The following is a 144,179-nucleotide window of genomic DNA, read 5'->3' as shown; positions in this document are numbered from 1 at the left end:
CCACAAACTTTGGCTGTCCTCTAATTCCCAAACACTTATCCCCACATACACTTCCTGTTCCCTGACTCTCGTCAGCTGGAAAAGTCATTATCTGAAGGGAGAGCTTTGCATCTGTCAGCTGGGAAAGTGATTACTTAAATTGATAGCAATAGCAGTTGTTTCAGTTTGAAATGGCCATTTCAAACATTCATTTTTCTTTTTCTTTTTTTTATTTGGAGAGGGGTGAGGGGAATTTTTATTATTATTTGGTCATTTTATTGTTGTGAACATCAAAGAATTAAATAACGTGAACAACTCAACTTCCTGCTGACACTCAGATGGGCAACCTTTGGAGATAAATGGGCCTGGACAAAATAGATGTGTCCACTTTTGGAGAGAGTGTTTTTTGTATTTGAACAATCACACTAATAACAGAAAGTGTTTTTTTTTGCTGCTCTTTCCTTTGTGCCTCCTCTTTAAGTTGTCTCTTCTCCATAATTTTTTATTCTGAAATATGGGTGGGAATCAAATACCATCCTGAGGATCCTCTCCTTGTCCTTTAAATATGTCAGAGTCAGAACTGGTAAGAGTTGGGAGCACCCTAATTAAGTTGAGTTGATTGCAAATTGATGTCTCCTTACAGGAATTGAAGCCACCTCCCTCCCCCCCTGCCCAAATCATCTTTTCACTTCTGTGAATTGCCTTTAATTGCTACGAAGGACATTATAAATATCTGGTTCTTCCAAAAAAGTTATTGCTCAAAGTCTCAAAGTTTTCTTTAAAAATGTAGGCCAGCTCCAAAATGCTCAAAAGTGTGACTTCACTGAATGCTCTTAACATCCATATTTAGTTCCCAAATAAGTAGCCTAATTTTCCGTAACACTGTGCAATCAGTAAGTCTCATTGACCTCACTGAGTGTCTGCCTTCTCAGCAATTCCAAAAAAGAAAGCAATTTATTTAGAAGTCAAATATGCTCAGAGAGTCTTCACTTGTTCATATTTTCTAAAGAATGTATTTTTTAAAAATGCACTGAACTTTCTCTGCTCATGTGTTCTTTGAGGGGCAGAGACAGGATGAATAATTTTTTTTTGTGTTTATCTTCAGATACTTTTATATTATTTTATTCTAAAAGGATATTAATCTTTTATTATATTTGAATAACATGGGAAGATTGAGATGTCTTGGGCTGTGTTGGAAATACAAGAACAGTTGTCTCCACTGCCTTGTTGTGGATTTGGCTTGGAAAATGCTTTATGTGGAAATTTCCACCCTCCTATTTCAAATGGTTTCAGAATTCAAATGAGGGGGCAACCTGGTTTTGGACTCCAATGTTGTCTGAATGTCTGATCCTTTGAGTTTTGTTATTTTGACTCTTATCTCCCATATTTTTATAACCTGAATAACTTGTTGTCAGTTCATTATTGAATGAACCATTTATTATCCTGAGACCTGCTACACAAACACAGTTAACAATCCTGTTATTTATCCTGTGAAATATCACAAACTGTTATGAGTATTTTATTAAACATGAGGCATCTCAATAAATCTCATGATGGATCTAATTCGTAACACAAAATGAGCCGTGCAAAGTTCAGAATATGTTCCTGTAATACTTTTTCCAGACAGGAGACCTGAATTTTAACTCCTCCTGGCAATCAGAGGGTGACAGAGTTATCTGGTATTTAAACTTGTGTGCTGGGGTCTTTTGTTTCACTAATACTTGTCAAACTTCACACTTAATGAGTCCTCCCTCCCTCCTATATTTCTTGTTAAAGGTCTGTATAAGGTATTTTTTTTCCATTAGAACCATGGCGAATTTTCATTAAAACAATAAAGAAAAGCTTTTCAAAAGTGAACGGCCCAGGCTCAGAGCCAGCACTGGTGGAACTCATGAGAGATGATGGTGCAGACTGGGAGGTTGTCTGCTTGATGCTCATTTTATATTTCCAGTATCTTCTGTCTCCTTTCACGCATCTCTCCAAGTTTCAACTATTTCACTAGGAAAAATTCTTTAACATTTAACCTTTAACATACTCTGAACCAATGAGGACCGCCTTTCCATTTTGGTTGATTTTTATTTTATGGTCTCTAGAAGGTTGTATAAAATTACCAACTAAATGCTAAGACATCCCTTTGGTTTTTCTCCAGTTGTTTCTTTCTTACTGTGAGTATTTTTATGACAACAGGAGTGGACAATTCTGATGTCCTGCTGTAAATTTCCCTAACGAGCCTCCTCTCCTACAGCCTTACATCTTTGCCGTGTTTCCCTCTCATCCAAAGCCTTACAGGACGATACCAAGCCAGAACACACATGTTTGTGTCCTCTTTGCACAGATGAAAATGATTTCCTTGGGTGTGAGAGCTGGAAGATCTGGGGAATGTATAATATGGAAACACACAGCATCATGAAATACCTGCTTATTTTATACCTAGACTTTGTGCAGAAACCAGTCTGTCATGCAGGAGTCTGCATGTGCTGCTTGTGAAACCTCCTTGTATGTTCATTATTACTGCTTAAACTCTTTGTTTTGTGCGGTGGAAGAATCATTTTTGGGCAAGGAGTTGCAGGTGTTGCCAGGAGCTCTTTTTAAATTATGGTCTAGGGTGAAATTATATCAAATGAGACAATGTCTCATTGGGATGGAAAAGGGAGTTTTGCTACTACTGAGGAAGGGTAGAGAAGACAGAGAAGGAGGAAGGAACACAGGGAGGGAGGGCAGGCGTGGGGCAGGGCAGGACACAGCTGCACACGAGGCTCGGAGGGCTGCAGTGTCCAGCCCGGCCCCAGGCAGAGGGTGAGCGAGGAGTGGCAGTACAAAAAGGACAATACCCAAAAGGCCCTGCTGGTCAGAGCCAAAGCAAAACCACAAGACCCAAAAATCCCTGTATCTTGTGTCACAGTTACTTCTACACCCCCTGGCCCCTCCCAAAGTCTGCCTGCTGGCAGGAGAGCATCAGGCTGGCCCAAGGTTGCACCGAAATCCATCGGTGGGAACTTTGTCCATCCGGTTGGAGAATGTCTCCAGAGGGTACAGTGAAGCAATGTATTTGAGCAGCTTAGGCCACAGAGTGCTCCAGCCAAACCCTCTTTAGTCATTCTTATCAGAACCCTCTGGAACTAGTCAAAGTAACTAAGACATAAATTGTTCTAAAACAAGAAAGAAGAGGCTGAGAAACAGAACACCAAGACTGCAAGGACTAGATAAAGGAGGGCCATGAAGCACTGGGCTGTAACCAATCATATTTCCTGAAAGGTGCATGCTGAATGCGTGGACAAGAAACACCAATCAAGTAATGTGTGATCACATGAACAGTAGTTTTAGAAAGTATAAATATAATTTGATGTAAACAATAAACAGCTGCTGCTCAATCAGATTGGTTGGTTGTCCAGAAGTCCTGAGCTCCTGCAGTACAGTGTCCTTGGTGTTGTCCTGCTGGCTGCTTGTCCCATGCAGGACATGAAATATTTGCCAGGGAAAGCCTTCCCAGAGCCAGGGCTTTCTCCATCCTCTCCTGGTTTCCTCCTGCACATGCACATGTGCATCCCTGCCCTACCTGCCCCTGGCAAGTGGTGTTGAGATGCATCAGAATTGCCCCAGCTCACCTGGTGTGACAGGTGTGCCCCATCCCGACAGCTATTTAAACCCTCCAGTGCCAGGAAAGGGGAACACGGCTTTTAAAGCCCATTTTCACCCAGGGGATGTCACAGAATAAAGAAGTGTTTGCTCATAGGTTGTCCCTAAAGCACCAGGAGGTATTTCAATGCCTCTGTATCAGGAAGAGATTACATTGCCTGTAATAAACAAATTGAATGTTTCTAGCAAATTCAAAATCATATTGAAATGGAATCAGCTTCAGGAGGACAAGAGGAGAGGTGCTGCAGGTGAGATAAAATTTCCTTACATGACTCTTCAATGGTTTGTTGGTTATTTGCATCCATGTGGTTTGGTTTGGATATTTTTTTGAGGTATCAGGTGATAGAAATGAACATAATTGCTTAGCTTTTATTCTTTCTTCTTGTGGCACCTGAGTGTTGATTGAATTCTATGCTTTAATGAAAATCCTTCCTTTCCTGGTCTCTTTACTCTTCTTCAAGTGTTTGAGGAGAAGTTAGAAGGCAAATAGTTTTTCATACACAATAAGGAAAAGTCTTTAATTTTACCACTTTAAATGTATACATTTTGTATCATCTAAACTTTTAGAAGCTAATAAACTGAACAGTGATAGCAGACTGGACTGGGGCTTAATTAATACATACAGCTACTTAAAATTGAAGGACAGAAAGCAAACAGGCCTTCCCACCTTGACAATTTTGACAAGTGGCAAAGTGCAAAAATTGACAAAAAAAGTGTTTCTTTTTCATGTACATCTAGGTTTCAACACTTAACAGTTTGTCTGTATGAGTTAAGCCCACTTTTGATGCCTGTCCTCTGCAATTTGTGAGCTTCTGCTGTAGTTCAGGACTGCAGACATGCTCAGGGAGGGCAGTGCCCGGAATTTGGGTGGACATGGCATGGAAGGGTTGGCAAACGCTGTGTAACGAAGTGATCACAGCCTCTCGTACATCTTTTGATTAATAAGACAAAATTCAGTTGTCCAAATGAAAATGAGTCTTGACCAGACAAGAAAACAGCACGAGACTGTTCTTTCCATCAGTTCAAATACAAACTGCCCTGTGATCACCGTGAGTTTGCAGAAGACAACTCCTGTTCCATGTGGCATCGCCGCTCTTGGCATCTCACCCTGAAATGCAGCCCTGGACTCAGGCCAGATTAAACAGCTGAGTAGCTCTGCCTTTAGATCCAGAGGCACAGGAGAGCAGGAAAATAGTTCTCCAATGTCAAAATCTATTTTCTTACTTTTAGCAGTAGCTAACGCTTTGTGATGTATATACAGAAGGCCATATAAAGAAACAGTTTGTTTTATGAGGCTACAAGGACAGATGTGGGAAAGAAATACAATGCATTTTAAAGATTTGCAGCAGTGGAGATTATTCACGCTTTACGTGGGGTTTGAAGTTAATATTTGTGATCGTTGTTGCTGTTGTGCTGTGCAAAATGAGCATTGGTGTTACTTAGGTGACACATCACCGTGGATCAGAGACATCAGCTGACTCCCAGAATTTCTAATTTTTATCACTCTAGCTCTGCCGCAAGAAGGCTGTGGGAGTTTAGAATTTGTTTTGGGGAGGGACTTTGAAACGCTTCTCGCCTTGATTTTTTGTAGTGTAATTGAGGGAAGTTCAAAAGATTAAGGGACTTGGTAAATCCACCAGTGCAATGATTTGCAAACAAATTTTCCAAAACCTTTATTTTAGAGTGACTGTTACCCCATATAAAATACATTTCTAAAAAAATTCAAATTAGTTGAGAAGTAAGTTGAGGTTTTCATTGAATCAGGCTGTAACTCTGGAACTTTTTTACCCTTCCCTTAGTTTTTGGATTTCCTTTGGAGCAGCAGATACTGCTCAGGTGCACACAGATGTACAAAACTTTGAAGGTTATTTCCTACCCCATTTTCTGGGGTGAACTGAAGCTGTACCCATGAGCTGCACCTGCACATTCAGAAGGTCTGAGTTTCCCGTGACTGGGGAAACCTGGCTACAGGAGAATCTGAGCTAAATTCTCAATGACAAATCAAATGGTGAGAAATGTTTTCTGGTGTGCAAAAATAATACAGGCATCCAATAATACCTGATAAGTCATACAGTGCATTAAAACCCTACCAAGAAAGACAGATATAAAATAATTGGGAGTCCTCTTTCTTCCCGTGAAGATCATCAGTATACAGTAAGTCTCTTAAAGACCAGTGTTTAAATTATTAAGGCTGCCAGTTTAATGAAAAAGTAACAGCTCAATTCAATAATTCATGACAACAATTTGAGGCAAAGCACACAAAATATTTTTAGCATGTGTCTCAAGAACAGTTAGACACAGGATCAAAATATGCAGTGTTACACACAGTGTGTTCTTATCTGTTAGGTCTGGTAGGGGGAATAAACATTTTTTCCTGATGAGAAAATCAAAGTTTTGTGCCATTTCAGTGAAGTCAAGTTGACACCTGCAGAGAAGCAAGTCATGACATTTTAGCTGACTGGGTTTTTTCCCCTCCCTCCAGTTGTGGTTTGTTTCTTCATTTTATTTACCCTGACAGACAAAAGAAAAATGTTGAGATGAGGATTTGGCATCTTTTCTAATAATTCTTCTTTTTTGTTGTTCTTATTTTCCTTTTTGTTTTCCTCTTCCTTCCTTTTTTTTTTTTTTTTCCCCTTCATTAAATAAGTAGCTCATACATTCTGTGCTAGGACAGTTCTACTGAGGAGAAAACACTTGAACATATTAATATTAAAATAGTGTCCCTCCTTCCTTGTTGTCCCCCACCCTCAGACTGCTCAAACATTGCTACATTTATCAAGATAATAAGCTTCAGATTTCATAATAAGAGATCTATTTTCATGTCATCCTGGCATAGACCTGCCTGACTGAGCCAGGAAGATCCTTAAAAAAATATGAATTTGGGATCAATAATATTTATAGCTCCATTTATAAAGCTGAAGTCAAAGGCATGGATAATGCAGAATTTATTAAGGGAAATTACACTGGGGATTTTGTTTACTGGCCTCTAATCCTACCTCGACTTTTTAGCATCTCATTTTGTCAGGAAAACATAAGTTGCAGGTGTTCATAAATGTAAACTGGCACATAAAGAAGCTCACAAATTGTATCTGTTGTGACCCAATATTGCAGTATAGGGTACTCTTCAATGGTGTTTTTCCTGGCTGCATCTTATTTTTGTTAACTCTGGGTACCATTAAAGGCTATGACAAAGTTATTGTAATGGAATTGAAATACATTTTATTACACCAATAGAAGTTCCATTTACTGTGCAATATGACAGTGCTTAATAATTTTATATTACAAGCGTAATTATGACATCAAATTAGTAATTTTCGTGAAGTGCTTGCATTAGACACTCATATGATACGATGCAGGGTATTTTAATTCTCTGGAGTGCCTGAAAACACACATTTTAGCAGGGAAAAAGCAGAAATGTGAAAGGAAGCACCTCATAGCTCCTGTGGGCAATTTCCTTAGGATATTTTCCTTCCACTGGAGTACAGGTATTATCAAGATCGTTTTTTAGATTCCAACACACTCTTGATAAAGCCAGAAAGTTACTGAAGTCTAAAAATTGTGAGAAATCTTCCTCTTTGGTGATCACGTCAAAGCTCCCCAAAGCCACTGCCTCGTTAATCTGAGCAGCCCCTCAGTTTGATTAATTCCACTGGAACAGTGGGGCTGTTCCTGATGGACTGGGGGGTGGGAAGGTTTGGAAACCCCAGTTCAGAGTGTGAAATTGGGAGCTGGGGAAGCTGCAGAACCCCCTTGGAAGAAGGAATCAATCAGAGCCCCATGGAAATGCAATTCCCTCCAAGGTAGAGCGCGGCGGACTTGGCAGCTCTGAGCCACGCTGGTTTTGAGGCAGGAACTCAGGATTTGTATCCAAGTGATGTAACTGTGGAATCTTTGGATTTTTCCCCTCTCCTTGGGGTATTCGCATGGAATTAATTTTCTATTCAGGTGCTGAAAACTTTTGCAATGCAAATCCATCTGAGGGTTTGGCTTTTATCTGCTAAGATAAATGACAGAATGCGATGAAGGTTCACGAGCATCTTAATAAACCTTTAAGAGTCTGCCTCAAATACCAGTTTTCTATACTAGAAAGCTCATCAATATCTAGACAGCCATGCAAACAGCGAGGAGGCCAGTCCATTAATGAAATGTTAATGACTGAATTAGACCTGTAATAACAGAAGTAGAATGCACTGCTGTGAGTCCATTAACATCAGCAGACCCTGCTGGGAAACAAGTAAACACAACATACAAAGGGAAAACTTGTGCTAATAAACAGTTTTTGTGCAGTAAAGGTGCTCAGAAGCTCAAGCTGTAAATCCCATTCATTGCTGTTCTAGTGGGGATTTTTTGGAAAAGTTTATCCAAGCGACATACTGAATATATATTTCACAGTGACACAAAAAAATATACTCAAGAGCAAAGTCCTTGCCCCAAAAATTAACCGAAGACTGATGCCAGATATCCTGACAAATATTCCTATTGTGATATGTTGTAAGAATAAGCAGTTCAATGGCAGTTGCAGCCTTGTCTTTGTCTCTGGGAAGAATTTCTCCCTGTAAGGGTGGTGAGGCCCTGGCACGGCTGCCCAGAGAAGCTGTGGATGCCTCATCCCTGGAAGTTTTCCAGGCCATGTTGGACAGGGCTTGGAAGAACCTGGGATAGTGGAAGGTGTCCCTGCCTGTGGCAGGGTGTGGAATGAGATGGACTTTAAGGTTCTTTCCAACACAAACCAGTCTATGGGTTTATGACCACCAAGTCAAACCCAGTCTCCCTTCCTTGCATTTGTAAATTTTAGGGTTCAAACGGGGCTGGAAGTTTTCCAAGCTGTGTTGGACAGGGCTTGGAGCAACTTGGGATAGTGGAAGCTGTCCCTGCACATGGAATGAGGTGGAACTGGATGATCCCTAATGTCCCTTCCAACCCAACCCTTCCATATCCCTTTCTGCAGGTGGGTGGCAGGGAGCAGCGGTTATCCCCTGATGGATGGCTGACCCCAGTGAAATGGAGTTTATGGGCCCCCACTAAGGCCCTCGTGGCCATCACTGAAACTGCCACGGTTGGCAGTAATTAGGAGCACTGTTAAAATTTTATCTTGTGCCTTAAAAGTTGATTGTGCTTTGCAGAAGGTGTTAACCCCAGCGAAGGGGATGGGAAATACAGCACTGCCAGTGGCTCCGTGGGTGACCTTGTAACCCTCCATGTGAGAGTTGTTGCCTTGGGATATGGGAATTAATGACTTGGCTTTTTTGGAATGAGAGCTTCTTCTTCCCTCTTCCAAAATGTATACCTTTTTTATTTTTTTTTTTCCTCCAATCGAATTGATATAAAAATGGTTGAGTTTTCCTCTGGTCTTGAAAACCTCAGCAATTTCCTTACACAGGGGCTGAGGCAGGAAAAGGCAACATGTCTGGATCTTATCTAAACATCATCCTTTTTGTCAAGATTTAAAATTTTCTCTGGAGCTAAGTATCCTCGTTCTGCTCCTGGAAACCTCAGTGTATCTCCCTGCTGCTTTTCTCACCTGTGTGCAGGGGTTTGGTTTGTGTTTTACCCTGTAGTAATGCAAGTATTTTCCCTGAATTTGCCAATGCCATTAAAAAGGATCCCCTGTGGTGTTTCCAAGGAGGATTACTGCACTAAGGACAGCTGGTTTTGTGGTCAGATCCTGGAGGCAGACAGGGAATATCAGTTCCCAGATCCCAAGGCTGGCAGTGTCACCTTGGGTGAACCAACTGCACTCTGTGCTTCTGTACCCCTAAACTAGAGGTAATTTCACCTCACTACCCTACAGAGCTGCCTCGAGGGTAAAACCATCAAAGAAAACAACACTGGGGGGCACAGAATCCCTAAAACTGAAAATATATATGTAATTACCTTCCTGTTAGTACCAGTCAGATTTAAATTTGGACAACTCTCTAAGTGTCTGAGTCCATAGTGGCCTTTTGGTTTTATGGCCCTGTCTTTGTTTCCTGGGATAACACTGAAGGACTGTATAGAGGGAACTAACTTAATTGGAAAGAATGCAGTGATCTGATTATGTGCATTGAGGAAATAAATACAATATCTGAATACTGAGAGAAATGTTAGAATTAACTGTAAATGATATGAACCACTCACTACCCTTCCCTCTGCACAAAAGAACTGAGCTAAGCTGGGCTTTTGAACCACCTTGCCAAACAAAAGTAACAGCTTTTTCTTTTCATAAAAGCAAATTTTGATATGACAATCTGGGCAAGTTGCACTGTGTATAGTTGACTTGTCAGCAGAAGAGTTTTTGCCATTTTTACTTGTGTCCTGAAGCATTTGTCATCTTTCTTGCAACACAAAGAATAGTTATTATTAATACAGAATGGTGCATGGGGCTCTTTGCCTGTGTGAATGGTCTGGGCAAAGTGAGGAACTTTCAAAACAAACTTAAGTAACAGTTTTTAGCTTTGTAAACCTCGACTGAGTCACACCAATTTCAAATTAGATGTGATACAGAAGGAAGGGAAATAGCAACAGATGTAAGGTAATGTAATGTGCTAAAAGGAATAACTAGGAAAAAGTTTGTAGCTAATAAAGATGAATTAAAGATCTGTCTGTGTTTTCCTGTAGACACAATGAAAAGCCTGTTCTCTTCAGAAGGACTTTGGCCAGTTGTTGGAAGTGAGGACAGAGGTTTAAAAATTAGGTGTAAGGAGGGGAGGGGACATGAACAGCAGAAGGTTTTGAAGTAGGGAGAGGTGTTTGAGAAGCAAAATCTGGAATGGAACAAATATCAATAATCTTGAATGCAGTGTGGGAAAGGCAGAAGGGATCAGCAAAACAGGGAAGAGGTGGTGATGCTTCCTCGCCTTTTCAAGGATGGTCAGCTCAGTCTGCAGTGCCATCCAGAGTGTTGCAGGCATTGGGGTGAGGGGCTGAGGGCAGCCATCAGGACCACAGCTGGAAACCTCTGGAACAAGAAGTTTTATCTTTGGGTACAGACAGAAACAACTTTAGAGGTGCACGTGGGAATTCAGGGGCTCCTGGCTCTGTTGCAACGTCTCACTCCATCTCTAACCTCTGAAGAGCTGGCTTAATCCTCTAAATCCACCTGCAGCTGAGGGGTGTGGAGTGAATATAAAGAATTGATTACAGCTTGTTTAGAATAAAATTGCATTTTGTTTAGAATAAAATTGCATTAGGGTTTCCTTCTTTGCTTTGTCCAGGAATTCCTTAATGCTGCTGGGAGGTCCCTAGTAAACCAACCTGTCCTGAAATCCCCACAGAGTGAAAACAGTTGCTTTTTGCCCACTTTTTACAAACTTCAGAGGGTAGAAAGATTTCATCAGATGCATTTATTTGTCTGATTTTGCTGGTTGGTATCACACAGTAAGATTTTCTGAAGTATTAACTATCACTTTAAATTCTTCTCGCTTTGAGTCATCCCACCCTGTATATAATTTGAACAGGTTTTTGTATAATTATTTCTCTCAATAATTACCATTATACAATTGCTATAGCTGCCAGTTTTGTTTTTCTCTCCTGCCAGAGAACAGCAGAAATGTATTACACGTTAGTGTAACTTATGATCTTGGATTCATGTTTAAAATGCATGGAATATTTTTCATCTTCTGTTTGAGGCAATTCCTCATCTGGGATCATATCTCACAGTGTAAGTTTACACTGAGTAAACGGATGCCTTGAACTGAAAAAGAGTATAATGCACTATGAAAAAGAAAAGGATGAAAAAGTAAATAAAACCTAAATTTTTAAGGCATTGGAGGGCCAGTGAATATTAATGGCTACAGGTAGTGACCTGGCACATCTGGACAGACATGCAGAGAGAATTGTGCATGGTCTCCTTTCCCCTCTTAAATAAATTGGGTTTGGCCATCACTGCAGCCCTTTGTTGTTGTCTTCTGATGAGGATTCTAGGAAATTGGTTTGCTGGCATGTGTGGTTTACTGGCAGGGAGAGCAAACTGGAATTCACAGGCACAAGAGCTCCTAGTGGATATCTAATTCCAGAAGTTGTGGTCTCCAGCAGAAAGTTCCTTAGCTTTGAGTTCTCTGTGTGTGCTTGGTTTCATCCCCAGGGTAGCTGGGAATAGGTAAAGTAGGAGGAAAGAAAGGGGTGGCAGATCTGTAAAATTTGGGAGAAGATGATTTTTGGTTACTTATCCACTTGTAAAAAGCCAATGCTCAGTTGGGTACACAGAAGACAGGAGGGGAACCCCTGCAAGGAACAGTGAAATAATAAAATAATGGCTCGTTGTTCTAAATGAATCCATGATGCTTTTTAAAAACTGATTTATGGCTATCTCCTGACAAGGGTAATTAGAGATAAAACAGTTTAATCTCATGAGTCATGATGAAATTTTCTTTCAGTGACACTTAAAATTGGAACACAAAGCAAAAGAGAGAGAAAGGAAAAAAAACCCCAGAGAATACATCTGTAGTATGTAGGTATGAACATTTTAAAGAGATTGGGACCAGGGTGCAAGTTTGCATAATGACAAATAATTAATAATTGTGGGTAGCACAGGGTGATTGGAGGAGAGCAGTCAGGTCCTCTGTGTCCCTTTTGTACATCAGGCATGTGGGAACTTGGGCACCAAACTCCTCTTTGCCTTTTGGTGTTTTAAGTCAGCAAACAGGCTGAGTGTGCAGATGTATTTGATTACTGATGGTGAGCAGCACCGTGATTTATTAGAATAGTTGTTGACTGGGATTCCAAGAAAAGGTAATGGTTTCAGAATTATCCCCACAATTAATTTCACATGTGTGAAGTCCATTTAGTGCAACTCCAGGCCATGGGATCCGTGTAAGTGTTCACAGCAAGAGCTGAGGTTTGGGATGGGAAGGATGGGCTTCTGGATTTCGGGGGAATCTGAGTACAGATTGGGTTTTTCTGGCTCTTTCTGACTCCCTCCAAAACCATGACTGATTATTCCATTCCTCTGAAATTCCAGTGTGCATCAGTGGGCAGAAATGTTGATGAAGTGGAAGCAGCAGTGATGCAAAGCTCCTCGGACTGTGCCAGCAGTAGCTTTTGAACATGGTGGGATGTGTTTTAATGCATTATTGTCATTGATCCTTCGTCAACCTAGTGTTTTAATGCTGCTTGTGCTGCTGCTTGACAGTGGAACAGGGATAAGACTATTGTAAGAAACCTGTGTTAGCAGAACTGCTGCCTGTACTATACCATGAAACGCTCACAAACACCGTGTGCCAAAACCCCAAAAGTTTGCACCCTCAGCAAACACAAAATATATGTTATGACTCGTGATACGATGAATTTTGAGCAGAATTAATCCTTACCCCATCATTCAGTAATGAGAAATATTGAGTTGTTTTTCTTAAGGATTAGGAAAATTCTTTTGGAAGGAGACAAACATTTGTCCCTGCTGGAAGCTCCTTCAGCTGTAATGCATCATTGTGCCTGACCAGCCCTAGAAACCTTGGAAAGACAAAATATGTACAAGCTGGTTGTTAAGCATATGTGATATGTTTTGCCTCGTCACCTGGCAACGAAAAGGTTTTTCTAAACAAATTTCACACATTGCCAAAATTCCAACTTTTTGAAACACGTAAGCTGCTTGTTTTTATTTATTTATTTCCCCTTTGTCAAATGCAGCCCAAGGTACGTCTCTCTCAGAAGAGCAAATGTTAGCATTTCCACTGGGGAAGGAAACAACTTTTTAAAATTTACTTCATTCAGCATTGCATACTTCATGTAACAGCGTTGGGACTGTATGGAAAGATAGAAGATTCTCTGTCTGTGGAATGATTCACAGCCTATCCTACAAGAGTTTTAAAATTAACAAAAAAATCGACACCAAGAAACCTTCGATTGACCTAAATTCAGCGAATGAGCATAAAATTGCAAGAAACAAGCCTGGCTCACTATAATATTTATGTAATAAATAAATAATAAGAGCTATGAGGATAGTGAAGGGCCTTGAGGGGAAGGTGTATTATGAGTAGCTGAGGAAACTTGGTCCGTTCACCTGGAGGAGACTGAGGAAAGACCTGTCCCAGTCTTCAGCTTCCTCAGCAGGTGAAGAGGAAGGGCAGACACTGATATCTTTTCTCTGATCAGCATCCAAGGGAATGGCTGGAGCTGTGCCAGGGCAGGGATAGGTTGGATATCAGGAAAGGCTCTTTTCCCAGAGGGTTCTGGCACTGCCCAGGCTCCCCAGGGAATGTTCACATTCCCAAGGCTGCCAGAGCTCCAGGAGCCTTTGGACAGCGCTGCCAGGGATGCACAGGGTGGGATTGTTGGGGTGCCTGTGCAGGTACAGGTTGAATTGATGATCCTTGTGGGTCCATTCCAACTCAGGATATTCTGGGATTCATAACCTCTGTGTCTCTGTATTGTTTTGAAGGAATATGAAGAGAAGTGAAAGTTAATAATTTTCCAAGTCGCAGAACATTTAGCCCAGAAATGATTGCATCGCTGGCTGACACAGCTCTAAGTGTTTGGCTTGGAGGGGTGAAAAAACCCACTGAGATGGCATTTCTTAAGTTTGAATGAAAGGCTTTGAGGACAATACTCCAAATTGCAGTGGAAAAGCTGCATTGCTGCACTCGGGCAGGCTTTAATAACCTCATACATTTGGGTGCCTCCTTAATCCGCCGGTTGTTTCCCACAGGTCTGCTGCTGGCTATCACTGTATTTATCTTCTGCCACCCTCCTCCCCTGTGCGTGGCAGGGTCAGGGCTGATCCAAGCCGGTGCTGATGGGATTCCAGCCCATTGCCACGCCGAGGGTGGCTGGGATTTGGGTGCACAATGGGGTGTGACACGGCTGAGGGAGGGGAGGTGACTCCTCGTAAGTGACAACGCTCCTGTAATGGCACGCGGAATTTGGGAGTCAGTGCTGCTGAGGAGATCTCTCAGCTGGGAGGTAGAAAGGTGATGGCCAGGAAATAAAAATGGAATATTTCCATGTGGTTCACGCAGGATTTCGCCAGTTCCATGCCACCACTACTGGCACCAGCGTGGCAAAACTGATGGGTTGTCACTGGATGGATGCCCCACGGTGTAGCCCCTGTGCTGTTGGCGTTGTGCTGCCAGGAAAAGTGTTGAGATTTGTAATTACCTTAATGGTGAACTAAAAGGTGCCTGTGTTCCTAGTGCCATGAAGAGTGCAGAAAAGGGCTGTAAAATTCTGAAACAATGGCAGGCTCCTCGCTGAAGGATGCAGCACGTCGTAATAACGCGGTGCGTTTCGAAAAGATCTGTATTTTTTCAAAGACAAACATCAAACAGAAGGAAAAAGGTTATGTCACCTTCACCCTCACAGTACTGTCATTTATATGCTATCAGCTCATTAAATTCACATTAAGATACTCCATGGGACTTTAGGAGCTATTAGTGCACCTAAAATGGCATAACAAAATCTCAGTTCACTTTAAGAGAGATGGCATTGCGACATTTTGTATTTCATCACTGAATTATTGTAGTCTCAGATGCATTCTGCTGTGATGGTAATGGAAGGAGGAATACTAGAGAGGAAAGCTGTCCATTTGTTTATCCCCAGGGAGAGAAAAAAGAAAGTTTGATAAAAAACTAGAGTGAAAGTAAAGCATTAACAATTTAACCCCTGTAGCAATGCTAAAGAACACGCTGGATTTTTGCATTCTGCTTTTCAGGATGTTTAAAATAAAGAAAGAAGGAAAATTTTGTATGTAGGGAGCTGCTCCAGGCAATGGAAGGTGAAGCAAATGTACTGCATGAATGCAGACATCTGAGCCTTTTATAGGTGAAGTCTCTCATGACGGCCATAAAATACCTTCCTTCATATAAATTCTCATGATAAAAATGGTTATTGTGATTAAAGTTGATGTTCTTGTTAGTTTGCTGTTGTTTTTCCTCCTTTTTGCTTTCATCAGAAAATCAGTGTGCTCTTGTAGGTAAATCTGCAGCCTTGTGTTTGTAAATCCCACGTGGGATCATTCCCAGGCTCAGGAAAGAATAAGGAAAAGTGGAGCCATACCAAGCTATCATTAAAGAGTTAATGCATATTTATCTGTAAATACTAAATAAACACTACAGTGCTTGATAAATAATAATTAAAAAAGGAAATCTGAATTAATGAATATATATTTATGTTTTGGATCTGGAAAATAGCTTGATCTGAGGATGCTTTTTCTACACAGTAGCAGCAGCTGTACATGAAATACATAAATAATATGTATTGAAGGATAGAGAATAGGTTAAATTCAGTTTTTGAGGCAAAGGTAATTTTCTTAGAAGTGTGTGAATAATGAAAAAAAATCAGAAGTGAGATGAAGAATGTTCAGTCACTTTATGTAATCCATTTTTCTTAATACCTATTTAGAATTATTTAGAAAACATAATAACTCCTCAGAAGTGCTTCCTTCCCTCTCTAGTCAAAAAAAAATTCCATGAGCTTAAACTCACATGGAATAAAAAGAATCAGAAGAGGAGGCAAATGCGAATGTGCACATTTACTGAGAGTGAAACTCATCCCTGTGTGAGAGTCAGGACCAGCCCAACTTAAAACTTCCAAAATCCCTTTTAGCTGCAAGGACCTGACACAGAGCTCTGTGGTGGAGCAGAAGTGAATCTCTCCAGGGGAGAGGGAGCTCAAAGACTTTGGGAGAGCATTGCAAGAGAAAACTCAAGGTTTTGAAAACAGAGGGAAGCAGAAAAATGAATAATCACTGAATAACCGCACAATGGCCTGATAAATTTAATGTTTGACCACATTAAGAACTTAATCTCTTCAGCACAGCGATTCTGCTGCTTGTTAGATAGTTCACCTGCTGGAAAGCAGGAGGAAATTTATATAATCAGGAAACACCTCTTGAGTGGTGCCTCTGAAGGCTGAAACCTGACTGTGGAGAGAGTTTCTGTCAGACAGAAAAGTTGTGTTGCACTGAAACTCCTGGGAGTCACCAGCTCTGGTTGGTTTGCCCTTCCCTGGCGGTGTGGGATCCTGAGGGTGTTGGATGCTGACCTGAGCACTGGGAACCTTGGGAAAAAACACCTTCTGCTCCTGTCAATATCTGCCAGAAAACCAGAGGAATTAATAAGGAATTTTGTCCAGTCTGGGGCAGGGTTCGTAAAGGTCTGATGAAGATTTACAGTCCCAGTGTTACTGCTAAAGAGCACTGAATTTTAACCTCTCTTCAGGCAGTGGAACAGTTGAAGCCTTTAGGAGTTGCACATAAACAGAGAACTTAATGTTTAGGACAATGTGAGGCAAAAATCAGGAGTAGTTGTGCAGTTTAAAGAAGCTGTGGGACACCCTGAGGATGTCAAACCCAAAAATGTAAGGTGACTGATTGATCAGTCTGGTGAAAGTGGCTGAAACTGTCTTTAGTTTAAGTGCTGTGCTCTAGCCTTAAAATGCAAATTAACTGGAATAGTTGGAGAAAGTACAATATTAGGTTTGTTTGTATATTTAGGTATTTAGGTTTGTTTGTATATTTATTTCCAAAAGAAATGAGTCAATGTGTGAAGAAAACGCAAGGGTAAACTTTTTTTGGTGCTTGCCATATTACCAATGACATACTCAGAGACACATATTTAGAAGTCAATTTTTTTTTTTTTCCAAGCAAAATCTCCGTGGTCAGGAACAGAAATCCAAGCCTGGAGGCTGTGGCCAGTTTGATCCAAACACTGCAGGAGCAGTTCCACCAAGCTCACAAATTTGAAGCTCTAAGTCATGTTTTGTGATGTGACCTCTTTGTCGTGGATTATGGGCATTCACTGGCTGAATCCATGAAAACTTGACCATCTATGTAGGAATAGGTTTATAACTCATTACACCATTTATCTAATTTTTTAGATTTAGATATAGGTTATATATTGATTTAGATTTTGTTTACATATATTTATTTAGGTAGAAGTGGTTCTTACTGCTCTTCAGTGGCAACGTGGTTGTGTAGAACCAGGTAGGAGTGTAGGTTGTGCCACTCTTGCTATCAGTGGATGAATTAAGTCTTGACTTCATGTGCTGGCTCAGATGGAGGATTGCTTTGGATCCACACAGCTTTAAATCCAGAAAATAATGTCTTGCTGGAAGTGCATATCTTGGCAGGGAATATCCTGCAGCAAAGGAGCTCCAGCACAGCAAATTCAGAGCACAAAAGCCTCCAGTGCTGTTGAGAAGACAGGGAGAAATCTTTGTTGTGTTTTCTTTTTTTTCCCAAACCCAGCATAGCAGTCATGTTACTGAGAATCACATTTGGTCCAAAATTTATCAGGGTTGACTGGAACTGTCCCTTTGAGAGGAAACACCAGGGGCAGATGGACCCACTCCTACTCCAGGCTGAGGGCACGGGCTGGGTGCTGTGGATGAGGCCATGGGAGAATTGTTGTTTTCCGTGCTGTCACCTTTCAAAAACCCAATGTCAGCCTTGTATCTGCTGTGTTACGGCTGAAACTGCCAAATAGAAAGAAAATAAACTTAGACATCATTACCCTAAAACAGAGAGGTTGATTTTACACCAAGAGATCCAGTGACTGTGATATTTAATAGCATTCAGGGATATCTAACTTGCAATCTTTTCGTCAGGTCCAAATAATTCATGCTATTTATTTGCTATTATAAAATAGCTTTTATTTCATATCTCTCATGGCTACCCAGGCCCAGTTAAATGTCTTGCACTGTGTCTTACTGATCTTTAATATTTATATTGTAAGGTGAAGCACAGTCTATCCTCTATTCTTGTATAACCACCTAAGCCAAAAATCCCCTTCAGTTAGTGAAGAGCTTAATTTTGCACCTTAGTTTTTTGTCACACCTCATGACACTGAGCAGATAATCATTACTGCCACTAATGGCCCTGTTAATCCTTTCACAGGTATTCACTGGAACTGCTGGAAGTAAATATTGCTTTGGTTAATCTCGGGCTCAGCATCTGGGTATTATGTGGTGTGTCAGGAAAATAACCCTGGGATTGCTCTGGCTGTAAATTGTCCTTACAGACCTGCACAGCCCTGTGACATCTCCAGGAGGGTTCAGCAGGACCCACTGTGCTCTCAAAAGATAAAAAAACAACCACAAACTAAACCAGGACCTGGCTGGGCTGGTTTGCAGAATCTACCCTAGATTATCCCAATCCCATCATGTTTTAATTTTCTCAATCACCAGTTGGAGAGGTCAGGGAGTAGAATAAATTGAGCTGAATAAATTCATCCTTTGGAGAATCACGTATGCATAGAACAGCCTCAGAAAGAAGGGACCAGAGGGATCATCTCATTCCAACCCCTCTGCCATGGCAGGGACACCTTCCACTGTCCCAGGTCACTCAGAGCCCTGTCCAGCCTGGCCTTGGACACTGCCAGGGATCCAGGGGCAGCCAAAGTTACTCTGTGCACCCTAGGCCAGGTCCTCTTCACCTTCACAGGGTAGGATTTTGCCCTAATATCGAGTCTAAACCTGCTTTTTCTCAGTTTGAAGCCATTTTCCCTTTCCTGACCCTCCAGCCCCTTGTAAATTGTCTCTCCCCACCTTTCTTGCAGGCTCCCTTCGGGTCCTGCAAGGCCACAATGAGGTCACCCCAGAGCTTTTCCTCTTTCCCAGGCTGAACCATCCCATCTCTCCCAGCCTTTCCTGCCAGCAGAGCTGCTCCATCCCTCTGCTCCTCTTTGAATTCCTCCTCTGGCTGTTCCAGCAGCTCCAGGTAGTCCGAGGGCTGGGGTCTCACCTGAGTGAGGCAGAGGGGCAGATTTCCCCCTTCCCTGCTGCCCTGGCTCTGGATGAGCCCGGGTTTGTTGGCTGATCCTTTTCTGCTCCATGTCCAGCTGGGCCCCAGTGTCAGAGCCCAGCAATGTTGATTTGAGCACCCACAATGCTGTTTTTGGCACTGACACTCCTTCAGCGTGCAGGAGAGATCCTGACCTGCCTTCCCCTTGTGGCTGCACACAAGGTTCTGCACCAACAGCAAAATTATTTGTGTTATCTCAGTCAATTAAGGAGTGTGTTTAGAAATAATGAGGTGAAGCCCAGAGCTGTAAGGTGTGGTATGTGCTTTAACAAAACAAACAAATTATAGGGATGGAAAATTTGTCCTAGCCTGGATGATGAATAGCAACTTCAGTTAAATATGTAAGCAGTAATATTCTGTGAAATATTGAGTAAAATCGAAAAAGAGAACCCCATCTCAGAGCGAACCTCAAGTATCCTTGTTAAATCAGAAAGGGAAATAAATAGAGATTTGTGGGGCTTTTTTTTCTGGGGGAAAAATAACCATGAAAGGTCACAGCGTGTCTCTAACTTATGTGGACGTGGCTGGAGGGAAGTGCTGTGTGCAGAGTTGTGCCATGGACTGCGGGCTGCAGCTCAGAGCAGTAATTGTGAGCGATCAGTCAGCGCCCGCTTCTGCCCTGTGCACTTGTCTGAGGAAGAAGATCCTGGATGTCGGGATTCCTGGGGGAAAATCGCTGCCATTGGGGCTGAGATGCAGCTCTGGATTGTAGCCAAACCCCCAACTGGACCCACCACCACAGAGGAAAGTTCTGTGACATTTTCTGGTGCACATTAACATCTTTAACCATGGTCGGCTCTTGCTTGGGGTTCGGCTGTGGGAATGAGTTTCTGTGGCTTGATTAAAAAATTAACAGACATCAGCTGAGCCCCAGAAACCAGTTTGGTGCACCCTCATAGGCTGTGGAAACGGGAAGGTAAAATACATTATCAGCTGGAGAGAAAGAAAGAAAGAAAGAAAGAAAGAAAGAAAGAAAGAAAGAAAGAAAGAAAGAAAGAAAGAAAGAAAGAAAGAAAGAAAGAAAGAAAGAAAGAAAGAAAGAAAGAAAGAAAGAAAGAAAGAAAGAAAGAAAGAAAGAAAGAAAGAAAGAAAGAAAGAAAGAAAGAAAGAAAGAAAGAAAGAAAGAAAGAAAGAAAGAAAGAAAGAAAGAAAGAAAGAAGTCTGACCTCACTTGGTTTATCCTTTTTTTGAGTGGCCCAAGAACATGAAAATGAGGCAGAGCAGATAGGAGTTTTTCAATCTGTGATAAATTTTGTGTCCCAGCTCTTGGTTTATAAATTTGCCTGTGCTCCAGTTGCCTTGAAATCCTAACTAAAGCCAAAGTCAGATTAGTGTGGATGTCTGCAGGTCCCTGCCTTTGGTGGGAATGATGAGGGATGGGCCATCAGCTGGGCTGGTGTGAGGTAAGGCGTGAAAATCAAACAAAGTTAATGCCAGCTCTCGAATACATTATCTCCACAAAATCAGAGTCTTTCTCAACTTTTAGATCCACCTGAAGTTCCTAGCTCCTTTTTGGATTTTACATTTTCTGTAACACCGGGTCTCATGTCAGAGGAGGGGTGATGGGGACAGAAATTAAGATATTGATTAATTTCTGAGTGTGGATTTCTCCAACATTTTCTCCCTTTCTAAAGAAGGGGCGTGTGGTGTGACATGCACATTGCACTCTGACACACTGTTCATTTTGTGGGGGACAGATAAAGCAGATTTTGGGGATGACTTCAGCTTTGTGTGTCTCACTTTATCATGAAGTGTCACAAATAGCCCAGCCTCAACCTGACACCCTTCAGGAAATCCTTATTCTAGCACTGAAATTGCCAAATACACCCATTTTTGTACTGATCATGGAACAACATTGCTCTGGGAAGCGTGGAAGAGACATGGTGGTGCTTCTTGGTGTGTTGGGGGGAGAGATATTGTCAATTTGGAGGACGAAAATGCCTTTTTAAAGAGTAAACAGGTAAAAAATAGAACTTTCCTTTTACATTATTTTCTGTGGAACCTCCTTCATCTCTCATGGAGAGTCTCAGCACCTTGTAGCACAAGGATCTTCTCTTGCAACCATCCTGTGGGTTTTCCTATTTAAAAAAACCTCTCTTTCTTTCCTGAGAGCCCACTTGGCCCATGGTGATTTAGTGTGACAGGGGCCTAAAATGTTTCCTTTTAACCTCAGTTCTTGGCTGCAGTAAATGGGCATCTGGAGGGTGAGTGCTGTGATGGTTTGTGGTTAGACAAGATATTGAAATTCACTTCCTAAACCCTGCCACTCTAAACATGGACTGCAGAGCCATAGGTGGAAGACCACTTGGACTAAAATCTCCTGGGTTAAAACAAGTTGCAGATAGCAGAAAACGAAATCTGAGTTTAGAAGAGATTAAAATCCAGAACAGCAGTGAAAAGAATGATTACAAATCAATACAATAAAAGAGGATTAGAATAAAATAAATTTTATTTTATTCCAATTTTATTCCAAATTTTATTGGAATAAAATAAAATAGAAACGTTTGCAAAAACCATGTTATAAAATTGTCTAAAGAGTTGACCAGGGTGGCTGTGGGTTCATCAGTGGTTTCAGGTCTTGCTGGTTGCATTCACTGCTTGATCAGGTTTCACAACATTTGTTTGTCCTTGACAATACCCACCCTGGTCCGTGTTTACTTGTGTGAACATTTATTAAGCCATAAAAAGCAAAATCCTGCTCTTCTGAACCCAATCCTGGTTTCCAGTATGGAATTGAAGTTGCAGGGATGAGATACGGCCCTGGGATGCTTTGGAAATGTTTTCTCAGGATGTTTGTTGGTGGAGTGTTGGGAAAAGATGGCTTGGGAAGGATTTATCAAACCTGCATGTGCTGGGAAACACTGCATTTGCTGGGGTTTTAACTGCCTGTATACATTTTAATTTTATTTCTCTTTAAACAATGGGACATTTCAGTATCAGTATTTCATGGGTGTATATGATCTGCTTTTAACTTGAATCTGGTCTAAGCACAAATATGTGGTGCAGCCAAGATAAAGTGATATTTAATGCTAGACCAGAGTGTTATATACTCCATCATCCACTCTTATCTCCATAAAATTATATATAAAAGTCTGATAGTGGTTAACTGGGAGATGTGGACAGTCCTGCTCACTGCCTAAAATGGTGACCTGGTGCTGAGGTGACAGTACCTAACCCCTGTCAGGTGGGAGGATTTCAGGCAAGTCAGGTCACCCTGGCTGTGTCTCACTGAACCACAAAATAGAGACAATTAACTGTGCTTGTGTTCTCTAGAAAATCTTGGGGATGAGCAGGATATCCCTGTTTTATAGGAAATCAGTCAGATCTATAACTCTGCTTTGTAGCAGAGGAAGACATGTAACAAAAAAGGAGGAAAAGCAGCGTAGATAACTGATAATTATTCCAATAAACACTTTTATTTCTGTTGTTTTGACTCACAAGAACAAGCAGGAGCATATCTGAGTTTCACTAGGGCTGTCTGTTACTCCTGCTTCAGTTATATTGCAGACTTCCCTCTGAGTCCTTAAGTGAAGGTCCACACCAGACAAAACCTGCTGTCTGCTCTCCCTGCAGACAATATTTGCCTGATGAGAGCTCCCACTCTCACTGGTGATGAGAGAAGCTGTTCCTGAGCTCATCTGTCGGTGCAAGAACTGCCTCGAGAGCATCCAGCAGCTCTGCGAGGTCTGAAATGGATCTGTCAGTGCCCTGACCTTGCCTCTGCCCTTGTTCCAAGCATATGCATTGCTAGATATCAACAATCTAAACAGAGCTAAAACCCTAAGCAACCAAAACATAAACAATCAAAACAACAAATGCATTTGTTGCATTAGCTGACAGCACCCATAATGTCACCGGACAAATATGTAAATACTGACCTAAATCCCTTTGCTGGAGACTTCTGAGCTCGTTTTTGAGTGTTGGAACAGACAGCAGCCCTGGTGTGGATAGCCCTGGGTCTGACCTCGGTGCCCACGTGGGTGCAGAGCCCTCCTCAGACTCCACAGGACTTCAGGGAGCCCTGATGGAAAGAGGATCTCACTCCTGGGAATTTGGGCACCACCCATTAGCATTCAATTGATTAAAACCAAACTTTGAATATATTTTGGCCAGGTTCAAGAAAAATAGACATCAGAATGTGCAGAAAACTGGAGTGCTGACCCAATCCATCAATTAGCTGGACATTAGTTGCATTTTTTCCCACTGACTTCAGGAGCTGTGGATCAAACTAAACACGGTAGTCTGGGTGGAATCGTATTTTTGCTGCTGAGCCCAAAAGACTTTCCTAGGTGTTTCCTGGAGTGGGGCAATGAACATTGGTGTTCCTTTCCATCAGGGTGGTGGATGGAGCAGGATAACCATGCCCTGGAGGTGCTGTGGCCTGAGCAGGCTGTTCCAGCCTCTCCAATCTCCAGGGACAGATGCTCCATGGAAATTGATATCGAGTGCTTCTCCTTTTCAGCCTTTTGGCTGAGCAGGGGGTGCTCAGTTTTCCCAGCACTGCCTCTTCCCCAAAGAGCAGGAGAGGCTGATGGTGTGGGTCAAAACAAAACTGAAAGGCTGGAGAGATTTTCAAAGTTTTAAACATCCAAGGAATGGTTTTTGGCAGCAATCATGAAATATCTGCACTGTACAGTTAGCTGGGACACGAATTTGTGCGTCAGGGATAATGTAGAAATATCTGTGTCCAGATAAATGGAAAAAAAGGAACCAGTTCATCAAAATCATGAAGTATTCAAGCAAACCTGTCTCTTTATATTGCAATAACTTTCATAAAGTAGACTTAAAATAGTTTAAAAAGTTCCTTACCCCTCGGATAACAGATTTTTTTGGTAAGAATTAGAGAACTGCTGATGTTAATAACTCTTAATGACTTTTTAACTTACTCTGGAGCACCTCTTCCTCACCAAGCTGGCATTCACTTCGAGGTGGGCTGCGTCCCCTGACTTCTGGAGATCTGTGATCTGCTTTATGCACAATATTAAGTATTTGTGGTATTTCCAAAAGCTTCACTCAGACTGATTTCAGCAGGAGCCAGGCAGCTCGCTGCCTCCTGGGATCCGTGATGAAATTTGCTATGTATAAAACAGCCATAATGCCATTTACCTGCCTCAGTGAAATTTTATGAGGGTAAAACTAAAACTGGAATTGTCCTTACGAGTGTTTCTGACAGCAGACTTTTCAACAGCTTTTTTGGGAAAACATTTTCAGCTGCAGTGCTGTGAAGAGATGTGGAGGGAAGCGATTTATTGTGATTTTAAGGGAGCTGAAAATCGGAATTTAAGAGTCTCTGTTGATGTTTTCAGTGTTTAGATTTTCTGTGGGCAACATTTCTATTTGGAATATTCTTTAACAGTAATTTGGATGATCATAAAAGTGATTGGAAGCGGTCACAGAATTTTAGGCTGGTTTGGGTTGGAAGGGATCTTAAACCTCATCCATTTCCACCCCCTGCCATGGGCAGGGACTCCTTCCACTATCCCAGGCAGTTCCGCTCTTATTTTGGTCTGTGATAGTGAAAAAAGGATAAAATCCTTTTTACTCTGTTACAGGGAGGCTCTCCAGGGTCTTGTGCAGGTTCATGTTTGGAACTTTGCTGTCAGTTCTGTGATTTCACCTCAATTCTCCTCATTTTCAGTATCAGCACATGAAGGAAAAAAAAATAGGATTGCTTAAACACACATTCTCCCCCGCTGAAATGACAGGTACTTTCTAAATCAAAGCCCAATAAAAAACCTGAGAAAACAAATAATATTTGAACATGTCAAATATTTGGTTTCTCATATAATTATGGAAGTGCAGCAAGTTGCTTCTTCTCAATAATACTGAAAGTAACATTTTTAATAGAAAGTTCTGTTATCTGCTCTTGTGTAATTTCTTCTAAAATACTAAATAACCAAGGAAATTTTTCATTTGTAATGTAATTTAATTCTGGATTTTATTTTTGATTCTGGTCGAGGTTAACTTTGATGTTTTCAAAATGAATTTCAAAGACCATTTATTCAGCTAATTCTGAAGGCAAAAACAGACTGAAACTTTTATCCCAGTTGGTAAGCAGCTATCCCCTAGTTTTATTCAAGTTTTCACATAAAAATGCCAGTCGGGAATAAAACTGACAAATATATTCAATCAAAGATGGAATATTTTTTCCTCTTAAGTTGCAAATGGCTTCATTAAAATAAAAGCACCACCTTAGGGATTGCATAAAGCAGAATATTGGTACCTAAATGGTATTTATGACTCGGCTAAATGTAAAGTGAATTAAAATTTAAAGGATTATAGTCAGGTAGGCCAGAGAGGAATGTCCATTAAGGAGATGAAAGAACCTGCTGTCCCCAGCGACAGGCACACGGCAGGCTGGTGGTCAGACACCTCCACACTTAGTGGCACTGGAAATGGAAATATCCTGGGTGAACCCTGAGGTACCTGGGGGACGTCGACTTCAGGCAGAGAAAGCAAAATCCTCCTGCAAACCTGCAGGGATGTGCTTAATTTTATGTGCATTTATGTGTGTATGAGATACAGGTTTGTGTGAGTGTATGTAGAGGTGTGTATATATATATTTATATATATATATATAATTTCATGTGCATTTATGTGTATATGAGATACAGGTTCATGTGAGTGTATGTAGAGGTGTGTATATATATATATATTTATATATATATATAATTTCATGTGCATTTATGTGTGTATGAGATACAGGTTTGTGTGAGCGTATGTAGAAGTGTGTATATATATATATATTTATATATATATATAATTTCATGTGCATTTATGTGTGTATGAGATACAGGTTTGTGTGAGCGTATGTAGAAGTGTGTATATATATATATATTTATATATATATATAATTTCATGTGCATTTATGTGTATATGAGATACAGGTTTGTGTGAGCGTATGTAGAAGTGTGTATATATATATATTTATATATATATATATATAATTTCATGTGCATTTATGTGTGTATGAGATACAGGTTTGTGTGAGCATATGTAGAAGTGTATATATATATAATTTCATGTGCATTTATGTGTATATGAGATACAGGTTCGTGTGAGTGTATGTAGAAGTGTATATATATATAATTTCATGTGCATTTATGTGTGTATGAGATACAGGTTTGTGTGAGTGTATGTAGAGGTGTATATATATATATAATTTTATGTGCATTTATGTGTGTATGAGATACAGGTTTGTGTGAGCATATGTAGAAGTGTGTGTATATACATAATATTATATATATATTATATATATATCTATATATCTATATCTATATCTATATCTATATCTATATCTATATCTATATCTATATCTATATCTATATCTATATTACATATTATATCTATAATATATAATATTTTATAGAGAGATGTATGATTGCAATACATTATCTATTTTATATATTGATGATATATGTATTTTAAATCTAGATATGCTTAGTCCATATTGTGTGTGATACAGTTAATCTGCTTTGTGCCTCACTCAGATTGTTGATAAGACAGTGGGATGTTTGGAAAAGTGCATGTCTTTGTAACTGTGCATTTTATTTACCTTTTTATATGTATATTTTGTTTCCCATTTTATATTTCAAAACATATTTATAAAATTTTACAAAAATATTTCATTAAATAATAAAAATCTGGCGTTAGCAGAGCAAGTTAATAGAAATCTAGAAGAAATGTTAAAGTGAATTCTCTTCTTACTTTCTGCCTTCACCTAAATATTCAAATGTGATTAAAACTGTGAGGGTTTGAAAGGAACTCCCAACTTGGCTTTGCAGCACAGAGTCCAGTTTAGCAGTGGGGTTCTGCCTGGTAGTGCTCATACATTGTGGGCATTTAAGTAGGAAATAAAATATTTTAAGCAGCCCAAAATATCCTTCCAGAGCCTGAAGGGACTCCAGGAGAGCTGCAGAGGGACTGGGGACAAGGGCTGGAGGGACAGGACACAGGGAATGGCTCCCACTGCCAGAGGGCAGGGCTGGGTGGGAGATTGGGAAGGGATTCCTGGCTGGGCTGGAATTCCCAGAGCAGCTGTGGCTGCCCCTGGATCCCTGGAATATCCAAGGCCAGGCTGGACATTGGGGTTTGGAGCAGCCTGGGATGGTGGGAGGTGTCCCTGCCAATGGCAGGGGTGGAAGGAGATGATCTTTAAGGCCCCTTCCATCCCAAAGCAGTCTGTGATTTAGGATTCCTGAAGGAGGGGAGGGATCCAGGTACTCTGAAGTACCTCAAGGAGGCTGGGATCAGGTGGCACTTTGCCAGTTCCACAGCAGCTCTGATGATTTATGGCTGACGTTTGGTTCTTAAACTCCCTCCTTTTTTTCTCTTTTTTTTTTTCCTAAGTGTCTTCCATGACCCAGTAGAACTGGAAGATAGAGCTGACAACCCAGTTGTGGATATCACTTCGATATAATTTTCTCCTAAAGGCAAATGGGGTCTTGCTCACACAGGGCAAAATTATGCTTATTCTGGAATGTCTGTGTGGCATTAGCAATTGGATTTTAAGTGTTTCTGCACAAAGTTTGTGGAGGAATGAACAAAAGAAAAAGGGTTCTGGTGGGTAAAGGCAGCAAAAGATGCATCACCAAACAACAAACCTGTTCAGGGGAGAGATTCGGGGTGGTCACTGAACATTGCTTGGGGTAAAAGAATGTGGGGAAAAAGGAAGTGAACCAAACCCACTTCATTAATGAGTTCTGAAACCCTGCACTTCCTCAACTCTTCTCAGTTGGTTTGTAAGATGATAACCATAAAACTGTGCTGCAGAGATTGGAATAGAACGTGCCACGTAAAAAGAAAGAGAGTACATGAGAAATATGTCTTTAATCTGAGGCACGAAAATAAAATGAAGCTATGGATGAACTGTGCTAATTGCCTCTTGCAATTACAGGGATCTGACTCATAAAAGTACCAGACTGACACCAGCCGAAATCACACACAAAAAAAGCAAACAGAACATTTGGAAATAACTTTTGAAAAGGTTAATATTTGCTAAGGAAGGGGAATCATTTCCTGAGGGGAGGATGTGCAAACTGCTCTTGGAGCAGAGAGAACTCCACTCACAGGTGGGGCCAAGACAGAAATGTGGAGTTTGTACATCCTGGGGTGGCTGGTGCCACTGGGTAATCCTGGAGGAGGATGCCAGGGATACAGGAGGGACAATGGGAAGCTGGAGGGAGACTCATGAAAATCTCATTTTTATTTCAAAGGAGTGTGTTATGGGAGCTTTGTTTGAAAATTATCAGTTCTGCCTCATTCACACTTTATTCAGCTTGAGGAAACTCTGTGTTTATAAGTGGTTTATGGTTATAAATATTTTATAAAAAAACTTTTTTAGAAAGCTTTTGATAGTAAAACTCAGGACCTGAGGAAATTAGAAGGTTGGTTTTCCTGAACTTATCAACACATTTTGAATAGGTGAATTAACATTTTAAGGAATTATTTGTCATAAAGTTCCAAAATTCATCAACAGCAGGTGTTGGGAAAAGGCAGGGGCACGAAAAACTCCATCCAGAGATGGAAGCTGAACTCCTCAAGCTGAGTGTGGTCTGGACAGAGCTTTAAAGGAGATGGGAAAGCTCAGCCTCCCCCAATATCCTTAAAAAATATTTTACTGCAAGGTAGAAGCTCAAAAATGGATTGTGATAGGCTCGTGACTCTGGGAAAGAGTATGGGAAGCACGGCAGGCACTGCAGGAAAACACCCAACAGATTTGGGGCATAAGGGAATATGGACACAGGGAATTTCCATTGGGGGGTGACTGATATCAACACTTCTCTGCTCCTGCATGCCCCAGAAGGGATCTGGCAGGTCACTCTGTACTTGTACACATTTAGCAGGCCCTTTATTAAAGATTTTCCACAAAAATATCATTTGGGCAATGACTCAGCACTTGAAGTACGTGGCAAAGGAAAATAAAATACATTTTTTAACCCCTAGAGGTGCTGTAAAGTGTGATGTTTATGGAAGGTGGGTGGATGATGCTGGTGCATTTTGCAAAAAAAAAAAAAAAAAAAAAAAAAAGATTTCTTTATGATGAAGAAGTTCACAGGACTGAAGGAGGGGAATATAAAGAACCCAAGACTTAGGCTGGAGTGGAAATTGTTGAAGGAGAATTCTGCACAGAGGAGCAGTGGGAGAGACAATCCATGTGATCCCCAGCCATGAGGAGAAGAGGGTTGCTCCCTGCAGGGGAAAATTCTGTTTTCCCTCCTTACTTTGGGTAATCCCCAAGGGATGTGCCCAGAGAAAACCTCTCTCAGTTCAAGCCTTGCTGCATCACTTTCAGCCCCTCCGTTTGCTGGGCAGGCTGTGCCCTCCACACTCCCAGACAAATATTTAATGTATAGATCTGCAGTGCCCTCCTGAAGATGCAGCTGTGCCTCGTTTTTGGGGCCATCTCAGATTGATTATTGTGTCCTTGCTGGGTGTGTGTAGCTCTGTCCAGGGTTATTCAGGGAGAGGAGTCACTTCAACAGTTGTGATTTATACAGATGAGGAGTCAGAGAAGTGATGCATAGGAAAAGCTTTTGGTTTTGTTTATTTGGTAATAAAGAATAAGAAGAATTCTTGCTTTCAGTAGGTCATTGTTAGGGGAAAAGTTGTCTTGAGTGAGGGTAATTAATGTCCTCTCAAGACTGAGAGACACCTGAAGGACATCTGCTAATGGGATTGAAAAAGTGGTTGGTGTGGCCTGGAGCTTGAAATTAAGATCACCAAAGGTAAAAGTTCCTGGGTGGGTCAGGCTGGTGCTGCTCCCCTGAGGGAGGGGTTGAGGAGCAGCAGCTGGGGCTGAACTTGCTGCAGTGAAATCACCTGGGGTGGGAGGAGGGTCTGCTGTGTGCTCACACATCCTCCCCTGGCATCACAGAGAGAAGACCCTGGAGAGCCACCACCACCTCCTGCTTCTGACCATCATCTGCAGCTCAAAGTAGGTCTGATGGCTCTTTTGTCTCTTTGATGGTTTTGGTGCATTGTACAGAGCCCAGGGTGTTGTTTGGCTCGGTTTTGGGGGATTTGGATTAAACCTGTCTCATGTTCATAACAATGAGAAATTTGAGACTTGGTGTGGCTCTGAGTTGGTCTGAGCTTTGGGGTGAGTTTGACCCAGTATCTCCTTTTTTTGTTGTTCATGAGGACCAAAAGGCTTTAAATTCAGGTTTTATTGTCATGAAACTGGAAAATGTTTTCAACAGAGAAAATTCACAGTGGTTGTGGAAGATAGAAATGATTCTTGTTGTGTCTTTGAGAGCTGCTCCTTGATTTTAGGCTTGGCTTTGGCTGAGTAAGCGGCTGTTGGAGCTTTAGCATTTACTGTGCAGTGTTGAAGAGACTTTTTGGAAGTTTTATTTCCATCTCCAGGTTAGTGTCTGGTTTTTCTTGCCCCAGCACAGTTGTCTGGCTGCTCACTGGTGTTTTCCAGAAGTTTCTCTGTGATGTGTTTCTTTAAAGGATCGTATATTTCTTGTGGACATGATTTTGTTAATTAAGAAACTGAAATATGACTTTTTGGCTGAATCCAATGCAGAGATATGGCAGCTGTTCCTGTAATTCATGGAAATGCAAAGTCAGTGGTAGAAATGAAACAAAGAGAGCTTTGGGTATGAACTGAAGACCCAGGGAAAAGGAGTCTCTGTAGCAAAATCAGGATTGAGCTGGAAAAAAAAATGGAAGAAAAATCTGCTCTTCTAGACTGCTTTTCTCATTTTCCTGCAGTAAACTGCCTAAATGTCAATGAATATGTTAATGTACATCTAATCTGGTTTTTCTAAATAGTACAAAAGGGATATGTAATGATGAGTCAAATATCAGCATGAATTTATGTCGTTTCTAATGGTTTTGGAATTTGAGTGTATCAGCACTAGTTCCTACTAATTGTTTAATGGGAAAATGCATTTAATTCAAGTAGCTGCTGGAAAACCATGTGAAATCCTGATTTTTTGGTTGTTTTTTTTTTGCCAAGTAGAAGTAACTGTGTGTGCTTATGGTGGAAGATAATGGTGCCAGTGCCAGAATAAAGAGATTTTCTGGAAAGGATCGACCTGTAAAATGTTGGGTGCAACCACGGGGAATAATCTGAGTCCCTTCAATTGCATGTGGGATGTCAAGAATTCACATTGTTGAGTTTTGGCTGGGGAAGGGGGCACAGGGCTGTGCTGCTGGAATTTGGAAAGGTTTGGCAGTGTCATCCTCTGGTGATGAGTCAGATTAAAACATGAACTTGCAAAATTTTCAGCTTTTTCTGTGGTAGTTTTCTGGAAGTGGGATCAGCTTCTGCAGACTGTGGTAGAGATGCACCTGGGCTGCTATAGCAGGGTGAATTCAGAACTTGGGGTGTGTTTGTGCCATTTAGACTGATTTCTTTTTTTTCATGGTACTGTGCTGGGGTGGTTGAATTCTGCTTTTTTCACATAAAACAAAGATGGGGAAGGCCTGTGGTAGAGCTTGTACAGAGGCACATACCTGGGGTGGGAAAGAGCTGCTATCCCCAGCTGGGCAATTGCTGCACTGCACAGAATTCAACAGAAAACTTCTGATTTGCAGCAGCTGTGGATGTGGAAATAATTAAAAATGTGTTTTCTGTACCTGAATCATTTTCTGTGTATATGAGTGGAGCTCGCTGAGATTTTTTGCTGCTGCTTGCCTGTGCTGTGACCCAACTTATTTATCAGTGGCAGCAAATTGTTAGTCATTCCCAGAAGTACCCTGAACAAAATGTGCCAGCTAAACTGCACTCAGAGTGGGGGAAGGAAAAAAAAACCAACAAAAAACAATTCTAAAAGAAAAAAAGCAAAGAAAAAACCTCCTCGCAACCTGATCTGGCTGTTATGGGAGACGATTATTATAGTTCTTCACTTGCAAATTTTCCATTTGTGTTAAGTTGCTTCCCACAGTCTCTCAGTGTCACACTCATTCAGAAGGCAGAATGGCATTGATAGAGTTCAGCGTTTTGGCTCACTCCCCCCACTCCTGCCTGGAGACTGGACGGACAGGATGTAACAGAAATCTTCCCCCAAAATTCTGCCCTCCCGGTTGCCCGCTCTCTACTTGAAAGCACTTCTTAGGCTCTCCTTCTCTTCCTTTTGTCCTAGTTCGAATATGCTTTGAAAACACAACAAAACACTTGAAATGGCAATTTTGGAGCTTCCCCCTTGCAAAGCTCTTCCTCTTTCAGATGATTAATAAAAGAAATAAAAAAACAGCTGAAAAAATCCTGGTTTGAAGCTGCCCTCACTTGTCCAGAGATGCTCTGAGGGCTGGAGCCCCTCTGCTCTGGAGATAATCTGGGAGAGCTGGGGTGTTCAGCCTGTTTAAAGGGAAAATGCACTAGAGCTGCTGGAAAATCATAGAAAATCCTCACTTCTCCTTATTTTTGTGAAATAGAAGTAGTGGTGCCAGAGCTAGAATAGAGAGATTGTTCCAGAACAGATCAACTGTTGGAGTTGAGGACTCAACTATGGAGAAGAGAAGAATCCAGGGAGACCTTAGAGCTTTTTTCAGTGTTTGCAAGGTCCAGGAGAGCTGCAGAGGGACTGGGGACAAAAGGGCTGGAGGGACAGGACACAGGGAATGGCTCCCACTGCCAGAGGGCAGGGATGGACGGGAGATTGGGAAGGGATTCCTGGCTGGGTTGGAATTCCCAGAGAAGCTGTGGCTGCCCCTGGATCCCTGGAAGTGCCCAAGGCCAGGCTGGACAGGGCTTGGAGCAGCCTGGGATGGTGGGAGGTGTCCCTGCCATGGCAGGGGTGGGATGAGTTTTAAGGCCCAACACAAATCCCTCTGTGCTCTCTAAAGCAGTGCAGAGTGAGGCTGTATAACTTTCCTGAATTAGTTTTGTTTGCAGCTGGTTAGCATCCTGCTCTGGAATATCCACGTTAGGTTAAAGGGAGCACTGTGCCTGTTGTAGATGTTGTCACTCTGCCCTTTTTAGTTTAGAATTCCCACCACTATTCCAGCAAGGAGAAGGAAGCTCACTCCCACTCCTTGCTGTGATAAGGTGCCTCACATCCTCCTCCCTGCTACGACTTCCTCCGTGTTCCCCCTTCTCTGGTGCAGAGGTATTTGCAGAAACGATAACAGTTTTCAAAAAGAAACTTAATAAAATGTGCACACATTTTATTATTTATTTTTTTAAGGCTTGTGATTTCCTCCCAACAAAACTGTCGCTGAAACTGGTACCCACATTTAGCAGGAATGATTAGAGATGTGTGACAAATTTACAGCAAAATGCACAGCAAAACTGGGAACATTTTTCTTTTCATCAGTTCTATGAGAAGAGAGGATGGGGGGGGGGGGAACATGTTTTCCTCTTCCTTTCTGCCTGACAGAATACTTGAAAATTTAAGACAGGGGAGTATAACTTCTAAACAATATTTCTGGTAAAGCATCATCCAGTGTTTTTAATAGAGAAAATACATTCTGGATGGTAATCAGTGGCTGTTGATTAATCAACAAGGATGGGATATCTTGGCTTATCATAAAAGGTAGAAAAAAAAATCTCTTGGTTTTACAGCTGTTAATAAGGCTAAATATTTAGAATGAAGGATAAAATGTGTTTGTCCCATAATGGTCATATTTAAAATAGTTTTAGAACACACAGTGCTGTTTACATTTTGGTTCTGTACTTCTTGTGCCCACAAAAAATTATGTGAAAATTTAAGAGCCTGTCCTCCCATAAGAGGGATTAAACCACTTAGTGCTTCAACAAAATTAAGAGCTTCTAGGTGTTTCTTTGTGGATTTAATCACTATCCAGCAGTCTTTCTTATCCTCTACTTTCCAATAGAATATAGAATTTCACTTTCTTTAGGTCAAGGTGAAAAAAAAAATGTGTTTTTCAATAGATAGTGTTTTTTGAGATGGTGCTTTCTATTGATATACTACATATTTTAGAAGAATATTCTTGGAAACTTTTTTTAAACAGTGTTGAAAACAGGTAAAGTTCATAGTGTACAAAATCCTGAACAGAGTTAATGAAACACTGATTCTTCCAAGCAGAGGTACATCCTGTGTTGGAATGAGATTATCAGCAGCAGAATGGAAAAAGATTAGGGGTAAAAGTATGTGGAGGCCTCAATCTAATGTAAGTTAATATTAAAATTATGTCTGGAAGTCATTTAAATCCCCCAGTAATGGTTAAGTAGAGGGAAAGAAACAGTATTTAAGTGTTAAAGGAGGATATTGGCCTGTTGGTTGTTGGGTGGAGGGAATGTAAAGGTGTTGGACAACTTTGGGAAAATATAACACACACCTCCATGGTCTTAGATCATTGTTAAATACCAGACCTTCCCTGGAGTTACAGAACTTTAGTTGAGCTCCAGGAAAGGCTTATCAAGAGAAAAGAAGTGTTGTGAGGAAGGGGGATTTGGGATGATGGATGTCCCAGTTGATGCTCTTGTCTGGAAATGAATTGCTCATTTTTATACTTGGATTTTTATTGAAAAATATCTCAAGTATTACAGTGCTGCTTTAAGTTAAAATCAAGTCCTGAACATGCCACAGGATCAAGATAATTTATACAACTTGTGACAGTGGAAACATGTAATTTTTGTTTAATATAATGCCCTTTTTTCACATTTTGGCGGTAAACACTGAAGCACAGTGTCAGTGTTTTGGTTTAAACCTGGATTTTTGACTGTTTTCAGGGAATTAACTGTAACAGCAAAAATGGTGTGTTTTTCCTGTGAATCTGTAAGTGTTGATCATACTGTGTCACCAGGAGCTTTACCATGATAAATTTAAGATTCCATTTGAACTGAGGTGTTTAATCAAGGATACTGCACAGTTTTACCCATGTAGGTTTATGTAGATACACAAAATGACACACGGAAGGGGAGGTGACAAAAGGAAAGGAAAATAAAGGAAAAAGGAGTTTTGTGATGCTCTGCATCACCACTTTGATGGCTTGGGGAAGGGATTTGGTTTTCATCTTCATGGAGGAGTTGAAGAGATCCTTACCCCAAAGGCCACACTAAAATGCCACATAAAGTTAACGTGTCACGATCATCATGTGCCCTCATCAATAATCTTCCAGTAATGTTGGGGTGTGGGATTATTTTTGACTCTGTTTCCCATCCTGAAAACCAGGGTACTGTTCCTCATCTGTCTTGCAAGGATGTTGTATTTACCAGGGAATGCACGCAGCATGATTTCTGAAAGATGCTCTAGAGTGCAAAGAATTATGGCATTGTTTTTATTCATGACTTGAGCTGGGTTTTAGTTAGTTGCACGCCTTTGTATGCCGCGTGTTGGGTTTTTACGGCAACGCCTGTGTTCTCTGGGTACCTAAGCAGAGCTTTTCATTTTCAAACTGCATCATTCAAATGCTGGATTCGTACCAAATTCACCTCCTCCACACGTTTGAGCCGCATTATTAATAATAATATGGTTGATTGCTGATGCTATATATTTGTTTTGCGGAGAGCTTGTTGAGAAGCTGGGCGTGTTAATAAGGTACGGCGTGTTTCTCCTGTGTTCTCAGCAAGGCTCCTGCCTGGAGCACGCAACGGGCACTGCCCATATTCTCTTTCCACCACCGCTCCTGGGCACAGCACGCAGGCGTTTTCAATTCACCAGATCGTTCACAAGTTACCTCCAACCCAACCTTGTCATTGCCATTCGTCGCGCTCGCAGCCGATGCTTTCAAGTGCTGCATCTCGCCGCGGCCTCACCGCGCCGGGCCGGTGCCACGGGGCACGGGACAGCAACAAAGATCTCAGGCGTGGTTTAAAAAGGTAGCACTGTGAAAGAGGGGGGAAGAATGGCTGATAGATATCCTGTTCCCACAGATCCTGCAGCCTTTCCTTGCTCTCAGAGCAAAGCTGAGTAGCAGGAGCTCTCGGTAGGCCTCAGCTGTAGGCTGTCCCCACTGCCACCCTCACGGTGTTTCTGGAGGGAATACACTGGGCACGGTTTCACTGTGAAAAGAGTTGGAGGAGACTCTCCCCAGTCACCTTTTGGCCGACTCTGTGGGAATTAGGATGATGGTATGAATGGATCTCTGGCTATGCAGAGTTCCTGGCCTTGCTGCAATATTTCTGGGGTGTCCTTGGACAAGCCATCAAAGGTTGTTTTATCTCTCATTGGAAGCGGTGAAGTTATGCTGTTTCTTAAAGGAAAAAAAAAATAGGTGAGAAAAAAATGGGTCTGCTTTTCCTTGTTCTTCATGTGGAAAATGCAAGTCATAATTTTCTCATAATCCGTTCCCATCTGGTTTCTAGATACTGGAATTTGTGCCTTAGCATGCTTTCATACAGTCTCTAACATAATGGTTTCCTGGTCTCAGTGTTGACCCTCAGGTCAGAGGAACTTTATGGTAATTTCTGTCCAGAGATGCTGTTGCACTGTCAAGTGCCTTCTGTGGGGATTTAAGGACAGTCTGTGCACCACCTCCTCCCCTGGAATCTCCAGTTGTTATTTCCTTTTGTGAGGCTGGGTAAACTTTTGTTTTCTGTCAGCCCAGGTTGGTTCCAATAATGATTTGGTTACAAATACACCCGTGTGAGTTTTGGCACAAAATGTGTGGAAGGTTGAAATTCCAAGCCAAGGAATAGCTGCCTTGAAGTCCCCCCTTAAATCTCTCCTTTCAGTCACTGGAGTTTGCTGAAGCTGCTTTCTTCTGATTGCAATAAATTCCTGTCTCAGGAGAAAGACAGGATTTGAACTAATGCTGAACTACACGAGTTGAGAGGATTTTTTGGGAGTGAGAACTTTTGCACGGATTGGAGGAGGGTGGCTGTCCTCAGGAGGAGCATTTCCATCCCTGTCACCAGGGCTGTGATGTTACAGCAGACCAGCCAGTGCCGGGGAAATGCAGGAGGAGCCAGTTCATCAGAGATGTAGCTGCAGATCCCCTGATCTGTCCTGCTGCTGGTGTTTTGTGATATTTAAAGCCAGTTGGCTGTGGATATTGTGAGAAGGATGTGTCCCTCTGCCTCACTCTGTTCCATGCACACACAGTGCTGGCAGAGCTTTTGGCAGAGCTCACCAGCTGCCAGGAGAAGAGGGAATCCCGGTGTGCACACAGGGATGCACGGCCTCAATCCTGCTGGGGCACCATCAGTCATGGAATTGGTCAGGTTAAAAAGGACCTCGAAGTTCATGGAGCCCAACCACTGCCCCAGCAGTGCCAAGGCCACCACTAATCAGTGTCCCCAAATGCCACATCCACAGGGCTTCTTATGCCCTCTAGGGACAGGGACTCTACCACTGCCATGGGCAACCTGTTCCAGTGCCTGACCACCCTTGCAGCCAAGAGATTTTTGTGATATCCAATCTAAAGCTCCCCTGGTACCGTTTGAGGCCATTTCCTCTTGCCGGTTCCCTGGGCACAGAGCTGGAGCTCACCTGGCTGCCCCCTCCTGTCACCTTGTGCCACAAGGTGCCCCCTGAGCCTCCTTTTTCTCCAGGCTGAGCCCCTTTCCCAGCTCCCTCAGGAATTCTCCAGCTCCTTCTCTGCTCCCTTCCCTTTCCTGGACAAGCTCCAGCCCCTCAAGGTCCTCCTTGTAGTGAGGAGTGTAGAGCTAATACAGGATTTGAGCTGAAGCCTTGAAAATTCCATCATTAAGCTTCACCCCTGGAACTCCCTGCAAAGACACAGACTGTCAGCAGGTGATGGATTTTGGGAACGTTTTGCTGCCTATTGAAGTTAACAAGAGTTTTAGGGTTTTTTTATTTTTGCGATCCCAACGAAGCAAGAGGTGTGGAAGTTGTGCTGTTCACCTTTTGTCTTGCAAGAAGGTTTTCATGTCTCATTAAAAAGAGGAGGGGTGGTCCAGGACACCCTGGACTGGGTGTGTTTGTGCTCTGCCTGAAGTGCAGTGAGAGTCTCCCACCCGCCTGGCATTCTGTGTGTGTTTCCCTCGCTGTGACCGAGTGCTGCTATAATAAGATTAGGCCTGGACTTCTCATTGCTGCCTCTCAAGTTTCTGTGAACATGTTCTCAGATTGTAGGCATCTGCTCAAGTACACTTCCTGCACACAGGCGCTGCTGCCCTCTCCCCCCCTGCAAAATGAAAGGATTGAAAAATGACAATGCTGCCCGAGTCCTCGTGTTTCCTGAGGAGATGCAGGATCCCATTGCAGATAATACTCAGAAGGTGCTTTTTTGTTAATGATCTGCTCGACAATGAACAGGAAGAAAAGGTTAAATAGTAATGAGAAACTGCACTAATTGCACTTTTGAGGAGTGGTGCTGTAAGCGATTACACGCGTGATTGAAAACCCTAAGTCGGCTCCACAAATACAGCCTGACCTACCTGTATATTTTCAATAAGAAGTAATGTCTCCTATTTCTAAGGGAAACTAAAAAAGAAAACCCCTCACCCTGCTGTTTTTAGCTATATACAAATGATAAAAGCAAAGACATCAAAGTGTGCAGCCTTTCAACTCATGCTCAATTAGAATAAAAGTTTGGTGGCTGTTTTAAACATTTCGGGCTAACTAACTGTGACAGCATCTCAGCTCTGCAAGTGGGATGATTTTGGATTGACTTTTGATCTGACTGACAGTTTCTTATACACTTCAGTGTTGGTTTATGGCGTACAAGTCTGCATTTGAATCCACATGTGACTAATTAGAAACTGTTTATGGGCTGCATGTATACGTTCACACAAGAGTAAAAGGGTTATTTTCAAACTGGAGCCACGTTATTAATGAAAGAGTTAATTTAACAAGGTGCTTGATGTGCTATTTTTATAGTGTCTACAACGAAGATGTGAGAAATAAAAACATGAAAGCGTACGTTTAGCATAGAGAGTGAATATATATAAATGTTAATGTCAGATATGGAAATTGTAACACTGAAATTCTCTTCTAAAAATCATCTGTAATTGGCTGTTAGAGGAAAACAACAGGTTGACATTTAGGCACGTTTTAGAGTACTTTGACTATTTATGGGTATCATAGAGATTTCACTGTATTTTCATGTTTTGCCCTTCTGTATAAAACATGACAGAAGAATGTACATTTATGTTGATCTCTTCTCGTAACTTCACGGGAAGGACTCCTTACACCTCAGTGGCATCCATGGCCCCAAATACACCTGAGGGGCTGCAAAAGTCTGAAAAAAGGAGTTCTAAGATGAACACAAGCATAATAACATTTTCCTGATAAAATAATGCTCCCGTGTCACGGAAAACTGAACTGTCAGCGCTCCTTTGTCGGCCTCTCCCAGGCTTAAGAAAGGGTCCTTGACAGTTTCAGCATTGCCTTTAAATATCTTATTGAAATGTAGATTAAGACTGTACATCTTATAATAGTTGGGAAGCCTTTTCATTTTAAGTCTTGTAGAAAAGCAAGTATTAAATAAGTATTAACTTTAGCAGTTATATTTTAGCATTTTTTTCCTCAGGTTGATCCCTGCTAGACCTAATATTTAGATTTATTTAAAGAGGCAGTAGATTACCTGCCAGTACAGTAGTAGGGCATTGTGCATTCCTCTGAGTCTCCATAAAGTAAGATTAGCTGTATCTTTTATTAGTGCCATCATCTCTCCTGTATTTCTCAAAGGTGTCCTTGTGTGTGGGTGCTGCCATAATCAATGACGCCTCAGTGTTCCCGGTTTAGCATTTTCAAATGCTTCTGCCATCAGTTTAATATTAACTTCTTTTAAATAAAATGCTGCTGAAATCTGTTCTATAAGTAGGGCTTTTCCAGACTCTCTTGTAACTCAGAAATTCTCATTATCCTGTTCTTATAATTTAGTGATGCGAAACACAGTTGAGTGTACATTGAATTTATTAGTCTGGACTAGGCTTGATATGTAGACTCTTTATCCACTTCTTATGTAAAACAAAGGTATTTTAAATCAGTTTGTGGGGCTCCATTTCTGGGTGCTAATTTTGGACTCTTGGACTTACTAGAAAAATCTTCAGAAAATCCATTTCTGCAGGTATTGGTGTCTTGTTTTGCCTTAGAAAAAAGATTTAAATTGCCTAAAATAGTTAATAATTTGTGCACTTCATGTTTGGAGATGTAAATCTCCACCAGATCCCTAAAACAACGACCAAGGACACAGGAACCTTAACTTCCAGGTGGTGATTTGGATGTGACAGGGTAGCCCTGTTATTATCTTTATTTCTCAGCGAACCCTTATTTCTTTTATTCATACATAATTTACTCCATGTATGTAATGAACTTGATTTTTTGCAAAGCTTGGCTATCAGAAGGATAAATTCCAGCTGCACAGATGTGATGCAGAGCTAATTGAAAGCCAATAAACACACAATTTATACCCTCTGACCTTTCAGAATGGGTCCCTGCCTTAAACGAGTGCGAGAAATACTGGGCTGGGATGGCACTGGGGCAGCTCATACTTGCTGAATATATACAAATAAATATTTGAGTACAGGCAAGGAGATAACAGCCTTGGCTCACACAAGATGGGGACTGGACAGCAGAAGGAAATGAATGAAAAGAGAGACTGAGCAGTGCAGGAACTCGATTCAAAAGAATATTAAAACACTCCCTGGAGTTTCTCAGTCCTGTGGTAGCAGTTCAGACCTCAGATGGCCAATTCATAAAGTTCTGCGATTGTGTGGGAGATCCTCCTGGGTATATACCAAGATATTTAAATATTCCAGAAGTTCCTTGTTCTCTTTTTCTTCTGGATGCTTGTGTGGGCCCTAAATATGAGCCCTACCCTTGAGCTGGGCATTTGGACTTTGATTCTGTGATTCTGTCAAGAGCAGAAGGAAGAAACGTTTTGTTGGGATTTTTAGTGGCCGAGTTAAAATTCCTCAAAGATGCAAAGACTGGAAGGGATCTGTTTTCCTTTAATTGGTGGAATATCTGTCTCAGGGCTTTGGGTGTGAGCACTGTTGGTGAAGAAGAAAACAAGAAAGTATCTTTATAGACCAGTCCTGGAGGTGTTTAATGCACACCAGACCTATCAACTGAAAACTTTTGTGATTTTTTTCTTTCTTTTTATTCTCCCTGTGCCTCCTTCCCTTTCTTCTACAAAACCATAGCCCTCCAAAACTGCTTGTGCAAAAATATTACAAACAAAATATTAGCATTTTTTATTTCACAGGGATTTGGTTGGTTTGGATGAGGAGCAAAAATACAAGAAGAAGATACTGTGTTTTGGCTGGATTTTCTCCTTTTGGGAAAAATAATCAGGAGTGGGATATTTCACTGTTTTAAAGCTGTTCCACGAGCTGCTGGGTCTTCAGAGAACTTTGTTGTGACTAAATAGCACAGTTTTGTGTAATTAATTTCAAATGATGGGAAGAGCATAGTCTTGCATGTCTTTAGTCATGTAACTGTGTTCAGGGATTTGTAAACTGAAGGAAAAAGCAGTTTTTTGCACAGGAATGAGAGGAATGTTCTGCTCCACAGTTTGCAGGCATTCATGGTGGAGTTGTTTGGGTTTTTTTCCCCCTTTCAGGCTTGAAATGCACATTAAACTTTTCATTTTAAATGGTGTAATGCTGGAAGAGCACCAATAAAATCACTGTCATTTCTCTGGATTTATATCCATTGGTATGAGGAAGGACTTTGTCCTCCTGGTTGTGCTTTGATGCTCAAATCAAACTGAAATGTTGAAATGAAGCACACAGAAATGCAGTGTTCTAGTTGATATTGAGCCAAAACCACGAAAAATAATTGAATTTCCCATAGTTTTGATAAAAAACCATGAACGGTTCCAAGCTTGCTCAAGCTGAGTTCAGAGATTTCCGGCAGTGAGATTCCTGGGAAATTCTTGAAAAACTTGGGGAATTCACCAAATTTGGGATCAATGTGAGCTGAGGTTTGTGCTTAATTACAGAATCTAAACCCAAGCAAATTTTGTCATCTTTTCAGTTATGTAATGAAGTTTGTCCCAGGTCCTCGATGAACTCTGCTGTGATTATTACATTTTATTACAAGTTCTGCACAGAACATGGCCAGAAATGCTTTGTGGCAGTTACTAAAATAGGAGGTTACTCAGCATCATGATTAAGATGCCTATTTTAAGAAAGTTGTTTGACTTTCTATTTGGTGAGACAGAGCTATCCAGCTCTTCATCTGCCCTGCTAAATTTTGGGGGTTTGGGTCTGGTTTTTTTCTCAAAACAACACTATTGCTTTATATAATTTTAAAGTATTTATTTCCTGGTGGGGATATTCAAGAAAACAAACTCCCCAATAGTAATGATTAGAGGTAAGTAAGGATTTTTGGTAGTCCTTTAACATTTTGCTGTGTGCTCTTGTGCTCCCTCTACTGACTTTCCACCTGGGAATGACAGAGAACTGCAACGGGGAATTTCTGACACCATCACTAGGAAGAGTACCTTGTTTTAAAAAAAACCACAAACCACAAACTCCTTTTTTTTTTTTTTTTTTTTTTTTTTTCAAATTTCCACTAGTTCTTGCAGGGAAAATAAATGGATATTTGCAGATAAAGGAGAAAAGTGTCCTCTTTTTTCTGATATTGGGGAGAATTCAAAAACAGTCAGGAGATAATAAAGAGGCAAAAGACTAATAATTGATTTGGTGGAGAGATAAAGGTTTATAGGATAATATAGAATGTAGAGAACATAGAAGCCATTGGAAGAAATCTACATATGTGTCATTTGTTACCTCTGTTCTGTCCCATGAAACTCCAGGAAATTCTTCAGAGGAAGTTACTGAAATCTGTAGTGAAATTTGGGGTTGGAAATCTGGAAATTTTTCATTGCAGCAACAGAATCCACTAGAATTCATAAGAAATTAAGACTAAAATAAAACTGTCTGAATTTGTCTAGACTGGAGCTGCTTTCAGGCAATGAAAATGTTACATGAAAAAAAGGAATTGATTTAACAAAGACATCATATCTGAGTACAGTTCTGATATTTGCCTTGATGTGGTCCAAAGTCTTGAAAGTTTTTTTGATTTTAACGCTGTAAGAATGAGCCTTGGAGACATTAGAAAGTGGTTTCAGTCCACATTGTGCATTTCACTTGTGACTTTAAAAAAATCAGTAATTTGAAGACTAAACCACTTGATCTGCTTGTTTTTTGGTTCACCTTCAAATGTTTTTGGTGTTTTTTTTCCCTCTAATTAGTGTCTGGTGATGAGATGAATTTTGGGAATAACAGCAACTTGCATGTGGGGATGGGAAATCTGTCCTTGGACTCTTGGTGGAACATTTTGTCTGCAGAAAGCCGCAATTGTTGTGTATTTTTCTGTTAGTTCATTAGTCATGGGAGTTAATTACCTGTGAGGTCACATGAGACTCCTCTTTTCTTGGCAGTTCAGCTTGTTGTGACGTGTTGGGCGTTTTTGTGGGTTGGGTTTCACCTCCCTGACTTTGCCTGTCTGTACTTTACCATGGATGTCATTCCATTATCATGGAATGGTTTGGGTTGGAAAGGACCTTTCGGGTCACCTAATTCCAGCCCCACATGAGTCAGCAGAGAGGGATTCTGCCTTCTGAGGCGTGGTAAATAAAGTGAATTTTGGCCATGAATGCCTATTTAACAGCTCCAGCTGCATCCTCTGGTGGTGATGTGCTCCATCCCTATTCCCATGTAGAAGACACACAGATCATCTTTTTGGGCACCTGAATCAAACCCTGCATTTCTTCCTTTTAATTAAATTAATAATTAAATTATTTCCTAGAGGCACCTTTTGATGTGCATTGACTTTTGAGGGGTTCAGGAATGACCAGCTGAGACACAGATACCTTGTTAGGTAAAGAAAATATCACCAATGTCAGTGAGATGAGCCAATTAATCCTTTGCAGTGTTCTGGGGTGGTTTTTGCTGTTTTTTGATGTTTGGATTCTTTATATTTTAGCTCTATCTGATGATTCATTTTCCCCGTTGCTTTAGAGGAATTCTGGCACCCTGGTACGAGGTCTAAATATTTTTATTTCCAAACAAACCCCAAAACTCAAGCAGTGAAAACACATATCTGTAAGGCTGACAATACCACAAGATGTGCAGTTATTGGGTGCCTGTCATACTGCATTAATATAAATGCTAAAATATACCTAATGTGGTTTTTGAATAAAGTAATAAATATATATATATATTGCAAATAGAAGTATATGAGGCTTCTGAATGACTTTGACATTAAATGAGGTTTTACTGGAGGATTTTAAAACACTCAGGATGCTCCTGGCAACTCCAAAATATTTTCTCTTCAAAGACTGAAGCTGGATGTTGCTAACCTTAGTTAGAAAAACTGTGAGACGCAGAATCTCATCTGTCCTGAATCCTCCAGGTTGATTTTTCTCATGTGATCATGTCACAAATCTTTCTCTCCTCTATCCCTGCCACGTTGGGACTGGAGAAAGGAGAAAGGACCACCCTGGGTGATTCTCCTGCTCCAGCCAGAGGTGAAAATTCACTGCAGATGCTGCGCTTAGGTCACGTGCAGCGACCAGCTTGAAGTGTGAATCTGTCACTTGCTGAACAATTTGTCATACAAAAGTCATCCCAGATTGTTTTTCCCTCTTTGCCACTTCTCCCAAAAGCCCTACGGGGAACCTCTGGTAGATTCCAGGACCCCAAGACTCACAGATGTATGTACTGCTATAATTTTGTCTCACATAACTGAAGCAAAATTTTAAGTCCAAAATACTAAAATTCTCAGAATATTCATGTTTTACTCAAAAATTGAATTTTTAGGTTAATATTACATTAATATTTATGAATCCACTGCCTCATTTTGACCTGAACTAGAATGAGTTGCTAGAACCATAAGTATTTTTTCAGAGTTTTCCTGCTTTTTATGTGAAACACCAGTAGGAAGCAAACATAAATAGAAAGAAAAATGAAAATAAAAAGGAGAAAGAATTGTCATTGAAATGCAAAACTGAAGTGTTTGTGTTTCAAACAACTCATCTGGGATCCTATAAGTTATGCACGAGCATTTTATTGACATAGTAACTAAACAGGGAATACCTGAGGCAGGTTTTGGGTATATCAGGAGTTCTTTATTCTCATCCTTGACCCTCATTTTTATTTGCAGTGGATTTCAGGTTTCTCTTTTTGTTTGCAGTTGAAAATGGGGCTGATTTTCTTTCATAAGCTGCTGGCTGCCATTGATTGCTGTTTGGAGCTACTTCAGGTGCCTTTTTTGTGTCTCTTCCCATGGATGACTGTTCCACCTACAGGAAGAGCTGGGAGCTGGTTCCTCCTTTAGCAGAACACTAAGTACAGGCTTGGGTTTAAGATTTATCTAATTAATAAAAATATAACAAGAAAACTTCTGCCCAGGGCCCAGAGTTCTTCAGCATCATTTGTCTTTGCTGCTTTTCTCTGTCCTCTCTCAGTGAGATGGAGAGAGGTATAAAAGAAAGAGTAACAAAAATATATTGGTTAAGATTTGGGTCCACTTTCAGGAATAGGTTGAAATAAATTTCTCTCCATGTTAGATGCTGCAGATGAGATTTTCCTCCGCGTTGCACTTGGCTTTATGTGGCTATAGCTGAGAAATCTCTCAAATTTCCCTTCTGTTGGAAGAGTATATTTAATTATGATTGTCAGAATGGTTTGTGATGATCCTATTTGCTCAGGTGGAGTTATATTTGTTTTGACTCCTGTATATTTAGTTTTGCGAGTATTAAAGCAGCAACCCAGTGATTCTTTGTTATTACTCCCTCTGATAATACCCTTTCTGTCTCGTAAATAATAATAAAAAGTGAGTCATCGATACTTTGCAGCTTCTTAGCTACAAGGTGTCTGTAAGAGAAGTCAGTGCGTTGCCCCGAGGGAGTAGATTAAAGGGAAAATGAGTGTGTTTCTGCTTACTTTCTTGGCTCATTGCTTTATGGATATGTGGGATCTAAGAAATAAATGGTGGTCAGAAAAGAACAAACACATTTATTAGGGCAGTTAGAAAGAGACGCCGTTGTGCCGTTTGCCAAGGTCCTTGTGAGCAGCACGTTTGGCAGCTACCAAATGACACGGCCTGCACAGCGCTGATTTTGACGAAGCCTCTGGGATGTGTTAAAAAGTAAACGAGAGCAAATCACGTACTGGAAAGCATAACTCAATCAAGGAAAAATGTATGATTAAGGGCGACATGGGCAAGGAAAGCTTTGCCAGAGCTCAGGGTAAATATTTGTATCAGTGTGAAGTGAAAGCTTCACATCGCTGATGTCAAGCAGCTGGAATTTTCATTGTTTATAAACTTTTGTTGTTACAGTTGGGTTTTGGCAGAAAAGGTACCAAAGAGGGAACCGTTTCCCAGCAAGAAAGTTTGAGGTTTGATAGAACAGCTTGAGCAGATAGGAACGTAAAGATGCAAAAATTTATGGGCCTTTTTTAAAAATAGCATCTCATGATCACCAGTTGCCTTGTGATGTGCAGTGACTCGTCCTGCAGGAGTTTTTGGGGTATTTTGTGGGGAAAAAAAACCCAAGGCTGACCACCAGCCTCCTCTCACCAAGGTGACCAGCAACAGTCAAATTGAGATTTAAATATTTGCTTTAATAATTACATCTTTACCTTGTTCTGAGCCCAGAGTTCATTTATCTTCAGAGAACATTGCCAGTGTGAGTCAAATATTTTAATGAGAGAAATATAACCTAGTTGGGGATTCAACACAATTTTTGGGTTCTAGCCAGGAGCCTTAAGATAAACTAATAAGCCTTTTCCCCCCACCCCTTACCCTCAATGCACTTAAACTGCAGCTATGGGCTTGTGTTGTTATATTTTACACCGTGTTTTATTCAGCAAGAATATTTTGAGGATTTTAGAGCTAATCTGTGGTGATATCAATTTTGGAGTGGATTTTTTTTTTATTCTACAGGAAGTACAAGGCTGGGTTTGGTTATTGTTCTCAAGGCTGGGTCTGTCCTTGTAACACAGGAGGGAAGTTGAGTCCCTGTGAGTGGACACTTTTAATGCTGGAGGTTCTTCTGATCTGGGGTTAATCCCAAAGGTTTGTTAGGGACCTGGTGTTCTGCCTTATTTGAAGGTGAATTTACACCTGAGTAACATTGAATCCTCCAAGGAAGAAGAGAGAAACTAAGGTATTTAAAGACCCATTGAGAGGAAAAAAAAAAAAAAACCTGAAAGTTTCTCGGGTGAAAACTCTGAGATTGGTGTTTAGATTCCCAAGTAATGAGTTGCTGAGCTTTAAAGGAACCTTGGCTCTGCAGAAGGGTTGGATGTGTACATGAAGGGTGTGTGTTTTTGTTACATATGTGAAGATGCTTCAATTTTAACAGCTTTATATTTTTGTCAGGGTAAACCAGGGTCTACCCCTGCCAGTGAGAAACAGAGCTCTGCAAGAACCTAACAACATTACCCAGCTGCACTAAGAATAGAAATCAAGCCCCTGCTGGTATAATTAAGAAATCTTCACTTCCAGTCCCTGGGCTTTTGAGACCTGGATCACTAACTAATTCCAATTTAGAGAGCTTTTTTGATAAGAGCTTTTGTAAACTAGGAAATAAGCTGAGAATGAAAACTTTTCAGTGTGAGTATTTTAGCTGAGCACTCAGCCTGTTCAGTGTTATTTAATGTTTGGTCTGTCCTGGAGGGAAATCAGATATATCAGCATTGAATTGAAGAAATACAGCACACTCATGCTCCTAAGGGTTTTGTATAAAAAAAAGAAAAAAAGGTGGCACTCATCCACGGTCTCGGATCTTACATTTGGAAAAGAGCAGTAATTTCATTCATAAATGTAGAGCCTGGCCATGCAGCCTCATGGCAAAGTAACCTCCTGTGAGTCCTGGCTGCTTGGAGCTCTGGGTGCTGTAGGGGTAGAAATTCCAGCTGGGCACAGATTTTTTTCTTGATTAATTTGATTTTTTTCCCTTTTTTTTGTTGCCTTCTTTTTTTTTTTTTTTTATGTGAACTTCCTCGCTGATTCTGGTCGTGTTTGTACTGGTGTGGGAGCTGTGGCAGGGAGTTGCTCTGGTTGACAGTGATGGCAAGGATCAATGTCACCTGTTCTTTCATTCTCCAAATAAGATTAAATATGTATTTATCAATATATCCTCTCCACAAATGGGGAGCATTTGTCAAGGATGAAAATCATCAGAAGCTTGACTGAACATCGTCTGCTTTTTTTTACATACAAGTAGTTACTCTTGCTTTGTTTTTATTATATCTTCTATTCTGCTCATCTCATTCTTGTTTCAGGTTTTATTAATTTCCTTTATTCCTCACCAGTTGGCCACTCCTCCTCCTGCAGTTTCCTTGAGGCAGCAGGCAAATGTGGTGCTACTTCTGTGTGATTCAAACCTCGTAACCCACACACTGCAGGAGCTTTAAAGACACTGGTGAGATCACCCACCCACTCATTACTTATTATTATTTTATGTATCATGGTGTAACGGGTCAAATATCTGCCTCGTAAAAGTGTGCACGGAGAGGGAAGTGCTGCACAGGAGATGGAACAGAGTATTCCATTTCCAACACTCCTGCTGGCATCCAAACCACTCAGTCTTTCCTACTTGGCTTTGTCACCTGGGATGAAAGAATGGTAAACCCCTGCGTCATTTAGGACCTGTGTAAACTTTGGACATACTGGACCATGAAGTGAGATAATAATAATAATAATAATGTTCATTAAAAGTTCTCACAAGAGCTGGAGAGTTTTTAAATTCCTTGTCTGCTCTTTCAGGCACTGAGTGGAAAAGAGTTTTTTCCCGGAATCACAGAGTGGGTCAGGCTGGAAGGGACCACAGTAGGGTCATCTGGTCCCTGCTGTGGCAGGGCCACCCCAGAGCAGTGGCACAGGCTTGTGTCCAGATGGGAGAGCCCCAGTGAGGGAGACTCCACAGCCCCTCTGGTCTCTGTCCAGAGCTTGGGCACTGCACAGGGAAATTCTTCCTCCTGTGCTGGGGGAATTCCTGGGATCAGTCCCTGCCCATTCCTCTGGTGCCACTGCTGGCACCTGGAGCAGTGCCCAGATGCTGATCTGCTCCAGGCCTTTAATTTCTGTTAGTAGATCATGGTAACACCTAAGAACCTTTACTAATTAACAAATTAATGATTATTTACCTTATTTTTAGTGAAATCTTTCTTTTTTATCTTGTTCACCTCCTTTTCTCCTTCCATGATTTGATATACCATCCTAATTTGTGTCTTTCCAAGCAATATTATGGCAGGAATAGGAATATAGGAATTTCTTTAGTGGAAGGGGGCTTCCACTTCTCAACAGACCTGGAGACTTGGAACCAAATGAAGGTCACAGATTTGATCCAGCACAGGGGCTTGGGTGGGCCTGAATCATCAGAAAGGAACACAATGAGCTCAAAGAACCTGTTTTTTCTATTTTTGGTTTCTTCTGTCACTTAAGAAATGGAGCTCCTTGTGTAAGGTGCACACATAAGGTGGCAGGAGATCCTGGAACGTTTTAGGTTGGGAAAGACATCTCAGATCCTTGAATCCGACTCATTAGGATGAGTGGAGGAGCTGCCAGAAGCTGGAAGACACCTGTTGATATTCTGGGCCTGGTGGGATGAGTTTTGGCTGTAGCTCAGTCCTGGTTGCCCAGTTGGTGGCATTTCTTCCCCATGGATGGTGTGGGAGGGCTGGCCTTGTCCTGGTGCCCTGCCCGGACAAACTTCTGAGGGCCAATGCTTGTGCATCCAGGTTTTTTGGTTTCTTTTCAGGAGGAATTTCCATCTCCTTCCTGGGAAAGCTGCAGCTCAGGTAATGGCACAGGAGGGACCCTGTGGGCACCAACATCAGAGCTGTAGCTTTTGTCCAAGGCTTTTTTTCAAAGTAGAAAATAAGAATATTTTCTTTGATGCTTTTAGAGACTGGCTACTGCTTTTAAAAGTTACAACCCCAGTCATTTTTGAAGCTTGATTTAATTTGATTTTTTTTTTTTAAAGAGGGCAAGAGTACAATTTAGACAAACATTTTTTATATATTTTTTTCCTGGAATGATGAAACTACTGCACTGCAATCAAGCTGCAATAAAAATGTGAAATACTGTCAGATGATACGAAGCTGGTGCAAATGAAAGCCAGCGATAGAGCCGGAATCCTAAAATAAATTCCAGGAAAAAGCAGGCTATTTACTTTCAAAATACAGAAAGTAAACTAACCTTAAAAGTACTGGGACAATGCAATGGCTTTGGCTGTGCACAGGTTCAGCTGAAATAGAAATGCAGTTCGCTTGTGCAGTGTTAAAAAGCTGAAATAGAAGTAGTAAAAAATAAGGAAAAAAAGAAGTAAATAAAAATTCGGGAGCAGGCAGTGGAGGGAAGCCAGGGCTGGAGTCAGCTTTGCAGAGGGGACTGTAGGTGGAGCTCGGATCTGCGATTCCTCGCTCCGGCTCCACAATGAAGCAATTGTTTGCTCGGCAGTTCCTCCTCGCCCCTCGGTGCTATTTTGGTGGCAGTCGTGTTTGTTTTGAGGCTTACCTTTGCTCCAGGGCCGTCCCGGAGCGCCGCCATCCCCCGTGGACGGACGGATGGATGGATGGATGGATGGATGGATGCGCGGCCTCGGGGCGGCAGGAGGAGTGTGGGCTATTCCCATGACATCCGTGGGCTTTGTGGAGCCAAGAAAACCTTCTCAGGAACACCTAATCCTTGGGCTGCCTCCAAGCACCACAATCTCTCCGCACAACTGACACGGGCCGCTTGGGACACTTGAGGGCTTTAGGTGTGTCTCTCTCTGAAGTCAGCCACAGCCAAGCATGAGGCAAATGTGCCCAGACCAAAGAAAATAAATTATGTGGGCTCCAATTTTCAGCAGTTATGAAGTATTAAATTACACATCTGAGGAATTCGCTCGGGGGTTAACCCTTTGGAACCTCCACAGAAGGTTCTGGTGGCTCCTCCTGCCGGGATGGAGCTGCCCCGTGTTTCAAAGGCACGCGGGTCATCGATCACAGGGCTGCAGTGCTAATTGAAATACGTGTCATAATTAATTGTTAACACAAAAAAAGGGAGAATGGGAACATGTGGAGGAGAGACCCGGTACCTGTGCAAAAAATCTGGGGGGGATGAAGAAGCAGCTCTGGGTTTTGCCACTTCTCAGGCATATCCTGAGTGCCCCCAAACTTTTAAATAAAACTATAAAGTTTTAGCTTCTGTTTTGGAGCCACGAGTGCAGCTTCCAACACGACATTAGCAGGCACTCCAGCACAATTAACATGGCCTCTGGAGCTGCATCTTCATTCAGGTTTGGAGAAGTGCTCGTGAGCCGCTGCGATTCTGCTGAATTTCTTGCTGAAAAGGCATCAGCTCTCAGTAAGAGATACAAAAAGTACAGCCTGCCCTTCCTCCCTCAAGTATTTCTGGTTCCCCACAACCATCTGTAACATCAAATATCTGGTACGTTGTGTTGCTGAAACTTAGAAGTGTAAACCCCACACTGGAAAAACAAACGGCTATTTTTTTTTTTTTTTTTATTTTTTTTTTTACTAGAGGATTTTAAAAGGTATTTTCTTAAGCAAATAATTAGCCCATGGAAGCAATAGTGAGAAACAAATAGAAAATTAGTCAGAAGGAGGCTTTGGGCTTGTTCCTCCCACTCCCCTGTTATTGCACTAATTAAGGTTTGTGATCTTCTTGCAAACCAATCTTGAACTGAGTTTTGTAATAACTCCAGGAAGCTGCTTTGTTGGCGAGTTCACTGAAGCTGATGCACCCTTGCTGCTGTCTCCTGGCAAATACAGTTTTCTGTGGATAAAAATCAGTGTTTGCAATCATTACACATTTTATTTTTATTTTTCTTTCTTTAATCTTGGGAGGACCTGATCCTCAAAAAGGTGAAAAACAATATTTTGTCAGCAGGAAAAAAAAATCTGGGAGATAGCATTTAATCTTCGAAGGCGAGTTGGGGCGATTCCTCCTGCTGGTCCCTGCCCTGCCTTGCTGGCCCACGGGTGGCTGTGTGGTGGCCCTCTCCCAGGAGGGACACACTGTGGGGCTCGTGGATCGTGAGGACACTGGCCTGGCCACGCAGGAGCTGGAAGGAGCTGGAAAGGGACACAGAAAAAATTTGGAGGTCGCTTCTGAGGTCTCAGGGAATGCTGTGGCCCCCCTGCCTGTAACCTCTGTGGCAGGATGGAAATGACAATGACCCTGTAAGATTTTGGGCTTGCAAAACGCCGTGTGTATCATTAAACTGCTTTTATGCCTTATGTACCTCTTAGAGACGACATGTTTACGTGGTTTGTATTACAGATGAATATCTCTCTGGCCTGAGAGTGTCTTTCCAAACTCCCTTATTTCTCATTTCCCGTCCTCAATGACATAATAGATTTAAAGTGCAAGGTAATTTTCCACCTCTGTACTTTTAGAAAGGCTTTCACTAAAGAATAGAACCAGTGTTTGAGGGGGTGGCAGCTGTAAGCATCAGTAAAAGATGTAAGTTGTGGAAGATAAGGCATGGAGGAGGTATAAATACTATTTCTGTGTATATTGAAAATGGCTTCAGAAGTGAGGATATGTTTCTTTTATAGTAGTATATTCTCCTTAAAGTCTGCTGTAGTAGGGAATGAATCAGGACGTGCATGTGTGTGTAGGGGGTTTCCTTCTTTTATTTTTTTAAGGATCGCTTATTTTTTGATGTTCCTTTCAGTAGTGTTACAGTTTTCCAAGAGTTTCCAAAAACAACTTACTGGATTCAGTGTTCTGAGTACTTTTCTTTTTTTCTAGCTGATATGTGGCATGAAAATTCATGTGAACTAGGAATATTTGGAAGTAAAGAAAGGGAAGTACAGTACTGGAGTGATACCACGAAAAAAGTGAGTCTCTTCTACATGCACAAGCAAATGGGCAGCAAGAATAAATGACTGATTTATTGGCTTTATAAACAGTTTGAAAAGCTTTTTGGCTAAAACTTGGTAGAGAAATTATCCCATGGCTATTTTTGAGGCACGTGGGTTTTTATTAATTACTCTCAGTCCAGTTTCTCCTGACTGTCTTTGGACCATGTTGTAGGAGTCTGCTCTACACCAAGTTTTTTTGTGGGGTACCAAGGAGGTTTTGGGTCAGCGTGGGAGCTCTGTCAGAGCTCAGTGTCCAGCCAGTGTTCTCAGGATGGCTGGGGGAGCTGCCCAGTGCCTGTTTTGTCACAAATCTTGTATTCTTTTTTTTAGTTCAGCAGTCCAGGACAATGTACACATCAAATCCAGGTCCTTGTTTGTACCCCTAAACCCCACCAAATGAGAATTCACCCTTAAAGACCCAGAAAGTGCAGGGATTTTGACTTGTTACACTTTACTGCAGAAAGCTCTGCTTGCTGGGAGCAATTTGTGTAACACTTCTGTAACCCCCTCACTTTCCCCGTGGGGATCAGGTGGAAAGGTCATGGGTATGTGACACTGTTGACATCAAAAATATGACAGTGGAGTCATCATTGCTTTCAGGATCAAACATAAGGCATTTCTGGAATGCATGAAAGTCGGGGGTTTTGTCTGCTGAAGAGAAAAGAGGATTTGGGGAGCGTGGAACAGAGCTCTGTGCAAGGGCTTTAATGCGGATTAGAACACCAAAGCACTTTGGCACGTTTGGGTCCGTGCCAGAGCATCGCTGGGATGAGGCCAGATGAAAAACCTGCGTGTGTAGAGTCTCTTCCCAGCATCCCCAGTCTGATGGTGTTTAGGTGGCTGGATCAGTTCCAGCCTTGGGAGAAGCTGGTATTCCCATGTTCTGGTGTGAGGACCTGGAACATGTGGATTTTCTAGCTTACATGTTTAAGAGACTCAGGAGATTTTTCTGAAGCTTTCCTGAGCTCCACTTTTGAACCTAATCAAGCTCTTTTGTGGAATTTGGAGTCAAGTGGAAAGTGCAAAAACTGGAATGTGATCAAGGAAATGCAACAAACACTTGAACTGGGAGGTAAGGGGTAAGGTGCCTCCTGTGACTTATGAGGTCCAAAACAGCACTGAGGATATTCTCTCTCCTGTTCGAAGAAACCAGATCCAAGTGGTTTCTTTCCTCTGTTCCCTTTGTAAAGTAGCTATGAGGAAAATTACAGATAAGTCTCAGCCAGAAAATCCATCTGGTATGAGAAGAAGGGGCCAAAGAACAGCTCTTTGAACACTCAAGGCTGCCTTCTGTCTTGACTAAACTCTCTCTTGCCCAGTGGTGGGGTCTCCTATTTCCTTGGACTCTTCTCATCAGTTTTATTTTGCATGTGGGCAATAAAGGTGCCATGGTAAAATCATTCTTCAAATTTTGAAGGATTCAGCACGGTGTTTCTTGCCCTTGCAGAGGTGTCCTGCTCATCTCTCTCCCCCAAGGTTCTCTTGGATCAGGTTGTGTCTGGGATCATTGGTATCAAAGTCTGGGGGACAGGGGAGACCCCTTGGCAGGTCTGTTCTTACAGCTGGTGCTTTCATCCACAGCTGCTTCTAAATTTTTCCCCCCAAAAAAATTTAACAGTCACTTTGGTTCACAATTTTCAGCCAAAGTTAGGACAGAAGAGGGCAGGGGATTTTGCTGAATTTTGTGTTCAAACTGTAAGAAAAAAATAGGGGAAGTTACATGAAGTAGAGAGATTATTTTGAAACTCTGAAGCTGAAGGGTTTCCTTCTTGCTTGGTAGAAGATAATTTTCAGCTTGTGTGCATTTATTTAAAGACAGGTTCACACTTGCAAAGTCTGCATGTCCTTTTTTCTGAACAAAGCAGGATATGGCTGAGCTATTTCCCACCTCAAGCCTGTGGCTTCAGCTGAAATCTTGGCAGGGAGTAGAGCAGAGCAAGCAGAGAGGGACCTGATCCCTTCTGGGACATGGTCAGCTCAGGAGCCTCCTGCAGCCTCTCCAGCCCTTTCCCTGCTGCTTTGGATGGAGCTCTGGGCTTGGAATGACAACAGTTCCAGGTGGGAATGCACAAGTGACTTGTTTCCCAAGCCTGCCCTCTGCAGTGGCAGTCACCTCTAATTAAATAGTTACAAGAAGTTGCTTTCAGGCAGTTTCAGGGCAGCAAGAAAAAAACTTGCTCAAAGGTAGGATCAGGCACAGCTGCAACAACATCTCCCCGAGGGCATCTAACGTGCATGCAGTAGAAGTTGAGGGTTGTGTCTACAGAGGTTTAAGCCTCTCCTTTACCTTTGCTACAACCCAGCTGGGAAGGAGATAATTCCAGTTCCTTCACGGCCTCTATTGCAGGCACAGCTTGCAGTAGGATCATCCCCATGACTTTTCCTTTATTAATTTCTTTCTTCTGCTTTGCAAAGAAAATGTCTTGCACTGGTGTCACCCCGGAGCTGGTGATACTTGCTCCCCAAAGGGTCTTTTTGCTTGTGGCTGATGGAGTCAGGGCTGCTGAGGCAGTTGTGTATTGGAGACCCCACACCTACCCTTGGGAAGGCTGAGAGAACAGGATTTGCTCAGCTTGGAAAAGAGAAGCTTTGGGGTGAGCTGATTGTGGCCTTTCAGTCTGTGAAGGAGCCAGCAAGAATGATGGAAGGAGATTATTTATGGGGACATGGCGTGCCAGGACATGGGGAATGGCTTCAAACTGAGAACAGGTTTAGATTTAGAAAAATTCCTCCCTGTGAGGGTGGGGAGGCCCTGGCACAGGTGCCCAGAGCAGCTGTGGCTGCCCCTGGGTTCCTGGAAGTGTCCAAGGCCCGGCTGGATGGAGCTTGGAGCAACTTGGGGCAGTAGAAGGGTCCTTGCCCATGGTGGGAGGTGGAATGGGGTGATGTTTAAGGTCCCTTACAACCCAAACCATCCTGAGATTCTGTAATACAGGTGATGCCAGCTCTAGGAAATGCAGCTGGAATCTGCAGTACTGGCCTCCACCTGAGCATGTCCATCTGTAACTGTGAGTAGAATCACAGAATCCCAGAATGATTTGGGTTGGAGGGGACCTTAAAGCTCATCTTGTTTCAAACCCTGTGCTGCAGGCAGGGATGCCTTTCACAACACCAGGCTGCTCAAAACCCCATCCAACTTGGCCCTGAACACTTCCAGGGATGAGGCAGCCAAAACCTTTCTTGGGTACCATTTCAGCACCTCAGCCAAGAGGAGGAACTTGTGTTTCTTCCAACGGGAGACACCAGGTTACCTGCACTGAGTGCTGTAACTGGGAATCGGGGTGCCCGTTTGTGCACAGACGGGGTGACACCAATGTTTTGCTCAGCAGAGGGATGCAGGGAGCCCCAGCAGCTCCTCCTTGGGCACAGAGCTGGCTCCAGGTGGGACCCCAGTTCCAGGATAGCCCTGGAATGTCCGTGCAGCTGTGGCAGTGGCTGATGGCAGCGAGGTGTGACGGTCTCTGGTGCTGTGTGCCCTGCCCAGCTCCACGCACTCTGTCCCTGCTGTGACAGCTCTGCTCACCCCCTGCAGTGACAGCAGGTCCCACTTGAAACCATTTCAGAGCCACAGATGATACGCAGAATCAGGCAGCTGACATTTGCAGGGAGATTGGAATGATTCACTGTTCTCCAAGACGCGCTGCTCAGGGAGACCCCCACTGCTGTCGCTGTTCGTGTTGGGATCTTCTTTTATCTTTTCTGTCCTAGATGCTGTGGAATATTGTACTCTTCTGGCAGATTGGTTACAGCTTGAAAAATATCTCCTTGTCCTTTTTGGTGAGGCTGCAGAGGTTCTGTTGGTGTCAAAGTGTGCCTGGGGTTTGGGTAATGGCTGTTTTGTTAACTCTGTGCTAACAGAGGAGTAATGTGAAGGCAGGTCCTCTGTCCAAAGGGACAGTGGATTCAGCAGCCAGAGTGAGCCAGGAAGGGGCAGGGAGTAAAAATCTTCCTTTGCATAGTTCCTGTGGTTGTCCCTTCATGTCCCTCGCCCATGGCGTATCCCTTTGGGATCATGGGCCCAGGGACACGGAGGGACAACTTCTCTTCCTTACCCTCTCTGGCCTCATGTCAGGGGCAGCAGAGATGCTGGGTTGTGCCTGTGTAGGAGGTCTCAGGAGAGGTGTCAGATGGGCAGTCTGACCACATAAAAGAGGCACAGGACTGTTACTTGTGCATTTACACATTTACTTATTGTTTTTTTTTCTAAATGAGAGGTGGAGCAGTGTCAGAGGATGAGGCTCTGGAGAAGTTGTTAGACCCATGTAAAGGATGGGGACACATTTGCTGTGTGCAAACAAAACCCATGTCCTTCCCATGTCTGGGAAGCATCAATGGCTGTGCCCTCTCTCCTCTCTTAATTATATTAATAAGGCAAATGAGCAGTTAACTTCATTTTGGGTGCTGTGCATCCCCTTTCCATGCCCATGGATCTCACCAGGCCCAAAGCACTCACCGAAGGCGCTGAAGGTGATGTTGCTCTAAGGCTCTGAATTGTCTTAACAATGCCAAAGAGACAATTTTCCTCAGTATGTGCTGCTTTTCCACCTCTTCAGAGATCCAGAGGATTCAATAACAGCAATGCGTAACCAAGGCCATGCCATGAGAACCTAAGTGCTATGAAATACCAATAAATAAGGTGAGAAAGCAAGAGCTGATGGTGTAATCCCTGGGAAGTACCTAGAGATTGCAATCCATGGAGAGGTTTTTCATTGGCTTTGGTGCCTTCCATAGCATTCCCCTGCCATGGTTTATTTCAAGGAAAAAGGTTTTATTGACCTTGGGCTGGGACCATTGCCTGTTTTGAGAAGGGACTGGAAATAGGATCATAGGGGGTAATTCCTTACACTAAATTTCATCCCATGAGTCCTTTGCACAAGCGAAACAAAACCTGAGTGAAAAATACTTTCTTTGTTCTACGTTATTTTAGTTTTGTGCTGCTGGATTTTTTTTTTTTTTTTTTGTTTGGGGTTTCTAATAGAAGCATCATCAGTTATGATTAAAAATATCTGGCTTTAATGTCTATATCATTGAAATGGAGGTATATAAGGAAGCAGAGAATAACGAGGTGCTGCACAGAGCTGCATCCAAATGCAGAGATTTGCTTGTGACAGGCTCTGCATAAGAAGATCTTGAAACTTTCCACAGTGCTGGAAATTGCTGTCCTGCCTGCAGCCCATGGCTCTCCTGGGACAGAGGCCCCTGCACATTCCCTCAGGAATCTGCATGCCTGCTGGAGTGGCACTTTTCTCAGTCTCAAACCACATTGGGTTTAAAAGCAAAACTTGTACCGTATCAGGTTTTTAAGAACAGGACTCATTTAAAAAAAGACAGAGTTTCTTTAAGGTTTCTTTAACCCCATTAACACAGCTGTTAAGAACATAACCACCAGACTGTGTTTATTTTTTGTGGGAATTCTTGGCAATCACTCAGGGGATGCTGTTTCCCCCACTTATTTGCTTCTCCCTCCACTAGAGGCAGAAATTCAGCTTTTGCTCTACTGAAGAGTCGGAGAGCTGCCATCAGGGCTCTGTGCCCAAGTCATAGAGGAGCAAAAACTGTCTGGTTGCTTTGTGATAAGATGCCCAAACCAGGTGTTTCTGAACCTTTCACAGACTGTTTCCTCTGACAGAGTGGACAGGTTTGGTATTTAGGGTCTGAGGACAGAGATGCCTGACTGATCTGGCCTATTACTGCATTGTTATCAGTTATTCACAGTTATCACAGAATGGTTTGGTTGGAAAGGACCTCAAAGTCCATCCAGTCCCACCCCTACCATGGACAGGGTCACCTTCCACTGTCCCAGGGTGCTCCAAGCCCCATCCCAGCCTGGCCTTGGACACTTCCAGGGATCCAGGGGCAGCCACAGCTTCTCTGGGCACTGTGCATGGGCCCAGTGTGGGCCTCACCATCCTCACAGGGAAGAGTTTCCCCTCAATATCTAATATAGATCTCCTTTGTATATGTGTCCTCCTCTTAAGCTGTGACACAAAATATTTATTCAAACATTAACGTGGCCTTCTCTCCCCAGCTTCCTGTTAAGTCAAATGAGAATTTGTGGGGTCTTGTACTGAATTTCTGACTGGTGCTCACATGAATCTCAATGGACTGAAAGCCATGTAACACCCTTCCATCTGTCTCTGGGGGTAGAACAGCACATGCCCAGAAAGTGGAAAAAAAACCAACAAACTCTTAATCAATAAAAATCTTTCTAGTGATTTTTCTATATCTAGAAGTTAATTTTCAAAATGTCTTAATACTCTCCTTCACTTTGACAACCTCATCTTTCACTGGTTTTGACTTCAGTCACTGTATAAGCTAGAGTTGAAAGCAAAATCATTTATTCAGTTTCCCCCTCCTTTTAAAAAAGTATTGTGTACTGGGTAGGCAGCAACATTGTCTTGTAAAGTTATTATTTTGTAAAGTTATTATTTTACCTGTCAAAATGTATCCTGTGCTTTTTAACATGGAAAATGACCATATTTCTGAAATTTAACAGGAAATAATGGACATTAGACCACATTTAGCTCCATTCTTAACAAACTGTCCTCAGGTGCCAAATATTTAAGAGCATTCAATATTTTCAGTGTTAATTTTTCAATGATCCATCTTTACATTAGGCTCTTTTCTCTTACTAAGCCAACATTATACATTAAATTTCAGATGTCAGAGGGTGAAACATGAAACAATCCCAACCTTATAAAATGTGATAGAAATATTTTTAATATTATTATTTAAGGTCAATTCTTAGAGTAAGTGTGGGAGGGAATTGAGTTTAATCATCAGATTAAGTAAGCCTAATTTTCAGATCAGAACTTACTGTAACTAAAAATGCAATTGTTTTATACATTCTTGAGACTGTGAATAGTTAGAATTTTGTCCTTTGCTTGGAGAAGGAACAGTGCTCTGCAAAAAGTGGGCTCTGCACTGCTTCTTCTTCCCAATCAGCTGTCGGGGATGTTTTGCACTTTTTGCTGCTTCTTTCATTCCCAGTACGGGTTTAGGGCTGCTGTGCAAGGTTAGGCTCAGCCTATTGCAGTTCAGCAGTTTGAACCACCTTAGGGAATGAAAGACTTTTAACCTCAGAGCCACAGGGGTGAGTTAATGGTTGCCACCTTCAGATGTCACAGCTGCATGGGAAGGAGGTTGTCAATGGGCCGCTGTGTCCTGCAGAGGTGGTGGCTCGTGGAATCGCAGCCCAAGGAGCAGTCTTGAGAGGAACTGAGATGTTCAAAAGGGCCACTCAGATAACTCATTCCATCCCTGAGGATCAGGAGAAAGAGGATAAAGTCACTGCTGTTTATAGCTGATGGTCTTGTATTGAATAAAATTGATTTAAGCATCCAGCCACGCCTTCACCCACATGGTTGAAGTTGGGATTGTCAACTCTGCATTGCACCGACACCTTGACCCTGTGACTTATGTGAATAAGACACTTCAGGTGTTTAAGTCTGATATCACTGAATTCTGCATCCCATGCTGTTCTTCCCTCCTCCGGATATTCCTCTGACTATCTTGCCTCGTTTCCCGCTCGCTGTTTCGTTAGCGGTGGCGCTCCGATGGCTCCCGTTTTATGTCCACCCTGTTCTGGCGTTCCCTTACCATATGGTCATCCTGATGTTACCATTTGCCTCAATCATCCTTTTTGTAGCTGCTTGAACATCTTAATTGATCTCCTGAGCTATGTTAAAGATTTATAACAGACGTCGGTGTAATTCATTTCACGAGCACGTAACCGCGCCTTTCTGTCTGATTGGACGTCCACACCTCTCCCTCATAAAAATGCACAAAAAAGCTCGGCCTGGTGTCTCTGTGGTAAAATAATGGACGTCTTGAAGGATGTCAGAAGCCTTGTACCACTCCACTCCAGCCAAAAGGATAAGCTGTGGCCCCTCAGTTGGTGCTAATAAGGTGTTCTCTGCTCTTTCTTAAACAATACCTCAAACTGGAGAACTTTTCCTTTCTCCACTCGTAGCAGAGATTGTGAAACTTCTTTTTTTTTTTTTTTTTGAGTAAGATTCAAAGCCATGTGTTGATAATATTGTTAAGCTGAAATGCATATATCAGAGTGGTGATGGTGCCAGGATCTGCTTTTGGCCAGGCCTGTGTTCCTTAGTATATGCGGCAGAGGCATGTGCAATTAATGATGTTGGCAAAAGAAGCACTGTAGGAAGAGCACACGAAATGAGAGGTTTGATGGTTTCTGCAAAGTACTGTGCCCATCTTTTCATGCAGAAAATGAGTAAACCATTACTCTACATATGATTGGAGCAGAACAGAGCACTTTTTGATGGGGTTTGTCAGAGAGCATTCAGAAGAAGCTGTATATTAGAAGATAAATTTTATCACCCAGTTAAGAAAATATGTCTAAGGGTAGATAGGAAAAAGATAGGGCACATCCTTTGTGCCATTAGAGGGGTGGATTTTTGAGTATAAACGAGAGCCAAGTCTGTCTGATGAAGAATTTTCATCAGGATATCCAGCTGTAGTGTAATTGTTGAAAATTATCTTGGGCCAGACGTTTTTCTCAGGAGCTGTTGCCTTTGTGACTTCCTTTCTCACCTGTGCCACTGCTAGTGAGCTAAACCCTTCAGATTTAGTTTTGATTAGAAGGTGTCAATGTGATACCAGATTTTGTACTTCTTTGGTAGAACCTCTGTGTAACAGTTCCTGGTCAGACTTTTCTGTGCACTGGCCAAACACTCAGCAAAGTAAGCTGGGTGAAGAATTTGTCCTGTGAAAATTTTTAGTGGATGTGTGCAACACCTTTACTTCACTATTCCTTTGTTAAGAGTCTCTCTCTCCCTTCTCTGTGTTGTAGTAACATATTTGAATATTAATTTGTGTCCATGCAGGTAGTTGGTATCTATTCAGGTTGGGTTTTTTTCCCTGTTCTGTGATGCCACCAGCCAAAGATTTCTAGCAGTAGCTTCTTTCTCATTGGTGGCATCTGTTCTAGGCTGAACCACTTCTGGTCTCAAATATCTTGTACTTCTTTTTGAAAACTGAAGTCCCTTTAGTGGGAAAATCAAAGTACTCTAAAGCTTTGTGTGATGTATAAAACTGGGATGAAGCACAAACCTGTGTTTCAATTCTCTCCTCTGTAAAAAGAAATAATAACTCTATACATCAAAGCAGTAAAGTTAAAATATTAAGTTAAACTTGGTTGTAAAGTCAGAGAATATTAATTAGTCTCCCTAACATATTTCAATAATCTTAAAAGCTGTATGAAGTTTGGTATTTTTTCCCTAAGAAATGGATTGGTCCTTTGGTCTTAGACCTCCTGTAGCATGGCCACAGTTCATGGACAAGGTTGGAATGACCCCTCCAAGGCTGGAAGGATCTCCTTTTCTGAGCAGTACAGAGTAACTTATGGCTTACTTTTGAAACACAAGTTGCTATTTTTCTCCACTTTGAAATACCTAAATTTTTAGATGCCTGAGGAGTTTAAAAGAAAAAGTGACATAATGCATAAAATCACTTAATAAGAGCAGATCTTTCTTAATTGTATGACAGCCAAGATATTGCCTTTGATTCTTCAGTTCTGTTCCTCCTCATCTCCTCAAAACATTTTGCTCTCTGAATAACTTTCTATAGTGTGTGGCCATTACTTTGGGGACAAAAATAGTGAATTTATTGCGTGGGTATTTATATAGAAAAGGAGCAACTTTAACCCAAGGAAGGTGTTTCATAGCTGACCCAAGCCTTTATAAATAGTCCTCTATTCTGCTTGGAAATACTGCAGAAAAATCTTCCCAGTTTTTGTTTCAAATCAACCACGTGAATAAGTATGAAAAAAAACCCCTAAAACCAAACTCGAAGAGTGTCATTAAAACCACGTAGGAAAGCAAGCAGTAAATGTGTGTTCTCACCTTGGCAGTAAAGTTTGGTGATGTGTTGTCCATCACTTGTGCCTCCTCCGAGGAAGCTGCCTGTGGGACTGGCAGCTGAACACGGATGCCTGGAAACACCGCGAGCCCTCGCACCAGGCCAGTGTTTGTACACAGCGCTGCAACAGCTGGTTTGGATTTTAAAAATTCTATTTTTATTAGAACACTGACTCTTGTTTATCGTTATTGATTTTATTGGGTTATTATTGACTGACTGCACCCCATGGGCCTATTAGTGAAGTGCTAGTAAAGCATTAAAGGAAGACTTGGGCTTTTCTGTGCTTTGTACTTACAATATTTGCTTTTATCGTGACTTTTAGCCAGCTGCCTAACTACAAACATGGGCAGCCTCACCCAGCAGAGACCGAAAGGAGGACAAGAAAGCAAAGAATTTTCTATTTTTTCAGTCTTTAGAAGAACAAAACAAAGTTTTGAGGTTATTTACTATTTTGGTTGATTAATTCTCAGGGAAGTGTTTACATCTCTCTCATCTCCCTAAGACTTCTGGATAATATTAGAACGAGAATAAACTCCTCAGTCTTACTCAAAAATAAAAATTATTGCAGATTATTTTTATTGTTGTATGCTATTTAATCTTTCTGGGTGGAAAGGGAAATTTATTTTCTGATAATATGAATCAAACAATACATGATATTCAATTTAAGCCAGTTCAGAGTTGAGTGAACTCTGACTGGTTGTATATCAAAATCTAGAGGCCATTCTAATGAAATTTTAGTTATTGACTCTATCGTTAAACAGTGTGTCTTCTCATAGTACTGTAATCTCTGGGTGCTCCCGCTGATCCAATAATATTTTGCCTGTGCCTTTAGTGTTACTTTTCTCTTCCCTGCTCCATAGAAATGGAGTAATCACCTTTTTCCAGTATGCCCCAGTTGAGGGTTATGGGCTGGCCTTACTGAGCTGTGGCAGCATCAGGGGAAGAGGCACTGAGCAAGTTTTCATTGTCTCATTTGTGAAGATCCCATCCCTGGAAGTGTCCCAGGTCAGGTTGGACGGGGTTTGGAGCAACCAGGGATAGTGGAAGATGTTCCTGCCCATGGCAGGGGTGCGATGAGGTGAGCTTTGATGTCCCTTTCAACCCAAACCATTCCATGATCTTGTGATTTACAAAATACTGGGATAATCAACTTAATGAACATATGAGGTGACAATTTTCACCAAAATGTCCCCTCACGGAACTAAGGCTTTCAAGAACAACTTCCTTTTGGGTGAGGAGAAAAGGAAGGAATAGTAGAAGAGAAGCACAGGAGTCCTGAAGAGAGGAAACTGCAGAGCCATAGGGAAGTGGTAGAAGTGTCCTGGCATTTAAGTACCATAAATTCCACATGGAAGGAAGACAGTGTTCCCAAAACTGCAACCAGGCAATCAGATTGGGAAGGCAAAAAGGTCTCAAACAGGTCCACTTTGCTATTAATGGTAGCCTGTTACTGCTCCTGGCTGCTGAAACTGTTATAAGATAACAGAAGTGGGATAAAAATGAGAATCTTCTGCTCCTCTCTAAGAGCAACAAAGTCACCGCACATTAATTATGGAAGTCACATTTTTCTCTGTCAAATCTACTGCTGTGAATAGTAATAGCTTCTCCTGAAAGCTGTCACAAAATAAAAATAGTGACAAAGAGATGACTCTGCTGCATTATGTCAAGCTGAACTGGTGGGCAAACTTTATTCTGAACGTGAAGGGTGCATTTTTGGGGTTGTAATAAGAAAACAGCAACTAGAATTGAATATACAGGAGTGAGCTGTGGAAATGGTCACATATCCATAGGTCTTAAAACTGAAAATTAAACAGATTTACTGCCTTGTCTCAAGAAATAATTCACCAAATTGATTTTTTTGTTTACTCACTTTTGCTATGAACTCTGAGGATGGAAAGGATCACAACAGAAAAGAGGTGCTGGAAATCAGCTTGGGGTCTGAACTTTAAGCAGGAGGAAAACTTACCTTAGGATTGCAAATCCAAAGACAAATTTGTTTTTCAAAATGGTCTTAATGCAGGTTGAGCTCACAAAGGAGTCTCTTGGTCACTTCCAGCCAGTCCAATGTGTGAATGTGCCATTAAATGTAGGAAGAATTTTGAGGACTTTGTTCAGATACAAACACATTTTATTTCAAAAGCGATCTGATTTTGACTTTGAGCTCCACAATGGGTGCAGCAGACAGCAGCCAGGCATCACCAGTCACTGTTTAATTTGCTGGTACAATCAAACAGTGAGATGCTCTCACAATTGACTGTGCCCACAATTTTGTGCTTGACTGCAGGTGCAAAATCGAGGATGCAGAAATCAGAACACAACTTGATGATTGCTAAAAAATTTGGTCCATTCTTGTTCAAAAATCTTTAACTTCTGTTTGTCACATAAAATAAAATACTTTGTATTGTTTTTGTTTTCAGAATTGTTCACTCCAATTTATTTTAAAATTTACTTTGAGGGATTAAAAAATCCACCTTCAAATAGACACCATATTTATACTGTAATTTTGAATGGAAATGAAACAATATATTGCTGTAAATAAGGTGGTTTTATAGCCTTTCTCTAGCTTCCACCTAAAAAAATAAATCAATTTATCTGCTTATTCCAGGTACATTAGTCTTTGGACTGTTCTTTTTTTAAATACAGAACAAAAAATAGTATTTAAAAAGTCCTATCATAGAAATAAACATTCAGAAAGTTTTTTTTAATAATAGTCACCCCAGAAAGCTACAAATATTATGAAAATCAGATGTTGTATTTTTATCTCACAAAGTATGCATATTAAAAAACGTTTTGATGCTGCTTAGACAGAAATATTGTGTTGTTCAGTAGCAGCAGCATTACACATTGACTTGTGTGAAATACAAAACTCTACTGATAGTGATGTATTTGGCCAAATTTGGCAAAACAGTACCTCTGTTTTAGCCAAGTAACACAATTCAGGGACTGCTTCCTTATATATGATTGAAGTGCCTAATATTGTTATTATTTTATGCATGTCAAATGTTCTGACCACAGATCAAATGGTACAATTTTTGTTTATGGAGCTAATTAATTATTTCTGTATAGAAATAAGTTGGATTTCCAAACTAGTCTACTTCAGAAAATGAGTTAATATTCAGAGAAATGCTTTTACTGTCACAAACTTAGATTTATGTTGTATTTTTGATAACTATAAAAAAGCACAATACACTTCTGCAGCAATATTTTGCTTTCATCAGTGGAACTGAGACTGATTTGCTGATCTAATTCTCTTCATTCGTGTGCAACTCACAACCCCTCCTTCATGCTGAGGGACATCTCTGCTTGTGCTGTTGAAAGGGATAGTTGGGGAATGAATTTCTCAGTTTTGTGCTCTATATCACAGTGGGATGATGCAGGACAGTGCTTGGTGTAAGTCAGAAACCAGAAAGTGAAGATGGAGTTTGTACGTTTGGTTTGTGCTTTGTTTTTGCATCATTCTGCCCCAAATACTGATTTTTATATCTTCGTACATTTGGGGGATTAATTTGTAGAAAGGGTGGTATCTGTCTATCCAAACATTCCTGTCTGTCAAAAGGAAATCTGGATCTGCACTTTGAGGGTTCTCAGAAATGTTTTGCAGTGATAATTATTGGACATGACCACTAAAATCAAGTCATGCTTCTTTTGGGAGCATCCTTCCACCACCCTGTTGTTTCCATGTGCACGACCTTCCCAGAGCCCAGTGTTTTCTTCATCCCTGCTCTTCTCCAGGTACCCAGGTTAAAGTGGAGCTCTTGACAGTTGTCTTACTCCTTTTCTGTTGATAATTTTTTCCTCTGCTCCTACTGCTACCCCTTCCAAGACTGCTGGAATTTTTAGTGGGCACTGCAAGTCTGTTTTAATAATTGTTCCTCACTAAAGAGCAAATGACCAATCCAATAGAAAAAGGTGCAGGGGAATTTGGTGGCGGTGGGGATGTTCTGCTTTCTTTTTGCTTTTCCCTCTCATCACCACATTTCCTCTACCTCTTCTCCGCCCCATTTTCTTTTCCCAATCCTTTCCTCCCTTCTGTGGTCCTACCCCTGTTCCTTCATTAATTCTCCTTCCTCGCATTATGTTTCTACTCACTCCTGTCTAGCCCCTGCCAGTTTTTAACAGCCCGTGATTTCAGATGGAAAATCTGTCGCCAGAGCCCCTCCTCCCCCAGCGCTAATGGCCACTCTCGAAAGCTTGCCCTGCCCTCCGTCATCTAATTTCAGACACTGAGGGGGCAGACGAAGCAGATGGTTGGCACAGGGCTGCATGATTCACTGCTTGAAATCATGGTGCTACGTTGCTGAAATTGGTGAGGGAGAGGGAGGTCTGACATTTGACAGAGCAGTGTAAAAATTGCCTGATCCAGGCAAAGTTCAGACTAATCACTTGACTGTTATTTTCCAGATGCACTGATCATATGACTGTAATTGTAAAAGATTATATTGACAGTGCACCGTTTCCCAAACATGCTGCACTCATTCTTAACAAAATGATTCTCCCTTGGGATGCTCAGGTCAGGCTGCTGTGGGGAATTGTGTGCTGCCATTTATTCATCCTTGAATTTTCTCTTTTTTTTTTTTTTTTTTTTTTTTTTCCTTGAGTGGGTTCATTCATCCACTTTCTGATCACAGGAAGTTGTAGGTTTTCAGGTACACAGTCAATAAAGCTGAACACTAAATTTCAGCAGTTCCTTTCAGGCAGGTTTCTTTGTGAATTGGACTAAAGTGACAAGATTTAAATGTGAAAAATAAAGAAAGAACGTAAATAAGCAAGGAAAATTGTAAGGCATCAGCTTTTCAGTGTGTGTCTGATGAAAGTTGAATGGATTAATGTAGTCATAGAAATTGATCTTTATAAAGATGGTAAGACCCTTGTGGAATTAGGGCAAGCATAAGATGATATGGATCATCTGGATAGTGTTTACAGTTACAATTGTGGAAATATCAAAATTTCATTGATTCTTCATAAGCAGCTGCTTGCTATTGTCCATTTTGGGTGTCCTCTTCAAAACAACCTCTTTGGACTGAGCCACTTTGAAGCAGAGCAGGAAATTTCCTGTAAAACTTTCAGTCAGGGAAGGGACAGTGATCTTGAGCATCAAGGTGGAAATTTCTGTAACCACAATGAAACTCGAAGCCTTTAACAACATGAATTAAAAAATGGCTTGGGGCATAGGAAAAAAAAGGGAAAAAAAATTTAGATGAGCAATTAAATTTTGGGTGCTCCTGAGATATTCCAAACCCTTGCTCAGCCCTATATCATTTGAAATGTCTAAGCATCGAGCTTAGTGAAGTTGCTTATAATTAATCTTGCTAATTTTTATGAATTTCAGGGAGAGCTTCCCAAATGTTCTCAGCCTTCTGCTGCTCCTATTGCTCTAAGCACGGCTGCGAATCTCGCTACTTATTTAGATGTCAAAGCGGTAACTGAAATATCCTTAAATGTCAGTGCGGTTTCTGTTTAGCACCCTTGAAAATTAGGCCTTTGTTCACTTTAAACTGGTGCTGAAGAAGGGGAGAAGAGGTGGAAGAGCTTCGTTTGCAGTTTTCAATGAGTTAACTCCTTTGAATTCCGTGGGTGAAAGTTATAACCCCTCTTGTTATGGGTAAGGATGTTGAGGAATGGACAAAGCCCTAGATCATCTCCTATGTTTTTCCAGCTGAAAGGCTGATTCCATCGCCTCAGATAAAATTAACACCTGGAGAGCTTCAAACGTGAAGGATGTATTTCCCAAGGGGTTCAGATGGCTCAAACTCCTGGAGACAGAACAGGCCTGAAAACATAATGAGCTGCAAAGTATGAATATAAGTGAAATATTCATCTTAAAGAAGAGAGGAATATTTTCTTATGTGGCCATAAGAAGTGGTTATCTGCAAACAGGAAAAAGCAGGAACATGGGGAGGACTTAAATAAACTTTTGATAAAAACCTTGTGGGCTGATAACTTCTAGGAAATTAAGATTATGGAGTTTTCTTCTGCTTGTGGACCATAGGCCCTTTTCCTCTGGTAGCAATAACAGTTAGGAAAAGCTAATTAGGAGGCACCTAATGTGACTGTGGAAATGCCTGCATATGCCAGACCTCATCGCAGGTCCCCAACACTTGAAAAAATGTTTTACCTTTACTTTGATATTTGTGTAGACAAGAGTCCAAGTTGGTGCTACCACATGAGAAACTGCTGGTTGTGTTGTTTTATTGAAGAGTTGTGCAAATTATTCCTTTGACACTTCTTTTTTAACTGAAACCCTACATCTCCTGAGTTTATAAAGCTTTGTTTGCTGTTTGTTTGCTTGGTTTGGGTTTGTTTGTTTTGTTTTGGGTTTTTTTGGTTGCTTGTTTGTTTGGTTTCTTTTTATCTTCATGTGTAGCTGAGGTTTTCTGGCAGATGGTAGCTGGATTCTGTTCCAGACAGAGATTCCTCATGTGATTTAGGTATTTGAAATCCTTCCCTAGCAGTGAGATCTATTCAATACAATCAATGCGCCTGAGAAAGCATTTCAGACCCACCTAAGCCACACACCTGCTTTTTGCCTTCTGAATTTCTTTGTGCACTCTATGAACTCTGTTGACTCTTTCTGACCATGGTGAGCTTGGGTGAGAGCAGGCAGACAGTGAAATATCAATGCCTTCAGCTGGAGCTGATTTTTTGCTTCTGTGTCTCAATTCTGAGTGTTTTCTGTTCTCACTGGATTAAAAAAAAAATAAATTCTTGGCAACAAGGAGAATTAACTTCCATGGGGCCACGAGTGTGAGGACCTGCTCCAGGACAGGGACCAACTTCAGCACCTTGTTAGAAATTTCTTCCTTTAATTTAAATCTTTTTGGCTTGAAAATGTCTTTGGAATGAAGGTAATTGAAGCTGTAGGGTTGTAATAACAACCCCCAAATTCTCATTATTCAGTGTAATTGATGGAAAAGGCTGAAAAGTAGAAAAAGAAAATATTGACTTTCATGCATTTAAGTTTTATTTATGTGATGCTGGTCCAAAATCACCAGAATAACTCATGACACTTTATATATAAATGTGTGTGTATAGCTTGGGTCACTTAAAAAAAAGGAAGTTTCTCAGTCTCCCAAAAAGGAGCCCTCTCACAGTTTGTGGAAGAGCTGCAGACACACTTTTGTCCTGTCCCACTATTCTCAAACTTCAAAGTTCAGATAAGACTTTACTTGAAACATAATTTTTATGATTTTTATCTCTCAGTCAATTCTGGGAACCTCTCCTGTCTGATGCTGCTGAATTTGATAAATATGGGGAGGTCTTCCTCTTCCCAGCCCTTGCCTTTTGGGATGATTATTTTGAACAAATACTGCTAATTTCACAGTCTCAGAAAAAAACCCAACAAAACCAAACCCAACAACAGAGGAAAAGAAGGCAAATGGCAAGTTTAGATGAGAGGAATTGATAAAATTTTGTTTGGCAGCATTTAGCTGGGAATTTATGAAAGTCTGGTTTACTTTTGAGGAATAATCATAACCACCTTATAATTTTTTTAAGAATTTTTTTTTAGGATATTGCTGATGCTTTCACTTTTATGACTTGAAGAATAAGTATATTTATCATTATAGGCAAATATTAATACAAGTTTCATTATTGTCAAGCCTTTAAACTTGAAGGAACTGTCAAGAAATTATGAACTGCATTAAAAAAGTTCCACTTTTTGCTGGGATTTGTGTTCATACAGAGAATTTCACTTTATTCTGAGATATATAACTATTTTAATGCAAGTAGTGTTTTAATAGCATATTACATAAGTTTCCATTCCTGAAAATGTATATTAGTTGATAGATTATGGGAATGAATCTTTTACAGGAGTTGGCAAATACAACTTAGGTTCTTGATGATTAGAAATCTAGCATTAGCTCTGGATTTCTGAATTATTTACAAGCAAGAATATCTTTAAAAGAATATCCAGAATTTTCAAAAAGCATGCATTGCAGTTAACTGCTCTGATTAATCACTAAACTTATCAAAGAGAATAATAAATAAAATACCATTTGGAGGATACTTCTGTTTCAACAGAAATTCTTCTTACCTCTAGAAATCACCCATGTGCTGGTCCTTCTTCCAGAATTTGTACAAGACAATCACAGATAATTAGGAAAAATAAGGCTTGGTATTTCTCTTTTATTGCTGATTATGTACCAGGCATTTACTTCCAAAAAAAAAAAAAAAAAAAAAAAAAAAAAAGGAAAAAAAAATCACCATGAAACTGCATTTAAAGTGGAGAGAAGAGGGAGTAGAAGGGGAGAAATGGGATTACATTTTGGTAGAGAAAGCAGTGTGTGTGCTGGATGGAATCTTTATGGCACAGTATTTAGTGGCTTTTTTTTTTTTTTTCAAATTAATTTTGGGCAACTTTGCAAACTGGATCATTTGATACCAGGCTTGTTCATGAGTTTTGGTGCTCATGTAAAGATTAAAATCAGCTTCAGCACTCAGTAATATTTCAGTATAGGAAAGAGAATGAAGGGAGATATAATTATATCCTGGTTTTCTGAAAGGAAATCCTGGAATCCCAGAATGGTTTGGGTTGGAAGGGACCCCTGAAGCCCGTGTGATTCCAAACCCCTGCCGTGGGCAGGGACACCTTCCAGCAGAGCAGGTTCCTGCAGAGCTGTTTTGCCATTTCATGAGGTATTCCTCAGTATTCTGTGGGATAAATGGGATAACTTCATCCTGGTTCGAGCTTTGGTGGTTGTGTTGTACAAAATGCCCGTGGAAGACTCACTAGGAAACAGGACATGGAGGAGAATAATGGAATATCCTGAGTTTGAAGGGACTCAAAAGGATCATAGAGTCCAACTTGATGCAGAGACACCCCAAAAATCCACCCTGTGCATCCCTGGAGTGGTGTCCAAATGCTCATGGAGCAGCTCTAGCAGCCTCAGGCTGGGACCATTCCCTGGGAAGCCTGGGCAAAAAAACCTTTCCCTGATGCCCAACCTCACCCCTCCATCCAACACAGATTCATTCAGTTCAAAGAACACCAACACAGCAGGATGAACTCACTTTATTTCTCTTTGGATTTACGCATTTCTTCCTATTTTTGAGTACAGTTTGGAACCGCTCATCCCATTCACCTCAGAAAAGCCAAGTTCAGAACTGGGCTGCAGACTAGTAAAAAATGAGTGCTGGGATTTCCACAGCGAGCCCAGAAATCTGTTTCACATCACTCAGCCAGGCAGGGCACTGTTGTGAGCTGTAAATGCGCTTTTTTTTTTTTTCCCTGTGTGGGCAGTGAATCAGCAAATGCTCCGGGAGTTCAGAGGGAAATGTCAGGTGGTGTTTCAACAGCTGAGCTTTCACAAGCTCCAGGGTGGGTCCTCAACAAGGGACCCACCTTGGAGCTGGGACCCAGTGGCAATGTCCACGCCCTTATCTCTCCCTCTCTCTGAATTGGGAAACCAGTGCCTCCCAAAGATGTGCTGCCTCTTTTGGTTAATTGATGCCTGACCACAAACTGCTTAATAAATAAGTTCTGTCTGGAAAATATTATTCCCTGAAATCATGTCTGAATTACCCAAAAGTCAAATTAAGTAATTGAGAAAGCATCTGCTGTGTGGAAGGATGTTTGTTTGTTTGTCCTGTATTTCGTGGTGGGGCTTTTTTTTTTTTGGTTTACCAGGACAATGACTGGAGCATGTCTGGGAGAAGGTTTATTTGCAGAACCACAGCTCAAATCTCGAGATGAGGGAGCACTACAAAGAAATGGCATGGCTTTCAAATGAAGGCTACAAATAGGTTTGCAACTTTCTTCTGTCTTTGGTAAATTACCCAAGTGAAGCCAAATCACATTCCTAAAGACAGTCCCCTGGCATCCTTCAATAAACAGATTTTGCCCTGTGTATAAAATGTTTAGCTCAGTGCTTTATGAAGTAAAGGTCATCTGAACAGAGATGTTGCAATAAAGGGCTGCCTGAAAGTGCCTCCACTGAGCGTGAATAGCAGCAATATTGCCTTGAAAACTCTGGGCTAATTGATTAAACTTCCAACAAACTAATTTTAATTAGCCATACTAGCTTAACTTTCTTCTTCCTCTTTATGATTCTGAAGGTTTATTAATGGTGCATGTACAGCCTCAGTTATTCATTAGAAAAATTGTTAAGGTATGAGAAAGAAATATGAATATCATGCAAACTGAGTGTTTTACGTGAATGTTTTCTGCTAAAGTGTGCATGCTTTCAGATGGGAGGAAAAAAAAAAGTACTTTCTTTTTTCATTGCTTTGTTTGATTGGTCCTTAACCATGTATTCATGTATTTGAGCCCTAAATTCATGTATTTGTACCCTAAAATTACTGCTAACTTTGATACATCTCTTGGACTCTTAGGAAGCAATCACTGCACATCCCAAAGGTACATAGTCCCTTTTTATCTCCTATTTATGTCTGTAACAATTCAGCCCTGTCCAATCTGACCTTGACATACTTGACAACTTTTCATCTTGTTGAAGAGTAAAACATCTGGGTGCGTTGGATCTTTATGCAACAGCCTTGATTTCAAATCTGTAATCATGAAATCAAGTAAAGACAAACCTTTTGCCTCAGTACGTCCATAAAGGTGGATTTTAGCTATAAAATGTTCATGCAATGGCTGTAATGATGGCATTTTTCTCCCCCTTTAACCCACCGTTCTATGGAGGTATTAATGTTTGAGACTGAAATGGAAATGGGATCTAAGCTTTTAGCATAAAAGGTCTAGAGGAGGGTTGTGTGTGAAGACAGCACCACTGGTCTGAAATTTCAGTGTAAGGGCAGCCTGGTTCCGTCACGGGGTTTAAAACCAGACCTGCAGCATGGTCTGCTCCTACCTCTGACACTGAACTTCACAGCAGGCACAGAATCCCAGAATTACACGGTTTATAGGGAACCTTGAGGATCATCTAGTTCCGATCACATCATGAGAACACTGCCCTTCTGTTGGGTGTGTTTCTTCCCGTGATGGATTGGGGAAGTTCCACTTTGTGTCCTCAAGGCTAAAATGTTTTGATCTCCTGACAAAACACGAGGCAGCAGCAGCACGTTGGGAGGTTTTTATGGTGACAGGCTGTGTTTTTGAAGTCTGAATCACCCGGCAAGGGGATGCAGCTCAAAGGGCTGTAGGATTTTGGCATTGCTCTGTGTGGAGGTGACAGATGTGCTGCTCGTGTAGCAGGACAGTGGGTCTGCTGCTGGGTGATGCCCTGGGGTGCCGGGCACCAGCTCTGTGAGCACTGGGGGCTCTTCACTCTGCATAGAGTGGGAACTCTGGCCTTCCTGTGGGGTGTTCACACCTTCAAACTGCTGTTCCACGAGAGGAGAAGGGTGGGAGCAGCTCCCGAGCAGATCTGGGCACCCCGCGTCGCCCTCATCCCGGGGCTGTGGCTGTCAGCTGCCCGTCCCTTCTGCTGCTGGGGTCAAACCCCTCATCTCTCTGAATGTAGCACACGAGGTGACAGGAGTGTGACATCCCTCCAGATGTGCTGTGTGGAGCGGGGACAGCCCTGACGTCACGCGCCAGGCGGTGCCGCGCCGCCAGCTCTGCCAAGCGCCCGCGGGTGGCTCCTATTTGTTTAGCTCCAGCCCATCTGCTTGGGAAGGAGCCGTGCTAAGGAGCTGCTCCTCACTCAGAAGCAGTGTTGGGGACCAGCCTGTGCTGGTGGGGACAGCCCTGGTGTCCCCTGGGCTGGGCTGTGCTGAGGGGCAGCTCAGGGGATGCAGGTGGGCGCTCGGCCTGAGCGGCACCGCGTCGCTGCCAGCGAGTTGTCACCAGGCTGCTGGCTCAGGTTGCCCACGAGGACGTGCTGGAGGCTGTGGAAATACTTTAGGGAATCTGTGTTAGAAACAGCAGGAAAAGGAGCCTATTCTGGGACTGTCATTTAATCTGAATTTCAAGGTGGTTGTAAGAAAAAAGGAGGGGGGTGAGGAGAGAGGGAAGCCTCCAACACCGTCTCTGCTGTGGGCACTGAAGATGTTCAAAAGCACTCTCAAAATGGGACACGTGGACAAAATAAACCTCAATACCTCTTCTCCCTGCTTTGATTTTCAGATGTGTCCCCTAATACTGCACTGGGGCAACAGCCAATTTGTTTCATGAGAGCTGGACTGAAGAAATGTTTTGGTCAATGAGAATAGCCCCGTTTATTTAGGTGTTGCAAATCTGGGGCAAAGGCTACAACTGTCTTTAAATTAGACACTGTAATAGGTGTTGATTGAGCAATGTGGACTTGGAGCTTCATGTGTGAATGTCAAATTTATTACAGTACCCTCAGAGCTGGGGACTCACTTGCCAAATAGGCTGATCCACTAATTCACTTCGCTTCGAGCTGCTCTCAGAACAAAACCAACTTTCAAACATTTTCCATTTGCAATTGTAATCAAAGGACAAGCAGTGATACAAGAAATGAAGCAATGTGGGTGAAGTAGAACAAAATCATTTAGTGGGCTACTGGAGTAACAATTTAAAATGTTTAAACATGCCAAAAGGAAGGAGGGGGAAGACCAGAATTCCACTTTCATGAACAATGTATCAGAAAATGAGTGAAAATATCAAATGCTGGCTAGGAGTCTAAGGTGAGGGTTTTCTGTTTTGTGTATTTAAGGATTTAATGCATTTGAAAACTTGGCAAGCGAGTTCCAGTGTTGGAAGCATGAACTGATGTTGTACATGGTTCCTCAGTCCAAGGGAATATCTAGCTTGGGTGGCACAGGGAATGAATGCCAGTTAAAACAGTGTTAATGAGGTTAAAGAGAACTGATCAGGGATCAATAAGAGCTCTTGGGAAGAAGCACTGAGGTGGTGAAGCGATTTTATCACCTGATGGCTGGGTTAGAAATGGGTATTATGGTGAGGACTGGGATTTTACAGGACTGGTGGAATTTGTGGTCTCTCTTCAACCACACATTCTTTAAAACATTTTTTTAATAAAGTCTACAAAATGTTCCCAAACCAGCTTCTTTTTCTGTCTTCTCCTCAGTCCTTTCCTTCCCCTGCAAATGTCTTAGGAAACCCTCCAGCCTCTTCTCCAGGCTCAATTAGTGCTTTCAGTTCCTATTAGGTTTTGGGATCCATCTGACCCTGCCTGCAGCCCTCCTGGCCAGTGCCTTCCCACCAGCAGAACTCTGCTCCCTCCAGTCTCTCCCAGGCAAGCTGCCTTGAAGGCATGGACACAGGCTTCTCTTGCTCTTAATCACTGTTGATTAAATAAATTCAAAACTGCTTTTATGTTTGATTTGTAAACATGTGACTGCTGCCTTCTGTCCTCCAGCCCATGGGTGCTGCAGGTGGCTGTCCCAGCAGGCCTGCTCTGTGGACAGTGAGATGTGGGAAGGGATAGAAAAATACTTACCAGGTCTTTTCCTGCTTCTTCAATATTAATTTTCTTTTTTTTTTCAGATTTGGTAATTTTTTGTTTGTTTGTTTTTGTTTTTTTCTTTTACCTGAGAACAATCTTTCCAAACAGCGGCGTAGTCTCAGAAAATGAGCTCTGGTGAGGACAGAGGTAGAGAAAGGGAATACAGCAGGAACAAATCCTGTCACAGCGAGGCTGGGAAGTCATGCTCTAGTTTCACATGGGCTTTGGGATGTGCATTTATCATTGGATGTTTAAATTAAAGACCTTGGTGCTCATTTACCTTGTTCCCCTCCACATGTGGGAGGGCTTTGTGTTCGTGTTTCATTAGCACAGGTAGTAAAACTTACCTGAGTGGCTTTGGCAAGGGTAAGAAGAAACTTTCCTGAGAGATTTCTGAGTCTTTTCTGTCTGATTAAAAGCTGCAGAAGCTGATTTAGAAGTGATGACTACTTGGTTTGCTCTCAAGGTTATTTTAAGTTTTGTTTACTGGCACAGGTTTCCCAGAGAAGCTGTGTCTGCTCCATCCCTGGCAGTGTCCAAGGCCAGGCTGGATGAGGCTTGGAGCAATCTGGGATAGAGGAAGGTGTGGGATGAGATGATTCTTAAGGTCCTTTCTCACCAAAACCATTCTAAGATACCATTTTTGTTGGTTCAAATTGGAGATCATAAACTGGAAGGAGAGAGTAGTGGGAAAAAAAAATAGTGATGCCAAATTCTCCTTTTATCCTCCATGAGTATTTAGGTGGGAATTCCAATCCAAAATGTGGAAATAATTCCATAATGTCTCTTGAAACAATTATCTGAGTGTTTTACTGCCCAGGAGCTCTTCTTACCTGGGTAGTGTTGCACATAAACCCCCTTAAGCACCTTTTAACGAGGAGTTGGAGCTAATGGCCCTGAGCTGCACTCGGAGCCATCAGCCCTTCCCAGATGGTCATTAATCCTCAGATGCTCATTAAAGATAATATTTTGTAGCTTCTAAAAAAAAAAAAAATCTGTGCTGCTTTTCCTTTAGGACACTTGTTATTCTCCTTCCAAGAAGGTGTCCACCCTGGCAAATATTGGGCTTTTTTGCACCCCTGTAGCCCCTCTGAGGATCAGGCTGGAGCTGAGGTTTACAAAGCAGGACAGTTCCTAAAGAAAACATGTATACATAATATTGCATACATAATAGATGGGAATGGTTCCAAAACAATCTATTGCATAATTACCTAATTAATACAATCTGTAATAATTAAAAATCCTTTGGAGAATTTGTAAAAACACTTTACTATGCATGTGTCATGGATAATTTTTAGACTCAGTGTCTCAGCTGTTTGCTTTTTATTTTTATTTTTTTTCTTTTTAATTTGGTCTTTCAAATTGCCAACAGTCTTATTGCTGCTTTGTGGCCCAGGCACTTAACAAATTTCATTTCTCAAATGGAAGGGACTGAATTTTCTCCCCAGAAGTGCAGTTCACAGGCAAGGGCAACATTCAGCACTAACTTTTCTTTTGCAGAGACAAACACAAAAGGCGCGTTTAAATAAGTGTATTCCATGGGCTTTCTCAACTGTTGGGGTGAGTTAATAAAGCAAAATAAAAATTTCAAAGTAACAAAAATTGCTTTGGGCTCGACTTTTAAATCAAGATAGAAAAATTGATTTTGCAGATGCATTATAACCCTACTCATCTCAAAATGGTCCCACAGTGCAATTGTATCAGCAGTGCTTATTTATATTTATATCCAGCAGATATTATGGGGCACTGTGTAAGCCTCTGCTTCTGTAAGGATCAGCTCCATGGCCTGTGGAGCGTTTGTGTGTTTGAGGTGCGCAGGCAGGACACGAGTCTGGCCCTAAAATTGCTTTTATCTCCTCTGGAAGTGTCCAAGGCTGGGCTTGATGGGACTTGGGATAATCTGGGATAGTGGGAAGTGTCTCTGCCCTTGGCAGGGGTGGAATGAGATGGGCTTTGAGGTCCCTTCCCACCCAAACCATTCTGTGCTCTGTCCAGCAGAGCAGCCCTGCCACAGAGCACAGGAGCAGTGTTTGCCCCCCAGATGCCCCATTCTAGCTCAGTTCTCCTTTCTCTACCTTTGAGACACCATGGGAAAGCTTTTATTTCCCTTTCCATTTCCCTTTTTTTAAAGAACCCAAACAGGCATCACAAATAAAGGAGAATGATGAAATCTGCTTTGTCCTGGGCAAGCCCTGACTGAAGCTGATCCAGTGGTGCAAGCAGAAGTTTTTTTCCTCCTTTTTCTCTCTCTGTGATGTGTAAACTAAAATGGCTTTGACTATGTGTCAAATTTGGTTGAAAATACTCTGTCTACCAACACTTAATATCAAGAAATTGTTCCCTGTGAGGGTGGGCAGGCCCTGGCACAGGGTGCCCAGAGCAGCTGTGGCTGCCCCTGGATCCCTGGCAGTGTCCAAGGCCAGGCTGGACAGGGCTTGGAGCACCCAGGGACAGTGGGAGATGTCCCTGCCCACAGCAGGGATAGAATTGTCTTGAGTGTCCCTTCCCACCCAAACCATCCTGTGACTCCATAATTATTTATAATTTCTGCATCCTGGGGTCTGTAACCTCGATTTCACTGTTCCCAAATCACCATGAGTTCAGCAGTCAGGCAGCAAACCTTGCAGAACCACGGTTTTGTGCCATTAAAACTCACTCCTGACCCCTTATCAGGGAGAGAAATTTCCTTTGAATAGATGATTAAGCATAGTGGACAGCACTAAGTGTGTGGTCAATGCAGGAGGTGCTCAATGAATAATTATTAGAAAATAAAAGATTTTTGCTTTATCGAAGTGTGGGGTTGCATCTAATTGATTCTTAATTGTGAAATCCATTTTTCACCTCAAAAGAGCCACTGATAGTTTTGTCAGCTGCATTTGTTACTCAGCTTTGCAAGATCTGGAGTCTTTAGTACCTGAAATGAAAAGATTCACCTTCCTCTACTTGTGGTTTTTGGAAGCCTGGCAAATAATTCACTTTCTAGGGAAAGCACACTGGAGAATTTGGCCTTTTGGGCTCATTAGTGATCATTGCACAGCTGAGGGAGAAAATCCCAAAATAACAAAGCAAAGAGGGAGGGTTGCAGCAGGAGGAAGGCAGGGGATGATGCAGACTGAGCTCGGTGTTGTGAGTGACACTGTTGTTGGCTTTATCTAGTGTTAACAAAACTGTGGGGGAAAATGTAGAGGGGAGGCTTTGAAGCACGTTCTTCTGGAAGAGGTTTTGGGTTTATTTTTGCTTTCCTGAGGCTTTGCCTGGGTGCTGGCTATGATGAAGACTGCGTGGGATGCCCTTGGCTTGTCAGCTGAGCACATCCTCACATTTCCTTCCTGGAGATCACCTGTAACTCGGAGATGTAATTTAATTTGGGCTGTTCCTGGTGGAATTGCCTCTCTAAAGTGAAGCAGGATTTTCCAGCCTCCCCCATAAAAGTGCATAAAGTGCATGAGCATCTGTTTTGCACTCAGGGTCAACAAAAAAGGGTCAAGATTAGCCCAAACTAATCTTTGGGGCTTTCAGTCCCCAAACCACCCCACTGTGGGTCAGTGGCCACCTCTTTCCTGCACGAGGGCTGTGAGGAAACCCCCCTTGCTCAGTGCCACTGGCAATGTTCCCGTGACAAACTCTGCTCCAGCTTTTGGCAGCAGGGCTCAAGCGAGTCAAGGAGCTTGTGTTCTTCCCAGATACGCCATGTACCTTAAGATATTTAATTCTGGCTGCAGATGTTAAGTAACTTCTTGATTTTTCATAACTCAAGCGACTAAAATACTTTTTTTTTTTTAATCTCTGTTTTGCAATCACTGAATCATATGATCAGCCTAAGGATATAGAATTTGCAAATGAAACCAGATTATTATTAGTCTTGGCTATTTCAGGACAGAGAGGAAAGGAGAAAAAAGAGAGTTGTGTGTACATTTTTTTGGACCAGTTGCAGTTTGTTTTACCAGCTTCTCACACACTGGGGAAGGTAATAACCACATAAAATAGGTTTGTGTGCACAGCGTAGCTGTAAAAGTGGCAACCTGGAGTAACCTGAAAAGCTACTTTTAGTCCACAAAATAAAATATTAAAACAAAACCCAAAGCATGTTTTGGGTTTAGGTGAAAAGTAAGACACACATTTCTAGGATTTTTTTTTTTTTCCCTGCTGGCAGAAGTTTTCTTGAGAGGAATTGTGCCAGCAAATTAGCATTTCCAGTCCTTTAATATACATTCCTGGAGGTATTCTCTTCCAAGGAGAGCACTTCTGGGAATGACAGCAGCATGCTTGGTGGTGCTCCAGCTGTCTGGCACTGGGGTGTGCTCAGCCTCTCCTGCCTTTCGGGGCTCGCTGGAAGGCACCTGTGTCTTATTTTGCCGTGTTACACCTTGGAAGTTTTGACTCTTCAAAAAGACAACATTCCTGCCAGGGGGCTCCTGGGAGCCTGCCACAGCTCAGCTGCTAACCTGTAACTCCTCCTGGAGTCACCACTCAGGTGTCACAGATCACTTGCAGTAATTTTCCTTGATAGCCATAATATGGCCATGACTGATATTATCCTTTCTGCACCCTTGTTTTTGTTTTCCTGTGCCTTTGCAAGCAGTTACACTAATTCAATATGAGCTCTGGCTGCCCAAATCCTTTGTGGCCTGGTGGTGTAAGAGGAGGTAGCACATCATCTGAAGGGCTGCAGTATGTTTTGTGACATGATTTAAAACATCCTGTGGCAGCTCTTGCTGCACAGGTGTCATTGCACTTTGCATCAAAAGGCTGGGAATGTCTGTTGTCACTTTGTTAATTGCCTTGTCTCCCTGTCTGGGGACGTCCATTGGCCTCTCCTTGGTGTGAGGAGAGGAAGGAAGGTGGTGGTGCTTCTGCCCTTGATGCCTTCAGTTTTATCTCCCCTGTATTTCAACCCCTGTGCTGCCCAGGGGCAGCTCTGAGCTCACAGTCAGGGTCACTCAGCTCTGCACACAGCAGGGACACAAAACAAATCCTTCTCCTGCTGCACACCAAGGACAACTTTCAGCCCCAACAGCACAAACAGGAGTGGCTGAGGGAGGAACAGAAAGGATGGGACCTCACAGCCTGGAGCTGTAATTGGACAATTAAACCCCAAAGTGCAAATGGCCCAAAACTTATAAAAATGTGAGACCTCGTGACTGGTTAGGGAACTTTGTGGCTATTTTGGGTCCATTTTGTGCCCATTTTGGGTCCACCTTGGGTGTAGCCCTGCTCAGGCTCTTGTCCTGCCCAAGGTGTATCTTTCAAGGCCTTTCAATAAATCTCTGCTTTATTCTCCAGCTCTGCCCAGTCTCTGTTCCAGCTCAGCCTTCCCAAGCTGCTTCCCTGCCCCCCCACCAGCTCTGCTCTGATTTGTGGCACTGTCGTGGCTGGTGCTGACTCTCCAGTGATTTTTTGTAGTGAGAAAAGCTGGGAGAATTGGGATTGTCCAGCCTGGAAAAGAGAAGATTAAGGGTGACTTAATGGAGGCCTTGCAGATGTGATGGGAGCTGGCAGGAAAGATGGGGAAAGAACATTTATAAGAGCATGCAGTGACAGGACAAGGGGGAATGGTTTAGAGTGGCTTTAGACTGGCTAGTAGGAAGAAATTTTCCCCTGTGAGGTGGTAAGACCCTGGGACAGATTTCCCAGAGAAGCTGTGGCTGCTCCTGTATGCCTGGAAGTGTCCAAGGCCAGTTTGGAGGTTTGGGTTCCCACCCCACGTGTCTGTGTCGGGGGTGGAACCTGGACACAACGATCAGCCTGTCCACTGGGGAGGGAGAAAACATTTTTTTTTGGCCTGGAGGGGTGGTGTAGCAGGACTTTTAGAGCTTCTTGCTCCTGAAAACTGCTGGTACAGTTGGTAGAGTCCTTCCAAAAAATCTGAGAAAATGAAACTGTGGGTAATGACACCTTGGCTTGCAAGGAAGGAAGACAGGCATCTGAACTTAATACTGAATGCTTGGGGTGTACATTTATTTTAAGTTCAGTGTCTATTGCTGCTTAGAAATGTAATTTTACTCATGGCACAGAGTTTACTCTGCAAAGTGCTTGGCAGGGCAGCAAGATTTTTCATTTATACTCATCTCTGTCACATGCCACTGTCTCAAAGGCCTTTTACAACCTAAAGGATTGTACGATTTTGTGTCCTGTTGTACTGGGTGAGTCTGTAATGGCACAGTTCAGAGCTCTCTTCTGGCTTCCTCAAGTAAAACAGACACACAAAAAGCTCTGAAAGTGTTTTTCTCTGAAGCAATCATTGCATCAACCAAGGGAAGTTCATCTCTAATACACAAAACAACCCTGGTGCCCCTCCCCCAAGACCTATTCCTCAATTTCTAACTTTGTGTAAAGTTGAAATACTTAACTTGTCCTGTTGTAAGCTTTGCAAGAATAAAGCCCAACATCCCTCGTTATGATTTATTTGTGTCTAGGGTAAAAACCTTTCCCATCTAAGGTCAGTCTGGGCATCATGGACTCCAAGTGAAGCCAGCAGAGTGTTACCTATGGATCAAATACAGCCCATAATTAACCAGTGCTGGCATTGTGTTATTACTGACAATTTGCAGTTACAGTGCATTTGCACAGTGCTTTATGCCATGATTATCCCATGGAAATTTGTGATAACTATCACTGAAGCTTACATTTCAACTTTTTTATTTTTTTTAGGTATGAGAACAAGATAAGCTTGTGGAGAATTTTACAGGTGTTAGGAAAATTGGTTAAGGATTTATCATCGATGTTTTATGATCCGTGTTGTTCCCCACCCTTTTCCTCTGTGTAGAAGCATTTTGCTGGTACCTTTTGATAAGAATTTACAGGTAATTAGCGATCTGTGACTCCTGGCTCTTTTCCCTTTAACTCTAAAAATATGCACATTTAGGAATTTATTTATTTGCATTATTTGATACTAGGAATGTTATGAAAATCTCTTGGGGTTTGAAACCTCTGATTCAAACTTGGAGCAAGATTTCTTGTGCTTCAGGGTAAATCACTTCTTGTGATTTTGCTTAGTTTTCTTCTCACTCCTCCCAGATTATGTAAAAAAAAATGAAAAAAACTTTGAGGTGATGTTTTTCCCCTTCCATACATGGTGCGATGGAGCAGAAACTCGCAGAGAAAATGAAGTCATGAAACCTCAGACAAATGCAAGTAAAAATAAATGACCAAAAAAGAAGTGAGGTGTGAAGTAGGTAAATTTTTAGTATCTCTGAACTGCAGATCCCTGGTACATTCATTGCAGATGACATGATTCATATAGTTTTATTGCATGCAAAGTTTATTTTGCAAATTATGGATTTTTTGATGTCACTGCAATGGGTGCTTTAGGAATCCTGGAGATACTGGATGGATGCAAATAAACCAAGCACTGAATAGCAACCCCAGAACAATACTCCAAGGAGGTTTATGTTTTTCAGGGACTAAATTTTATCCTTCATTTTAGAAAGAGATACTTATTACAAGAAAGCCTTCCTGATCATTTTTTCACAGTGTGCAATGGAGCATTATTTAATTAAATGCCATATAAACTGGAAAAGGGAGAGTTCAGCAGGGCAAGTGCACTTGGGATGTTTTATAATTTGTTCCTTAACAATGAGTACACTCAGTATGGCAGATTTCCTAAATGAGGAATTACTGCCTCTGGATGCAGGAAGAGATAGGATTTCAGGAAATCCATAAGTCCAAAAAAAGGGGATGTAAATCTTCATCAAGGTACCTCCTTCCTTAGAAATGCAAGAAGGCTGAGAGGTTTCTCTTCAGGAGAAGTGAGATGAGCCCAGAGTAACGAGTGACACAACTTTGGGTCTGGGGACATCAGGGCTGCTTGGGGAAGGGATGGAGGTGCTCAGAGGAGAAGCCAAAATTCCTTCTGACAGCAAAACCAGGCTGAAATTAAGATGGTGATGATAATTTATCCAAAGATTCCAATAAAACATCTCCGGTTTTGTTTACTTTAATTCTGGCAGTATCAATGTGCTCGTTTAACCTCTGGTCTTTACGTTCAGTGAAGGAGGTCAGTGATGACTTTTGTGACAACATCACTGAAACAGTCACTGATCAGTTGCCTCTCAAGAAAAAAACCCGCAAAACCCAAACTAACCCGAAACAAAATCCCTTCCCATTACAAAAAGTGAAAGCTCAATATACTCACAAATGCTGTTGGAGAGGTTGGATGATCATCTGAAAAATCAGTGAGAGTGATGGTAACCAAAATTTGTGGTGAAACTCAGTGTGCGCCATCGAGAAATGAACTGCACAAGTTAATATTAAAAATACAAGTTTGCATTTAAATTGGGAGCTGAGCAAAGGCTTGTCAGGGTTAAACAGGTCAGAGAGCCTCTGGCTTGGGCAGTTTGATATCCAGGATGCTACGTGATGAAATTCTATGAGCTAAGTTTAATTTAAGACATGGTTCTCTGTGAAAATGAAATCTTTACTTGGAGCACTTAGGGGGAGGTATTTTTCATGCTTGTTCATCCATATGTGTCTCATTTCATTCTGCATAAATTTGCTGGGAGTTTGGCCACAGACATGGGGTGGAGCAGAATCAGTGCACTGCTGATCCCTTCGGTTGTCTGATCAAAATGTCTTTGATGCCTTTGTTGGAAACTTAAAAGGTATTGACACCTCCTAGAATGAAAACGAGAGGGGAACTGATGGGAATAGAAACAGTGAGAAAATCAGGGGTGTGTCAGAAGACCAAGATATCTTGAATTGAAATCCTGGCATAAACCAGGATTTAACTGTCCAGGTTAAAACTGTTTTCTTTAGGGAATTATTCAATGAAACTATTTTTGTTTGAAAAATGGTAACTTCTTTCACCTGGGCAACTTAGTGAAGCTCCATTTTATTCCTTGCACACATGCAGCATCAAGTCTTGCTCTCCCACTTGATTGAACACCCCTCCATTGCTTTCTCATGCCCTTCTCACACCCCCTGAAGTTGCCCAACATCTCTGGGACATTCTCATCCACTTCAGAAGATCCTGCCCCTGTACCCAGAAAAGAGTTTCATTCTTAAAAATCAAACCCTTGAAACCAAGGGTTTCATATCAACAAACAGGGAAACAGTGCAGAGAACTGTGCATGTCCTAGAAATCAGGGCTGTGGCTGTCAGCAGTTTTAGGCAGCAGCAGAAGTTTTGCTGAACCACTGAAAGGAACTAACACTAACAAGAGGAAGATGAGCAGAAAAATGTATCACAGTAATCAAATCTGATTGTAATGAGAGCATTAGGAAGAATCTCTGAGTCAGTTAAGCAAGAAAATGTCTTTTTTTCTGGAAACACTTTAGATGGGGAAATACTGAAAATGCTAACAGTGTGCTCAGACCTGGAAAGCTTACTGTCAGAAATGAACCAGGTTTGCTAAAACATCCCAAAAACAGGATACGTGTGGTTGCAACACAAAGCAGTGGTGCTCCTTGTCACAAATATATTTCCATGTTCTGCAAACCACTAGTGATGCATTCTGTTTTATATTTGATCAGGCCCTAAGAAAAGTTTTTTGAGTCTAAATTGAAAAAATTAAAACTAGAAGATCGACATAGCAGAATTTGAAGGAAAATTATAAATAGATCATCTGTTCAGTGAAGAAAACACTCTCCCTAATGGCACGCAGCATTTAATGAATACTGGTGGAACTGGAATAAACCCCAGCAGAGTAGCACACATGATTTTTGTGGCTGGAGGTATGGGAAAGGAACAAACAAAATCCTGGCGCCAGCCAGGACAGAAACTGAGCACTTAGTCCAGCACAGGACATTAGACAGCCCAATAAAACTCCATGGTTCACAGGGCTGAAGGCAGCTGCAGTCTCTAATAACATGAGTACAGTCAAGGACCCTGCACCAGAGTTAATAAGCAGATCATTACAGACTCTGACCAAGGCAGTCTCCACACTGACCTAATCGAAATCCAGAATGAACATTATCCTAACGTGCATGATGAACCAATTAGCCCGGAGCTGGGTTGCTTCCACCTGCTCTAGTATCTCAATTTAGAATGGCAAATTAAAACCAAAAGGAGACGAGAGAACATGTCAGAGGTTGTTTAACGTGGGAAGATGGCACAGGCTTTAAGGGAACTGGGTTCTTCTGAGGCTGCAGCTCAGTTTTATGGATCTCCATGCTCCCATTGGGATGGGATGGCCAGCCCCCAAAATAAAAGATGACTCATCACGGGGGTTTTTTTGCTGGCTTCAGGGATGTGAATCAACAACTGTGATGCCTGAAGGTTCTGCTCTGTGGATCTCTAAGTTTTCCTCCTTTCTGAGAGCATTTCTGCTCTTTTTAATTGAATTGTGACCATCCAGGTCAGAAAAAAATTCACAAAGGGTTTGGCCAAGCTTGCTCACTGTGGATCAAGGGCTGCTCACAGGAGAAGTGGGAGGCTGCCTGTGCCTCTGGATACACTTTGGGCAGGATTTGAATCTCACCTCCTGGAACACCTGTGTGTTTTGTTCTCATGCTTAATTAGAAAAGAGATTGTGAATAATCTGGAAAACCAGAGTTGCTCTCTTGTCTCATAGTCTTGGCCACTCTGGGGTGTGGTTTCAGTGAAGGGAGTGTTACTTACCCTTGCTAATTCTTAGCAAGTCATTAGTCAATGCATCCTCTAAGGAGAGCGAGGTGGAAAAATTCTGTGCATGGGTTTACCATGCAAAGGAATTTAAGAGCTTGGCCTTTGCTACTTGAAAGTGCACTTTAGGTCCTCTCCTCTGTGTGAGGATCCACCCACGAGCATCAGAGTTGTGTTAACAGAGGTTTGCAGAGTCCAGAGATGGGTGATTGGCACAAATCCCTTGTGCAGACAGATTTATAGGGTCATGACAGCTCAGGGCAGAAAGGAAATACACAGGAATGTGGCAGAAATAGACCCAAGCATAACACAGGTGATACTTCTTACTCTGTTTTAGGAAAATTAGTAAAAGGAAAAATAATCCATGATCTACAGCTGGCCGAGAAAATGCAACTACCAGATGATATTTTCAATACCAAAATTAGCTACTGAGTGTGATATTTAAGGATGCATTGCTTTAGTACTGTTCAGTAAAGGTGAATCTCTTGCCTTTTTCTGAAAGTTATTTGTTGTCTTTCCTTTCAGAGTAACCTCACCATTTGACTGTTCTGCACTCTGGGTTAGCAGGTTTTGTTTCTAATCTGCCATCTTTCTCTAGTTCTGGCTGGATATTCATTTGTTAAACCTTTTATTCAAACCCTTTAAGGATTTGTGCCAAGTGCATGAGTTCCTGTAGAACAGACTCCAGATTAACCTCTCCCAGATCACCTCACACACAGAGCAAAGCTGTTGTCACCTGTGGGTGCAGGTTCTTGATATTCAGGAAGAATGAGTGATCTACTGGCAGATTATTACATGTATTTTATATTATACTGATTTTACAAAGCTCGGGTTTTTGTTGTTTGTAGCTTTTACAGTCAGCTGGGGAAAAGGAAGGGAGGAATGGCTGCAAAGAAAGGTATTAATCCTCAAAATCTCATTCTTTGGACGTTGTTCTGTAATCAGAGGGCAGACATTCCCTGCTCTGCAAACTGCCCACACCAGTGGCCTCTTGCATCAGGCAGTGCTGCTGACTCTCGTGATTTACTGAGGCTCTCAGGGCTCTGCACGTTTGTTCCTTTGTGGTTTCGGAGGAGAGTTTGAGAATAAAGTCTGTGAGATTAAACAGGAAGAAGGGAAATTAAAGCCTGTAACTCATCATTTTGGAGGTGCCTGTGCTCTGCAGGGTGGGTTTGGGGTGGGCAGAGGACTCTGGCACGGAGCACCAAGGGCAGATGAACCCACGCTGGTGGGGAGCGTGACAAAGGACACAGGCACCAGGATGGCTGTGGAGGCTGACATGTGAAATAGGTGGTGAGGAACAGGGAGCACAAAGAGAGACTCCAAGCCCCCGAGTACACATACATATCCTGGAGTCCTGGCTTTGGCTGGGAAATGGGAAAGGTTTTAATTTAAAATTTGATTTAAGGGAGAGAGACTTTTTCATTAGCGTAGCAGTTACTCACTCAGTTGGGAGCTATTGGAAGAAATTAAAGTACATTTGGCAATCTATATGCTTCAAGCAGGAATGGGATCTATCTATCTATTTATCCACCTTTCTGCCTAATCACATAAATTCCATGATATCCAGGGTTACATTTTCCCTTTTCTCAACAGCTGCAAAATCTGCCTGCCTGAAACCCCACTGAAAGGAGAAAGTTATTATCAATGTCAACCACTCTCTTAAGTTTTTGTATTACTGTTTCTTTCTGCTGTTAAGGGATGGGTTTTCTCTTGACCACACTGGAAAACATTTTGTTATTGGCTTTTTCTTTTTTTTTTTTTCCCTTTCAATGACATTTTCAGGGAGAAAAAAAAAGGGAAGCAGGCAAAAAGAAAGTAATGCAAGACAAAAATCTAAGACAAAAACCAGAGGAGAGTGGTTTGGGGAAGTGTGTGTTGTGTTCATAGCCCTGCTTTAATATGCAGTTACCTCCTTTCTCATAGAGCTTAGCATAAAGTTTTGTAAGTTGTGGGGCTTTTTTTTTTTTCTTTTTCCTCTTTTGTCAAAAAAAATTATGAAAGTGTCGCTTTTCCTTTGCAGTTAATTCAGGAGAGATCCTCAATTCGAGCAGGGCACATTTTCATGCAAATACAGCAGCACAGTTTCCAGCCCCCTAATAGCTTCTTACAAATGATGTGCCATTACAACGAGGTTTATTTAAACAAATTTAATACATCTTTAATCAAGCTGGAGAGCATTTTCAAAGGTCACGCTCCAAATCAGGATCACTGTTCAGAGCTTATCAAAGTATTAGCTTAAGGGGGAGGGAGAATTATTTCTTGGACAAGTAATTTTAGACAAATCTTTATTTACATTTTTATTCAGTTATTAAATTTTATTCCTTTCCCTCCTCCTCCTAGTCTCCATTTATGAACCTATAAGAAAGTCTGTAAATGGAGCCATAAGCATATCACAGCAGTTACTATTTCCAGGGGCTATTCCTTTGAATCGACTGGGCCCATAAAAGCAAGGATGAAGTCACTTTTTTTTAAACACAAGCTCTGTGCATCCATTTCATCCAACAAGCTCTCGCCCGAGGTTCTGATATTAGGATAAATACATGAGATAGATTTTAAATTAAGGAAAAAAAAAGTTAAAAATAAATTTTGAGCATAATGGGTATTTAAAGGTGCTCGCCTGCTCCTGCTGCAAGAGGATAATTGTTGATGTGGAGTCATTAGAACTAATGGGAGCTTCACTAAAGGAGCCCAGGAATCCCCCCCAGCTCACACCTCTGGTGTTATTCACTGATATTTATCTGTAAATGGGGCACAGAGGGTTTAACTGGTGCATAACCAGTTGTCCCTGCACGGGGCTCTGGGTGTCCCTGGTGGTGGCACCTCACCCTCCCCTCTGCCTCTGCCCTCAGAGCTCACCTCGTGTGCACAAACCTCACTCCTTCGGCCTCTGCTCCTCAGGAGGAGCTAAAAAGGCCCCAGGGTGAAAGGGGGAGTGAGCCCTGAAGTGCACAGACAGAAACACCCTGAGATTTTAATGCTCATTAGACTCTGGCTCCTTCAACCTTTTCATCACAGGACGTGAGGCTGGACATCTGTGCAGGCCATGAAAAGAGCTTGTGCAGGATCTTTAAATCTCTCTTTAGGGCTCACCTTGCAGCTGGGATTTGGGGCAGGGTTCAGAAGGAGCTGTGCTGAAGTACAGACCCAGGCAAACCTGGAAAAGTGGTTTTTGCAGGACTAGAGAACTTCTCTGTACCCAAACCTTCAAGAAACCTTTACATTTAGCACTGATATCATCCATGTGGCAAAATAAATAAGTGTACTCACATCACCCAGATCTCTCTGAATATAATATTTTCTTAATTTGAAATATTTAATAGTCACAGAATAATTTATCCAGCAAAACATTTTTTTTTTTGCTTCCAAACTATACTTTTTATTTATTTGTTTTTTTAAAATAATCATAATGATTTTTTAACAATACTTTTGTGTTTCATGTCCACACTTTGCGGCTGGTGACATAAAAGACACCATATTGCTTCCTTTCAATGCTCAGAAGGGTCTTTTAAGAAGGGGGACTTGAAGAAACTTTGAACTTCTGAGCTAGTTTCTAGAACAACACCAGATCAGTGGAATTAGGAAGCATCAAAGGACGTTTAAGTGCCTGAAAGGTCTGGACTTCTCCGTTCTCTGTTGTCCATGGGACTGTGGATTCAAATCCCTTGGTTTCTGAGACTCTTTATCTTTCCTTTTTCCACCTGGTAAGGAAAGAAAAAAAGTAACAAAAAGAGGGGGCTAATTAATGAAATGTAATAACTTTGCACAGGCTTTATGCTGAGTTTTATCAGAGTCATATGGAATGTTTGGCTGTTTAGGCATAAAAAGTTACTGAAGTTTGGTAAACCTTAAAATAGATAAAATGAGCCATAAAAAGAAATTTTAAGGAGTAAATGTTGAGGGACACATAGCTGCAGAAGGCATAATTTTGGGGCTGGACAGGAAGGAGTGAGCACACAAGGACTTCTGACCATTGTAGGTAATCCCAAATTGTGGATATTACACTAAAGGGTAAATGAAATTCTGTTGGTTGTATTTACAACAGCTCATCTTCACTCTGATCAGCAACTGACAAAGGGACAGTTCAAAACTCCTGTAGCTTTCCTTTTCCTTGGATTTATGTTGATGGTTATCCATTTGTCTGCAGGGACACTGAGATTCCACTTGTAAATTCACTGGCAATAGTTATCCCTACCTGCTCATTCACTTATTTCTCTCTCTTAATGTTCAGAAATTTTAAAGAATTTCAGTATTAACACTCTTCAGTGACTCTTTCTAAATTACATGACTGGCATGTGGTTTGCTTTCATTGCATATTTGTGTTGTGCTGGTTTTAGTTCCTTTTTTTTGGGTTTTTTTTTAAGTGTTTGTTATTTGGAAATTGGTTCTCAGGAATATTTTGTGTGACCATAATGGGTTGTTCGACCTCTTTTGGCTCCCAGCTCACAGCAGGGAGGTGGCACTTGTGCTCATAGCAAGGGTTTCATTCCCCTGGTTTGACAGGCTCTTCCCAGCATATAGTTGGGTGTATATATTAAAATATTTCTGCTGCAAATATTAATGTAGATGAAGCTCTCACCACCATTTGTAAAATATGAGGAGAAAGTATAAAGATAGGCTGGAAGTGAATAAACTTGAATTCCAATCTCATCCTTAAGGATCTAGAGAAAAGAGGCAGTGATCAAACTCCAAATTGAACATATACTTATGAAAATAAAATAAATAATTGCAAACAAACCCAAACTAGGATGCTGGCTTGCTTCAAGTTCCTCTTGGAGTTAAGCAGTAGAAATCTGTTTGTTAGAAACTGGAAACATTTAGTCTGAAGGCATTTACTGGTGTGTTGTTTGCTGTTAAATTGTATTTTTGAAAACTAATAGGTTTAGGAAGTTTGAAGTTATATGGAATATTCTCTTCTGAAGTTGTCTGAATTAAATGGAGTATTCAGCCAATCTCAGTCTGTTCTCAGACTGTGTGTTCAAGAAATTGTGTCTAGCTTGGGATAGAGGTTTTTTTCAGAGCTCAAGGTTGCAGGATAAGATGAGAAAGCTCCTCATCATTCCCATTTTCTTTTATTCTTTCTATGTTATTAGAAATACCTAACTATAACAGCTTTATTCAGCTAAAGGTAACTCTCAGCTGGTGAACTTTCCACTCATCTCCAGTCCTTTAAAGCCACAGAACAAATCCTTCATCCATCATTGATAATATTTTTCCTGCTTTTTTGCATCGGCAGTATTGGAATGGTGTGACCTGGGTTTGAGGAAAGGAAATGTAATGGCTGGGATGGCATCGTGGGCACTCCCTCCATGCGTACAAATCACATCTTGCAGTGGCCATAGTGAGCCCAACAACACTGCAGAAATTCCCATTTTTTCATGCTATGTGACAAAACTCAATGCAAATTAACCAAGTCCCCTCTTGATCTTCTTTTGCTTCTGTTGAAGACGTAGTGGGCTGGGCAGAGAAACAAACAGCACGGGGCTGTTGACACTGTAAACCCTAAGGGTTCCTGTCACCCTAGTTTTGAAGACTCTTTTAAGCCTTCTGTTATGTTCTTCATATTGGAGTCAGAAGTTTCACTTTATTACACTTTCTACTATAAACACTGGCTATGTTTTGCTAACTGTCTTTTATTGTTTACGTATTTCTAGGTAGGAAAAAAAATGTAATTGACAGTTAGCTCGACCAACGTGGATTGAGAGGTAGAATTCCATCCTCCAATCCACGGGCACCATGAAAAATGTATAAAACTAAGTTTTGTAAATAAACTCTCTCTCTTTTCCTGCTTCACTCACCAGCGTGTCCTCGTGTAGTTCTTCCCGTGTCCACTGTGACAGGTTCCTTCTGAGAGAGGCTGAGCTGGATCAGAGTAAATAAATAGGTCAGCAGCTCTGCAAACGGCATCCAGGCCCTTCCAGGACTGCCTGACCCATCAGGCAGTTGATAATTTTGGCCAGATAGTGCCTTAACATGCTCTGGTAGAGCCAAGGAGACTCTTTCTCTGGAAACCAGCACAACAGCAGAAATGTAATTGCCCCGTTAGTGCTCTGAGGGTCGTGTTCTGTCGTGTACTGTGATAAATGCTGAGCACATTTGCTGTGAGGCTGTCATTTATTCCTTGTAATAATCCATTATTATTAACTGAAAGCATCAAGTGTTGTAATGGAGGATTTGTCTGGCATCTTCTAAAAAAAGTGCAAAAGGGGGAAAAATGAAAAGCAAACAAAAATGTAAAACAGTTGTGGTGTCAAATTTACACAGCTGAAAATTTTGAATTTTAAAGAATGGGAATTAGTTTTTCAGGGCCGAGCAAGGCACATGGCACAACACAAGGAATAAAATAGATGTCTAACCAGAAAGAAAGCAACAGGAAATGAGAGTACTGGATAAGATTCGAATATATACATTTTGATCAATGTACCAAACATGTGATATCCAAAAATAATGTTGACTTGGTAAAAACAAGCAAAAATACCTCTGTAATATGATATTGATCTTGTGACAACTTTTTTTATATTATTAGTGCCCTCATATATCTTTTTTTATGAACTTCAAGTTTATAGCCTGTGCTATAATGAAAATTTCAGGACTTTTACCTAGTTTTCCTATACTTTATTGGGAGAAGAGTGCAATTATTTTCCTCTTTTAGCGTGTACTTCCAGGAAAGACAGAGAGAGGGATGGGGATGTAGAAGTGAGTTTTAGCATGGGAAAATAAGGACTACTTGGCATTACAACCCCAACTCCAAGCAAACAGTGTTTATCAAGGTTACAGAATTCAGGAATCGCAGCTGTTCTTCCAGAGGAAGGTTAGAGAGTTGCTGTGGATGAACTCTGGATTTTTTTATGGAGCAGTCTTTATGTCCTGATGTTGGGATGCTCACAGTCACATCGGTGTAGGAAGAGTTTCACAACTTGCAGGCTGCAGTTTCTCTGTGATTTATAGCTTTGGGTCCTGCTCTGAGTTCCCACAGTGCGTTATTGGGAAATTATGATGATGTTCACTATACATATGGGTGCATATATTAAAATATTTCTGATGCAAATATTAATGTATATGAAGCTCAAGCCATCATTTGTAAAATAGGAGGAAGATAAAGTATACAGCTGTCCTTCAAAAAGAAAATTTTTGCTTTTCTTCACATCTCTTCCCCTTCCTTGAAGGACAGAAACCAGTGTGTGGAACAAGTACACACTGATAGTGATTATATAAAAGAATTATTTTTTATCTGATATGTGTGATCCTACAGAGTAGTGCTAGCCCATATTAAATGCAGTTTATATCTCTGTAACCTCACCATTGTTCTTGTGCCTTTTTTTTCCTGGTCCAACCCCAATTTTACAGTAACCCAGGGCTTCAATGTTTTCTGTGCCAGCATTAAGATCCAACCTCCACAGTTAACCTAAGTCGTACTCAGTTTGTCTCTATATAGCTGCTCTGTGATTTGGGGAGAAAGTTCTGTTCTCCTTGAGTTTTTCCTTGTAGAGCTGCCCTTCACTTCCTTACCCTCTTAAATCTCTGGGAGATTAAGCATCAAAATTTAAAAGTGCCCAAAACTTAAATTACTCTCTGTCTGAAGTAATTTTTTAGAAAGCTGAGGCTTGATTTTCCTTTTTTTTCCCTCTCCTCTCCATGAATCTTGACTTGCTGGGTATTTTTTATTTTAATCTCTGGTTTGAGAATGATAGGCCAGTTGCCTGTCTAGTGATAAGCGTTGCATTTTCAAGATTATGCCATGAATAATTATTTCTTAAGAGCCTTTATTTTTTTCCCCTTGCAAATCTCTCAGCACTATTTTCTTTCCCTCTTGCTCCTCCTAGCACCTAAAATGCTTCAACATTTGTTCAGTGTCACTCTGCCAGGGGGACAGTGTGGAAACTTCTCCCACCCTTCAGGTGGAAATCAATTCCAGGGTGGGATTGTGAGGTCAGCGGGGTGGGCTGGGACAAAGAGAGGCAGAAGAAAGAAATAAAACACAGGTTGGAAGCACCCTGGTCTAGTGGAAGGTGTCTGTGGCAGGGAGTGGGATGAGATGAGTTTAAGGTCCTTTTCAACTCAAATCATTCTGTAATTCTGTGAATAAATGAATCCAAACCCCGTGTGCATTGCATCAGCAGTGATTGCAAAAAAAAAAAGGTACTGACAGGCACTTCAGTACTTGGTGTGTAGTCTAAAAGGAAATATTCTGAATTTACAGGCCAAAAAGGCTGTAGCTGTGCCAGCCTGGATAGGAGGTGAGGAAGAATTGGCTCCAAACCTGCTCAGGGTAGCAGGGTGGGAGTTGTAGACACGGTAAAAGCAGAGCCAGGAGAGGAGATAATCAGTTCATGTCCTCATCACCTTCGTGTCAGCACCTGAATTCTCTCAGGGGTGTGGATGTGCTCACGAGGAGCTCAGCATCCCAACGTCCCTCTGCTGAGGCAGGGGATGTTGGTAGGCATTAGCTCATAAACTGTGTTCAGGCATCAGTGCAGAAGTGAGGGAATACCTGTCCTGAGGTGCCCAGGCTGGCTGAAGCCTTCAGGAATGAGCTGACAGAGGGAAATACCCCTTGCTGTGACCACCCCTCCCACCTGAGCTCCTGCACGTTTCTCATGGACACAGACAGGGACTGAGGAGACCTTGGCACGGCTGCTGATGGAGCCCCAAGGTGTGAGAGGGACCTCAGAGTCAACGGGAACAAGGGAGGGAAATGAGGTGAGAGAAGAAGAGTAATTGTTTTGGAAAATAAAAACCAAAAAACCAAACATTCCCTCCTGTTTTTGCTTGTGGGGAGATTGGAGAAGACAGCCCAGGAGTGAGGAGTGACCCATCTGCCACTGCCCTCTCTCTGAGCTCCGTGACTGCTCCTTCAGGGAGAGCATCCCTGTCCTTACTGTACAGGCAGAAACATCCCAGTTTCCCACATTTTAAATCAATCTCAGGTTTAAGTGAAGGTGCAGCCTTAAAAAGTTATTACAGCTCCACTGTTTCCCCTGATAAATTACATGAATAACATTTGAGACAATGCATTGTTAAATATTTATGTCTAGTACTATAGAACCAGAAAAAGCACAAGAACCCCTAGAAGAATAAATATATTTACCTAAATAAATTACTAAGACAAATATACTCCTATGTGCTCTGTACCAATAAACAGTAGGTATTCACTAAATTGTGGAATATAAATGGCTCATTTCCTCTAAATGTACACTGAAAGATCTATAACATGTTACACATTTCCTGTGCTTTGCATATATATTTCAATATTCATCATGAAAAGGCTTGCTTATGTGTCAATATACATTACTTTGCATACATTAAGAAAATATTTTTTTAATTTTGCCATTACAGATGTGCTTTGCTGTGGGGGGGTGCTGGCGAAAGCAGAGGCTTTATTTCATGATTAACCCTTTGGTGGCTCGTCCTGTTTTATCAACGTGACATTTGCACAAAATGAATTGCTTGCTTAGACACAGCTAACTAAATAAAAGCAGGCCAGAGCTGATAGTATGAAAAATGGATTTTCATTACTGTTTCATTGATTCTTGTAAATAAGGGCCTGAGGCCTGCTCCAAAAAGGCTGCAAACAGTAATAATTTAATCTGAGGTGACATAGACCAAAATGTATGTGGACAAAAATCATCCTTGAATATTAAACAACAGCCTCAAGACAGAGAAAAGTGTTGCAGGCGAATTTAAATGTATGCAGATCGGTGGGTAACATATTTAAAAACAGAAATTAAAGATTCCTGTCATAAATCACATTTGCTGCCATGGATATGCCTTGTTATGCTGGCGTTTAAGGAAACCTGAAAGGTTAAGGCAGTTGGTGCATTAAATCGTACAAGGATAATTAATACTTTTCTTGTGGCTATTTATAAGAAATGGAAAATATAGTTAGATCAGCTGTGGCACTGTAGTAATTTGAGGGGGAAGAAACGAAAGTATGAGTCAATAGTTTTAACTGGACAAATGTCAAAAGCTTAATGAAGCAGTATCCTAATTTGGAGGCCTTTTAAAAGTTACACGTGAAAAAATGAGGTAAAAGAGTTTGTTCTGGTATTGCACATCAGATTTGTTTGCCTTTCAAACATTTATAACCTGTTTACTCAAAATAATTGAGAATAATTCTGACTGAAGTTTAAAAGAAAAAAAAAATGGAACCTGTTCCATGGAAGCAAAGCATAAATCAGGTCTTGACTCCAGAATCGTGAACTTTGTTTTTTCTTATACATTTTCTAATTAAAAAGACCACTATATTCTGCTATAAAACAGCCTGAAACTACGTGTAAGAACATTATTTCACTTATTGTAGTTTGACTTATTACAGTAGCACCTAATGCTCAGGATGGCTCACAGCAAGACTAATGTAGAAAATAATTTTCCCCTTCAACCTGCTGAAGCATTAATCCTTTTTCTCTTTTTTTTTTTTTTTTTAAAACTTGGTGTTACATTCAAACAAACCCTTCCAACTACTGTAATTCCCCAGAGGAAAATGCTCCTTCATCACTCATCGAGCTCAGGTTTATGATCAGCCTATTATTTAAAATTCTTATTTTTCTTTTCTTTCATGAATAAAAACAATAAACTTTAGTGGTATCAAACATTATTAAAGGGTCTCAGAGCAACAAGACAGAAGGTTTATATGACCAAACTCTCTTAATATAAAGGAGTTGTATATTTTCAGATGTCACTGCCATTCATCTCCTCTCTCTTTCTCTCTCTCTCTGCCCCCCTTAAGCGAGGAATAAAGATCCCATTTAAAAAATCTCACCAGCATGTAGTAATAACTTTTCACCTGTTTCATGAAAAGTTAAACATTTGGAATACAATTTGCCTTGCTGTTATTTTTATTCGGAATGAAAACAGGAATTATTTCTTTCTTCAGAAGGGATTAAAAGAAAAGAAAGGCAAATCATCTAAGAAAATTATTTTCAATGTAAAGATGACTTGCTGGGGGGGAAAGTATTTCTCAAACCTCCTTGAATTTCTCATCTTTTTGGAGAACATTTAATCTATCATTGCAGCAAAACCAAAAAAATAAGATTTTTGAATTTTTAATCTGGTTTTGATTTGCAAATATTCATAAAAAATTACCATGGCTTCATGCAGATCTTTGGAAACAAATATTAGTGGGGTTTTTTTCACAGCTCTAGCTAGAACATGCTGTCTTTGGCAAGTTTCTGTTTGCAACAAACAAAATGTGATACTTTATAGGTTATAATATTCATCATTACCCTGATGTGTCATTGGTATGTGGTGTCACGCCCTGCTACTTTCTGGACAGTGTTTCCGATTTGATTATGACAAACCTTTCCTTAAAAACTGCACTTTAAAAAAAACCCACAAAAACTTATAAGAGATTCCACTGATCTAAAATAAAGAAAAATTAGTGTTTCTCTTTGGAGGGTTACATTGCAAATAAAAGGTGGGATGAGAAGTGCATTCAGCTTGCCGATTTTCCAAGAATTAGCTGGAAAATAAGTTCAAAGAAAAGACAAAAAAAGGAAAAAAGAAAGAGGTGTGAAATCAGAAAATTCAAAATCCAAGACCCCCAGCTTTACAAGGCTTCTGTTAAAATGGAGAGATGGAAAAGTATTTCTTTGTAGTATTCCTTAGATAAGAATGTGGATTTAGTAAATGTGGTTCTGATGATAGCAGTGTTTTGTTGTTTAAATATATGATGTCTGAAGCTGAGGTGGTTATGGACTTCTCTGGTTAGTACATTAAAAAAAAAAGGGTTTAGTATAATGATCTGTTAAATAAAACCATTTACATTTAGTCACACCCTCCTAATTCATGACCCATATCTTCGTAGCTGAACCATCTCCTGCACTACAAGCAATCAACAACTGGTTCTGGAGGTCGGAGCCTTGCAGATATTTAATATATATATATTTTTTTTAAGAAAAGAAAATTGTTTCACAGCCACTCTATCAATAAAAGCAGCCTAACTTTTTATCTCTGGTACAAAGCACACTTTCCATACAATAACTATAAACTGTGGGCAAAGTTCTTCTGACAGTGGTATGTTCAACAGAAGGAAAATGTCTCAAACATTATATTTTGATCTGGATAAACAGGCAAACTGCAAAGAAAGATGTAAGGCTCACATTCGCTGAGCAAACATATTTTTTTTCTCTTTTAAAATTTTTAAACTCATAAACAAACAGCATAAAGTCACAGGATCCAAAAAGCCTGTAAATCTCAGTCTAGAATTTTAAGAAGTGGTTTGAACCCAACTGTGTTTATCTTTATTTTGCCTAGACATCTGCCAGTACTTTTTAGGCTGCTGCTGCTCGTTAGGCCTGAGCAAATAACTTGTAATTATTAATGTTTTCCTTGAATTTATACTACATTTTCTGTGTATGAAATATGTGAAGAAGATCATGACATTTTCAAATGTCTTTGTTATTGGAAGTTATTTATGAATTTTTCCATGGCATATTTTTCCCTGTGGGTGGTATTCACTCTTGTGCATGCACAAGGACTAAGCAGTACTTAGACCCCACTTAAATCTTCAAAATATGCCTTGTGCAGAGGATTGATTTTCATGCAGAGGGACTTGTATATTTGATCAGAGTGATATTCATTTTGCTATTCAAACAGATAGTTCCAGGAGATAAGCTGCGATGCAGCAGCTCTGGATGTGCAGTCCGGCAGCTCTGAAGGGGCCACATGTAAATCAGGCTATTTCTATAAATAATGCACAGTTCTTAGAGGGAAAAACTTAAAAAATGCAGAGCAGCAAATTGTACTGGTGTTGTTCTCGTGTTAACTCTCGGCAAACACAAAGCTCCTCATGAGCTGCAAGTTTTTCTGTTAAATAGCTCCAGGTTTTCTTCCCACTTCAAGCCCAAACTGTGGATTTTCCTGTGTCATGGGTATTAGGAAGCCAATGTTGTAATTTTATTTTTTTTAATTAATGTTCCTTTTCATCCTGTGACTGGAAGACCTCCAGATCAATCGTGAGTCTACGACTCTTGGGCTAGGAAAATAATGAACCCAAATCATGCTTTGAACCTCTTCTATGAGGAAAAAAAAGATGGGCTGTGTGTGAGTGGCATGGAGGGGCCCAGAATACTGAAAAACAAAAACCCTTCGTGCCATGGCCCTTCCAAAGGCAGAGGTGATGGTGAGGAGGCACAGTGACATGGGAGGGCTGGGAATTCCACCTTCCACATGGCAAATCCCCAAATCCCGCAGCGAAGGGACTGTGGTGGCTGGATCCAAAGGCTCATTCAGGGGTGAAGGGGGTAAAGGGATGCTCAGAGCAGGAGAAATTGCTCTTGCCCCAAAGACTTGAGGTCAGGCATGACTTTAGCCATGCTTGTTTCGCTCCTCACTCAGGCTAACTCAGGCCTCAGCTTTTTCATGCCAAACTCCAAGGCCTACACCTCTCCCTTTAATCCTTTTTGGCAGTTTTTTCCTCTTATGGGAGGCTTTTTTAATTGGTTTCTTCTTCCTCAAGCCAAATGTTGTGAGCTTTCTCTGCTCCCCTAAGCACCAGGGCTGTTGCTTCAATGTCCACTCCCATTAGATGACTCCCATTACCAGTTCCACCTCCAGCATGATTCATAAAGTTTAAAGCCAAAGGGAATGATTAGATCATCCAGTCTGACCTCCTGTATACCACAGGCCATTAAATTTCACCGAATTACCTCTGGATTGATCCCAATGAGTTTTGTTTTTCTGGAGAATATCTCGGAGAAATCACCCAATCGTTGTTTTGAGTGATCAGGGGTTGGATTGTCCCTGTTTCTTCTCAATGGATTATTCCTGTGGTGAATTACAGTTAATTGAACAAAAGGGCCCAGAAAAGCATTAAAACAGTCTTTCTTAACTTTCAAAGATTAATTAGCATCCTCTACTTAATCTGTGGATGATAATCTGTTATAGCTCATTTCACAGAAGCTCCATGGAAGCATGATACGTTGCACGTAAAGAGTTGGTCAGAAATGGCTCTTTTCCCCACAAAATTTCTAAATATTTTTTTGTCAAGAAATCCAGGAAAATATGTCAGTTATATGATTATATTATAGGTATGAATGAGTGCATTTTTCCACCTCTGTGTAAGGTGTGACTCCACAAAGATCAGCCCAAAGTTGATCACTAGCCTGTCTCCCACAGCTGTGAAGGAAAAGTGTAAGAGGCCAGGAAGAGAGAGACTCCCCTGGGCACACCCTGCTGATCCTGGCAGGGAACCAGGGGTGACACGAGGCAGAGGTGACACGGCTGTGGCCACATCATTGTGCTCTGCTTACTCCACTCTTTCTCTTCATTGCACAGATCCTCTGGTAATTAATCCCATTTGGAACTCTCATCTTCCCGGTGAGTTCCACAGCTCAGTTGTGCAGTGTGTTTTGTTAGGCTTGGTTTTGTTAGGCTGCAGCTCGATATCTCTGGTCTGAGTGCTGCTGACTTCTTGTTTCAATAGGTATTCCAGGGCTGGGGTTTTGATCTCTCATTGCATCATTCCCACTTTGGTGCAACTTTTCTCAGGTGTTTCCAGTGCTGACCTATTTGGATTCCTTTCTTTTTGAGAAGTGATAAGCTCTGATTATCCTGATTTTCCTTCTTTATTCCACGTTGGTGTTTGTTATGCATTTTTCAAGATGAAGGTGGTGATAATACTGAGAGTTCAGTATTTGAGATATGGAGACACAGAAGATTAAAAAAAAAAAAAAAGTAATGAATTATCACAGAATTCCACAATGATTTGGGTTGGAAGGAACTTTAAATGTCCCCGTGGAAGGCAGGGACAGCTCCCACCATCCCAGGTTGCTCCAAGCCCCGTTCACCCTGGCCTTGGACACTGCCAGGGATCCAGGGGCAGCCACAGCTGCTCTGGGCACCCTGTGCCAAGGCCCCAACACCCTCACAGCCAAGAATTTCTTCCTAAGATCTCATCTAAACCTTCTCTTTGTAAAGTCTGTGCCCCTTTTATATTTGTTTTCTATTAATTCCTATCCCCATGTTACTTTCAGAGTGCACCTGACTGCTGTGATATCACCTATTTGCTACCCATGAGTGATTTAGTGACTCCAAAACTCAGTTTAAAGTCCGATATTATCTAAATGCATCTTATAATTTAGAAGAAATATTTGTACATGTTTTAAATTGTTTCACACGTGGAGTAAAATAATAGCAATTTGTTCAAATTAAGTTATCTTGAGGATGCCTTTGGCACTGCTGCGATCTGGTTGCTCACTACTCTTTTAGTTAAGCAAACATTTTCCCAATCCTGGATTTCATCCAAAGGGGGCTGCAATAAATGACCAAAAAATTCTCTTTAACTGTTACTCTTACAATTGCCATTGTGCTTCAAGTGAAGCACTTTGGTACTCAAGACACACACACACACACATTCCAAATAAAACCCCCAGAACAAAGCTAGAAAAGCATTTAATTCTCGTCTGTAAATAGCCCAGTCAGCTCTGAAAAGCAGTAGAATACATTTGTTTTTACACAGGAAGAAGGAGCTCGTTACACGTTGGTCCCCACCCCTCTTTCTAGACCCATGTGGAAATACATGTGTTAAATCACCCTCCACTTCAGCAATATACTCTATTTATACTTCATATAAAATAATAATCTGGGCCACGGTGCTTTGAGTGGTTCACAGAAGCACAAGAAGTCATTAACCTAATCCGCAACATAACATGATGTAAATCATATAAGATGTCATGCATTTTTAGAGGAAGTATTATTTTGAGTGGATACAGACACAGCTATTTGGCATGATTTCTTGAAGGGGATGGGAGTGTTGTGACCCAGAAAATGCGCTGCATTTATTGCTTTGACTCAGGATGTCATGAAGCTTCACATAAAAATGGAAGTTTCAAAATAACAACTTAAAAAAAAAAAAAAAAAAAAAGTTAAATACCAGGAATGTCTTTGTCTAGCTCTAGGTTTGGGTTGTGCATTCCAGCCTCTTGTATTAATGTCTTTACCAAGAATCACTTCAAAGAAGACTTACAGAAACCAGAAAACTCTTCTTTATGGACGACAAAACTAAATTAATGGTGCTACTTCTAGTGCTTCAAAATTCGTATTTTTTTCTTAAGAATGAGAAAAGGAAAATCTGAGTAATTACTTAAAGGACACTGTATGTGACTCATTTTTTGTCATCACAGCTGTCTACACAAGGTCTTAAAAATCTACCTACTCTTGTATGTGCTTGGGTAATAAAGATACAACCCATATAAAGCCAGATCCAGAGCTTGCTGAAATCACAGGGAGGCTCTGTAAATATTCCAGTACTCTTGGATGCAAGCTCTGCAAATCAGGATGTAGTAGGGTCTTTCATATGAGTAAATCACATAATATTTTTTCATAGAAAGTGAAGTATGTGCAAAGGGAAGATGCTGCATGCTTGGAGTATGAGTTCAAAGCAGTGGAGCAATCATCAACAAGTTCTTGGCTGTGTCCCATATGGAAGCAGGATACTTTCAACCTCAAAGTGGTAAATTCCACTCATCAAACTTCCTTTAGAAAGAGTTACAAATCACTGCTTTTGAGCTCATCTGGGAGCTCCATAAAAGCAACTTTAGAAGATCGTTATTTTCATTGGGAAAAAGTTCTGTTAGACTTCCACAAGTTTTATCACAGAAGGGTTTGGGTTGGAAATGACCTTGAAGATCATCTCCTGCCACCCCTGCCATGGGCAGGGACACGTTCCACTATCCCAGGGTGCTCCAAGCCCTGTCCAACCTGGACACTTCCAGAGATCCAGGGACAGCCACAGCTTCTCTGTTCCAAGGCCTCAGTATCCTCATATGGCTGTACTTGTCCCTTCCACTTATTCCATGGCAGGAAATCAGAATTTTATAGCAACAGCAGGAAGAAAACAGGCTCCTTGCTCCACAGTGATGGGAACCCAAGCTCTCCTCAATCCCACAGAAAGAGCTGCACCGGAGATACCTGAACTTGTAAATGCCATGTAGAGCTGTACAACAACTTTCCTGAGTTTCTTCTGCTCTCCCTGAGATTTTTTTTTTTGATTTTTGTTTTTGTTTTTTGCTTGGAGGTAGTCCTTAAAATCCTGACATTGCTGACCTCGTGGCAGCACCACCAAAGTCACTGCCCTGTTATTCTCACCCAAACTCAGGCAGAAGTGGCAGAGCTGTAGTTCCTGCATCAGTTTCAGCCCACTTGTGCAGGCTTAAGTGGTTGATGCAGTTAGGGCTCTTACCCTAATGTGCCAGCACTCAGCTAAATGGAACCTATGATCTCCTCTGAGGTTCATCCATCATTATTCAGAACCTCTGCCTTGTGCCGTCATGCGGGCAAACGCTTTCATGTATTTATTCATCTCATTGTAAGAATTTCTGCAAGCATATGCAGACCACTAAGGCCAGCAGTGATTAAAGCCATGCAGTCTTGAGCAGATGTAGACACTTTAGTTCACCCTATTCATTCTGCTGAAAGAGTATAAATCAAGTATTTTCGGCACCAGGAGGAGAGCTCATCTGTTGCTGAAGATCACTGCTCTCCCCAAATATCTTTCTTAATCGTTGTCTTGTTGTGATATTTGCCTGTTCCATAATTCCTTTTGTACAGAATGGAGCAGGGAAATGGATGCTGAACTTTTCTCACATTCCCTCTGTTTGGGTGGCTACAGCAAAATCCTGTTTTTAAGGAGGAAACGGGGAGGAGCTGTGAATCCTGGAAAAGGGAAGAAAGCGTATTGGTTTGATAATTCATTACCTTTCCAAAACAGCAGAGAATGTGTGGAGGAAACAGCATCCGTGGAGAGAGAGAGGATTCAGCCAAAATAATTTTAATTTTAATAGGTGATAAAAATCCAGGCTGAAACTGGCCTGTGACACACAGAGCCGCTATTTGCAGCAGCGCACTTTTAACCGCAGCCATAAAACATGTTTTCTGTCTAAGGAGCATTTCTCTACTTGGTTAATTTTTGTGAGCCTTTCATTTATACAGTAGGTCATCCTCCCAGACAAGCTTTCTGCTGGCCCTGGAGCTCCAAAGGAGCATTTGATTCTCTGCTTGGACCCTGTCCTCTACCTCTGTTCCTTGCCAGCCCAATTAGCCTTGCACTGCATGGCTGTCAGTAGCCTAACTACCTCGGAGCCATCAGATTAAAGTTTCCCTTTCCCAACTACTCTATTCATCAGGAATCCAGCACAGCCAAGGTTTGTATAACCTGCTATGCTGAGCCCTCCCACTCAATTGATTTCTGATCCCTAATGAACCATAGGCTGATGGACAATTACTCATCTTGCTGAGACATGTGGGGACTGTTAAAGGCAGGGTACTCGGCAGCTTGTGAAACTCTGTGCTTTCTTATTTAACATTAGCTGTAATTTCTGACACAGGAAGGATTATAACAGGTTCTGTTAAACATCAACCAGACTATCTCGCTAATGGCTAAAATTGTTTTTTAAAAACTCTCAGTCCCTTTATTATTTACTTGCAGATAAACACGTAACGATGAATTTTAACAATCTGGTGCATTTAGAAGAAAAGTTGCAAGCCCCTGAAATACCCCACGGTGGAATATGACATTAATAGCTCAAAGCAGCTCAGCACTGCTAATGTGGCCTGTTCTGTGTTGGACTGTAACTCAGATGGATACAATTAAAATGAGAGTATGATTATTGCTGTTACTGTACTGTGTTATGACTGCTCTGAAGTGCTTCAGCAGCCCCAGTCAGTGCTTTCAGGCAGGGCTTTGCCACACCGAGTGTGTTAAATCTTAGCCCTGATGTGTTGATGAGGATAACGATTGGAATGTTAGAAAAATCATCTATTCCCAGACTTAAGCACTTTAATAATTAGACAGCTAAATTTGTTATCCCTGGGGTCATAAAACTCCACAGGGAAATAAATTATTAAAATCTCCTGGTTTGTAAAGGGTAAGGTATGTGATACGTGCTGCTTTTGAAAGAAATGGCTTCAAAAATGTCTGTCTGACTTTTGGCTCACTTGGCTTGTTCATCCTTTGTAATCAATGACATCATTAGCAAAAGCACCACTCAAACCAGTGAGTTCACTTCCAGTGTAAGGAAATGGCCTGTAAAAAAATTACAGGAGGGACGAACAAATATATAACTTCAGAAGTAGTTGGGTTATAAATGGATTAAAATAACAACAAAACCAAAAAGGTAGTTTAGCAGCATATTTCTAAGTTCATCATGTAAATAGAAATATTTGTCCTCTTTATCTTCTGAGAAGATCACATGATCTGATATACAAGTAATTTAGGGTAATATTATCACTCATTTGTGTAAATAACAGGGACAAATGGGAGAGTTGCTTTTATTTCATTTTCTGGTTGCTTTCCCATTTTATCTTCCAACAATCTATCTGTAGAGTCTGAAATGATTTGCCTTACAACCTCACTGTCCTTGAAATCCCTTATGCTCTTTTCATCATTTTCCTTTAAAAGCACTCCTGCAGACCTGGAACAGTCCAATCCTTAAAACTGGGTGCTCTGTTCTTACACAGAGGGCATGGTCTTAAAGACTCTGAATGTGTCTTCATTCGTGCTCTTAAAAACCCATTATGGCTATTCCTATTTTTAATTATTTATAGGGGTCCCTATAGATGGATACTGTAACATGTAAATAGAGAAGCTGATGACCCTTCCCCAGCAACGCTGGTTTTAAACTAAAATATGAGATAATGAGAAAATTGCAGCTCATGGAAGCAGATATGAGCAGAAGTAGGGAGCCACAAATGTAATTATTTTCTTTGGGTGAGTATTGAACTTGTCTTAAAAATATGGAATCCCAGAACAGTTTGGGTGGGAAGGAACCTTAAAGTCCATCTTCTTCTGCCCCCCTGCCATGGGCAGGGACAGCTTCCACTATCCCAGGTTGCTCCAAGCCCCATCCAACCTGGCCTTGGACACTTCCAGGGATCCAGGGGCAGCCACAGCTTCTCTGGGCACCTATGCCAGGGCCTGCCCACTCTCACAGCTAAGAATTTTTTTAAATCTCTAATCTAACTCTTCCCTCTGTCCATTTAAAGCCATTACCACTTGTCCTATCACTACATGAAAATACTTGGAACATTTCACAAATTTGTGAATATCCATGGAAAAACTTCTTGAGTTATTTCAACCACCATTTCCTTAGTTTCTTAAAATCCATCTTAAGACTAGGACAGCCAAACCTACTGCCTCTGGTTCCAGCCTTTTACTCTCTAGTAAACAGCCTTGTGTCTATTTTAAATCTAATTTTTCCATGGCAAATTATTCTTATTCCATTTGTTTTTGTGTTGACATCGTCCTTTAGGGGATGATCCCTGTCTTTGGTATCCTCAGCATGGCTGGATCCTAGACTCCAGCACCTTTCTTTTGGAGTAAAAAGGCAAAGATGTTCCCTTCTATTATTGTCTTCTAGTCCATGTCTGAGGAGTAGCACTCACTCTTCAAATTGAATTGATACTTTTAAAGCTGTCAGAGTTGCTTTTGCTGAAGGAAAACACTTTACAACTTGATTTTGTCTCATAGTTAGAAGAATCATTGCCCTTGTCCCTCACCACCCCTCCACCATTCCTCACCCCCCTCTCAGACCATGCATGTGAGAGGGCTGGCACAGCCCCAGATGTGGCCACATCTGGGCAAGAGGACAGCTGTGCTTATGCTAAAACCAAAGTTCTATAAGGAATGGGCAAACTGGATTGCCCAAGGAGACAGGCATGAGAAAACTGTGTCCAAAACACACATGAATTTTTCATTCACGTGGAATTTTTCTTTAACGTTTACGAAGGATTTTGAAGGGGGGTGTGTTTGGTTGCTTATTTTTCCATACTGATCTTGCTTTTTTAAAAAAAATTAAAATTCTGCCTCTTGTTTGGGCTCTGAAATTTGAAGTGTTTCAATGGCAGGGCAGAAAGCAAGAGGAATGTTACTTCTAGAAAAAAGAAATTTCTTCTCGATGTTACTGAGTTGAGGCCTCAGAAGCTTAAAATTTGAATTTAAAAACAGACTGCTGTTTATATGAGCTTTTTTGATTTGTCACAGATTCATCCCTTTTAAAAGCACTATTTTATTTTATTGGGACTGGAGGGTAAGCGGCAATTGCAGTGCTGGTGTACTCCCTAATATTCCCAGAAAATCCTGCTGGATCATGAGGAATAACTGGCAGGTGTCCTGGATGATGTGGTGTCTGGCCTTTGTGGATGACAGCTTCCATCCCGGAATCTCTGCCTGTGTGGGGTATAAATATGTGGTCAGCACTAACCCTCAGACTGGGACCAAGCTGTGCTGTTCCAACTCCTCACTCCTTTTTGGTTGGAATCCTTCTGATTCAGCCATTCGTGGAAACCAAAGAGGTTTAGCAACCATGGTGTCACAGGTAGAATGTGCTTGTTTGTAATTTTAGGGGTCATTTTAATGTTTTTATTCTGCCCAGGGGTGTAGGAAAGTGACAGCAGGAAGCCTGCTTGCTTTCACCTGGCTGGAAGGGATTCCAAGGCAAGCCCAGGATACTCGTGGTGATCAGCATCACATTCAAAGCAAATATTTCGGTGCCAAAAATCACTCTTGTGAAGTTAAAGCTGCTCTGTGTCCTCAAGCCCTGCACTTACCCTCAAAACCCTGGCCCTAAAGCCCAGAGCAGCCCTGTGGTGACACACAGCCTGAATTCAGGGGTGCTGTCAGAGACAAAACGCCTTTCCAGGTTGTGAACGTTTCTCAGAGCAGTGTGGTCAGTTCTGATGCTCTCAAGCTCCTCCAGTTTTCCAAACGAGCTCTCCAACCTTGCTTTTCCCCCGAGATCTCAGCCTGTAGGATCGTGGTGTTGGTGTTCTCCTGTGCCCTGGTGCTGTGGGACAGCCTGTCCCAGTACCAGACCTTGGTGGGTGGAAATTGGGGACACTTCTGTCCCTTGGATCTTGCTCTTAATAATGGAGACGGCAGCTTCACCGACGGCTGGGATCCCTTTGGATCCTGCCAGGCTGTGCTGGGACAGCCTGGAATGCTCTCTGGAAATCTGTCCCTGGCCCTCGGGAATGTTTTGTTGCTGGCAGCAGGATTTTGGTTCTTCCTCAGCACCCGGCTGGGGGTGGAAAATGTGAGAAGGGAACTTGACATCAGAGTTACCTGGCTGTGCTTTTGGGGCGTCCCTGTTGGTGGGGAGCTCCAGGATTTCTGCCCGTGGGGAATTGGCTTGGCTGGAGTTGTGTATTTGGGGGTGAGGTGTAAAGTCTCCTCCTCTTCACCTGCAGAGTGTGGCCTCCTATGCAGTCTCCAGTTTAAAAAGGGAATTTCCCCCAGTGAAATCAGGCTTATAGATTAGCTCACAATACAAAAGGGACCAGCAGACAGGCATACTTTTTAAAAGAAGTCATACAATAAGAACCTTTCATTTGTTTTTATTTCTTCTCTTTTTAAAGATTATATATATTCATTATCAGGTCAGGTTATGCTGCATGTGCTGAAAATAAAATCTATGCCTAATACCCAAACTTGCAAACCAAAGGTAATAATTTCAGAGCTATTCAAACAAGAATAACTTTTTTATGCAGCAGACATACTGAGAAGTGAGGGAATCTAATGTTTCATTAACCATCATTAAAAATTGCTATAATTACAAGTGCATTTTGGAGCTGTTTTATAGGATATGCTACTTTTTTTTTCTTTTTTTTCCCTGTAAAAACAAGGAATGAAAATTTCTTTGAAAACTGACTTTCAAACCATCCTGGTGGGAGTTCACTACCCGTGGTAAGCAGTGGGTGGAGAACTGAGTTAAAGGTCCCAGTCAGGGAGAGCTGGATTGAGCCTGTCCTGAAATGTGAGGTTTGGAGGCACTGGAGGGGAAGGTTGCAGGATCAGTAAAAGGCCAATAATGGAGCTTTTCTCCTGTCTGGGGTGCAGTGAGGGTTTCAGTGATACCTGGTGGAGATGGAAGCCCTGGAATACCTGAAGGAAAAAGGATTCCTTTTCCTGGTTATTTACTAATTCAACAGTGAAGAGTTCCACTGCACATTTCTAGATCAGCATAATTTTCCTCCTTCTCCCATCTGACACAGTCTCAACACTCACTCTCTCTCAGCTGTGTCTCCTTTCCTCTCTCATTCCTCCACCATCTGCTCCACATGCTTTCCCATAAATTCCTGACTTGGACTCTGTTCCCCGGCTCTGAGCTTATCTGTCTCGGGGTTACACGCTGGAGCCATCAGAAAGGCATCCCAGAACTTTCTGTGTGCAGTGAATAGCGATGGCAAAACCTCCAGAGGAGCTTGGGAGGTCTCTCGAGGGGTCAGAACTTAATTTCTTGTTTATTTTGAGGGGTTTTTGTGGTATGGGAGGACAAGAGAGGTGTCAGGAGTTAACAGAAGTTTACATGATTAATGTTCTCGTGTTTTGAATGTTATTCCCAGAGTGGATTCAGATGGAGGAAATTAAAAACAACAATAAAAATATTACAGAGTTCTCATTCCTATTACAGATAATTTTTTATCTTTTCCTTTTTTTTTTTTTTTTTTTTTTTTTCAGCCACTCTTTCTTTTTAGGAAAAGTCTTGTTTCCTACAAAGAAATTACCATTACCCCATGCCCCCAAGAACCCCAAACAAAACCCAAAACAAAAAAGGAAAAATATTTTACTTAGAATACTTTGTTTTCTGAACTTGGCTATCTCCGATTTGAAAGCTAGAACTATCAAAATAGAGGAGAAATAAGGAAATGCACTTTAAGCAAATATAAAGGTTAATTAATTTCTGTCACTCTGTTGGTAAAGAGGACCCACATGGTGATACTGTTAGGAATGGAGGTAGTTTTCAGTACATTGTGCATCCTTGCTCTGGAAAACTTTGAAATCCAGGGAAGTACAATTCCCGACCTGTCCTGAGATCCAGGGAAGTTTCCCAACCTCCCAAGCTCTGCCTTCAGTTGTGGTTGCTTTAGGAATTAATGATGTTTGTCATGTGGCAGACATCTGATTCTTGGAGTGTTAGAAGTGGTTGGATTCTGCTCTGAATCAGAGCACGTTGTGAGGAAAACCACCATTATCTACAAGTGGCTCTTTGCTCCTTGTACTGCTGGAATTAGGAAAAACATGGCTGATTTTAGTGAAAACCAATCCCAGAGTCTGAGAATTGTTTTTTTGTTGGAAGGCGCCTTCAAGACTCATCCCAACACCTCTCACGAGACCAGGCAGCTCCCAGCCCCATCCAACCTGGCCACGATATCAAACCTTGTTTATTACACCTCAGTATTTCTCTTTAGAAATGATGCACTGATTTTTTTTTTGTCTTTGCAGAAGTGTTAAAGCAGTAAAGGCAAAATTTAATATAATTAAGGCAAAAACGAATTGTACAACTCTGCAGCTTTGACATCCCCAGTGCCGCTCATTGCAATGGGTGCACCAGGTGTCCTGGTTATTATGCTGGAGCCATCCCTTGGAGCCACTCCTCATTGCCCAGGGGTCTGGCCGAGCTCCTGCTGCAGCTCTGCCATCACAGGGTCATCCTGCTGAATTTTAATCCCAGGCTTGTCAGTGTTTAGGAAGCTGCAGGTTTCTAAATGAGAGTTCCTCAACCTTCTCTTGTGTGTGGGTTTGTTGTGGGGCTGTGGGAATCCCAGGGACCTCAGGGAACCATCTGGTCCCACCTCCCTGCTCCAGCAGGGACATCCCGGATCAGTGGCACAGGATTGTTCCCAGATGGTTCTGGAATGTCCCCAGTGAAGGAGACTCCATGCCCTCTCTGAACAATCTGCTCAGGACTCAGTCACTGCACAGGGAAGTTCTTCCTGTCCAGCTGGAACTTGCTGGGGTCAGTTCCTGGCTCGGGAGCTTCCTGGGCTGTGCTTGGAGCCCTCCCTGCAGACGGGGACAGACAGGGATGAGGTTCCCTCTCAGCTGTGTCCCCTCCCCAGACTGAGCCACCCCAGCTCTCCCAGCCTCCCCTCCTGCACTCACAGTGCTGGAGTTTAAATGCTCTCGCTGAGGGAAACCAAGCTAATAAACAAAGAGTTATACCAACATTATTTAACTTTTAAAATAATAATAGACTTGTTGATTTCTGAGATGGAAAAATCATTAGGTGTGTGTACCTAAGATAAGTCAACTGCAGGAATAATCAAACTCTCCCCGAGTAATCTTTGTACAAAAGGCTTCACTCTGTCCTTATTTCAACTCCACAAACAATAGATGTGCATCACAGCATGTCCAGAAGGTCATGAAACAGGCATGTTTTGCCCAGATAAAATGAGCTATCAGATATTGGAAAAAAATATTCTGGAATTGATCTTTTGTGGCTTCTGTGAGCAAGAAACAAGGTTATATTAATTTTAGAACCATCTGAGCTTTGGGCACTGACTTTCATTGGCTGAGATGTTAATATTTTATGTGAGCCTAAAGCATGCCCAATTAAAGTGAGATCAGAAATGTCCACAAGTATATTCAAAGAAAAGCATTAGACTTTTAGACAGCGCCATAAATCCGCCCGCCAAAAAAGCTACAGAGGGAGAACGTTAAGGGTCTGGCAAATAAAGAAGTAAATAAAAGCTCGGAATGTCATTCCTGCAGCTCAGGCAAGTCCCATGGTGCAAAAGCAAGCCTCACCAGAAATTCTTTAAAATAATTGCCTCTTGTGAATGCAGCTGGGCAGGAGCTGGTGTAGGGATGAGCGGCACAGGACAGGGTGAGGCTCTGAGATAAACCTCAAATGTGCCTGTCAGATGGTGAGGTTGGTCCTCAGCAGGGAATCAGAGCCAGGGAATATCCTGAGCTGGAAGGGACTCACAGGGATCATCCAAATCCAGCTCCTGGCCCTGCCCAGACACCCCAACAACCCCACCCTGTGCCTGAGAGTGTTGTCCAAACTCTCCTGGAGCTCTGGACTTCTAGAACCTGCTCAGCCCCTGCCTCAGGGCTGAAGCTAATCCTGACTATGGACATTACAAGGTGGTGGCCATCTTATCAGCTCTCCAAAACTAAGATCCTTTCTGTTTCTAATCCCCTCCATATTTCTGCAAGCTCCTCTTTGATTTGTTGAGGTATACAAGAGTTAACCTGGGTGTGCTGCAAACTCACCAGCTGTGTTAACCTGTCAAAGGGGTTTTGTGGGCCCCTGCACCACTGCTGAGCCTTTAAAGCGGCACTTTGAAAGGCTCTGGAATAGTTTGAGTTGGGTGGAAAAGGCTGTTAAAACTATGGCCAGTTCTTGTAATTCCTGATAATAAATTCCCTTACTGTCCCTGCTGCCCAACATCTTTCACCCAATCGTTCACCTCTGTCCCTGCCTGCAGGGCTCACCTGGATCCATTTACCTGTGATGCCACTCCATACTCGGGTTTCATCACCTGATTTTGGGTCCCAGGCACCAGCTTTCCCCTAAATTTTCTGTGTTTCTGCTGCTGAGCTAATTCAGGCCTGGCATCGCCCTGGCTGTGCAGACCTGCCCTGGAAAACAGGGAAGCAATACACAGATTTAACAAGTATTAAATATGTTTTATCTAAAAAGTCTGCTGTCATTGTCTGCATGTGTCTGTGCATCTATGGCTCTGTTTAAAAAATTGGAAACAGTGTCTGGACTTTCTACAGGAAAAGATCTTTTTATCTGTTAAGCTAAATATATATATGTATTATTTATGGTCCCTCATGCAGTTCTGTGAGCAATACAGATATTTAACAGGTTCCTGTCTGCATTCTGGTGGGCAGAATTTAATAATCTGTGATAAAGCAGGCTCTGGGCCCGGGGGTGATCTGGATTTCAGGTGTCTGTTCTCCCATGCCAAGGCAGAACGTCAGCTCTGCTCCCTCATCCCCTGAGCCTTGCTCCAGACACCGCTGCTGCTCCTCACACTGCAGACCAAGCTCCTAAATAATTGTGTTCTTATGGAAAATTTGGGGTCTTGAGCATGGAATAAATCCACAGGGGTCTCAGTTTTCAGTGCTGTGTGTGTTAGGTGCATAAAAAATTGTAATTTGGAGGTGTTTTTTTTGGTTATTAGATGGGCCTTGTTTGGGGTTTTTTTCTTGATGCTTTGTTATTTTTTTGTTTGTTATTTTTTGTTTGTGAACATCCACTCTTGGGATGAAAACCTTTGTCTACCAAGTGTCCACACAGAGCAAACTCCTGTGGATTAATCAGGGTGGCTGAACCACTTTAGATAAAACAAACAACAGAACTATTCTTTCTTTTTTTTCTTTATTTTCTTTTTTCTGCATTCCTCAAACCAAACATAAACTTTTCTGAGGTTTCTGAGAGTTTTGAAAACTTTCTGTGTTTGTTTTACGCATTTTCAAATGCTTTTATGCTTCCTGGTCATTCTCTGGGTCTGTAAGGAGGAAAAAAAAGTGTATAAAGAAATGCCTGGTATTTGTTGGTGACTCTCATGGGAATTTTTCCCTTCAAGTATTCAGCCCTTTTATCCTCCTGTTCTGTATCCATGGTCAGCTCAGCATCGTGGGGTTGGTGATTATTGTTAGATGAAGCTTGAATACTACCTGCACTTGGATATTTATTGGATCATTATAAAATTTATATGAATTATTATGGAGTTATGGAATCTCTTAAGCCTCTTGAGAGGGAAAGCTATGCTTGTGTAAAATTATATTTACTTTTGTTACAGCAAAAAACCCCACTCTTTCCTAATTAAGAAAGAGCCCTGGAAGCAGATTTGCTGAAATTTTCTTCACACAACCCCCTAAATCTGCTCATCTGAGGGTTTTTGTGGTTAAAAACTTGGGTGAGCTTGTTTAACTTTAGAGATGTGGTAAAGAAACTTGTGAGTGTGTTTTGTCCAGAGTGTGAGAGAATCCTTAGCTGTATGAAAACTTGTAAGGATCATTTGCACCTTTGGTTCTTGATTTTGGTTTCAATAGACACTGAAAGTAGGAAAAGGTGGGAGGGGAGGTGTCCATCCACCTCTCTGCTCTGCACTGAGCCAAACCCAACATTCACTGCGAGAATGAAAATATTTTATGCATTTTGTGCAGCCAAACAAACCAACTCAGTTACTAACAACCTGAGTCAATTCTGAGTAACTGATTTAGGGCTGAAAGGCTTGTGTCCTGTTACCAATCCCTTGAGCTATGCACTCCCTAGAGAGGAAAATTACTTTTTTCCATGTGTTTTTCCATGCCCTGTCTGCTCACATGAGCAGACGAAGCAGGGCAGAGGAATGATGTGACACACGTCTGTTCTCATGTATCAAAGCAAAGCTGTGAGGTCCAGTTTTAGTCTGTTTTTATCTCTAACCATGTCACAGGGCCTTCAAAAAATAAGAAATACAGTTTGCAATTGTCTGGAGTACAAAAAAGTCCTGAGCAGGTCCCTTCACTCTTCAGGTATTGGGATTTTATTTGCATTTTTGGTCATCTGCAGCACTCTTGAGCATCAGATAAGGTCTGATCCTGGCATGGACTTCTCTCAACATCCACAGCAGTGGTTTGTGCTTTGCCTGGGTGATTCAGCACATGGAATTTGCTCTCCTGAAGGACTTCAGGACTCAGCAGTTGCTGGATCTTGCCTTTCCCAAGCATGGGAGGAACACAGTGGGTCTGTCCTGATGTGTTCATAAGCAAAGGAAAAGATTCAAAGCAAATACATGAAAACACCCATTTCTGGCCTCCTTGCAAATGTCTGTCATGATTTAAACCACCACTTCAGCTTCTTTGGTCTCATAGGTTATAATTTCCTGTTATCAGGGTAAGGATGTTTTAAACAGCTTTTTGCAGATGATTAGGTATTTGCTGATCATTCAGGACAACTTACAAAGATAAATATATGTTAAATGGGTTTCTTGTTAAAACCAATGTACAAGTAACCCCTCGAGGCCAGACAGTAATTACTCCTAATAACAAATTAAAGCATTACCTACTTCTTTTCCGTTTTTCATTTTGAAGAGGAAATTACCTTACAGAACTGAATGGATTCAGAACTATAGATTCTTTTTTTTTTTTCTTTTTTTTTTTTTTTTTTTTTTAATAAGGCTACTAAAAAAAGGAAGGTGAAAACATGAAGGGGGTAAAATTCTTAGAGAAAGGAATGGTCTTGACCACATTTATTTTTGCAGTGGTTCTGTAGATTTTGAAGATGCCATCATGGGCTGGATCTGGCTGTGCCTCTACTCACTCTCAAAGCAAAATTGTGGCTCCATCCAGAGCTGCTGTGGGGGTCATTGCTCAGAGCATCCATGACTGCCCTATCCACCAGCCAGACCCTTGGGGCTTGGGAAAGCCTCTTTAAAATCTTTTTTCTTATTCAAATCAAAACACAGAATTGGCTGGAGATGGCTCAGCCACTGGGTGTTAATTTCCCCCAAAATACTTGATGCGTGGTGCTGTCACATCCTGGTTGTATTACTTATGGTCTCTCCCTAAATTTACCAAATAGGTTCAGATTGTGAATATCATGAGTATAAAAAGGAATGTTCTGTATTAATGAATTGTTGCAGAAGAGCTGTAGATTTCAGGGAGCCTCTCTGAGGTTCTCTGCCCATGGTTGAGTTGTTGACCTGGGATTTTCTGGGATACAAGGATGGCAGGTGCTGTGCTCCTCTCCATCAGTCAGCAAACTGTCCGTGGAGAGGGGCTTCTCAAATCTGCAGAGTTTTGATGGAATAAATATCTGAGACACAGTGGCTGTCACAGGTTTCCTATTGTCATAATTTCTGCAGAAATTCAGGGCAGTGCACACCTCCTGGTGAATCAGAGCACAGTGTTGGATACACTTCCTCCCGAGTCAAGCCGAGTTTGGCTCATCTCCTTCATTTATGTATAACAACTACTTCAGATGTTTTTGAAGACTCTATAGAATTTGCTATGAGCAAGACATTTTTTTCATGAGTTTCTGACTTTTCACTTAAAAAGCATTTTCTATCTGGGTCTTGCCATCTGTTTGCAGAGCTGTCTTGCTAGACACACACTTTAGGCAATTCCCTGTGGCTTCTGAACCCAATTGCATCTTCCCAGCTCTGTCTGAACCTGTCCCAAAGGTTGGGTAAAATTTATGTGTACCTGGAGATCTTGGATAAATAATTCATCCCTGAGTACTCACTAAGGTGCCATGTGTGGTAAGAGGCTTGGGTTGGAACACACAAATGTCATTAAATTCAGTTTTTCAAGTATGGATTTCTTAAATAGTCATTTCCTCCCCTCCTTAGCTGAAGTTTTAACAGGACTAAGGTCTCCCCAAAAGTTTGGACACTTGGTTCTCATGGTCTTCATGTGGATGCAGCACAGAAGGCACCTGGCAGTGAAATAGTAATTCCTTGTTTTATTTGGTGACAGAAGAACAGTGGTAATACATTTGTTTACACGGTGCAAGGTGCTGTGTCTCAGGAAAAATAATATATAACAACAGCCCAGCATCTACTTTTTCATATTACATCTTATTTCCATGTGTGGAACTACAGATAATGGTTTAAAAGTTTGCTCCAGAGTAGGAAATTCAGGTTCCGATCTCATGAAGGCTTGATTTCGAACTGCAAGATCCTCAGAACTAATTTGTCCCTCTCTGAAATATTAGCGTTTTAAAGGATGTTTGAGCACTTAGAAATATGTCTGTGTATCTGGTCAGTCCTTCCCAGGAAAACTGGGAATTAACCTGCATTAATGAATTACAGTGTTGTGATCAAAAAGTCCAGATGAATGTGTGTCACGCGTAACACAATTAGTTATTTTCTCAGTTTGTCTTCAAATGTACCATTTTGTTTGGGAATATTGCAGATATATGTCACTCATTATTGATAGATTTGTCTGACTTCCTGTCAAATCTATGTACATTGACAAAAATCTATTTTGTTGTTTTTGTCACAGAAATCTATATTGGCATTTTTCCCCATGGAGATTTGGCTAGTCATTGTCAGCGTGAGGTGCCAGCTAGAGCTTTTACTGTTTTTATTGTGCCAGCTGCTTTCTTGGCTTCAAATCTTTTGGTTCAGATTGTAAATGGGGGCGAGACATCCGTATCTAGCCAGCGTGCTCGATGGAATATGACAGGGACTTGATTTTTCATTTCTTGCTGCCTTTCTTAGTATTAGCAGAAGATGACAAGGATGGCTTTATCTTCTGACCAGCAGAGACGGTGGAGGAATGGAGCCTTGCACGTACAAGGGCCATGGGAAATGTTAAAATACAATATTTATTTTTTGTATTTTACTGTTCATTCCTACTGTGGGTTTCTTGGTTGTTTGAGTCTTTTTTTTTTTTTTTTTTTTTTTTTTTGTGAGCAGCTCTGAAGACATCTTGGAGTTCAGAAAAAATAAGAAATTCCAAGCCTTTTGGCTAATGTTAAGTCAGGATTGTTGCATTCTTTTCATAATTGTTTTGGCCTAAATTGTTATAACTGAACACACGCCCTCTGAGAAATCAGGTCTTTCTGAGGTGTTTTTAGTTTGTTTAGAGGCATCCAGGATCACCAGCAAGCTTGACAGGATAGGATTTAGCTAATAAATACTTCACATTTTAAGCAAAACTAGGACCTTTTTTTAAAGCATTGGCAACTTCTGCAACTGTAGCACAAATCTAGTGATATTTGCTGTTGTCCCTAAAGCCCCCATGGCTGCAGTGAGGTTGTTACTGTGAACATGTAGCCCTTTACAGAGTATTTTTCCAGCCCACGTGTTTCCCAAGAAAAAAGCTTAAAATATCGAACCCGTTAGAGCCGAGCAATGAAACCCAACACAATTCTTGCCCCTTGAACCGCTTGGGTTTTAGCCAGTCTGATTTTCTGGATCCTTGGTGCTTTCTAAATGCTGAGAGCTGGTCCTGTTTGCAGAGAGCTGTTCCAGCCTCAGGACAGGGATTGTGCTGTATTCCAAAGCCTCAGGAGGGCAGGACGGCACCGCTGCGAGCACGGGGTGCCGAGGGCAAGGCCCTGCTGTCCCCACGTGTCCCCACTGCGGTGTGGCTGGAGGCTGCAGGAAGCCCGATCCTCCTCTCCACAAGCCACAGGATGACTGCAGGACGTGCAAACCCCACCAAGTTCAGCTTTCAGGTGTGCCAAGGGCCACAGAGCCACATCAGTGTGGACTTGGGGTTGGGCCAGCAGCCTGAGACGTCCCCCAGGGTCCCCAGCAGGCTGAAGCCACTGCTGCCACCGCTCCTCTGCTGCTGGTACCCAAGGTAGCTTGATTAAACTTGGATGTGTAGCCACATGCTGTAATCATTCCCTCAATGACTGCAAATTTGGCCTTGTTGATCTTTTAAATCCTTGCATTTTCAGCGTGCCAGTTCGCTGTAAATCACAGACATTCTCCATTTTCTTTATTTGATTCCAGAAAACTGTCTCTGTGCTGAAAACAAGTCTTTGAAAAATGCTCGTGTATCCTGCTGTCCTCTTCTACTCGGGGTGATTGCATAATTAACCTGGCCAAGTATCAACCATACAAGAGTTGAATGCATCCCAAGTTCAATTGGGGAGGTTTTTACCATAAGAATGTGCCTGTCCTGAGACTAAAACACAGGTTAGATTTCCAAGTTTCTGAATATTGCTCAATGAAAGAAGAATATGTTGCCCATGAGAGAGAGAGGAAAAAAAAATCAAATGGTGGTGTAATCTATAATCAAAAGCCCTAATGGGCACAAAGCGTTTTAGAACAAAGGTTTGCTGAATCTGCAAGGATAATAAAAGTGTTAAAGTCTGAGCAGAGAAACGTTCTTATTTACCAACGTATAAGAAGGTTACTAAAGCACAGATAAAAAGCTCACAGGGCAGACAAAGCTCTCTGAATCCTTTTTCTTTTCCTGCAGTCAGATATGAACATATGATACATGAATATTTATCAGAACAGCAGATAACTAGTAGCTACAGTTGGATTTAAACTCAGCAAACCATGGCTTGCAGTTTGTGCTCACAGGGGCTTCGTGCAAGTGTATTTTATTCCTTTCTCTTTTTTTTTTTTCTTTTTCTTTTTGCACTGTTTTTGTACTCTATATATGCAGTCTTGTCTCCCCTAAGCTGTCTTTTGATTCTAACTGAATGAACCTAAAAATACAGCGAGGATCTTCAATACAAAACCTCCAGTGCATATCAACTAAAGGCTGACAAGGTTTTCTACGCTCAGGCTTGACAAGACTGACTTTCAAGCTGCACGGAGTCAAATCCAGAAATCTCCAGATTTAGACCCAGCTTCCTCGTAACTCTCTTCAGGTTATGTTGAAACATTTATGAACCTCCCAGAGCCTCGTCTTGCCTCAGTTTTGTAACAGTGTCTGCACGCCGGTGATGCAACCGCAGTTTCACACTGGTGTAGCTGCAACTCGACCGTCTGCTACCCGCAATTTGGAACAGCAGAAAATTGGAGGTTCTGCAGAGAAAGGGGGGGAGCCGGTTTATTCCCATCCCTATCCACAGGTAGAGGGATGGATGGTAATTACAGGAAGGCAGCTGTGCACTCGCTCTTTGCTCGAGTGCTTTTGTGTGCACCAGCATCGTGGGCTGGCTCCAAAAAGATGCCTCCAGAGCAGAGAGATGGGAGCACCGAGGGTGTAGGATTCAGAAAACACCCTCGGCAGTGAGAGCAGTGAGAGCAGCGAGCTGGGATCCATTTCAATTGGGAATGACCATGCACTAGCCAAATTTTGCCCAGCTCAGCCCCATTTGAACCCTAAAAACTCCAAGGGCAAGGATGGGAGACTGGGTTTGACTTGATGGTCGTAAAACCATAGAATGGCTTGGGTTGGAAAGAACCTTAAAGTCCATCTCATTCCACCCCTGCCATGGGCAGGGACACCTCCCTCTATCCCCCAGCTGCTCCAAACCCTGTCCAACCTGGCCTTGGGCATTCCAGGGATCCAGGGGTAGCCACAGCATCTCTGGGCACCCTGTGCCAGGGCCTGCCCACCCTCCCAGGGAAGAATTTTTCCCTGTCTTTAACACAACCCTGCTCTCTGGCAGTGTGAAGCCATTGCCCCTTGTCCTGTCACTCCAGGCCCTTCTAGAACGTCCCTCTCCATCTTTCTTGCTGTCTTCCTTCATGCTGGGAGCCTGGGGCCCTCCCAGCTGGGAGGCTGCATTCAGGCCACACAGTCTGGGAGGCCTTTCCCAGCCTTCCTCACTGTAAGGTGTGACCTCCTCTTACCTCGTTTTCCACAGGGGTGGTGTTGCAGCAATAACTTCTCCCCGTGTTTGAGGCAGCTTTGCAGAACTGTGGCAGAGGGTGCAGGCGAGAGGTTAAAGACCCGGGGTCGGGGGCTCTGCATCGGCTTCACCCTGGCGCTGCTTTTATTAAAGATTAGAGAGGGATGCTCGGTGCTCATGTAAGAAAGGCTGCCCAGGGCCAAACCAACATTCCCTCTAGCCCAGTAGCCTGTCTCCAGCAGTGGCCAGTTCGGGAAGCTGTGTAAGAATAGGCCTTTGGTATGCCTTCCTGGCTTTGGCTAAGTTGTGTTTTACGGACTTTCTGAGTTTGCGGCTGTTGGGGGGGACGGTTGAATTTTTAGGCTGATCGTCCCTAAGCTTTTGTAATCCTTTCTGGAGTTCACCAATGCTTTTTTGCCACTTTGTTTCTTAATCTTAGTTTGCTCAAGTGGAACGCAGGTTAATTGTTCTTCTGCAGGCTCCTTGTTTTGCTCAGTCTCTGAGCAAGAAAAAAGGCAGAAATGTGAAACAAAAGCTATTCCCCTGTTACGGGAACATCTTTTTCAAGCTAAGCTGGGTTGGCTCTTGCTCTAGAGCCAGACCTGTAATGGCTTCTCTTTCACATAACAATACAAAATACTGTTTTTCCTTTCATGTGTTGTTTTTCTGTTACTGCTTTCATCATAATATAGGCCAGGGCCTCCACAAAGGCACTACCAAGGGAATAGAAAGGTCACTAACATGGGATTTATTATTTGATCTGTTCCTTTTATTACAGGGAAAAGTGGAGAAAAACTGCAGTTTTGAACACAAACCTTTATGAACTGTCTAGTCAGGGAAGCAAGAGCGGTTTTGCATTCCTGGTTTGGAAAGTGTTGCTGTGGTTTACATTATAAATGTGATATAAAAAAATTAAGAAAGGATCTGTTTTCTGCTTTGGTTTCTGATACAGCTGAAATCTCTCAAGGGTCCAAGGTACAAATCCAGCGAGGGTTTTAAAGCAAGTAAAGTAATTTTGGCTTGGGTGAGATGTAGGTCATGTGCAACAAGACATGAGAAAGCAAAGCATGTGGCAATATTCGCCCTGAGCTAGAAAAGACATAAAACTGAGGTTCAGACAGGACAAAGAGAGGAGGAAAAGGTATGAGAAAGGGGAAATTACAGAGCATAGGAGAGGATTTACTGAGAGGTTAACTCAGGAGGGATGTATGCACGGGAATTTTTTCAAGGAAGGTGACAGGCAGACTTGAAGAGCTCGGAAATGTGAGAGGGGAGGGAAATACACTGCATAATGTAAGAAAAATTGGCCGAGGTGTGGAGGGGAGAGGTTTTTATTCACAGTCTTAAAGTAAGATAAGGGTCATCTGATTCATCGTGACCTGACTAGAACCAACTAGGAGAGCTGGACTGGCTCCATGTGAGTCATTTTCCTGCATCCTGAGCCATTATTATTCTTATTGAACCAAGAAGCTATGCTGCACTCACATGATAAGATTTTGGAGAAAAAGAAACAGGAGAAGCAAGGATATTTGGAGTTGGAGGACATGGTTTGCTTACACTCAGCTGTCTTCTAGCCCAGGGTAGTGAAATGGGATCAGCCACCACTAAGGAATCTCCCTCTCCTGATCCTGGCATCAGGAATGGGGCAGGAGCTGCACCTTGGGGCAGGTGGGGTCAGGTCATGTAAATGCTGCTGAACTTTGCTGTCCTGGAGTCCCTCCAAAAACCTGGATGCCAAGCTGAGCTCAGAGGAGCACCCAAGCATGCAGATGTTTTCCGTGATGATTTTAGAGCTGTGAGCTTCACAGAACTCGGCTGGAAAAACTTCCTTGTGACTCAGCAGTTCACTTGCACATGTGGACACAGAAGCATCTGAAAGTCAAAACCCATGGCAAAACACCCAAACCAGGGTTTTTCAGAACACTGAGAGCAAAAATATGTTTTCTGATTCTGGCTCCAGTCTTTGGTTAGTTGGTTGTTTAACAAAGCTAGGTCACAAATCTGTGCAGTTGTCTGGATTTTTGTGGGAGTCATTTTTTGATTGTTAAAAGAAGATTTATTTTAAAATGATCTTTAAGCACTGTGGGTCCTGTTTAGTGTAAAAAATATGCAATCTTTGAACATATATAAGGTGGAAAAACCCAGCAACTTCAGTGTTTTGTGGTTTTTTCATAGGTAAGGGGTAATGGAAAGGGGGCAAGAAAGGCAATAGACAGTTCAGGAGGGAAGAACAATGTGTCTGGAGACTGACAATTCCCAGATTAATTGGTGAGATCACACAGGTTGTGTGCATCACCCTGCTCACCTCTGGAAGTAGAAAAGCCCCAGAAGCTGAGTTTGACTGCGTGAAGCTTTGCCCACAGGACTGGATTGCTTGAAGGGTGGTTAGGGACACCTGGGGGATATCTGGGAGTGTTTCCTGGGTCCCTGAGGCTGTAACCACAGGTCCTTGAGCAGATTGCTGCTCTTGGCAGCTCCTGTGTAACAAAGAGGTTGATGAGCTGATGTCACCTCCAGGGATCCTGGAGGATCCATCAGAGGTCTCGGTTCTTATCTCTTTTTTTTGGCTTTTGTGTTAGACTGGAGGGTCTCTGGGGGGGTTATGGAAAGTGGGAAGATAAAGAGTTAAAATTTCTTCTCCTTATGTTTCCCCTGTGTTAAAATTTCTTCTCCTGTGTTTCCCCTGGATCCAGCAGCTGGTGGGTTTCATCAGTTCTGCTGTGACTCAGCTTCTTCCTCCCCCTTGTTACCCTACCTGATGGTTCTGATTTCACGATCCCCTGCATGGAAGAGAGGAACAGACACAAAGCACCCACAGCCCGTGCAGGCACAGCAGCACCAGGCCAGGGTGACTCAGAGCCCCAGCTGAGGTACACAAACCTGAAATGCCCCCATTTAACTGGATGGGAGTCCTTGGACCAGACACTGGGGGCAGAGATCCCTCCTACTCCTCCTCTGCACAGCCAGCATGGGTTCAGTGCCTTTCTTTCATATAAAAATAGCTTTATACCAGTTTCTGTGGTCAATTTTTTTCCCTTCTCTGACTCATGTGTTACAGTGTTGTTGTCAGTCACTGTCACCCATGGAAAAGTCTGAACTCTCTCTGTTAAGGCAGGAATATTTTATGGGCATTTTTCCATGTTATCTATTTCCAGATGAAAACCAAATTCAGCTGCTGAGTCCACGCTACATCAAAGTCCAGGCTGTGGGATCACAGCTGCCCAGGGCAGTGGTGGAGGCATTTAAAATCCCTGGAGGGGGATGTGGCACTTGGGGACATGGGGCAGTGGTGACATTTTCAGTGCTGGGGAATGATTTGAGCTGATATCTTGGAGAGTTTTTCCAACCTAAACAACTCTGTGATTCCATGGTTTCTCTGACCCTCCACACCTGGGACGTGCCGTGCACAGCTCAATTCCCAAAATGCAGCCACACTGGATCCTGGGGGATTTGTGCACCACCACATCCTACAAAGGCATATCTGTTTTAGCACCAAAAAGAAGCTGCACCACACGTTCCTTTCAAGCTTTTAGCTGGCCTCAGTAACCTGCACTTCGAGGGTGTCTTGGCTGTTTCTGCGTGGCTCGAGGAAAACTTCCTGAGCTCTTTCAGAAAGCATATCTGCCCTTCAGCTCACCTTCACTGGAGTTCTTCCACACCCAGGGGAGGAGATAGGCCAAAGCAAAAGCCAAGGTCGTTATCACTAATATTTCTGCACAAATATATTTTTAGTTTTTCACTTAGGGATCAGAGAAAAGGGAATATTCGGAGGGGGGAAATAACCGGGAAAATGAGTCAAGATCCATAGTTTGAGTTTACACAATTCCCAGCAAGCTTTAGGTTAAAGTATCTAAGGTTAAAAGAATCCAGGATTCATCAACGCAGGGAACAGTTTGGAGGATTTAACCTCACAATGTTAAATCCATGTGCCAAAAAAAAAAATAGAATTATATGTTCAAAGAGTATGAATTCTATATCCCAAAGGGAATCTTGCTAAGGGAGATTCCTGAATAGGTGGCTGTCTCTGACACTGGTGCATTTGTTGCAAGTTGAAAATTCAAATGTTCAGTTGATATAACAGTTCAAAATGCACAATTGACTTTAAAAGTGTGGAGAAATGGTTTAGTTTGCAAATGAATTATGGGCATGTAATGGCACATCTGTTCAAACATGCTTTCTTGGTTCAGTCTTTTCCAAGTCCTATTTCCCCTGTGGTAATTCACTTTGGGTGAGATTCTGCCATTTTTATTCATATTGTACAGTAGCTTGTTTTATGCATAACTTTGCTGGAATGATGAAGACAGAATGAAGCTAAAATTTACTTGAGAAAGGACAAGAAGAAGGGCACTCCCAGGACTTGTCAAAGATTAAACCCAAAGTTTCAGGTCACTTCTTTCCACATGAAACTGCCTATTTATATATTCAGAATGGCTGACCAGCAACATTTGGGTTTTAATTTATTTTCATATAGCATTTGCCTTTGGGGAGAGATGGGTTTTTTAAGTTGAGTGCTCAGCCCCAGAAACGAAAGCTTTGTCTCCGTTTAAAAGTGACTTGTGAGGAACTGAGGATCCAGAACTTGATTTTGATCTAAAATGTAGCAGACAGTGCAAATCCCCACAATATGTCTCGTCAAACCAACTTCTGTGAGGATAAAAGTCACAACTGACGGAAGGTCATGTGTGCAGTGTATCCAAGATGAGGATCTCACTCTTATAATTAAAATAATTGCCAAGGGGACAAATTAATATTTTCTTTTAGGACCAATAATGGGGAAATTTGTTTTGTTTGTCCTTTGGATGTTGAGGCATTACCTGAAGACGTTGTAAATTCAAGACCAGTTAAAATACTTGAATTGTTATGGCCTTTAACTTGCCTTCATTATTGCTTCCCTGATCTATAGATTCATTTTATGCAGACCATATGCAGTTAAAAATAACTGGAGTTGCTGTATTTTATATATGCCTTTGTAAGCATTTCCAACTGCAGAAGGATTTTTTTTGCTTTTTTTTATAAATACAGAAAACCCCAACAAGTTTTATGTTTTCATTTCACCTCTTCCCTTTTTATTTTTTATAGAAATGCTACAAAGGGGAACTTTTGATAAGTATTACCAGCAAAGCCCAGTGTTGCAACAGAGTTAAGTGCAGCAGAGTTTCTATTTAAGGTTACCTGGCACAGTCAGCTCAGCCAGATGTACTTCTGCTATTGGATAATCTCATTTGCTGACAATGTGCACTGCTTTAAAAAAAAAATCTAAAAAAAATTCTTAAAAAAAAAAAAAAAAAAGGAAGTGCCTAGGTGACTTATATCCAAATCACACATATTCTTTTAGTTAAAATGAAATGTGAGCCTGAATTTAGCCTTTAATTACATTTCCTTCCCTACCTCCAATAAACAAATTTTTATAACCTCTCCAATGAAGAAAGTCATATTTTGTGAATTACTTGCTTGGAAGCTTACCAGGAGCAAAAGTTATTTAGGAAATTTTCTATTATTTGTATCACTCACAGATTATTCTCTAGGTTCCCAAGTATTCCATAAGATTAATTATCCTTTTCAAAGAGTTCTGTGTGTAAGTTTATTTTTGTTTTAGAGCTTTTATCTGACTTGCTATCTGGCAAATGGAGATTGTGCTTGTGAAGAGGGAAGCATAGCATGAAAATAGGATCTATCACACCGTGTTTGGGGGATATATAATAGAGCTCTTACAACATGTTAGGGACTTAAATCATCTCAAAATCTTATTTTTATAAGAATCTGTGCTGTGCTAGCTGGAAGATAAATCAACAACAGCAAGGGAAGGGTTCTGTAGTATTTGAAGACATAAAATAGTATTGCTTAAGTGAAGCATTAAAAATAAGCATTACTTAAATTATCTTCCCTAATAAGATATGTCTGTCATTTTTTCATTTAGCATTGGCTCTGAGGAGGCTGCATTGTTCTGTCAGGATTAAAAGATGAAAAACCCGTCCACATTTGAGCATGTGCTTAAACAAGCAAGACTAAGTATTAAATCTGAGTCCTCTGTACCTCGAGAAGCATTTTTACAACTGGAAAGTTGTTCAGCTCAGATAGTTCATCCATTTTCCAGAGCCTTTTAAACCTGAATAATCTATTGAATGTCAGAACACTATAAAGTCTCTTTAACTATTGATATCTATTACTTAATAGCAATCTAAATTCAGCCATAAATTTGAAAAAGTGAGTAACTTTATCCAAACAAAGCTTTGGTGCATGGCTATAGTGTTAATATGACAGTGTTGGCTTCTCATTCATAACCCCATGGAGGAAATATTTTTGTTTAACGTGGTCTGGGCTTTGAGATCATTGCAATGGAAATCAATACTGGGCAATTGCAAACAAAACTTTTATGGAATTGCATCCTTTGTACAAACAGCTGCAAATATAAAACTGAATGCACAGGCAGAGCTGAGTGCAGGAATCCACCTGGTTGTAGGCTTGGGATATAACATCAACAAATATTAAAGAAATTTATTTCCTCTATCAGCTGAGGAATCTTTATTTTCTGATAAACTTGTTGCCATTTTGCTCTTCTTTTTTGTGGACTTGTGAGTCTCCCTGGCAGAAGCAGTGGCAGGAAGCTGGTTTGGAAGTTGTCAGAGTAAATGAGCAAAATTTCAAGCTGTCCATGAAATATTGATGCCACTGCTGTTTGCTGAATCTTTAAATGTGCTCACAGTAGCGTTTTTGAACTGTTGTGTTTAGTTTATACTAGGAATAAAATCAGAAACATGTTAATTATTACTTTTTTTTTTTTAAGAGTGGACTAAATAATGGCTGGTTTGGGTGAGTCTGTTCACAGGAGGGAATATCCACCCCGTTACCAAATTGTTACCCAAGCCTTACACATCCTACACCCCGGAAAGTCACAGATTAGCCATCCCTCATGTTTCACAATCCTGTCCACCCTCTTTTACCAGGAAAGCAAGCCCTTTGGTCTTAAAATCACTTAATGTGGCAAAAGTGTACAATAAAAGAAAACAGAGGGAGGGAGGCTGGCAGGAAGCTCTTGATCCTTTTACAGAAACTGCCTGTTTGGCTGGGCAGAAGCTGCTGGAGAGCTTTAAACTTTCTTTTACATGCAAAGGCTCTTTGGCTTCACTTTGGGGCAGACCAAAACCCTTTAGTTTCTAGCAGCTGCAGCCACATTTGCAGCATCCATGACCATTGCACTTGGGTCAAATACTGTTTAAACCATAAGACTGTGCTTCAAAGAGCAGAATCTCTGATTCTTTTCCATTTAGGACACTGCAACCTCTTCAACCCCTGAAGCAAAGGGGACTAGAGCATCTTAATTCTTAGAAAAAATCATTAGGTCTTTATTTTTTTTCTCTTTTTGACCCCCCTCTGCCCATTGGCACCCCACCTCCACACTTTTTTTTTTTTTTTTTTTTTTTTTTTCAGACAACAAACAGGAAAACCACAAACTTCATCAGCAAGCTGTGCTTTCCTCTGGAAAGCCAAGACACTGGGGCTCAGCACACAAATCACATGCTCGTGCCTTCAGTAGTCACAAACCACCCTGCAGCTCACTTCAGAAAATTATTGAACTTTGTAGGTTAAAAATAAATGGGTTGGGGTGGTGATACCTCGGGATGCATGTTGGCGTAGCCAGGAGGAGAAAGAGTCCTGGGGTGGTGATTTAAAGTAAAGAAAGGGAGTATTTAGTGAACATAATTATTTAGGGAATAGCATGCAACAGTTACCTCGCACACAGTTGTGCAGAGGCCTCTGAGGAGGTTTTATTACGAAACAGATGATATTACAAATTGGCAGCGGGGAGGTTCACCATTACCCAAATAACTGGCAGCATGTTTCCACCCATCCCTGATCTTTTTTTTGGCCACAGCAATATCTGCTTACCACAGGTACTTGTGGGCCTGTCTGCCTGTCCTACCTGTCAGTCATTCTGAGTGGGTTTGTTCTGTGTGCTGCTGTAGATCAGACGTGGAAGCAAGATGCAGTGAGGATAAGGCCACCCAACAAGCCACTTCCCTGGCCAAAAGTGTGAAGTGTAAGAGCCTGGCTTTTCTGTCCTCTGATTCTGTTTGTAAATCATTCTTGTTTTCCTTCTCCGGGCCAGGATTCATTCCTGTACACTGTGAGAACAAGCCTAACATATGTAGGGAAAGAATTAAAATGGAAATCCCATTCCAAGCCTTAGGGCTCAGGCATGGCACGCCTGCAAGAACCTGGCACTGGGAATGCAGACACAGCTCCAGAGTCTGCTGGGACACAAAGGGATGTGTCTGTGCCATGGAGCTGCTTTGGCCCATCCTGCACTGGTACCCAGTGCCTGGGGCTCCTGTGGGATTTTTTGTAACTCTCCTTTCATCCAATTAGTCAGGGAACTGAGGCACTTCCCAGGTGAGGTGGGTTGGCTGTGGTTGGATGCTGGGTGCCCACCAAACCTGCTCTGTCAGTGCCCTCCTCAGCTGGGCAGGGCAGAGAAAACACAACAGAAGTCTAGTGGGGTAGGATCAGGACAGGGAGAGGCTCCTCACAGCAACTGCCTCACGGGCAAAACAGGCTCATCTGGGGGAAATTAATCAATTTATCACCAGTCAAAGTAGAGTAGGATAATGAGAAACAAAAACTAAGTCTAAAAATGTCTCTCCCCTACAATTCCCACTTCTTGGGCTTAAATTCACTCCCAGTTTTCTCTCCCTCCTCCACTCATGGTGTCGGGGGACAGGGAATGGGGGCTGTGGTCAGTTCTTCAGATGTTTCTGCTGCTTCTTCCTCCTCAGAGGCTGGTCTCCACACTCTTCCACTGCTCCAGCCTGGGAGACAGCCCTCCATGAACTTCTCCAACACAAGTCCTTCCCTTGGGCTACAGTTCTGCATGAACTGCTCCAATCTATGTCGCTTCCATGGGCTCAGTTCTTCAGGAGCTGCTCCAGTGTGAGTCTCTTCCATAGGGTCAGTCTTCAGGAGCTGCTCCAGTGTGAATCCCTTCCATGGGCTTAATTCTTCAGGAGCTGCTCCAGTGTGAGTCTCTTCCATGGGGTCAGTTCTTCAGGAACTGCTCCAATCTGGGTCCCTTCCATGGACTCAGTTCTTCAGGGACTGCTCCAGTGTGAATCCCTTCCATGGGCTCAAATCTTCAGGAGCTGCTCCTTTGCGAGTCCCTTCCATGGGCTCAGTTCTTCAGGGACTGCCCCACTGTGGATCCCAAGTGGGCTCAGTTCTTCAGGACCTTCCCCCTGTGGGTCCTAAGCGGGGTCCCAAGTCCTGCCAGCAAACCTACTTCAGCTCCCACTTCTAACACCTCCCCACTGTGACCCTCCTGCTACCAAACCCTGCCCCTGCAACCCCCAGACACCAGGGAAGGAACGTGCCTAGGCCTGGTGCCGGGTGGCCAAGCCCACCTTGGTGTCACCCGTGTGCCACCATGTGCCACTCCAGGGTGTGGCTGTGGGCCCTGCAGGTTTCCTGGCTGAGCCCAGGAGCAGCACATTCTGCTCCCCTCCCTAGCACAGAACAATCCCGGCCTCACACAGGGGCAGGCAAAGCCAGACCTTCAGCTTGTTCTCGATTTTTTCCATATTCTGTTTGTGGCTCATTCCCTTCCTTCTGCCTTCAGGGAATGTCACCGTGCCTGGCTCCTGCTACAAGGGATGGGCAGTGGAGAAGTTTCATCACCTCTCCCCAGACTGCAGGACCTACGCTCAATCTTTCTGCTGTCAACACCAAACATACACTGTTATGATTATAACATGAAGACAAGGATCCTGTTTTATCTCAGGGTGCAAAGGTTTATGAAGGGTTAAAATAATCTAACCTCACTTTTTCTTTTCCTCCCCAATTCTCCTCTTTTTTTTTCCTCCACAATGGCAAATGTTATTTATATTAAGGGGAAAACCAGCACAGCCTTGCCAGACTGAGCTCACTTCTCTTTGCCAGCTAAAACACAAAGCAGAGTTACTGCGTTTTTGGTACCTGCAAAACAATCTGAACACAGTGTTCTGTCATCCTTTGAAATGGCAAATGGAAGTCATTTAAACCAGATGAGTGACTGGACGGGGAATTACTGCACCTACAGCACAGGATATACAGTATGTGCACCTATTTCAAGGCAGCTAAAGTGGGTGGCCGGAAGAAAGGAACTTTTTTCCTCATTTAACCTGTAATTTGACAACATCTGCAAAGAATTATCCCTGGTACTGGCATTGTAATTGTTGTATCTAACATCAATCACCGGGTACGGGAGGTTGCTTTAAATAGATGTTAGTGCGTTACAGTTTCAAAACATGAAAGCGAAAAAAAAAAAAGGAAAGGAATGAAATATGTAAATTGGTAAAGAAATTAATTACTGGAAACTTTGGCACTAATTTATTGTTTAAATAAGACATGTAACTGGCCAGGGTGAGCGACTGTTTGGGTTTGACCCCATATGCTTTGGCAAGTGTTAAAAAACAGAGGCCACTACATTCCAATTTATAAAAATTATAACTTCTTTGTTTCAAGTCTCTATTAACACACATAAGAAGAAAGGGATTAGACTGACTCATATTTTACACTGGAAGGACAGCAAGTAGGAAAGGTTCCATAAAGTGTACGTCTTTAAAACAAAGTCCTTCCTCCCTAGCTCTTTCAGTGGGATTTCTGTCTTTGACTTCATCAGAAACACGATTACAGGGAACAAGCCATGCACGTTTTTGGACAGCAAAAATTGTAATTCCAAGCATGCTCCAGATTTCCACTAGCAGCTCAGCGACTACAGGAGTAAATTCATATTCACAAGTTATCAAATTTCCAGCGTGTATCCAATTTTGCGTTGGGTTTTGATTCATATTTGTGGCTGGATGTGAATCAGGTCCAGTATTTGTTTCTCAGAAATGTCATGGAAAAGGAAATCATTGGGTGCACGGGTATTCACAGCCAAGCACAACGCACAGTACCACTATCCAGCCTGAGAGCCAGATGAGCCATTACGATGGTCATGGGAATTGTACTTAACCTGGGAAAATGTTTTAGAGACAGAGAGGAGAAAAACCTTGCTCTGTGGTGTCTCTGGCGTCTCTAATAACCACCATGTTATATATATATAATATGTACACATACGTGTTCAGCCTGAAATATTACACCACATTTTTAGAAGTTAGGCAGTAAATTACATTCTTTTTAATTTTTTCCCTCCATTTTTTCTTTTTTTTTTTTTCTCTTTCTGCTTCTTTCTTTTTTTTTTTCCTTTCTGTTTCTATTTTCTGTGCAAAGACACTGAATTCTTCCTGAATTCTCTTCCTCTTCCTTTGTCTGCTCCTTTTACTCACCTGAAGCCTTGCCTGTAGGCAAACTTCCCAGCTGTGTCTCACATTTTTGTGTTTACAGGATGGGGAACCTTTTGCTCAGGAGCTGTTGCTCATAAGGAACCCATCATCTCCAACAGGATATCCCCATAAAGCCATTTACATGCATATGTGGAGTAAAGTTCTCTTAACAATTCTTACTTTAACATCTCATCACATAAAGTTTAATGGATTTCACTTCTTTAAAGACAAAACACTATTTCTATATATAGTTGCCATTACCTATGCATTCAACAATTCTGAATATTGCTTAATGGAGGTATAATATTGCATAACAAAAATATATTACTGCTTTAAAGTCAGTCCTCCCAGATTTAATTCTTTTCATCTAAAAACTCTATAAAATCACCTCAAAAATGATCCAGCTGACGAGGTTGGAAGGGCACAGCTCTGTCACAGCAAATGGATCCCAGAGTCATCACACTGCATAGGTGACCTGTTGAATGTGTTTCACTTAGATTGTGTTGTAAAATGCTGCCATTTGTGGTGAGAAGGAACTCATAAAATGCTCCAGGGAATGTTTACCTTACTGTTCATATGGGGCTTAGGGTTCTGCTGTTCAGCTTGTGTTAAATCTCTAGCTTCCCCTTAAAAATAAGCCTTAGAGTCCAATATCCCTTTAAACTTATTCCAGCCCAAGAGGTGTCTCAGTCCTTGGGCTGGCTGACCAAGGGACTCAGAGATGATGGTCAAGGGAAGTCCATGTCATGAGGGTGGCATCCTCCTTGGCTGTGGTGCTGTCCAGGAATGCCCCCTTGGGAGCCCCATGGCGCTGATAAAACCCTGAATTTGGGGTGGTTGGTTGTTTATTAGGCCAGGCTTGAGAAACTGCTTTGTAAAGAGCAAAATCAAAAGGCAGATCTGGTTCTAGCTGGAAATGGGTAGAAGTGAGTGGCCTTTCTGCCTGGGAGTACCCACTTACCTGAACAGGATTTACCTGAAAATTTAAAATTAAGCCATTTTATGTCTTGGAGTACCTGCCTGAGGAGAACACTCCTCTGGCTGCTTGTGGGCTGTTTTTTGTAGCTCCAGGCTTGGGCAGTGTAAACTGCTTCTTTAGTTAAGATTAAGTAAACATCTTTAATTACCTAAAACTTTTCTCATTTGATTTGCTGCTGAAGAGAAAGACAGCAATCCTCTCTATGTATAATTGTCACATGTGCATGGTGAGAAGGGTTGCAATACGCTGTTCAGCAGCGGGGTTGTCTGTTTATTTGGAATTTTGCAGTGGTTCATTTAGCAATGTTTGACTCTGTTGATGTGTATGGTGACCAGTGTCAGTGTTTATGTCATGTTTTTGCAGAGAAGGGACCAGCCCAGCTGTGTCTCTGGTAGTACAAGATGTGCTTTGGTGCTGGCTGCTTGAAACCTCTCCAATAGGTCAGGAGTGAGGATGGGGTGGGAGCAAATTAGAATGGTGAAGTCAATGACCAGGACATAGTCTGGACCATCTGACCTTCATTATCATAATAAAACACAGGTACCAGGGACCTGTGGGCATCCAGGTGTGGGCAGTGGCATGGAATATATTTTAAAAGTCTTATCCATGTTCAAATCCTCATTATCTACTCTGGAAATGTTTCTGCCCTCCTGTTCTCAAGGTGTCTGGAAACTCCACCACCTCCTGAAATAAGAAAATGAAAGCCATGAAGGAATTTTGTGCTGAGACCTCAGGACAGCTCAGCCCCAGGGCTTGTCCTAAACCACTGACTGGGCAGAACCACTGTCCTTGTCACCTCATGGCCACTCTCATCTCAGGGAATTCCCTTTCCTGGGAGTGACAGTGTTGGCCCACACATCTTTCTCATGTAGACTACGGCAGGTGATTGGAACTAGGTGGTCCTTAAGGTCCTTTTCAACCCAAACCATTCCAGGATTTTGTGATTCTCTGATTCTATAAACTTTCGAAGAACGCATTTCCATGTATAGCCTGACTGTAGTGCCAATAAGTCATTTATTTTCTATACTATCATCATAATTCATAAAAATTCTCTCCCTCCTGAGGGAACATTTTATCATCTGATAAGGGGCAACAGCAAGCCAAAAATATAAGGCCTTCACTAAATGATGAATACAGGATGACATAAGCTATAAAACATAAAAGAGAGAGTGTGTGTAATACATGCCAAGGATGGCTGAGGATCAATTTAAACTAAACGTTTTCTGTTAACATGAGAATTTTTGTAAACTGGAGAAAATGAGAGGCAAGAAAAGAAGGATTTATGGAGCAATGTGTGGGAGGCATGCGGTGTTAAAACAGCTACGGCTGGGGCATGTTTGTTCTACTGTCTCAGGAGTAGTTTGTCCCATCCTCACTCTTCCTGGCAAGCTCCTGATGCCTTTTGTTGGACACGTTTGAAAGCTGAGGTTGGATGTGTCCGTGTTTCCTTGTTTGGGTGAGCTCAGACGTGGAAAGCGTTGTTCAGTGAGTTAAGCACCCACCTGACACAGCCTCCCCGACTGAATCTGTCGACTCACATCCCTCCTGGGGCTCACGTCAGTGCTTTGCTGGAGTTGTTTTCCATGTCCCTTTCCCGCGGGATGCTCACCCTGTGGTGCTGCTGTGGTGGCCCCGCTGTTACTCACGGGGCTGAGCAATATCTGTCTGAGCCCGCGGGGAGCCTCGTGCTGCCCATCCAGGGGAGGCTCAACCTGGCCATTTTAGCGCTCGGGATTTTCCAGAGGATTCATCACCCCGCTTTGAGGCTTGCAGTCCACTCCCACCTCCAAATAAAATCCATTTTCTGATCCATGACCTCATTCCGCATATAATATTTCAGCCCAGCTGCACGATTGGGTCCTGCGTTTGCAAAACTGTGATTTCCCTGCCAGCTCAGCGCCAATTCTTGCTCAGTTTTGGCTTATTATTTTTATTTGTGATGGGTCCATCACTTCTTTGGCTACCTACACGGACATAGTGAGGTATATCATGAAGGCACAACCCTGGAGCCAGGAGAAGCAATCACACGACCTCCACGAGGCCAATTCTCCAAAGCTTCCCAGCTGGGAGCACAGATCACCAATCACTGCAGGTCTATTTATGAGCTAGGAGACCTTTCCAGCTTCGAGAAACTTGCTGAGCTTATTTCAGGTATGTGCTTTTCCAGGCCAGTAAACGTTTAGATTTTAATCTGCAGCATCAGAGAAGAAAGTGAAAATAGTTGTAAACAGAGAGCAGGGCTTGAACCCCCCTGTCTCCCCTTTTAAGTGAGTGCATGGGCACATGTAGAGCGAGCAGTTCTTAGATATATAGCCCACCTAGGTAAAGCACTTTCAAATGTACTTCATTTATTTATTCTAGGCCCTTTTTTGGCCCAAAATCATCAAAAATTGCTGTCTCTAGTTTCATTGTGCCCTTTTGAAATTGTCCAGATTTTGCGCTAAGAGTCTAAAGCCACAGCAAAGGAGCAGGCCAAGAGGAAAAGCTTTTGAAGAGTTCCCACAGCTGTGAAAACACGGGCCTCAGGCTGTGTGTAGAGTTACTTCAAACAGCTGCTTCAGGTGACTAAACACCTTGAGTCTCATTCATCAAGCGTTGTTTATACTGGCTGACAGACCAGACTTGGAGAATTAACTCTGAGAAAAAAAGATGTACTACATACCAAGTATGGGAAAGGAACCCAGTTCCCTAAATAAGAAAGAAAGGAGGAGGAGGGGAGAGAAAAGGGGGAGGGAAGAGTCCCTTTAAAATAAAACAGATGAGGGCTAATTTTATTTCATGTTAATAGGCCTTTTGATGCCCTTTGCATGTTTAAAATCAGAGGTGAAGGAGTATTGATGGTTTGCCACTTCGTAATCATGCAAATAAAAGCAATTTGAGAGATCCCTGTGCCTTGACAAGAAGCTCAGCTAACCTGGTGTAAAATCTCAATAGTTAATTAGGAGCCTTGAATAACCTATTAAAATAAGACCCTTTTTCTCAAATATCCTCAACAGAGAATATCAGGGGAAAAAAAAATGCCCAATGCTTCCACCCCCCTGCTCCCATTTAGCATCAGATTGTGCAGATTCCACCCGTAGTTTTGGTACAGGACTTATCACTCAGCTTGAGATAATATTCTTTCATCTCATATCCATATGAGAAGGTGACATGATAAGATATTTGCAATCGTGTAACTGCTTTGCATGGATCAAAAGAGGAATGAAAGAAAATGACATGAGTCAGTGTCAAGTGAAGTGCTACTAGTTAAGTAATCTTTAAATATTGAAGGGGATTTTTAATATTTCCTTTTAATCTCGAAATCTGTCACTTGGTGATTTTTTATAACACTGGAGTTGTTACTAACAACATTTTCCATGGTTTCATTCAATCTAAATGCGAAAACCCACCCCATCTCAGTCATGGCAAATGTTGTAATTTCTACTGGCAATTTCTCATCCACAACCCAGGCAGATTTCAAAGAAAAGGAGATGTTTTTCAGGCGCTGGGATACTGTTGGGATCCTGATGTTTGAACACTGGCAGTAGAACATAGGCCAACAGTGAGATTTCAGTGTTTTTTTCTTGTTTTTCCTTAACAAGCAGTCAGACTGGCAAGGGTGAATATGCTTTCAGAGACAAAAATAGCGTTCAGAGGAAGAATTTAGAATCACAGAAAATTATTTTGAAAGAAGATTGTTTCGGAGGCTGTTTCCCTGACAAACTTGGTAAATAGTTTGGCAGATCCTGAAGCTGTTGGATTTGCATATGCATATAGAGGGGCTGAAGAAAAATACCAGGTGGTTTTCTTCTTAGAGCTTTGGAATAACGCAGCGTTGATGGCAGTAGATTTACATTTTATTCTCTGAAAAAAATAAAAAAGAAAAAAAAAGGCAAAACTCAAACCAATTTCTCTAAAGAACAGGATTGAAGAGGCATCAGGTTTAAAATTGTAAGTGAGGAATACTGATGAACCAGCTTCTCCCTTTATTTAGGGTGAGTTTTGTCCTTCACTGAGAAGGATCTCTCCATTGTTTTTTGTCTAGCCTGAGAGAGGCAATCCTAATTGGATTAAAACCCCCTAAGTAATCCAGTGCATATCCAAAATAAGAAGATCAAGTGACTGAAAAAATATCTTATTCTTTTCACTCCTGAAACAGTGATGTCACTGGAAAGGATTAAAAATTAAGTTGTTTATGTCCTTGGCTGACATGATTTGGGACTCTTTCCCACGTCATTTACAACACAGTAATATTGGCCTCACTGATCAGGCAAAAAATTTTGGGATGCTACACTTGGGAATTGGAAAAACTGCAAGGTGTTCTCAGTAGCAGAGGTGTTAGGGGATGATTAGTGGTGGTTTGGGAAGGGCATGGGTTGGAAATGTGGTGTATTTAAAACCAGGCAGCTGGAGATGCTCAAGGTTGGTTGGAGACCTCTATAATGAAGGAGTTGAGCCCCAACCCCCTTCCAAGGTGAGGAGGGTTCGGTGTCTCAGTGTCCCCTCCCTGTCCCAGCTCTCTACCATGGTGGCACTTTGTGCCTCGTGTGAGGGGCTCCGTGCTGGCCAAGGGCATTTAGGCACAACTGGAGCTTGAATCACCGAGATTAATGTATAACTGTGGTCATGCACAAAATAATTCAGCTGAATATTGGTTCTCTTTGCAAGGCTCCAGGGGGGAGATAAAATAGATTTGTAACGTTTGTTTTCAATAAATTACTTTTTTGAGTCCAAACAAAATATTATTTTATTCTGTTTTGCTCATAATTTTGGACTGAGCAGCTACTTTTAGCTCGGAATGGGTGGATTTTGGTGGATTTGGACTGTAAAACACGACAGGATCACAACTTTTAATCAAAGCAGGCACCGGGTCTGTTTGGGGCACAGGGCCCTGAGCGTGGCCGTGCCGTCCCCGACCTCCTCACTCCTTTGGGGCATTGGTGGATCCCATCCAACCCCTCTGTGGGCTGGAGAAGCCGTGGCTGCAAGGCCTGGGAAGGAGGGTGGATCCCCCAGGTGTCACTGTTTTAGGAGGTGAGTGCCTCTCTCCCCCTCGTTGCCATCAGCGCCGCGCGCTCTGCCAGGCTTCGAGTGCCGCCACCCCCGGCTCTTCATCCGGACGGGGCTGCCAGGAGCCACTTACCTTCCTGTCCCTTGCTGGGACTTGAACACTCTCCAGGCCCCTTGATTTCTCCCCCTGCCTCCTCCTTCTTCCAGCCTTTTTTTTTTTTTTTTGATAATGCAAAGTTTGTTTGTTTCCATACGTAAAACCGAAATTTCCCCAAAAACGTGGAAGTGCCTTCCTAGTTGGTAAATATTTTGTTTGCTCCATTTTACTGCTGCTGTTGTGCCTTTTTTATGAATCTGAGCCATGACATTTACCTAAAAAAAAATGAAGAATAATCTGCCTGCTGGAGAGAAATTGAAAGAATCTGATGGTAGTAAGGGTTACTGTTAGTCACAACTGTGTAAACATGGTATTTTATAGATTGTGGCTCCACATTTTGCTAGGGAGCTGAGAAATGATCAGATCTCTCCTCTTTGGACAGCTCAGAGGACAATTAAAAGGTAACAATAATCTCAAAGATGGTAAATAGTCACTCTGGGGGTATAAACAATCCCTTCTCGTTTATTAACATCACGAGAGTCCCGGTGTCAGTTTAGAGCAGCTCAGATCACCTTCAGTGAGATGTTTGCCACGTTTCCTCAGGCTGAGCTTGGTCTGCTGGTTAAACAAAGAAAACACAGTAATAAATTATCTAGAATATACCTGTGCTCACGAGAGGCCGCTTTAAGCTTGCAAAGCTTGTTATTTTTTTCACGTAATTTCCAATTTATTTTGTACTTTAAAAACTTGTTTTGGCTGGGATTGAAATTTAATTTGTTCTTCAAAGAAACATAACAATGGAAATACAAAGAGGAAGCTTTTGTTCTCTCCCTAGGAGTTCTGAAAGGTAATAATTATGAAATGATAAGATTCTAAATGAAAATGTCACTTGCAAAGGTTGAGGTTGAAAACAGCACAGACCTATGTAAAGCGAGAAAAGTCACATTTGATTCATGAACATAAACACAACCAGAATGATTTAATTTTAAATCATCTGATGATTTATTGTATAAATATTTTACAGTTTTGAAAGGAAATTCTTCAAAGCACGTATTTCTGCAAGAACACAATGCAGCGTTGCAAAAACAGCACTCCTGTATTATTAATAATAATAGTAATAGTAGAACGATTAATAAAATATCATAAACGTAGACTAGAGGAATAGTTATTTGTATAAATTCCAACAACTGCTATTCAACAATACCCTAAATCAGATGTAGGAGTAAAGTTTTAAATTGTCTCTGCTCTATGTTGTTATAGTGATCAGCATATCAATGGCTCTGTTTCTGCCCCACTCAACCAATGTTTAAAACAAATACATTTCTTCAAATTCAGCTTTATGCATTGCATTTCCTTATTTATTTAACTCCTTCAACTTTCTGCTACCTGCCTGTCTTTCCTCCTGTTTATATGTGAACATGGATATTTCTGTAAAGGGTGAGTTGTTGATTTTTCAAAAATTTGTGTTTACATACACATTACCTGTCTCATCCTCTACATCTTGATCAGGCAAACTCTGCTTGAGCAAAATGTATTTTGATGGAGTTTTCCCCTGAATTATAAATGTTGGGTTTTCCTTCTAAACTCAGGAGTACATTTTATAATGAAAACATTGGTTCAGCTTTGCAGTTTGTGTCTGAGGGTTGTTGCTGCCCAAAAGAATGACCTGACAAAGCTCACAGTAAATTTCTCCTACTTGCAGTGATGTAGAGCTCCCACACAGGTACTAAATACTGGAAAAGTTTCCAAAGAGGGGATGCTGGTGGGGTTTGTGAAATAAGACACAAAGGAGGACAGGACATGGTGGGTCTGCATTTCCTTGCTGACAGAAACAGCTCGGAACTGATTGCTATCTCCGTCTCATTTCAATTTTCCCTTTGAAAAAGATCAGACAATATTTTCAGCTCCTTCTTGGCTGTTTTATTTCCTCTGAAGTCTGGGTGTAACTGGTGACCCAGCTCTCTTCCCAGTGTTCCCTTCTTTTGGCTGGTGCATTCATTTTGTCACCTCGATGTCGTGCTATCAGTGAGGCCGGAGGAACTTTGCTTTGCACTAAAAGTTACTTTTTCTGTAACCAAAAAGTTAGGTGATGATTTAAAGTGCACAAATACAGTTTTTGTTTCTGGTCTGCTTGGATAAATTTGTGTAGAATAACCTATCTAGAGATAGGTCCCAGTGGTGATTAATTCATTAAATCTGAACCCATTTCTTGTGCATAAAGATGCTTTTAAAAATTAGGTGTTGATAAACAATTGTGAGTAAAACTGTGGTGCAACTCAAGGCAGGGATATCTGTGTGCCAAGTAATTTTTTTCCCAACATTTGTCCAGTGCTATTGTGGTAGAGGGTACAAATGTGAAAAAGTTTTGCTGCAATCCTTCTTTAATGGAATCAGCTTTTATTCTGTTCTTTTTGCTTTCTTGTACTGAAGGAACACAGAATTTCAATGAAGCTACAAGCATTGTATGACTGTTTTAGCTGGAAAAGGGAATTTTATCAAAACTGTCTGTATCTCTGTGTGGTGGGTGATGATTAAATTCTAATTTCAGCCATGGCATATGGTATAATTCTTACTTGAAATGAACAAAATCACTTACAACCACCTGAACCAAATCTGACCCCAATATTTTCAGGCAACTTTGCCAAAACAAACAAAAAGTCAACACAGGTATTCATCTGAATAATCAAATTAAAAAATGTTTGAACACCATTTATACTACTTATGTTCACTTTTAAAATGCTATTCAAAAAGAAGTATTATATGATTCTGGGAATATTAAAAATAATAATATTATTTAAAAAGGAATGTGTTGGAAGATGTTCTCAGAAACTCTTTTAAGAGCATATGCTAATTAGAAGGATAATTTTGCAGAAGTTGTATTTGATACCAACATTTCAAGGATCTTAGAGTCTTCACTTACAAAATTACAAGTTTGCAAAGTACTGAAATATTTTGTTCTGTCACTGTGTGATAGCAAATCCAGCAGACCTTCTATGAACTGCCTATAAATGACTGGAGGGTGGGTGGAGAAATTGGGGCGTGTAGTTAATATTCACATTCCATTTTGCTTTCTCTCTCAAGTTTTTACAAACATTTTTCTCATGGCTATAAGGGGCTCCATAATTTCACTCTCATAAAATGGACAATTTCTTGTGGAATACAAGTAAATATTTAGCCAATATTTAAACTTCCTCTTCTTAACATGGATATTAGCAAGACTTTTGTTGATTAAAATGGTGCCATTTATGGGGCATTACTCTTATTCCAAATTTGAGCTCAAAAATTTAAGAGAAAAGCTACCTAATTTGTATAATTACTCTTATTTGTGTTGCACGAACTTTAGATCTTTATTAATAATGGTTAACAACAGGTAAATGATCATTAAATTCCTCAAAACAAATTTTGTGGAATGTTTACACCTCTTTCCCGACTTACTTCCTTGGTAGAGGATTATAAATACAATTTTCTCTTGCAATTTGAGATGTAGAACCCAAAAAAATACCTGCAAGAGTTTTTGATGGGCCACATTCACTCAGGACAATAATCACAATCATATGAGGAAAGATCTTAGAGTGGACCAAAGCTCTTACCTGAACTTTGTACCTATTTTCTAAAAGATAATAAAAATCTAGAGACCTGCTGTAGGTCAGTAGAAGAATTTCTTATTGACCCCCACTGAGGGATATGGAGGGGGAAGTTTTTATGTGACTGTAGGAAATTCTGCTGTAAGCAAAACAATGACCTCGCATTCAGGCACGGTCATGTTAAATCCCAAGTATTTGGCACGTTTAAATATTTCAATAGGCCTGTTTTTACATCTGAAGAGTAAATAAATATGGGGCAAAAATAAACCTTATTTAAAAAAGAGATGCTAAAGCGAACACATAGGTATTGCATTTTTATGTTGGTCTTAAAACAAGCCCAGGGCATTCTCCCACACTTTTTTTTTCCCGACATTATCTCCACCTGTAATAATAAAACTTGTCTTCTGATTACTGTGCTTTCCATTATCTCATGTCTGTAGCTAATTTATTTGCTACCCAGCCTTTCTTTTCTTGTGCTAAAGGGTTCTTTCTGTTTTGGTAATGCAGTGTCAGGTTGTGAGAGGTGGACATGCCTCCAGCCCCCCAAAATTTTCTTGTCTTGCTGAAAAGAAGTGTTTAAGTTCTAAAATATTCCAGAGCAGGATGTGTCCCAAACTAGAAAATGAGATTGCATTTAGATGATGTTGTTTCAAATTCTTATAAAGAGTAAGAAAAAGCTGCTGCTTTAAAAACGTGAAATTGCAAAACTCCAAGGAGTAAAATGAGTTTTAACACCCTTCAAAATATAGTACCCTCACAATGATTTATAAAATATTAATATATTTAGAATGCAAATGTGGTCATAGTTTTAATATGTGTGTTCTCAAAGTTATCGGGAGTGTTTTTGCTCCAACAGTTAAACTAATATACAGATGTTTAAAAAATCAGAATATTTGATCATACATTTAAGACTATTGATTAAATTAGGACAAACTTTCCACAATCCATTTGCCAGGTGTGAAAAAATGGATAAATCCATTTTTTATGCTTTGTGACTTTCTTACTTTCTTAGATTAAAAGTACACTTTCATATCTAGTTTCAGTATGGAGTTTTGTGGTAAAAATTCCTCTGCAGGTCTTGCTTTAAGACCTTGCTGGTGTTACAGCCAGATGAAATATTCATCCCTTGATATCCATGTCAACGGGAGCCTTTCCATTGTTTTCCATGGATATTGAAAGAGCCCTTTTTATTCTTCTAAGGCATAGTGTGCTTTGCCCTGATCCCAAACCCATGTGATTATCAGGACAGAGGAGATTGTGTGTGTGAGTGAGTGATTTATGCTCTGCTTGTTTCTGTTGTCCACAGAACACGGGTTTGCTACAAGATGAACTCTGATTTCAGGAAATTACCCACATTGTCAGCAAATTTTCTTGTCCTTCTTTAACATTATGAACAGCCCATTTTTCATGTTTCAGAAATATTTTAATGCTGGACTTTGATATATTATTACCACATGGTCATATCACAATAAACTTTCCACTGCACACAGACAGGCTTGAGGATTCCTAAAAAAAATAGTATCAAAGGAGCAATACCCTTGGGTCCCTGCAGAGATCCAAAGGAAAAGCTCTCCCTAGAGCTGGCTCAGTTTTACTTTTCCCATAGAAAACCACAGTGCACAGGAGTCAGATGTCCCAGTCTCAAATTTACCCTGAGAATAAAGAATTTTGGGAAAAGTGGCATACAGGATGAGTAGGAAGAAAGCTTGACAGGAAAAAGTATCAATCTGCATAAAACTGGTTAAACAAAAATACCGTCAAAAGGTCAAAATTGGTGATGTGACTTTATTATTAACAACAAATATTGATAACAAGGGTAATTTTGGGTATGGGAAAGGCCTGTAAGTCCCTAATTTCTGCATGAAACACACCATGCTATGTTTTGTGGGATATTTTATTACCTGATGGGAAATTATGAGCCTGGAGAAGGCAGCAGAGGTTTATAGTCTCCCTTCTCAAGAGGAATGGGAGTGTACCTTTTCCTAAGTCTTGTTTTAGGGGACAGAAGTAGAGAAAGAATTGATTAAGATTCTCCAAGAATGGAAGAGAGAGTCTCAAGCCAAGTCTGAAGGCCAGGTGTGTAATTTGGGAAACACAATTTGTCTCTGGGTGAGATTTTTTCCTCTCAAATTCCCTATAAATAAAAGAACAGAGATTCTCTGAGCTCATTTGTGTCTACACTGAGGGCAGGGAAGAGCTAAGAGCTGAGATAGCTGAGAAAATGGCTTTGTATTCCATTATTAGCTACAGGAAAAGCCACAATGTCCATTTGAACTTGAGTCTTCATCCCATCACAGTATCAGCTTGAAGATGTAAAATCAAACAAACAAATTTTTTAAAAAGGCCATTATTTTTTATCAAGCTTGAAAATTCTCTCTTTGAGGCTGGTCAAGTGCTAGAAGAGGAATCCAGTGGGAATCTTAGGAAAAATAATCCTTGGAGGTGTTCCAAACCCAGAGGACACCCTGGGCAAT

This window comes from Prinia subflava, chromosome 6 (assembly GCF_021018805.1).
Source record: "Prinia subflava isolate CZ2003 ecotype Zambia chromosome 6, Cam_Psub_1.2, whole genome shotgun sequence".
Taxonomy (NCBI): domain Eukaryota; kingdom Metazoa; phylum Chordata; class Aves; order Passeriformes; family Cisticolidae; genus Prinia; species Prinia subflava.
Note: the sequence above shows the minus strand (reverse complement) of the source record.